Below are 121896 nucleotides of genomic sequence, written 5' to 3' on the forward strand. Positions count from 1 at the left end.
CATGCTACCTTTGACTTAAGAAAAGGAAAAATAAAATTAGGAATATATGCTCACATTTTCTAGCAATAGCATAAAGAAACTCTGGGAAGATACACAAAGAAGTCAATTTTAAAATGGTGTCCTTTGGAAAGAGTGCCAATGTGGGACCAAGAATGGGGTAGATGGGAAATATGACTTTCCTGTAAATCTCTGTATTGTCTCAATTTGTCGACCACATGTATATATTACTATAAAAATGAAGCATATTTTTTAAAAGCAAGAACATTAACTGCCCGTGAGAGTGATTTAAATAGCACCTTTTGTGTGACTCAGAGTAAAATATTGGTCTGACAGATGTACTTTAGTTCCCACTAAACAGTATCTGGTTGGGGTAGATTAAGTCATCTCGTGGTGGTGGAGTGAGGAGAACTAGGATTCAGGTTGGTGATCTCTCTTTTCTGCCTAGTCATGCTTTCCCTGAGGGCATCTGCAGCTGAAGTTAGTAACTGGTGTGCTTTTACTATCTGGTCTTTCTTAATGTGGTCAGGCAACGTAGGGCTACCAGGCTGACTTGGTCTTCCCTTAGTGCTTGCTGATGCTCAAGACCGCCTGTGTCTCTCCTGGATCCTCCTTCTGGTTCTGCTGAGTCTGATCCCCTGGCCTTCGCTATAAGATCATTGTGTCCAGGCCTGCTGACTTCCATGGAGCAATCTTATGAGTTGATCCCCCTCCCCTACTGTATTCCTCACCTTGGCTTTCAGGTACCCATTGGTCTGATCCATGGCATATAGGAATTACAAGAGCTCTGGAAAGCTAAACTTCAGTCCTACCTATATCTACCATGGAGAGAACTCCCAAGTTCACACTGATGTGGCCCCCCTCCAAACCCCCCTACCCTGTTGGTAAGTGAGAAACTTACAAGGCTATCTTTGCCAGAGACCCAGAGGTGAACCTGGTTAAAAACCCCTGCCCTTAACATTACCCCTTATACACACACACACACACACACACACACACACACACACACACAACTTTTCTTACACACTTGGTTTTGGCCCAGAGATGGTGATAAAGCCCCCTTCCCACTACCTCAGACATTCATTTTCCCCCCAACTAAACAGAAAATTGTCTCAGATCACAGTTTATTTGTATATTCAGACCCAGTCTAGAAACAGATAAGGGAAGGTAACTTACGTAGCTCTTCCATAACTATTTTTTCTCAGGTCTCAAAATTCAGTCTTAGATGTCCATCCTATTTGGTCAAGAGAATGCTGACCGTCTTTCTTTGTAATAGCAGATTTTCTTTAAGGTGAAAATGCACTCAGGGAAATACCTCCTTTCCTATCCCCCTTGTGCCATAAGCTCTCAGATCTCTTCTCTCCCTTCCCTTCAGTGATGGCATGATACCTAGGAAATAATACGGACATCTACAGCACTTATTATTACCTCTCTGAGGGGTGGCAAGAACTCTAGTTAACCCATTGCTTTAACTTAAACAAAGGGCTTACCTTGTTCAGGTAGTTTTAGAGACTGCTGTGATGATTAAAAGAGACATTTTGGTGGTTTTGTCCTTATTAACTGCAGAACCATTTGGTATAAAGTGGTCTTGTGCAAGACACTAAAAATGTCTCATATTTAGTTTTGTCAAAAAATTCTGTGGCAATTCTCCACCAAAGTAATTTGATTCCTGAAATTGTTTTCCCTTATGTGTCTTTAAAAATTCTGAGTTATATATTCCACATAGGAGAGAAATTCTTCAGGCAACATGTGACATTAACAGAGGTAAAAAAAAAAAAGAAAAGAAAATCATTTTTGGTGGTGGAACAAGACTCTGTGTTACCTTTCATTTGTGTAGAAAAAGCCTAGCCAACTCCATTTATCATTATCAAGGACAATAAGTAATTTAGCCTCCTAAACGCTTTCCCATTCTCTTTCCACGTTGTAATACATTTTTCAAAAAGAGCTGTGTCCAAAATTGTATTTAATATGTTTCCCTACACTGCATACCTTCTATAGTTTCAACTTATTTGTTTCTAGTCTAATATTACTGGAAGGCAGGGAAGAATATCCAAATGATTCTAGTTGCATAACACAACCGGCATGCCAGGAACTCTTAGAGTCACCAGTCCAAAGCAGCCCTCCAAATGTGCAGTCCTGTCTCCATTACCACACTATGTTCGAGTGGCTTAGCACATCCTAACCTGAGAAGCCTTGTGTATACTGAGTGATACTGATGGCAAAGAATTCTGCCAACAATAATCTGTAGCACAGGTATGAGACTTGCCTTAAGCATAGAAGTCAAGAAACTCAGTACTCATTTCTCTTATCTAATCCCAACATAATTTTTTTAAGAAAATGTGAAACCGCTTGCAATATTCTCCTCTTGTGACAGTGGACAGAAATGTATTATAAACTCTTAACAGTTTTCTTTGACTTCTGTAGTAATAAACCAGATCCTAAAGTGGTCGTTTTAAATCATGGGTGCAAGGTGGGTATTATACTTACTGAGGGGATCACTCATAAGTTATACAATTGTCTATTGTACACCTGAAGTGAATATACTGGTACTATTGAATGTCAACTGTAACTGGACAATATTTTAAATAACATAAATAAATAAAACATGGCTGCCAATTCTTTGACACGCCTTCCTTTGAGAAGCGGGTGCCAGCCCCTCCCCTTGAATCTTGACAAGCTTGTGACAATTTCCACTAGTAGAGTATGGCAGAAGGGATGCTCGGTGATTTCCAAGGCTGGGTTAGAGAAGACCACACAGCTTTTGCCTTCCTCTCTGGGACATACTTCTTAAAGCCCTGAGCCACTATATAAGCATCCGACTGCCTGAAGTCTGCTATGCTGGAAAGGCCTGGGATAGGCACCCCAGTTGACAGTCCCAGCTGGGTCCAGGCTTCCAGCCTCCGACTCCTGCCAAGGAGACAGATATGTGAATGAAACTGACTTGGATCCTCTTGATCAGCCCATTTCCCAGCTGAATGCTGTTAAGTAAACAGAACAATTCCCCAAGCAAACTCCGCATGATCCTGCCCCACAAAATCATGAGATGCTATTTTAACCACCAATTTTTTTGGGGGGTTACTATTAAAGCAATAGGTAATCAGAACAATTACCTCCTTAGTTATGTTGTCATTGATCAGCGCCCTACTGATCAATGACAACATAAGCAGCATAGTTCTATTTGATGGACAAGAAACAAAGTCACACAGTAATGCAGAGCTAGAGCTTGACTCCAGCTGTTATTAAGAACTGAGTGTTCTTTCTTCACTATGACATCTTTTCATGTTGGTTATAAAATTTTCAAACTAGAATATCAAAATAACTAAGTCCATTGGCTTATGAATTGTGTTCTCTCACACATCGGGTTTCATAAAAGGCGACTGAAGGCTCTTCCTGGGAGAGCAAGCAATGAGGGCAGGACTGCCAAGCAAAGCGGGCTGTGGCCTTGTCCTGCTTTCGGTAACTGTTTAAAGTGTGTTGATATTTCACTTAAAAATATCTTTTGAAAAAAGATGTTTCATTACTAAAACAAAACTAACAAAAAAGTTTTCAAAGTAGTGATCTTATCCAAAGTCTTCATTTTTAAAATTAAAAAGCCATGCCTTGAGGAACAAAGCATCCTGCCAGGCGTTATATCTTCTTATTGGCCAATCAAATGCCATGGTTTCTGTTACAGTGATTTTACCATGTTTATACAATTAGCCTGTGTCATGCACTACCAGCAAGACTCAAGATGGAGATGACTTAACTTATGCAGTCACTATTACTGAGCACCTGTCAGGTACCAGTTCCCATCCAAGTCCTGGCGACGTGGTGTTGAACATGATGGGCCTGGGCATTACTCTCGTCAGGGTTACCATTCAGCAAGAAATAATTACCAACCAGTAATCCATGGGTTTCTTTTCTACAAATGGCTGTGCTTCGGTCTCCATCTTATTCATAACAAGAACTATTAATGGAGAAAACATGAAAAGAACATGTCATTCAGTCTCTTGCTGAGGACAAATGCTAAATTGTAACCGGGGGAAAGTAAGGAAGCAGGGAACTATAATAATCCAGAAACAGGAATAATTAGGTCTCAATTAAGCAGAGCACGGCCATCTGCATAAGACTACAAGGCAATAAAGACTTTTAAAATTGTTTTAAAATTGCCCAAATGAATTTTCAAGAAGTTTCATCCACTTCTTCATGTTGTTTATTTAGTTCTGTTTCAGAACATCTTAATTATTCCTAGGATTTTTTTTTTAAGTACCACACATTTCAGGTAGCATTTACATAACATGCTTTATGAAGATCAAACTAAACACAGGTAGGAATGTGAGATAGTTTTGAAAAAGTAATAGGCTACTTGAGAAGGTATGTTGATGTGAGTGATTTCTGAGTGTCCGCAGGTATAGAGATAACAAATCAAAATATCTCATCATTTCAGCCAAAAAAAATTCCATCTGTTCAGGCAAAACCAATTGCAGAACTTGTGAACTAAATAACTCTGAATGACTGAGTTAATATCGTAGAATATTCCTTTTTAAAGGTGCAAAAATAGATATTAAACTTTGTTTTAATTGAAATTTGACTATGTAAAAGCTCTGCTTGAACATTTGAGAAAGGCTAGCTGTATCAATAATATCTCCAGCTCATGCCCTTCTTCAAAAGACTCCAGTTGGGGCAAAAACCATCTTAAACTCATCCACAAATCTTTTACTTTGCATGGTCCATAATTTAAACCCTAATGTGTTGTTCTTTATTAATGAGAGAAAGCTCATTTATTTGACATTGACATCATGCAGTAGTATGTTACATTCATACTTGTTCCATATATTGTATCTACCTCCCTAAATCAGAGGTGAACTCTTTGTGATTACAGCCGGTATCTTGAAGCTTTATATTACCAATCTCCTAGCATAGACGCCCAACTCAAAGACAGTACCCAGTAAATGTTTGTTGAGAGGACAGATAATAAATCGAGCTTTATAGCATTTCACTTACGTTGATTAATTTTTATTTGTTTTTCACAACAGCCTTATGACTCAGGAAGGTTGGCTACAAAATTAAGGCTTAGCATATTTGTCACTTTTACGGCCATAGTATTATTATGTGGTGGAGCCAGAACTGGACTTTTCTGACCAAATCCTGTCTCCTTTCCACTCCTGGACCCTGTATCCCATCATAGAAGGAGGAAATAAAAGCTTTCACTTTTTGTTGTTATTCCAGCAAAATAAATGTGTGTCTTAGCATGTTAGTTCATTCATTTATTTATTTTCTAGCACTGCCTTTTTCACTTGTTTCACAATACTTACAACAATTTGTAATTTCCTATATACATGTTTATTTGTTTCTTTGTTGGCTGTCTTACCTACAAGACTGCAAGTCCCACATGGGCAGGGAACAGGTCAGTTTAATTACCCAGAGCCCAGCTCTGTGCCTCATGCATAGCAGGCATTCAAAAATCATGTGTTAAATGCTTACTGAGTGTTTCAGAAAATGTTTCCTTCTGTCTCAAATCTTTGAGCTTCAGTAGTGGTAGAAAGCATGCTGACTCCGGGGCAGGTGACACTGAGTCAATGGCCCTGGAACCAGGATCCTACCCTTGTGTGTTGACCAGACTCTCAGAGTTAAGTAACTGACATTTATTCTCAAACATTAGCTTTTTGTCTCATTTAGGTGTTGTTTGCAATGGAATCTGACATTTTCATCTATGATTGACATATTACATAGGAAAGATAAAGTTTAGAATCCTTATTATGTGGTAGGTGCTTCCTTTAATTGTTTAAAACTTTATTTTTAATTTTGAAAGTCAAACATACATTTGGTACAAAATTCAAACAAACAAAATATAACTCTTCCCTAAACATGGTCCCATTTCCAAAGAAAACCTTGTTTCAGTTCCTTACAAATCTTTTCAGGAAAGTTTTATTCATTTACTCCTGTGTGTGGGTGCATGTGTGATGTAATTTATTATCCCAACCAAGACACTTTGAAGGTGAAAGAAGGTACTATTAAAAATTATGTAAGGCCCTGGCATGTGTGGTTCAGTACGTTGGGGCATCCTCTTGTGCACCAAAGAGTCGTGGTTCGATTCCTGGCCAGGGCACATGCCTGAGTTGCGGGTTCAATCCCAAGTTGAGGAGTGTGCAGGAGGCAACCAAGCAATGTTTCTCTCCCACATCAATGTTTCTCTCTCCCTCTCTCTCTAAAATCAATTTAAAAAAAGCCATATCCTGGGCTGAGGATAAATGATGATGATGATGATGATGATGATAATAATAATAATAATAATAATAATAATAATTTGTAGGGACAGCAAGCATAAACCAAGCATGTCTTCAGCAAACCATATACGGTCACCCAACCTTGAAGTCTTACCTGCAGTAGAGTGCATCAAGATCATGACCCCTGTTGAGCACCTAGTTTGGTGAACTCTCCAGCTGCTCCATCCTTAGGCTTTAGAACTTAGTCTGTGATGAAGCTTCTTCTGGTCCCCAGGGAAATAAGAAGTATTAATACTCAATTATATGATTTTTATAAAGCTACACTGATCTAATTCAAAAAATTGTATCATATTCTCAGGTTACGCCCTTCGCATTCTGTTTTGGTAATTAAATGTCATATCAAGTGTGTAATGGCCATTGTTGTTGTTTTTTTTTTTAATTTCTCAATGTCAGTTACCATTTCAAAATCAATTGCAAGGAACAATTACCACTTCAATGGGTCTAACCAAAAGTTTGGAAGTAGGTAGTCAAGGGCAGTTATAAATGTTCAGTGATATCGTTAAAAACTCAACCCCTTCTTTATTTTGACTCCACTGTTCTTAGCATGATTCCTCCTCAATATGTGGCAGCAAGACAGCTGCTGAAATTCCACGCATCACATTCAAGTTCCAGGCAGAAAGGGGGAAGGGAAAGACCTTCTATTTACAATGCTTAGTTTTTTAAAAACTGGGCCAAAGAAGTCCTTCCCAGTAGATGTCCTTTCATATTTCAATAGAATGAATGGGGAGCATAACAGCCCATAGAACAATCACTGACCTGATCAAGACAGTTACAGAACTGTTTAAAAAAAAAAAAATTCCAGATCATGTCATGCCTCTGCTTGCACCTCCAATGGTCTCCCCATGTCAGAGTAAAAACCAAAGTATATACCAAAGTCCCACCCTATCTGACCTCCCTGCTGCATTCCCCGTGATCCTCCCCTATTCTTCTCCTCACTCATTCCACACACCCAGCCTCTTTGCTGTGGTCTGAGCACCCCCAACATGACTCCTCCTCAAGGCCTCTGTGCTCCCAGTGTCCTCTGCCTCCAGATACCAGTATGACTCACCCTTCTCATTGAGGCCATCTCTAACCATCAATGTAAAGTGGGGTAACAACCAACCCCAACCTCAACCATCACTCCTTATCTCATCTTGCTTAATTTTTCTTCCTAGTCCACCATCTGCAATAATCTCTTTGCTTATGCATTTAGTTATTGCTTGTCTCCTCCCACTAGAATACAAGCTCCTTGAGGGCAGGAGCTTTGTCTGTTCTGTTCACTGCTATATCCTTAATGCTTAGAACTGTGCCTGGCTCATGGCAGGTGCTGGATTAACACTGAATGAATGAATGAATGAATGACCATACTGGTCTAGGGTCTCATGTTTCACCCTGAGGCCTGAAGTAGAAGCCTATCTTTCCTAAGATCAAGGGATCTGCCTTCTCTGACTGAACAAGTCTGACTCCTAGTGGAGTGGAAAATGCTGCTGAAAGGTAAAAGGCAGTGTTTGCCACAATGTTCTTACTTGGGAAACTGAAAAATTGAAAACGCTCTGTTGGTTCTACCCAATTAAAAAACAAACAAAAAAAAAAACAACAACAGCATAAAAACAAATTATAGTATTTAGAAACCTCTTTGGACACCAACATTTTTACCTTCCTACCTTTTCATCTTTGCCCTACCCCTTCAACAGGGCTAATGACCTTGGTCCTCTCCCCTTCTTAGTTGGACAGGCCTTCCAGATGCACCATCACTTCTAAGCTGTTGGCCTTCTCCATGTTGACCCCTGACATCTGCCACTTCCCAGTGCTACCCCGTAGGCAGCTACCTTCTCTGTATCCCAGTCCCTTCTAGTGTGCAAAATAGGGACCCAAACATATAAAACAATCCTAAATGTAAATTTCTAAGAGACAAGCTATCAATAAATCCTAATGACTCTACTAGTCAAAACAGAAACAAAATATATTAGAGGGCACATGCATAAAGTGTTTCGTCATGAAATAATTTCCAAAGTATTTACTAATAAGCAGAACTCATAAAAGATAAATTCTCGCTCTATGACTGATTTGAATCAAGATTTTAGTCCTTGGTCTGTCATCACCATTGGAAATGTAATTAGATTATAAATGACACGTTCTAAATTGGTCTTTTAACTCTCGAAAATTGTTTTCTGCCTCAAAACTTCATCCCTCAGATTCCACTTCTCCCTGGGTTGTTACAAATGTATGAGGAGCTCGCCTCTATTATTAGCCTAAAATTGTTGTTTAGCAAAATGATGATCAAATGTCAGGAAATTAGCAGCATTCTGTGTGATTCTGTGTTGCACAATTTGGGGAGTGGATGTGCCCACAGTTCAGAGAACAGCCAGTGGGATTGTGGGTGGGAGTTCGGGAAAGGAGGACAGATTCCCCTGTCCCTGGTGTGCCCGGAACATCTGTTCCTTTATATTAAGTGGAAAATCAGACTCACCACCACATGATAAATCAACTTCCGAGGCATAATTGAGTAGTTAATGTTCAAAAGAAATAGTATGCGCTATAAAAACAAACCATTTTCTCCTGGCAAGTGGGACTTCACTTTTGAAATTTTGTATAAGATTAAATTATCTCTTATCACCATTTCAAAATAGACCTAACAGTGTTTTGTACTTCTTTGGTCTCAAGATAATAAATAAAGGTAACGGTCCTCTCTTCTCTACTCCCTCCCCCTACTCTGTTCCCTGGGTACACATATGTACTTATGGACAAATGTGGTGGACATATATTCATTAAATTCAAAGGTTGGAGCTCCTATTATGACCCGGGCACTGTAGGTGGAGATGATAATGCTCAAGAGCAACAATGTGCCTGCTTTCAGGAAGCTTGCATTCTGGTGGGATGTGACAATAAATAACCGTCATACAACAAATAACCAAAAAAATAAAAATACTAGGAATGAATGCTATGTACAGTATTAGAGAATTAAAACGGGTTGATTTGAGAGCTACTTTAGACTGGGTGTCAGAAAGCCATCTCTAGAGAGGTGTCATTTAAGATGCGATCTAAATGACAAGAATAGCCAGCCAGGCAAGGTCAGGGGGACCTTCACTCCAGGAAGAGTATCAGCAGTGTTCCTCTTTTATTACTGAGTAGAAAGCATTCCATTGTGTGGATGTACCCAAATTAGTTCACGTATTCCCCCTGTGGAGGGCAATTGGATTGTTTCCAGTTTTTAGTAATTATGAAGAAAGCTACCATCAACGTGTGTGTATCCGTTTTGTGTGAACACAGGTTTTCATTTCAATTAGGTAAATACCTAGGGGTGGGATTAACTGATAATTAGTGTATGTTAAACTTTACGAGAAACTGCCAAACTGTTTTCCGGAGTGCTTGTACCATTTTGCATTTCCATCAGCAACGTTTGAGCGTTCCAGTGGCAGGGAGCACTTAAGGTCTTTTTTTTTTTTTTGAAGCCATTCTGATAGTTTGAAGTGGTATCTCTCTGTGGTTTTAGCTGGTATTTCCCTAGTGATTAATCATGTTGAACATATTTTTATGCATATAGTTTCCTTGTATCTATACTCGATGGCAAAGTGTCTACTCAAGTCTTTTGCTCCTTTTTTTGATTTGGGGAGTTTACTTTCTTATTCTTGAGTTTTAAAGCTTCTTTACATATACTGAATCCAAGTGGTGCCGCCAACGGTGACTTGTGCGACGGTCATGGCAAAGCCCCTGAGAGCCTCAGGGCATTGTGGTGCCAGGATGCCTGTGGGCATGGTTGTAGGGGGAGGGAAGTTGGGGTTTGTGATTTCAAGTGGTCACCCTAAAGGTCTTGCAGCCCAAGCACATGAGCAGCAAGTAGCACAGCTGAGACGGTGAGTGAAGACGGATTGGAGCAGTACTGTCTTGGGTTTACGGTGTGACAAATCTTAACAGAACTCCCTTAACAAGGTGGGATTCAGAGGAGGGGAGATCCTGTTTGTTCAGAGTAGTACATTAAGGTGAGCTCTTTTGTCCCCATATGGCAGTAATTCTCTTTTTCCTGTCCTGGGTGTTCTACTTCACTGACTGCAGCAAGGTGAACATCCGGTTAGCTTGGTACAACGTAAGAACAGTCTGTCTTCCAAAATAATTACCTGATTCATCTACAAAAAAACTTTCCAATAAAATCAAATACAAACACATGCATTAAATAAGCTGTGTGTGTCCTCTCCTGGTTTCCCGTGTCAGATTCCCAGAGAAAGCCCATTATTCCTCCAAATGAGTTTTCTGATCACTTAAACAAATAGAGCATTCTGTTCCTCTCATTACTTGTCATAATGAATATTTTCAAATTAATGTATCACGCAGTTAATATGTATGACATTGTTGTCTTCTTATAAGTTTGCTGTCAAACTTAGAAATAAACAGGCTCACGGTAGCAGAATAGATCTAGACAGTTTCAAATATTTTCAAAGCTCATTTCTATTCTATCACTCTAATTTCTGAAAGAGTAACAGAAGCATAATAAATGCCTCCTTTCTTGAATATAATTTCTTGAATCTAATAAGAAATATGGATAGTAAAAAGCTAAGCCTCAAAACTGAAATCTTTCACTATCTGTCCAACAAATAATAACTTCTCTCTCATGTTCAGATGTTGACTTTAATAGACATTATAATTTTCCATTGGTGTTGATTGTTAAAGTAGTGAAAATAGTGTGGGAAAGAAATGAGAAAATTCTGTATTTCTACAGAGGACGATGTTTTCTAAGATGAAGCTCAAGATGCCTGTAAATATTGGCCTATTCCAAGTTAATATGAATATTAGGACACGTTTTAGAATAACATAAATTTAAAAGGGGAATTATTTTGCAAAATTACTTTGATAGCATGGCCAAAGTAAAGAAAAGTAAATCTGTATTTATTAGACAAACAATATTAAGAGATAAAGTGATGTGTTTTGCTTGTTTTTTAAACAATATTTTTATTTATTTCAGAGAGGAAGGGAGAGGGAGAGAGAGAGATAGAAACACCAATGATGAGAGAAAACTATTGATCTGCTGCTTTCTGCATGCCCCCTACTACCGGGAATCAAGCCTGCAACCCAGGCATGTGCCCTGACTGGGAATCAAGCCATGACCTCCTGGTTCATAAATTGATGCTCAACACTAGCCACACAGGTTGGGCTGTTTTGTTTGTTTTTGTTTTAGAACAAATAGGTGCCAAGTTCAGGATGATCAATACTACGACTCAGGTGTTCTGACCCTCTCATCAGAGACCCCTCCCAGAAGAAATCTTCTTTCATCAACTTTAATCTCCCTAGATAATTTCTGTTCTCTTACTTTCTCCTCTTCACTTTCTGAACTTTTTGTGCAATTTTTGAACATTTCTGTATTATCCAGTGGGGGGTGCATAGGGGCTTAGTAATTCACATTTTCACAATAGTTAACAGTATACATGTTCTAGAATATGGGTAAATGAGTGTGAATGGATGTTTGAAGCCTCAAGTAAGACCAAGAAAATTTTAGCTTTAAAAAGCTGCATTATCAAAACAAAACAACACCAAATGAACTTTTAACTTTAACCACATAGCTTCTTGGTGAATTCACTGAGATAAAAATAGTAAAATGTATCTTTAGAAAATGGGTGGTTGATTATAAGGCTGATAATTTTAGGGGAACATTTCTCAAACATGATGACTTTGATTATCTGTTATTCAGTGTTAAACTAAAGTCTTTTTCCCCCCTGACAATAATTAGAAAACTGGGTAGGTTGTCAACTTCATACTCTCCAAAATTAAAAACTCCTTGTTTGTAGGCTCTGTCATAGCAATTAGAGATATTGTAATAAGAAGTTACACTAGAATAATCAGATTTTAAATCCCTAAAGAATCTTGGGAAGGTTCCTGCTCTATCCTTCCTTTCCCTACTTCCCAACCCATTGTTTGCTTACTGAAGAAAAAACAGAAACTAGAAATTTGTCCAAGCCCCCAGCGGAGTGGGCAGTAGCCTAGAATTAGCCAAATGCTCCAAGAGCTCACCTGCCTCTTGATTTTGCTCATGTACTCTCTCACCATCTCAACTTTCTAAAACTCATTGTCGTCTTACCCACTCTTGGCAAGTTTGGGGGAAAGTTTCACCTCACTCCTAGACTGAGTTAGATGCCCCTCCTCTGCCCTTCCTTTGCAAAACCACGACACAGTACACGTAGCATTTATCTGTTTTGTTGTGATTACTGATTCTCCTCTATCTCCCTCATTGGACTGGAAGAACAGGTACTGTAAGTCCAAATTTCTATATCCTCAGCATCTACATAATACCCAGAATCTATTAGGAGCTTAATGATCTGTATCTTTAAAATATTCAGTCATTAGAATCAAAGTCTCCCTATTTCCAAGGCTACATTTTTCACTATACATTCTATAGTTAGGCAACATAAAGATTTATTTATTTTTATTATTTCACTGAACATCTGGCTTTTTGTTGTTGTTGCTTATTTGTTTTGTTTGTCTGTGTAGCGTAACTTTCATTTTTCAGTTAACAACATTGGAAATTGCTCAAATCTCTGAGCAGTTTGGGTAAGATAAACCCCACCCTTAGCTTTGGGGTGCTCAGGAAACCTGCTTGCTAAATGTCATGTCCTTGGCTGGAGAGATTTTGCCAGGGAAGGGTTCAGAAATCAAATCAGAGGAATCTGACTAAATCCCAAGACTGTCTCCGTACTCTTTTGGAAGAAATTCTCCTTAAGCTAAAACTGATATCAGTAAATTTGATGTTAGTTGAACCTGCCTGAGGCCACTACCTGAGGCCTGAACATGAAGCCAATATTGAGGAAAACAGAGCTGTGAGAAAAACAGATGTAGATTTCATAACATCCCTTAAGTTTCTGAATGCAGCCAAGCCTGAAATCAGCAATATCAACTAGAGTGCCGTTGGCTACAAATAGCAAAACATTCCTTTAAAAGTGTGCATTTAATTTCCTCATAGAATGAAGAGTTTAGGGGTAGACTGACTGTTCTAGCACTGATTCAGTAAACCAAACCAGAGCTCTTGGCCCACACCTCTTGTTCAACCACTGCAGGAACACATCCCCACACAACCGTGACCAAAGAAAGAAAAAGTGGATTCTCCTCTCTCTTTTTTTCAGGAATGATAGTCTTTCCCAACGATCCAAGTTGACTTCTCCTTATGTCTCATTGACCAGATTGGTCACATGGCCATACCTCAGCTGTAAGGGAGACTGGACAAGTGTAGATCTGTCATTTTTTTACCTCTACAAGGAGAGCTAGGTTCTTACATCAATGAAAAAAAAAAGGTTGTATGAGGAGGTAAACCACTACCGGGGTCTACCACACTGATTTTCCATGGATTTTTCAAGTATGTGAGGAAAAATAGTTCATTTATTTAAGCTACTTTGAGTCAGTTACTGTCTTTTGCAAACAATCATGTATAATAAGATATCTCATTTAAAATTTTCTTTTTATTATATATTTTAAAATATTTAAGAGAAATCCCTTACAATTTAGTGTACTATTACCAAATAAATAAAAATTATAAAGGTTATTCATTTTAGAAAATGTGTTTTCTATCCATATTTTCATTATAGATGCACCCAAATGTTCATGTGTGTTCAGTATTCATGTACTTACTCAGGGCTTTGGTATAATATCAACATAAAACCAGATTTATTTTATAGGGTTCTTTATCTTTATTTTGTTTTCAATCTTTGAGATAAAAATATTTTTAGAATTTAAGATTAATGTGCTTTTATTCACTGCACATTCTACAAATGCATGTCATTCCATAGCTCGCTGTTTAAAAAAAATTTAACAGTAAAATAGCATAGAGCATAAAGACATAAAGGCTGCACTCAGTTGACTGGCAGAATTGGGACTCAGAAGATTTTTTCAGAAAAAAAGTAAAGCTTCTTCAGTAAAAAAATGTATTTTTTAGTACAGATTCAGTCACTTTTAAAGACTGAACCATTTGTAAACTAAATATTCTTTCCAATTGTTTCTAAATGATGTTGCTTTATTTTTTCAAAAGCCAGGACAGATGGTTTTTATATTTTCCAATTTAATTATAGCTGTACATATGAGAAGCAAGCTTGTTACTGCCTTTTGCATGAATTTCCTCCAAATTTGAAGACAATTTTATAAACACTAAATTTTCTCAGCTTTCATAATAGGTTCAGAAAATAGATATCAGCAGGGCAGCTGGACTAATTTGGAATGAGTAGTATAGAGAAATGAGCCTTGTATCCAAGCACAATTATTTGAGATATCAAACTTTCCTGATTATAATGATATTTTAATGAATAAAAATATAATCTGTTCAGGGAACCAAGCTGAATACTAATCTTAACTGCAGTTTTTAACTTTCTAAAATCATTTAAATATTTTTAAGCTATGGTATATTTCAAATCATATTTTATGTGAATCTAAAGTTTCTCCACACTTTGTAATGCCCCCAAAATGTGAATGTTTAAAGTACTTTATGACTGCAACTTGCAATCATAATATCCAAATATTAATTTTTTTGTTTATTGTTAGTGTTAATTAATATAATACTATGGAAATGTTTTTTTAAAGTACTTAAATAATTTTATGCTAATCAAATGCTGAATTATTTATTTTACACATTTGAAAAAAGGATTGTGCTACAGCAAAATGTTTGCGTATCAATGTCCATGTGGAAAGAAAATCAGGAGACCTGCTGAGGCCTGGGCATCAGCTTTGAACAAACATATGAGGTGCATCTGCAGCAGGAACACAATTTGAGAAATGTGGCCTTGCATGTTAGAAATTTCAATCTAGTTAGAAGTCCTATCAGGTCAAGAATCATGTCTCATTTATTCACAACTGTATGCCCAGACCATTACCAAGGAGTGGCTTATGGTAGCTTTAGTTCCCATCTGAATCATTTAGCTCCCACCAAGACAATCTAAACTCAAATTTTAAAAAATAATAATAATAATAAATAGCTGTATCAGCCAGGATTCCTGCAGGAAAGAGAATCCAACTCAGAAGATTCAGGGTCTCTTCCTTGAGCTGTGAGCAGAGTGAAGGGAAACAACAGGGCATGATGAGGCACCTAGAGTCTAGCAATAAGGGAACTGTTGGAGAGCCCTTATGCCTGAAGGGACTAAGAGGAAATGATATTACTGCTGTCCAATGACAGTTGGAGCCTTGGAGTAGAAGCTGAACCTAGGAGGGAGTACAATCACTGCTCAAAGCAGGAGGGAATGAGGAAGAAACACTGGCCCCTCTGGCCCCCATCCTCCAACTGCTGCCAGTAACTCCCACTGGTTGAACCAACCAGAAGTCAGCAGGAAAGGAGCCTGGGAGATGCAGGTCACAAGGCTCTGACTCCATAGCACAGAACAAAGACAGTGACTGGATGATGGGGGTGGGCAAACAGAATAATAAGAAACCTTCTCCTTCCCCCACAAAATTGGCAAAATAATATTTTAAATCCTCAGGCTGATAATATCACCAACCCTATATAATAAAAGAGTGGTATGCAAATTGTCCCCTCGATGGGGAGTTCCACTGGGAGTTCAACTGGGAGTTCAACCAGGGGGCGGGGCCAGCCGGGGGAAGGGAGGGAGGCCCCCGCTGGCAGCTGGCAGCCACTAGGGACCCTACCAGTGCATGAATTTCATGCACTGGGCCTCTAGTTGAATAATTAAAGAACAAAATCAAGTAAATCATTCAATCTAGGGTGGGAATACTTGGGTGACCAGTAGGGAGGAAAAACAATCCTCATTTTAGCTTCTACTTAAAGATTCCATGTATGTGAACGGCTCTACATATTTCTAGTACCTTTTAAGATTTCATTTTGTGGTGATCAGCCAATTCAGGTTTATTCAGGTTTATTTGGTAGAGATCATAGTTTTGACATTTCTTCTTAATTGCAATAAACATTTGGTTGTAAACCCTATCAAATACAGTGTAGCCTATTGTGTTGTGTTGTGCTGTGTTGATTCCATTCTAATCTATTCTATTTCATTTCATTGCAATCGGAAAGGTAGTATAATACGTAAGCTCTAGAATCAAACAGATCTGGTTTAAGTACCAGCCAGGTGCCCACTTCTTAGCTATGTGAATTAAGCAAGTTATTTAACTTGTGAGTCTTCTTCCTTTCCTCTTCTGTATTTACCTGCCTCCGGTTGTGAGGATTAAATAAGATAGAACATATAAAGCACTAAGCATCATGACTGCAAACAAGGACACCAAGTAAGTATTAGCTGCTGTTATTATATGCAAAGCCTCTAATTTATACTTTATAACATAGGGATACTGAAAAGATTACGATGTTATCTAAGCAAACAGGCTCCGATTCCATTTTCATATGGGGAAAATGTTTAGAAGGTGTAGAAAACACCTAGAAAAGTGGCCTGCTTTTCTAAGCATACCATTTATTTAGCATAGAAATAATTTGAGTAGGTACATAAGCTATAAAACCAAAGCCATTGGGAAAACCTATACAACTTTTCAGTAATGTAGGTGAGAAAGGAATTGACCCCAATTAAGTTAAATGATAAACTTGACATTAAGAATAATTGGCTGGTAGAATTTTTAAAAATGCGTTTTTGAAACAAGTATTCTGCTTATCTTTATTCTGCAGTTATTTTCACTTTTTTTTCTCCTTCATGCATAACTTAGAAAAATTGCTAAATTAAATGGTAAATTCTACAAATACATAAAGGGGATGACCTTTCTCAAATAGTATAGTAACCATGGAAGAGCTTAACCCTTTGTCAAAATCCCAGCATCTCTTCAAAATGCCCAAGATTCAAAGGTTTAATCCTCACTTGACATTTCAGATCTGTATTCTTTACTAAGGCTTACTAGATAATATGATTTGCTACAAAAATAAAGCTGAAGAGTTTGATTCTTAATCTCTTGGATTCTAACCTAAATTCATGAGACATTTGTGTACCAAACATTGAGTCACAAAAATTAAAATCAGAAAACAAGATAATTTAAAAATTAAAGACATTAATGTCTCTTTTATACTTTCAGCTAAGCATCTTAAAAATGTTCCCCCTAATCAATAGTGTAATGAGAGGAATGTTTGAGCTATAAAGTCAAATATGATTAATTTTAGAACAAATCAATTTTTACAAAATGTATTAGAAGTAGAACTAATAAAATTACTGTTGTATTATCATATTAGTGTACAATAATTAAAGAGAAAATGAGCATATCAGATTTAAAGGATGAAAACATCATTTATAATATCTCTAAGAATTAATAACTTACAAGAGAATCACTCATTTCTTTAAACAGTTTAGTTTATTAAAAAATGGAAGTGTAAATGACTAGGACTCATTTTATATTGATCTCATTTATATTTTAGAAGAAAGCAAGTTGATTATTAAAAAAGCAAATGAGAGTCAAGAGAAATAATCTATCCCAATTGATCATTAATTAATTTTGACTGGCTATTCTTGCTATATATTTGTATGAAATAATTAATATTGAAAGTACTTCAATAATTTAGCCAACTACTTGACATAAATTATTTTAATGATACATGAAAGATATCTTGTTCACATTTTGGTATAAATAACTTTATTCATACAGTCATAAATATGATGATCATAATAATTTGTGGTTTCATTTTTTAAGTTGATTACTATGGAATCAGATTGACATTTTACCTTGTGTTGCATAACCTTTTGATATTAATCTTGTTAATTTGAGGTTTGAATTGTAGTCACAGAAATAAATAATAATGATCCTGAGAAATTGATTAGACACATAATTTTGCAAAGTATATGGGAGTATTGAGTGTGGGGTTGAGGCATCAAGTCTTTTTGTTATACTTTTCTTTCCTTTTTTTTTGTTGTTGTTAATCCTCACCTGAGGATATTTTTCCATTAATTTTTAGAGAGAGTAGAAGGGAGGGGAGAGACAGAGAGAAGAGAAATATCAATGTGTGAGAGGCACATCAATTAGCTGCCTCCTGCACTTGCCCAGACCAGGGCTGGGGATTAAGCCTGCAACCGAGGTATGTACTCTTGACCCGAATCAAATCTATGACCCTTCAGTCTGTGGGCTGATGCTCTATCCACTGAGCCAAATCTGCTAGGGCTTGTTATACTTTTCATCTGAAAAATTAAAAACTTAAAAATTCAGCACATAAAATGCTATGTGTGGTTACACTTCTGATAACCTTTCTCTAATAAAACCCGAAAATAAATTCTCTTGGCTTTAGAGAGAGAGAAAGATGTGACTATTGTTCAAGAATTCTATCTTAAAAGTTAGATTTTGCTTTATTTTGGAAGGGAAAAATTGCTGCTACTATAAGGAAGAACAAATGCCTTTCTCAGTGGACGAATCAATATATTTGTCCTGTCGCGGATGCAGCTGTACCATAGTGCAGTCAAGGAAGCATTTTATTTAAAAGGTATTGCAGCTGTCACCATCACTGAGCTCCTGGCCGGTCAATGAATCTTACACAAACTATGACAATTGGATATGGCAGGCAGGAAAACAAGTAGCACAGAAGGATGTTCAGTAACGGGCATCTTTTCTTTCTCACTCTCTCTTTTCTTTCCATTTAACTATCCACAGGTCCAGCATTTATAGCTGGAGAGACAAATCATAGCAATAGCTTTTCATATATTGCTGTTATACTTGAGAAATAAACATAAGAAGATAGCTCTTGGAAAAAATCATGTATTGCTACCTGGGTGAAAACTTGACCAATACTATACACAGTCATTTTTTAAAATAATACAAAATTGAAAATAAGCACAATATATGGTTCTTTCTTTCTTCCTTCCTTTCTTTTTTTCTTTCTTTCTTCCTCACTGGAGGGTATGCTTTTGTTGATTCTGAGAGGAACATTGATGTGAGAAACATCAATCAGTTGCCTCCCGTATGTGCCCCAATAGGGGATCAAACAGCAATCAGAGTATGTGACCTGACCAGGAATGGAACCCATGACCCTTCAGTGCACAGGACAATGCTCCAACCCACAGAGCCACACTGGCCAGGGCAGCATTCATTTTTAAATGATGGAAAATATTGTGTAGCCCACCATGAACAACCAATTCACGTTTAGTAAATATTGTCATCCAAAAGGCCACATCAGAAAACCATTATGTACTCCAGAATGACATATAGTATATATATCAATGTTTATATGAATACATAATAAATGAAAATTAGCAATTTATCATATTACTAAAGTTCTTTAGGAACAGATTGCCAATGTGCCCCAATAGTGTATTAAAAAGTACTTAATAAGTAATAAATTATCTTGTTATTTTTATAATATTGTATAATGATTACATTATTTCTTACCTCTTCTATAAAATTATGGACTAGAATTAGATAGATACTCTTTAAGGCTTGTTCTAATTTTTACAATTCTATGATTGAATCTTCTTTCCTCTTAAAGTCCTGCAATACAGTTTGCCAATAGTCATAAAAATTCTGACCTTATTAAGCCATAAAGAATTGACATCAGCCTAGGTCTTTTATAGCTAACTTGTTACACAATAGATTTTATTCTGTATCTTAGAAAAACATAGTATAGCATCTACCTTGTACAATTGGTGACAATTACCAAACTATTTTCATATTCAAAGTACATGTGGTAAAATCTATTTATTTAACAAATTTAACAAGTTATTCTATTAAAATGAATTTGTCTGGTACAGCCTAAATTTTTCCAGGGAGAGATATTTTTTTGAATAACCCAAGGTAATTAACATACATAATCAATAATTAGTTATTTCCCCCTATTAATGACTTAAGATATAAAAAATCAATAAGATACACAAATGGTTTTTAAGAATTCTAAAAGTTTTTTCTACAGCCATTTTCAAAGCTCATAAAACTCATTTTTGTTAAAACTGCATTATGTTAAAAAGTAATTTATGATAATCTTAATTTCTTTAACCATACTTTTTATTTTATTAATTTATAAATTTTAAACATAGTTAATAGAAGCAAATTTAGTTTCAGTAAATAATGTCTAAAAGTAGAAACTGATTTCATCTTAAATAATAAAATACATATTATTTCGTATGTAATGTCTATAATTAGCTTGAACATAAAACCTATTAAACAAAGAAGCAAAGTAGAATTCAATTAAGTAAAAACTATGCAGAAAACTAAGATCTAGGCATTGGGCAGGAAATTCTTTCAGCAGGGAGATTACCTGGTCTTTTCTATTTAATATTAGTTCCTTTTTCTGAGCATAGCAATATTTTTAAAGATTATTTTGCTTAGACACTTTCCTAATATGAAGAAAGTATATGCTACATCATTCTCCAATATATTTAGAGCTACACATTAAGGAAGATATAGTAAACCTACAGGTAAAATATCAGATTTTATTTATACTGTGCTAGGGAGAAAGAGTGTCATTGTTGTACCAACATCCACGAAGCAAGGAAATAAAACTCCAAAAGATGAAGAAATTGTCAGGACATAAAAAATAAAGATGTATATCTGACGATTACATTCGTTAGCATACACAAATGCACTTTCAAGGAGTCAGAGTGATCTTATTTGAGTTACAAGTGATAAAAAGTTTCTTGTTGACACTATATACTATTAAACGATTTATTTACTTATTTCAACTAAAGAATTTAGTGCATGCTTTGTAAATGAATGATTTTCTTTCTGTAAGTAACAGAGTTTGAAGAAATGAAATTATATTCATGGCAGAGTTAATAGGTAGAAAGAAATTAGAACAATGATCAGCAAAAAGTAAGCTTTTGCTTAGCATTAGCTATTAGTTAACACCTAATCTGAGCACAACTAATCAGGAAAATTAACTCCAAAATTTTAGGTTTCCAAATGCAAAACCAGAAAAGACACAGATAAGTAATCCATTTCAGGTACTTTATATGTCAGAGAAGGAGCTAAGTGTTTCATGTATAATTATTCATCACACATCATCATCATTACTGTGATAGCACCAGTCAACATAGCACTTTATAGAGCCCTGCCCAACCTGCCTGGACATTCATAACACAGCAAATGGCAAGCCAAAAACAACAATTCCCTAAGACCAGAACTTCTAAACAGGATCACACACTCTGGAAAGGTCATAGGATGTTCTCCTGCCTTAGGGTTTTCAGAAAATAATAGTAATTGCATTTCTACAAGGCTTTATGATTTATTCTTTCTGATATGGTGATCTCAAAGGAAGACAAGGGTCAGCTGGGAACTCAGAATTTGGGGTGAAAAATAAGCAGATGGAGCTTGAAAATAAGGTAGTTTAAATAAGCCTGACTGGAATTTGTGGTAAGCAAATGTTCAACTTGACATCACATAAAATAAAAATAGAATATTTTATAAGGCAAAAATAAACATTTTTCTTCTAAAATTATCATTGATTTTGTTAATTACAGCTCTTTAACTTACAACAAAACTCCAAAGCACTAAAGACGCTTTAAAGGAGTTTATGGTCATAGAATGAGGTATGCATAGTTTCTTAGATATGTTAGATGAAACTAGCACTACTTGTGCTGAAATTATCAAGTCATTCATTCCACTGTTATCTGATTTGCATCTCGAGTTTTCATAACTTCCCTAATGTTTTCTTCCTGGGATTGGCATTATATAGATGGAAATAAACCAATTCAATCTTATTAATGATACTACTAGCATATTTTTGCGCATGCTTTACATTTTTCAAACATGTTTGCAAATACTGGGTACCAAAAACAAACCTGTGAGGCAGAGAGGGCAAGAATCATTAGTCCTACATTCCTAGGTAAAGAAAGTTAGGTTTAGAGATGTCAAGTCACTTGGAACATAGATATTAGGTGACAAGGCTATGATTACACTTTAAATCCTATCTCTCAGTTTGGTACTTGTATCAATCAGGATGGGCTAGGTAATGCTGTAGCGACAAACAATCCCCAGATCCAGTGGCTCAAAACAATAAGAATGCATTCCTGGCTTTGAATACATGTCCATCACAAGATGTCTGGGGGCTCTCTTTAGTTCTCTCTGTCTGAAACCCCAGATACTGCACCACCCACTATCTGAAAAGTTGCCTGTCACTGGCATAAAGGAAAAGAAAATTATAGCAAATCACACTGCTCTTAAAGCTGATCCACAGACACTTCTGCTCATGGTTCATCAGCCAAAGCATACTTCATGGTCATGGCTAACTGCAAATGGGCAAACCTCTGAGGCAGTGAACCAAACCAGAAATATTTGGTGAATGTCACTGATTACAATAGTCCCTCTAAGCACTAAATATTCAATCTACTCGCCTTCCTATAGGCAGTACGTACTCACTCCTCCCTGAAGGAGGAAAAACAAGTGACATGTAGTGAGGACATCAAGCTCAACAAGCAGGAGTTGTGAGTGTTATACTGTAGTCCCCACATCAGGGAGAAATGTGCTCATGTTTGGCTCCTCTTGAACCAAAAACCTATGAGTTAAGTAAGCAAATCATCTGATCCCCAAACATCAAATATACACGACACTGGTGGAGCATATTCGGGTAACCTCAATAACAATTCCCACTTAGAAAGGAAAATGGGAGGCATGGAAGGGCTGGTCTGTAGCAAGTGTGCCCTTCTGTTAGACATGGATGCATCCTGGTATTGTAGGGTGATGCTATTAGAGATTTAAGTCAGCAACTTTCAAACAAAATTTTTTGCAAAGTATCTATATGAATTTTAAATAATTTCTTATTCCTTATTTATATTTAAGGTAGCATCTGTTATGTTTAGCATATGTTCAAATAGTTTCACAGGGTATAATTGCTGGTGTATTGAAAATAATTACAATTTAAAATTTAAAGCATTATATTTATTAAGTATATCCAGTGGAATCCAAAGTGTGAAAGATTTGGTACCTAGACACCATCATTCATTTCAAAATATGTATGAACAACTTTATCTGTAAGTTGGAAACTTTACATTGTTGTTTTTACTATTTGAACTTGTAGTTTTATTCTAATTCCTCCACAGAATATTATGCTCATATAAATTATTTTTTGTGATCCTACCATGTTTCTCTGCAACAAACATATGTATGCAAATTGGAATTTTATACATTTTTTATATTTCATTTAGCTATAAAACTTAATTCTAGAGTTGTTGGGTTGTGTTTTTTTTTTTTTTTTGGACTGTGTTATTAAAATTCTTGGTAGAACACAACTGATAAGAACAAAATAAGTATATAACAAAGTATAATGGACCAATATTATACATCAAATGCAAATTTTTCCTGGAAATCAATCACATAATGAGATGAATGAATCCTTTTTCCCCTCCAATTATTTTATGTGTACATGGGTGAGTATAAAATAATGCTAAAATGACACAGGTTTCAACATCCAGTCCACATCTGGTTTTCATTTTAAATGTAAGCACTGAGCCCCTGGTTCATCACTTACAGCAACATCAACACCAATAAATTTTATTGTCCCTGAGGGCCCCAGATGGTTTTATACCCTGGGGCAACCAGTCTGAATGGGTAAATGATGCCTTTCTTAGTCCAGTAGGAAAAGGAGACTAATGTGAGGCCTAGACAGCAGGCAAGTTGTTAGGTAGATCAATTTTAAGATAGGGACCACAAGTTGAAGATCTTGACAATGATTCCTTTGAAACTGCCCAAGCCTATATAAACCTTGCAAAGTCTTTGCATGCCACAGTTTGAGGATCATTTATTCAAGTCTTGTAACTAATTCCTCTGGCTGATTTGCTTACTCAGTAAGGTGCTCTCTGATCTTAATGTCATTCGAACACCCATATGCCTGTGAGTAATATGCAGGTCACATTAACAGTCATAACTCAAATTGCACTTAATTTCATCCCCACCTGCTGACAAAACCTCCCATCCTTTGCAAATTCTACCCACCCCATCCCTAACCCAAGCTCCTAAGCAGTGGCTCTGAAGTGTTCACAGATAAATCCACATGGTCAAATGTCCTCTCTCCCTGGGATAGGTGTTGTTGCATTACAGCTGTGCTTTCCACACTTTCACATAGTAAAATTTATTGGAAACCAATCAAATGTAAGTCAAATTTTGTAAGCCAAAAAATATATTATTATGTTGCCAAGTGAGGATCTTTTAAAATACCATACATTATCACCTTTGTTCAACTTGTACAAGAATATTTTAAACACTTTAGAATTATTTCTTATTATGAAATGTTTGAGGCACACAAATGAATACATGTTATATCTATATGTATCTATAAAAGCCTAAGAGACCTTTCGACTGGTGGCTATGATGCGTACTGACCTCCAGGGGAGCAGATGCTTAATGCACAGGCATGGAAACATGGAACAGACTGATGAATCTCAGAGGGAAGGGAGGAGAGGGGAGTGCAGGAAGAGATTAACCAAAGATCTTATATGCATACTAGAGGCCCTCAGCCTGGCCTGTGGGGATCGGGCCGAAACTGGCAGTCTGACATCCCCCCTGAGGGGTCCCAGATTGTGAGAGGGTGCAGGCCAGGCCAAGGGACTCCACCAGTGCACGAATCCGAGCACCGGGCCTCTGGTATATGTGCACTGAGTGGCCAGATTATTATGATCTCTGAATGCACAATAATCTGGCCACTCAGTGTATATCCTATATAATAAGAGGCTAATGTGCAAATTGTCCCCTCGGCCAGGAGTTCGACCAGCAGGCAGACCGGCCAACCACCCATGTCCCCTCCCCATGGCCAGGCTGGCCAGACCCCACCCATGCATGAATTCATGCACTGCGCCTCTAATATATATATTATATATATAATATATATATTATACATTATATATATTATATATATGATATATATACATATATATATATATATATATAGATATATAGAGAGAGAGATATATATATATCTCCAGGTAAACATTAAAATGAGTACTCATGAATCCATTACCCAACTTAAGAACTAAAACATTACCAGTAGCTTTTTATCTTCATGATCTGTCTCTATCCCATTCCCTGCCTTTCAGAGATAATCACTATCCTGGGTTTTGTATTCAGGACTATCTTTCTTTTTTAATATACACTTTTATCATACGTAGGTATTCATAAACAACATGTTTAATTTCTTTGTTATTGTTCAGCTTTGTAAAAATCATATATTCTATGTATTCCTCTGCAACTTGATTTCTTCATTCAATATTTCTAAGATTTGCCCTGGCTGGTTTTGCTCAGTGATTAGAGCATCGGCCCTTGGACCAAAGGATCTTGGGGTTCAATTCCCTGTCAAGGGCATGTATCTCAGTTGCAGGTTCAATCCCTGGCCCAGTTGGGGCTTGAGTAGGAGGCAATCAATCCATGTGTCTCTCTCATGTCAATGTTTCTCTCTCTCTCTCCCCCCCTACCTCCCTTCCACTCTCTCTAAAGAAAATCAATGGAAAAAAATATCCTCAGATGAGGATTAAAATATATTTAAGATTTAAGATTCAGCCATGATGTTGTATATCTCTATGGTTTACTTGTTATTACTGATATAGAATATTCCATTGGGTCAATCACCATAATTTTTATCCATTCTCCTGAAATGCGCATTTCAATTGTTTTAATACTTTTACTATTATAAGCAATGTTGCTGGTACACACTTGCAAGAATTTCCCTAGGATATATATTCCTAAGAGTAAAATTACTGGGTATACACATTTTCAACTTTTCAAGGTAGTTCTGATTTTTTTAAAGCTTATTGAACAAATTGACATCCCATCTACCAATGTATAATATCCTTTTGAGTTGTATCTCACCAACCCTTATCAAACTTCCTAATACTTACCAATTTAGTGATTATAAAATATTATATCCTTGGGGTGTTAATCTGTATATTGAAAATTTCACATTTTATCTGCTATTTGGGGTCAGTTCTACAATATGCTTATCGTTACCTTTGACCACTTTCCAGTACGATTTTTATTAACTTGTGGGAGTTCTTTATACATAATCTAGGTATTAATTATTTTTCAGTGGTTGGTGATATATCTTGAATATATCCTTTTAAACATAAGCTTGTCTCATTCAGTTCTCAGTGATCTGTGGGTCCTGTGCAGCTGCCCATAGGTACTGATATTTTCTGCCTTCAGTAGTAATGCCTCGTGTTTGTGTGGGATAAACAATTTACAAAGCACTCGCACAAATGTTATCTCATTTGAGTCTCACATCAACTTTTAAAAAACAAGCTGGGTATTATTATACTTGTTTCATAGATAAGGACAATGAATGGCTTGCCCAAGGTCATAGGGTTAATAAGTCCTCACATGTACTCTATTCCATATCCTTCTTATGATTATATGATGCTTCAGCTCTTTCTGGATTATGGCCTATTCATTTAAGCAAATGCTGTATCTCTGCAAAGCATCTTTACTGCAGTTCCTTCTTTTATTTTTGGTATATAATTCAAAATACAGTTCTAGTCTGTGACGTTCATTTTAAATTCATTACCTACAATATAACAGATGAGTAAAGGAAGTACCAAGATAACTTTTAGTAAACTATATATATTTTTTATTTAAGAGACTCTAGGAGGATATTTGAAATCATAAGTTACCTGTTCTGAGGCAAATCACACTTTAAAAAAATAATGGGTCTATTATGTAAGAGAGCTGATTTCAAGTTCAGCATTTTCTTTTCTTTTGGCCATTTAGAAAGTTAAAAAGAAGAATATAGGAAATAAAGAAAAGAAAAAACATACTTTAACATTTATTAGTATTATCTAAATTGGCTGACCTACCTATGTCAAATATTGATTTTCTATTTAATTGATTATTAAGTATTATCTAGTTGTTATCTTAGATATAACTAATATTTATGTTATAAGTAGCATTAAATGTTGAACTTATAATGGGAAGTAATGTTGGTAGCACAGTAACTTAATCACTCAACCTCCACCTGAAGCTCCTACACCTGAGCAGTTGGATGGCCATCCACCTACTGTGGGAGCACAAGGAGGCTGGGATGTTGTCTCTCAAATGAGAGATGCCCAAATGTTATCTTTCAGAAATTTGAGCCGGTCAAAGATAGTACTGTACTGTACTTCTTACTTTCTGTGAGTTGTTTCATTCATTCATTCATTCATTCAATATCAAATTTATCAAACCTACTGCATGTGAAATCTGTAACGTGTTGGTAGTTTCTTTGGATCATTCTATTTTTATGTACATTTCTTACACCAGAAAAAAAACATGTTTGATTAAACTGGCAGTAGCAAGAAAGAACCTGGGGATAAATAAGGAAACAACATTCCTAATCTGAGGTATTTTTATCACCATATAATAGTTATATCTTAAGCACTTCCTGGGTACATCCCTTGATGGATAATAAGGAGATAGGGCCACATCATATCTTCTCCAGAGAGAAAGGTCTTTAATAATAACTCTCTATTCTACAGATAATTACTAAGTATGACCTTCCCTGGATCTCTTTCTTTGAGTATTATAAATAAATGATCTCCAGTAATGTATCTAGTATTTACTCATCAAATATTCCTACATCCACGTCCAATTTAAAATTGCTTGGTTTGCTCCTGTTTCCATGAAACGATGGTTTCATTAAGTATTTTGAACTGAACCTGAGAGCTGTGTGTCTTATCTGAGAAATAATGTATGTCTTCCTGTGTGTGCTTTTATGAGTCAGGTACTATACTAGTCTCATGCAGCTTACTTTGAGTAGGGGATAATTATACCACAAAGTGGAAAGCCTAAGAGGTGTGCACTGAGGGAAGAGCACCTAATGACTCTGGAATTCAGATCAGTGTTTGGAGAGGAGGAGATGAACCCTGTGTTGGTGATTTTGAGTTCTGAATATTTTATAGCTGAGCGTAAGGATATGGGCCATTTCTAATGACCCGTACACTTCTAATGTAAAGAGAGGGTCATTCCTAGTTGGGCAGCTTCTAATATCACCTAGTTAGTCCAAGGAGGCAAATTACCCACTCGAGAGGAAAGTCACTCATATTTTTAGAAGTACATCTTCAAACCAACTGCTTTTTAAAGGGCCTTGTGGATATTGTGACCATATAATATCCACTTCGGGACAAGTGGATATTAAATCGGTAGGACATTGAGATTGTTGGGACATTGAAACAACATATCCAAACAGGGACTATTTCAGGCTAATAAAAAATACAGCCGTGCTATTTATGGAAGGAAAAATGCCCAAGGCCTTCTATGAGTGTAGGGGGGCGGAGGGGAGGGGCGGGGGGCCAGGCAGGGGCTGATTTGGGAGATTCTTCACTCAGGAGAAAAAAGGACAAGCCAAAGAGGCTTCCTGTTGCCTTTTGGAGGAGAAGTCAGGATAGGCCTGAGACAATGAATTGTAAGGACCTCTCACGAGGGCCTTAAATCTTTGGCTCTACAATTTTGTGTGTGTGTTTTTAAAAGATTCCATACTTTCCCATTATGATTAATAATAGAACTCTTTAATGACAAAGAGTCTTTGTGTGGGCTTTTAGGGACAGCAGCGCTTTAATTGAAAAGAGTCTTTGTGTTGGTCTTTAGAAACAGCAAGAAATTGGGGCTCTGGGAAAATCCCCCATTTTGCTGTCATCTTGGATGTTGGTGGGGAAAGAGGGAGGCAAGAGGTCTTCTGCAAGAAAGAACAGACTCCTCTGGTGAGGGGGATCTGGAATTGTACAGAAACATTGGGGCAAAAGTACAGTCCCTGTGAAATGCCCGACATGGTTTTCTCACCAGCCTGATGCAGTGCCCCTGTGTGAGTGAGTGCAAGAGCTGGTACCTTAGTTCTTTGGGAGCAAGGCCATGGGTTCCTAGTGACACCATGTGTCCCTGAGCGGTGTGTGTAGGAGCTCGGCGACTGCAGGCTGGAGTCCGTGGCCCCCTTGCTGTGGAAGGCCATGGGTGGGATGCAGGCAGAAGGTCTCCCCGTGCAAAGCTAGTGCCTCAGAAACTTATCAGCCCATATACCTCGAGCTAGGGCAGGTGCGCTCAGGGCGGACCCTTTCCCTTCGGCCCCGCCCACCCCTTTCTCGGCCCCGCCCCCATCCCCAATCGGTGCCTTAACTGGGCCGGCCGCCTCCCTGCACTTAGAATTCGGGTCTCGGCAAACTTCCGGCGCGGAAGGTGAGGGGCGCGGGCGCGTCCACTGCGCGTGCGCGCCGGCTCCGAGGCCCCTGCGCCCCCTCCCCCTGCGGCGGGGACTTGGTACGGCCGGGCGGTTGGCGTCCCCCGCGGCTGCAGCCCGCGGCGGGCTTTTCAAATCTTCTCTTGGGCGGCGTGGCGGCGGCGCAGGCTGTGGCGCTGGAGAGATGGAGGGGCTGACCCAGAGGGGTCCCGAGCTCGGCCCGGCGGGGCTCTCCGCCCAGCAGGTGAGTGAGGAGGGGGCCCGGCTTCACGCCCTCGCGCCGTCGTTCCGTCTGGTCGTCGGGGAAGCCCGCACCCGCGTCTCCCATTCAGCCGCGGCCAGAAACAAAGGGGAGGGCTTGGGAGACTGTACGCTGGAGGGTCTGATGGAGCTGGGGAACGTGTACACACTCCCGCCCCCCGTTTTCTGGGAGGGGGGGCGGGGAGACACTGGCTCGGAGTGGGGACGCGGTGCCGGGGCCCCCGCCGCGCGTTTCCGGGCGCACCTGTCCGCTGCCCCGACGCCCCCAAGTTGTAGACACTCGTCTCTTCGCAGGTGTAGGTGACGCAGGGGCATGGGAGCCCCTGGATTCCCGGGAAGCCCACCCACGGCCAGGTTGCTTATTTCACCGGGTTTGATGGAAAGCACCGTGACTGGAGCCAGGTCTTTATACCCGACATCAACTTGGGGGCGGGGCGGAGGAGCCCCCGGCAGCCTCTGCATGTTCTTGGTTTGAGAGGCGATTCTTTTTGAATCGGATAGAAATCTGTTTGCTAGTGAGCCATGTAAACGTGTTAGAAACCTTTTTTACTTAATGTAGACCAACATTATTTCTTGGCAGAAATCAGTTATTAAAATGATAATCCTTTCAACACTCTTAACCTTAGCTTTAGGTAGGGTCTTTAATAAAGGAGGATCTTGACTTCCATTTTCATCTCCACCGCCTTTTACCTCTTTCTGAAGTAGGTTGAACCATATAAAATGGCCAGTTTTGCAGGTCAAAATTGGTAGGATAGTAGCAATTTTGTACGGTCCAACATGTTATCTTTGCTTAGAAACCTGGCAAAACCTTTGCTTAGAAACCTGTTATCTTTTCTAGAATCTTAAAAACCTCAGCAGATACAAAATGGGTAGGAAGGCTTCAATAGTACTGGGAAAAAGAAAGCAAAAGCATTAAGAATCCTTATGCAAAAAAAGTCCAGTGCCTTTGTCAATAATTTGTACCAGCATTTTCAAGTATTTCAAACATTTTGATGTAAAATATTTCAGTTCTATCCTAGTATGTAATTTATCCTAATTGTTAACAAAAATCTTGATTTCTAGTGAATTGGCCATTTATGGAGGTGTTGTGTAGCCGTTAAGGTGTATTTAGCTGCGTGCAGCAGTCATATTTAGGAATAATACAAAATAGACAAGAGGATAAGGTCATGAAAGAAGTTTAGCTACATGGATTATTTACATGTGGGAAGGTATAATAGATTTTGGAGAAAAATTGCAAAATAGTAATAGGATTCAACCTGGCAGGAATATAAGAAAAATGTATACTCGACTAACACTGAATTTTTATTTGGTGTACTTCCCTTGATATTAATGAACTTGCCACGTAATAGGAAGGATAGGACCAAAATTTTTGGTCCAATAGTGAAACACCTCTACTCAAACCTTGGAGTTATCCATGACTACTCACAGCATAGAACAGCGAGTTTTAACCTTTTTCATCTCAGGATACACGTAAACTAATTACTAAAATTCTGCAGCATACCCAAAAGTATAATTTTTGCCCATCTGACAAAAAAATAGTCATCATTTTGATTCATTCATACCAGATGACTATTGTGTTGGCTGTTGTCTTTTTTTATTTGACAATCCAAGGCACAAAAGTCAGTGCCTCTGACTTAAATAGTTAGGTATTGCATATTTTAAAAATTCTTTCCTGGCCCATGTGGCTTAGTGGTTGAGCGTCGACCTATGAACCAGGAGGTCAGGGCACATGCCCTGTTTGCAGGCTCAATCCCCAGTGTGGGGTGTACAGGAGGCAGCCGATCATTGATTTTCTCTCATCATTGATGTTTCTCTCTCTCTCTCTCTCTCTCTCTCTCTCTCTCTCTCTCTCTCTTTCTCTCTGAAATCAATAAAAATATATTAAGTTACCTGTCTTTTCTAAAGCTTAGTTTCCACAGTTGTGGAATGGGTAATGCCAGTCCCAGAAAGTTGTTGGAATTTGAGACCTCTTTAAAGTACTTAGCATAGTACCTGGCAGTCGGGATGTGTTTGAGAGGTGACTCTTTATTATTATCTTTTGTTCTACTTGGGCAATTGGGACAGTCACCTACCTTTCCTTACAAATGTTTAAGCTTTTTAAGGCTTAATAAAAATTTGAGAAGTAATACAATCATTGCAGAAAAGTGAATGTATGTAGAAACAGGAATTTAAGAATTCTTTCTCCAGTTCCATTCCCCAGAATGATCACTATTTACAATTTCCAGATTACATTTCATATATAAAAATTTCTTAAAATACAATTTCTTTTAGGAGGAATGTATACTGTATATATTCTTCTGCAATCTTTGTCATCTTGATTTCTTAGCTAATATGGTTTACCTATATCCATTAGGTTACTGATAGTTACTATCTGGATTAGTACAACAGCCCAACTTAATTTTTTTTTTTTTTAGTCTGTACTTAATTCCAACACTAGGACCATTTTCTTTGCACGTCCTTTGTGCCATTCTAGCTCTTAAATCTTAGTATGTTTCTGTTTTCTGTGCAATCTAGATTTTCACTTTTAAGTCATCTCCCTATTTCATTTTTAGCATTGCCTTTTTCATTTTTATCAGCCTGACTAAATATTAACAAGAGCAGGACACTTTCATAGGCTTCTGTTTGACTTGATTCCAAGCAAGCCCTTATTCAGAAAATTAAAGACTTCCCCTGTCCCCCACCCCATTCTCTTTTCTTCCTGGAGACTTGCGTTTAGACGCTTCAAAGAGGGATGGATATAGGGAAACATGCTTCTGTCATGGGTCCTAATCAGCCTTGATTCTGCCATTGTGGGCAAGGAAGCAGCGGTATTGTTTTTAGCTCCTTGTTCTTCCTCTTTGAGGTCATTAAGGTCACCATTGTATGCTCAATGGGTGCCCTCATTACTTGATCATTGTTTTCATTGTGGATAGCACTAGACATCAACTCTTACTCCAGGAATACTTTGCAACCCTTATTAGCTAAAGACAGGACCTTCAACTCCCTAAAGCCTCTCTTGGCTGGAGTAGTATAGTTTGAGCAGAGAGGTATAGATGTGTACTGAAAGAAGTTGCATGGAGAATGAAACTGGCTAATAGCCCTCCCAGGTTCATATTCAAGCATCCTAGAGAAGGGGAAGTAGAGTCACAGTTTACTAAGTATGTTAATTTGTCTCAGTTCAGGATCAACAAATTGTTTCTGTAAAAGGATGGCTAGAAAATATTTTCAGCTTTGTGGGCCAGACTGTCTGTTGAGATTACTCAACTCTGCCCTTACAGCTTGAAAGCCATAGACCCTACAAATGGGTGGGTGTGACCGAGCTCCAATACAGCTTTACAAAAACAGGCAGCAGCCTGGCCATATTTTGCTGACACCTAAAGGATAGAGTTCTCATATTAATATTTACTAAATATATTTCATTTCCTTAATGAATATTTAATCTTACAAATAAGAACTTTAAAAAACACACACCTGACTTTACTTTTTTTTTTCCTCCACTATTTCCAAAGCCTCTATAATTTTGTAGCCTTTATCAATAAGTGATGAAGATAAAACAGTCTTCATTTACAAGATGGAAACCCTGGAAGCCTGAACTGATTTTTTAATGTGGCTGTGGCCATCTACTGGTTCCTTAAGGTTGCTGCAATAGATGGCTGTGGAATTTCAAGTAGCCAGCAGTCATTCTCATTCTGGCTGTATATTGAGTCACCAGAGGAACTTGGCCGGAAAAGGGGGGTGAGGGGGAGGGGTGGTGGTGGTGGTGGAGCGGGCAATGCTCAGGCTTCCCCTTCAGAAACACTAATTGTTTTGGGGTAGGTCATAAGATTAGGTACTTTTTATAAGGCTTTCCTCTCTGACTGAGGTAATTCTAATGTGCAGCCAGTTTTATGAACTTCTTGTGCTAGTTCAACTCGCTGCCTCACTGTAGCATTTAAAAAGCAAAATTGAATTTAATGGTACCAGATGGTATTTGTTTATATTTGAGTTGTGGGCTGAAGCTATTCATCCCAGCTTCAAGTTGCTACCTGTGTGTACTTTCCAGTACTAACCAGCCTGCCAGAGTTTATTTCTATAGACATATTGGCCACATAGATAGTCCTTATAAATAATTACTGATTATAGTAAAAAAGAATTTACTTTGTGGCTGAGAAGTCATAAAAAGATGAAATGGAGTTGTTGAAGTTCAGTTATGTGTAAAGAAGGAGCACCAGTGAATGACTGCATTTATATGGTATACCAGTTTTGACTTATACTACAAAAGAAGATATTTATGTGGTCATTATATGTTGCGATTATAGGAGGTAATTAAATAGATCTGTTTTCTGCATGTGACTAATATATTTGACTGATCTGAGTAATTTACTTCAGTTTCTCTTTGGGTAATCTTCATAGACTATTGCTCTCCTAACTTCAGCTTTTCTTTTTGAAAAGACTGAACTTTATTGTTACTAGATTCTATTCACTTTTTAAAATTTAGATTTTGATCCAGTTAAAAGGTAAATTATAGTATTAATTTTTTACCACATAAGCCAGGATGGTCAATTTAATTTAAAACTAGACATATTGGAGCATTATTACATGTTTGTAGTATAATAAAGTATCTGATGATTTATAATTTTAAAAAAGCCACTGCAAATTAAATCAGAGCAGTACATCTTCGTTTACATAATTTTAATGTTACATATGAACTAGTACATAGAGTCAGGCCATTATAAGTTCATTGTATGGAATAAAAGGCTATTCAGATCTAAAATGATTAAGTAGTTTTATGGTGACTCTTAAAACTAAAATATATCCAAAACTATACTCTAAATCTCTGTTCCATTTTTTTTTTTTAAGCTACAAGGTAGCTAAAACTTCTGACATTTTCTAATAGATCTGTTTTCTGCATGTGACTAATATATTTGACTGATCTGAGTAATTTACTTCAGTTTCTCTTTGGGTAATCTTCATAGACTATTGCTCTCCTAACTTCAGCTTTTCTTTTTGAAAAGACTGAACTTTCGCTCTCTTACTTCTGAGATTTTACTTACTTTGCTTACTATAACAAGTAGCCTGTTATCTCCTTGATGCTAACCCTTAGTTTCTTTATTCAGCATCCGCTATTTTAGAAAACGTTTCTTTGGTTAATTCAGTGTCATCAACCACATCTTGCCATCCCATAATACAACTTATATACATGTGATATATTGTTCACATTAGTGGTTATATTATTGTGTTCGTTTCCTAAAGCTACCATAATAAATTACCAGAAATGTGTGGCTTAACACAACAGAAATTTATTATCTCATAGCTCTGGAGGCCAGAGTTCTGAAATCAGGTATCTGCAGGGCCATGCTTCCCCTGAAAGCCCTAGGAGAGAATCCTTCCTTGCCTTTTCCAGCTTCTGGTAGTCACTAGCAGTCTTTGGTGATCCTTGGTTTAGTCTCATTACTTCAATCTGTCTCCGTCTTCACATGGAATTCTCTTTGTATGTCTTTCTGTGTCTTCAGATGGCATTCCTCTAAGGGTGCCAGTCATTGAACTTAGGGCCCACACTAATTCATTATGACTTCATCTTAAGAAATTACATATGTAGAACTCTATATCCAAATAGGGTCACATTCTGAGGTTCCAGGAGGATAGGAATATTTGGGAGACACTATTCAACCTCATACAGTCATGGTAAGAATATGTAAAGCTTTTCACCTTTTTTTCTGTTCTCTTTATCCAGTAGATTATAAAGATTTCCTAATTCAGCAATAAATTAAGGTTTTGCAAGGAGCTATTTAAAATAGCTATATTTTTGCCCTGGCTGGGTAGTTCAGTTGGTTAGAGCATTGTTCTGATATTCCAAGGTTGCAGGTTCAATCCCCAGTCAGGGCATATACAGGAATCACCCAATGAATGCATAAATAAGTGGTATAACAAATCAACATTTCTCTCTCAAATCAATTAAATATCTATATTTTTATATTATTATACATTAAAATGTTGTTACTTTTCTAATATGATATAAAATTATAATAATATCTGGTACATTTTCCAGATATTAGGGGCAAAAGAAATGTTATAACTTGGATTTTTGCTGTCTTTTAAAAGGGCCTTTCTCTCTCTCTCTTTTTTTTTAAGGACTGCAGTATTCAAGAAAAAATAGATTTAGAAATTCGAATGCGACAAGGAATATGGAAACTCCTTTCTCTGAGCACTCAGAAAGACCAGATTTTACATGCAGTAAAAAATCTCATGGTGTGCAATGCTCGAATAATGGCTTACACATCGGAACTACAGAAATTAGAAGAGCAGATTGCAAGTCAAAGTGGAAGATGGTTAGTAGCACAGTTTATGGCTCCTAATGTACTCCTAATTTGAATTCAAATTCAAAACATGATATAATTTACTCTTAAGGCCAAGTATCAAATCATCAAAGCCTTTAAAAAATAAGTATACTGGCCCTGGCCAGGTGGCTCAGTTGGTTGGAGCACCATCCTGTACACCAAAAGGTTGTGGGTTCGATTCCTGGTCAAGACACATTACTTGCGTTGTGGGTTCAATCCCTGGTCGGGGTGTGTACAGGAGACAACTGATAGATGTTCTTAGATACCGTATTTTCCGGCGTATAAGACGACTGGGCGTATAGAAGATTTTCCTGGGTTAAAAAGTCGTCTTATATGCCGGAAAATACGGTATTTCTCTCTCACTCCTTCCTCACTTTTTAAAATCAATTTAAAAAACATATCCTCAAATGAGGATTAAAAAAGAATAAATACACTTAAGTAGCCTCTGAATTCATAAATATTTTGACAGTAGAGCTCAGAGTAAACTTACTGTTAAGGCATCAGTTTTATTGTGTTTAGTACTTTCAGATTGTAAAATGAAGTAAGCAAGAACTGACAGTATTTTAAGAAGAACCAAGACTGATAGTTGAGTATAAAGAAATGTAAATTAAAGGAAATACTAATTGTTTAAAAGTATGCTAATAAAAAGGTACCAGCTAAGAGTAATGGAAACTTAGGTGTATAAATTGAAATGAGTAGACAGCAGAAGTTAAAAGATATAAAACTTTATAAATGGAAGGGAACTTAAAGTCTGCTAGCACATCATCTTCATTAGGTGAACATAAGTCTTAGAGAGGTAAGTAACTTACTCAAGGACATGTAACTGGCTAGTGACAGAAGCTAATGAGAGGTTATTTAGGATTTGCTAAGTAACTTCTGTTTCTTGTTCTCTCTGTCACTCCCTGCTGCCCTTTTGGATCCGGTCTAGGATTTGTGTATGAAATTTACATCACATCCTATTTGCAATGCCACGTCTTATTTGGACCTAAGATTTGACTCAATTTGGTGGCTATATGTTGATTTTTTAATATAAACTAGAGGCCCAGTACACAAAATTCTTGTATGGGGGTGGGGTGTCCCTCAGCACAGCCTGCACCCTCTCGCAATCTGGGAACCCTCGGACATCCCTCTCGCAATCCAGGACCACTGGCTCCTAACCGCTTACCTGCCTGCCTGCCTGATCGCCCCTAACCACTCTGCCTGCCTGCCTGATCACCCCTAACCACCTCTGCCTCTGCCTCCGCCACGGTGGCTTCATCTGGAATGACGTCTGGAATGATGTCCGGAAGGTTGTTTGGCTGTCCGGTCTAATTAGCATATTACGCTTTTATTATTATAGATAGTCTTACATCACCCATTTTTAATCATTCTTAAAGCTCCAGCACTGGTAAGAAATTTCTTTTAGACATTAATTGCCTTTGGGCTATTCATAGTGCTATTAAATTCTTGAAAACTAAGGTAAAAACACAGGTCAGAGAAAGAGGTTTCGGTAAAAATAAATGTTGATGGGATTGATACAATATAGCCTTGTGTATAAATTAACTAATATTTGTTAGCTGTATTTCCTTGGGTTAGTTATTTAATCTCTTTGTGTCTCATTTTCTTCATTACAGTGGGCATAGTACTGTTTACATTTGAAAATTAAGATTATATATAAAAAGCCTATTATAATACGTTTTACATAATTAAGTACTCAACAAATGTCAAATAATTTTTATTATTATTTATTCCTGGCATCATAAAATGAAATTACCCCAGTATCATAATCTAGGAAAATTTTCAAATAAACATACATTGGTTTAAGTCAGTGCTTCTCAAACTAGGTCACAGGATTGTGTGTCAGGAGATAAGCAAAGCCATAAGAATAAATATGGCATATCTTCTTATAACATGAATTTTTAAGATAAAGCATGAGAAATTTAGAATTGTGGCATAGTTTGGGTTTATTCTATTCAGGGGAATATATGTTCCTTCTCCCAGCCTTTATAAGGGTATTTTATCAAGCGGGGCTAGTTCAGTGGAAAAGTTTAAGAAGCACCGGTTTAAGTACAGTGCAGGACTAAAAGTATATCATCTCTCAAAGTTATATGGAATATTCCTCTAGGAATCATACCTGTCCTCTATATTTATGTTCTTTAAATATTTACAGTAGGCCATGGGGGATATATTCCAAAATCCCCAGTGGATGCCTGAAACTGCGGATAGTACCAAACCCTATTCAACTTCTTCAACTCTGCTGGAAATGTGACAGCAGCTTCTTCATCAGTAGACATAGCCTCTTCAGTAATTTTTATAAATTTTCAGTCCAAAACTGTTCTTGAATCTATATAACCATCCCTATTTACAGTAAATGGCTTTGTGTCACTTGTTTCAGGGGATCCCTTCCTTAAATCCCCCTATAGGCTCAGTGCTCTCTGGCATAAAATGTTGCCATCAATTGGAACACATTTTCTGTTCATTTCTTCTACCCACAAATTTAATGCCTTGTCCATTTTAACTAAGCACTTGTATTGTGGCAGTAACTTTTGTGACAGCAAAAGTAGCACAAATTTCTTTTTCTTTCTTCCTAATTTCATGGCTAGATTTGTTCTTACTGCAGATCTTGGTAACCTCAGCATATGATTTTTTCTTGCTTATAAAATTGAGAACTTTTACTTTTTCACTAAAAGGAAGCATTTTGTGGCTTCTCTTCACATATCCAAATTGCCAGGTCACTACTCTTGTGCTTTGGGACCATTAAGTAAAGTAAAGATTACTTAAACACAAGCACAGTTAGTCTGATAACCCAGATGGCCCCTAAATGACTAACAGACAGGTAGAGTATACATTGTGGGTATGCTGGACAAGGGATGATTGGTATACCAGGTGGGACAGAGCGGGATGGTGCCAGATTTCATCACACTACTAAGAAATGCATGTAGTTTAAAACCTATGAATTTTTATTCTGGATTTTTTCATTTAATATTTTTGAACTGCAATTGACAGTGGGTAACTGAAACTGTGGAAAGGGAAACCTTGGATAAGGGGAAACTACTGTAAAATGAATTGTGAGTTTTCTTAATATGGCCGTATGACTTTTCTAATGTTGCTGATTAATAAAAATGTTAAATAAGTTGAATTCCTGTTGGATTTATATATCAAAGATAGAAAAAATATCTTGGACTCTCTACTGAAGGATGTATATGATTTTAAATTTTTTTACTGATTATCTTTGATAGATGAAAATAGCTTTGATGCTCTATACATTTATAATCATTCATAAAAAAGTCCCCCTTAATTGAATTATTTCTATTTAAAAAAAATCTGAGTATTCTGTATTAATTCTTTTGTGTATAACTTAATTTTATGTACAGATATAACCTGAGTTCACTGATCAAATATAATTGGAAAGTATAGTTCTTGCCTTCTTACTGCATAAAAATTATCTAAAGATTAATGAGAGTATAATAATAGGCTTTTTTGTTCCTTGAAGAAAATTATGTAAATTATGCCATGTGATTAGTCAGTCAAATATTTACCAAATAGCTACTACTTATAGAACACTTACTAAGTACTGTGCTAGTATATCCAAATTCAAAAAACAGGATTTGTCAAAATATGAGAATATATGAATATTCCACAGTCAGATATTTTTTCTTTAAAGACTTAGCAGTCTGTTCCTGAAGTTGGTTTTAATAGTCTTTAAGGTAGAAAAATGCTGTTTTTACATTGCTATCAGAGTTAAAATAGCATTTTCATGAGTCTTCTAATACTAGTCTACTTTTCTAAAATTGTATGATAAAATGTAAAAAAATTAATACAGAATACATCTAGATTTTTTTTCAAAGAAGAATCAAATCAGTATGAAATGGTATAATTGAAAAAGTTTAATGGAAGAATTGGATCTAAATCTTCTAGATCATATGGAGGTTGGATAGAGTTTGGTTAGGTGAGTAGGAGAAATCAGCATTCCAAGAAAGGAAAATAATAAAAAACTGAGGGTGGAAGATGAGCGTGAATTATTTAGAGTAGTGAAGAGATATGTTTGGTTGAGGCTAAAGATCAAGCCAAAGTTGAAAAGGAAAGGATGGGAAATAGCAAGATTTAAGAAAATTTGGAATGCTGGAAAGTTCATTGGTATTGACAGCCTTTCTAGGTGCCAGATATTATGCTGAGATGTTCACACATATCACTTTACAAACTGAGAACGTATAAACTCTTTATTAAATAGACCCTGGGACTTAGAAGTATTAGATAACTGGTTCACAGGGCACACCGTGACTCTATGGCCAGGATGTGAACCCAGATGAAGCCTGAGTACCTCTCAGCTGCCAAAAAGAAGCCCATGAGCTTTGTACAACCCTAAGCTGCCCTAGTGTGTTATTACAGGGCTTTACATTCATTTCATTGCTTATTCTTCTGTTTTCTGCAGAGATTTCATAAAATGGATGTTTGGGAAGATTATCTTGCAGTAGAGTATTGAAAAGGATGGTGAGACAAAAATAATTGAAATAACCAATTTTTAGGAAAAATATTTAAGAATAGGCACACATAGAAGTGATTAAATAGTATTTGATGACAGAATTCAGGAGATCAAAAGTAGTACATGAGGTTTGGATTTTTCTAATAGATCTTCATTCAGTTCTCTCAATTTATTAAAGTAAGCAAATATTTCACTTCATTTTAAAAATATATATATTTACTGATTTCAGAGAGGAAGGGAGAGGGAAAGATAGGAACATCAATGATGATAGAGAATCATTGATTGGCTGCCTCCTGCACGTCCCCTACTAGGGATTGAGCCCGCAACCAAGGCATGTGCCCTTGACCAGAATCAAACCCGGGACCCTTCATTCAGTTCCCGGGCTGACACTCTATCCACTGAGCCAAACCAGCCAGGGCTTAGAGCCTTCTTAAGTCAGGGTTCTAGGAAAGAATTAAGCCTTAATGCCCCCAGTCATGGCCTGTATACAGTAACTTAACTTCTGTGTACCTAGAATAGTTGCTAGTTTTGTACCATTCTTGGGAAAATTGAGAAAATTTTCTTTTGTTTAGGTGAAAAGTCAGTTATATAGTCATTTTGTTTGTTTGTTTTTTAGAACATATCTGAGAATATCAGTAGCTGGTCAAATATCCTATTACCATAATGTTCTATTTATACATTAAAGTTTTGTTCTCATAAGTTGTGTATAGTTATGAAACACTTTTTGGTATATGACCTATTTTTTATGCCTAAATATGCAGAGATACCCAGGTTTGTGTATAATTCACAGTACATTCAGGGTGAGTTGAAAAAGCTTTCTAGGTTGAGTAAACTGTAGATAATTAGGGTAAGGATGGATCACAGTTTACTGTCTCAGTCTAGGTGACAGGATTGCTTAGTTATGGTAGTCTGTCAATTTACTAGTCTTTTGACTGGTAAACTAGGCTGTCCCTACCTTTTCCATGCTTGTTATAGCCAGATATATCAACTTACAAGACTGCTTGTATCAGTCCTCCTCTTAAAAAAAAATAGCTAATGGTTTCCATTTACTAAAATTCCTTAGATAAGCATTGCATCCATTCCAGGATCTTTATGGTCTGATTTCAAACTACTTTCATAGTCTTATCTCTCAAATTTCTACGTTACAAATTTATTTCAGCCAAATGCTAGATCTATATCCCCAAAACAATCCTTGAATTTTCTTGTTTCCAGTGCCTTTGTGTATACTGAAGTGCCCTGTCTTTCATTTCCACTTAACAAGATCTCTTTTGTTTTGCATCATCAGTTTCCTTGGTGATTCTATTCAAAAGATGATCATTTGTTATTCCTTTGGTAGAGTGGATAATACATACTAACCTTGTACTTGTGTCTCCATCTTTGTTTTAGTCTTTATCTGCAATTAAATATGTATAATGTTTGCTTATCCATCCTTTTGTTGTACTTCCCAAAATCATCTCTTACTTGGAGGAAGCTCATGAGCTAGCTAGTAGATTTCTCAACATGAGTACAGTTTTCTTCACATTCTTGCATGTTTAAAGTGCTTTTCTTTAGCTTTGATACTTAAAGTGCAGCTTGGCTAGATATAAAATCCTTTGCGATCACTTTCATTCCTTGAAAACCTTGCTTCGTGGTTGTCTTGTTATCAACAAATGTAATGTGTAATTACTTTTCCTTTGTAAATGACTTAAGTTTTCTTTTTTGTACAGAGGCTAAAAATAGATTATGTTAAAGTCTGATAATTTTTCTGGGAAATGTCTAAGGCTGAGTATTTTTGTTCACTTAGGACCCTTTCAGTATAGACAGTTAAGTTCTGATTTTTTTTGTTTGTTTTGTTAATCTTCATCAGAGGACATTTTTTCCATTGATTTTTAGAGTGTGGAAGGGCGTGGAGAGAGAGAGAAACATAGATTGCCTCCAAAATTCGCCCTGACCCTAGTGGGGGATGGAACCTGCAACCCAGTTACATGCCCTTTACCTGGGAATTGAACTCCCAACCCTTCAGTGTTTGGGCCAACGCTCTAACCACTGAGGACACTGGCCAGGGCTAGGTAGTTCAATTCTTATTTTTAGAAAGTTTTCCTGGAGTTAAAGCCTCCAGAATAAAAGTATTAATTTTATCTCATTGTTTTGTTTTTCTTGTTTAAGGACTCCAATTGTACCAAAGTTGGATTTTCTTTGCCTGTCTTTTATGTCTATAACTTTCTCTTTAATGGTTTTAAACTTTTTATAATTTTTTTAAAAGTTTCATCTCTTCATCCTTTGTATTTTCATTTAAGAAATGACTTTTTTCCCCAACTTCTCCCCCCCCCCCTTCTTTTTTCATATTTACTTGTCTGTACTAATCTGTTTTAAATTTGTGATTCCTGATTGCTTTAATATTTACAATAGTTTATGTAATTTAATTTATTTTGGAGTATAGTGTCAAAGGTATTTTTTTGTTGTTGTTGTTTTTTTAATTTTCAGAGAGGAAGGGAAAGGGAAAGAGAGATAAAAACATCAATGATGAGAGAGAATCATTGATTGGCTGCCTCCTGCATTCCCCACCCTGGGGATCAAGACCCCAACCCAGGGATGTGCCCTGCCTGGGAATCGAACCTTGACCTCCTGGTTCAAAGGTTGACACTAACCCCTGAGCAATGCCAGCCAAGCTTGTGTTATAGTTTTTGTTACTTATTTTTTTGAAGAGTGGTTGGTGGAATATTTCTTTCAGCTGAAGCATTTTAATTCTTTCTGTGGATATTTGGGTCCGTGTGTGTGTGTGTGTGTGTGTGTGTGTGTGTCCCTAATGAAATATGTAGGATGCAGGATTTTCCATGACCAAGTGATTAGGAGGAGGAAGGGTAAAGAAGGTCTTACTTGGTTTCTTAGTTTAAGAGTATTTTCTATTTTTCGAACTGTGAAGAGCAATTTCTTTAATAAATGATGCCTTTGGGGAGGTTGGTTGTGTGGTTGGTTTTCTGATTTTATAGTATTTTGTATCTTGGGGTTTTTAACTTCAATTACCGTATTTTCTGGCATATAAGACGACTGGGCATATAGGAGATTTTCCTGGGTTAAAAAGTCGTCTTATACGCTGGAAAATACGGTACTTCCCTCTTTTTTTTTTTTTTTGTCATGACCACACCTTCAAAGGATACCTTCCCTATTGTGTGTTTCTCTTCATTAGACTAACAACTTCTGAACCAGAATCCTTTGGAACCCCTTCCTTTAACTCCCCAGGAACCAGTGTTGTTGTGTTCACCAGGTCTTCTGTCCATTTATTTTCTTCTAGGGCAGATACAAGTTGACCCTGTGTTTTGCAATGTGTACCTGACTCTTTACTTTGGTAAGGCCTCCAGGAACTGGCTTTGATGGTTGCAGGTGTTAATTTTCCCATCTAATCTAATAATAGACAAATATGCAAATTGACCATACCTCCGACACACCCACAAGCCACGCCCACAAGCCACGCCCACCACCCAATCAGAGTGAGTATGCAAATTAACCCAAACCAAGATGGCTACACCCACAGAGAGCAAGGTTTCCTAGGTAACAGAGGAAGCCAAGCTTTCTGCCAGCCATTGCAGGCCTAAGCCTCCACTCAAGCTACAAAGTTTCAATTATAGAAGGTAAACAAATTCAAACAAATGGCGGCAGAATGGAGCTTGAGAGGGCAGGCCAGGGTTGCTGCCGGCAACAGGGGAAGCAAAGCTTTCCACACACCCTGGCCGGGCCCACCCGCTTAAGGCAACAAAGTTTCAATTATAACCCCAACACAAATGGCTACGGGCCTCGGAGGGAGCCCCAGGCTTGGCCCTGCTCCAGGCTACAAAGTTTCAATTGTAGAAGGAAAATAAATTCCAGATACCAGGGCCTCTGCTTGCGTTGCCAGGGGGCATGGCCTGCCTGCAAACCACCACAGGCCCCTCGCTCAGGCCGCCCCATGCCCCAAGGGAACCCCACCCTGATCAGGGACACCCTTCAGGGCAAACTAGCTGGCCCCTACCCCTGTACCAGGCCTCTATCCTATCTAATAAAAGAGTAATATGCAGATTGATCATCACTGCAACACACAATATAGCTGCCCCCATGTGATCAAAAATCCTGCCCCCATGTGGACACAAGATGGCCAGCAGGAGAGGGCAGTTGGGAGGTACCCGGCCTGCAAGGAAGGGCAGTTGAGAAGGACCAGGCCTGCAAGGAAGGGCAGTTGGAGGTGATCAACCCTGCAGGAGAGGGCAGTTAGGGGTGACCAGGCCGGCAGAGGAGGGAAGTTGGGGGCAAACATGCTGACAGCAGAGTGGTTAGGGGGTGATCAGGCTGGCAGGCAGAAGCGGTTAGGGGCAATCAGGAAGGCAGGCAGGCAAGCAGTTGGGAGCCAGCAGTCCTGGATTGTGAGAGGGATGTCCAACTGCCCGTTTAGGCCCGATCTCAGTAGGATCAGGCCTAAACGGGCAGTCGGACATCCCTTGAGGGGTCCCAGATTGGAGAGGGTACAGGCTGGGCTGAGGGACAACCCCCCTCCGTGCACGAATTTCGTGCACTGGGCCTCTAGTTTATATATAAACTAGTAGCCCATTTGCAGGAAAATCCTGCAAGCGGCTGTTGCAGCCGCGTGCGCTGCTGCTGCCGTCGCCTTTGCGGCCACCGCGCCTGCACCCGCTCACCACTGCCACCAGCCCCGCTCCGCCCCGTTCCACCCCGCTCCTCCCCGCCCAGGCTTTCCCTCTGGCAGCCACCTTGCTTTCCGCTTTTCCTCCCTCTTCCTTCTAAGTTGTCTTCAGTCTTCACTCCTCCCTCTCTCAGCGTATGCAAATTAGCTGCCATCTTTGTTGGGTAATTTGCATACTCGCCCTGATTGGCTGGTGGGCGTGGCTTGGGCGTAGCGAAGGTGCGGTCAATTTGCATATTACCATTTTATTAGGTAGGACTAGGAGCCCAGCACATGAAATCACGTGGCCCCACCTACCCACCCGCCGCCCTGCCGTGACACCCGAACCTCTCCACACAGAGCTCCAGCGCGCCTGGCCCAGCCCCTGACCCCTCTGGCCTTCTCTGGCCACTTCAAGCCCCGCCCTCAGTTCCTCGAGTCGCCTGGGGCTGGTTCCACTTCTTTGGGCACCTCCCCGATTCCGCCCATCTCCATAGCAATGCGGGGGCTCTGCCCCATCATGGTGTTGGAGGAGAGCGTGGAAGCCTCCGCCTGCTGCGCTGTGCTCCTTCCCCTGGCCGGTGGGCGGCGGGGCACTCTGAGTGCGAGCGGTGGGTGGCGAAGGACTGGTGAGGGGGCACTACAGGCTCTCACCCCTGCCCTCCCCGGCACAGGATGGTCCTGCCTCCTCTGGGTGCCTCCCCGCTTCTGCCCTGTCTCTGGAGCAATGACCCGCTGCGCACGTGCAGGTAGCCTCCTGCGATCAGTTGTTACGTGTTATGGCATCCCGACCATTAGCATATTAGCTCTTTATTATGATGATGATTACAGATTGTAATGGTCTCAGTTTTCTAGTTTTGCTACACAAGTGGGCTACAGGTAATTTTATTGGCTTTTCTTACTGATCTGAAAGCTTTCGTAGGATGCCTGAAGAGATTCTGATTTAGGTGACTACCATTATCTTACAGGAACTGGAAGTCATACTCTGATCACTTTAACAGATGTTTTAGTTCCTCTTTCACATAAACTCCAATTTAAATACTAAGGCTAAAAATATAAATACTTACAAAGTAATCCTTGTATTTATGTAACATTTTAAAGAATGATATAGAATACAACCCTGGCTGGGTGACTCGGTTGGAGTGTTGTCCCATGCACAAAAAGGTTTTGGCTTCACTTTCCAGTCAGGGCACATATCTAGGTTTCAGGTTCGATCTCTGGTCAGGGCACATAAGGCAGGCACCAATCGATGTTCCTCTCCCTCCCCTCTTCCTCTCTCTCTAAATCAATAAACATATCCTCAGGTAAGGATTTTTTAAAAGAATAACATAGAATACATATAAAATATTATTTCATTTAGCAGCTACAAGGTAGGTAGATATTTCCCCCATTTTACAGATGAAGATGCTGAAGGTAGGAGGTTAATAGCAACTCATTAATGTAACTAGTTATTGGTGGGTAAGATTCAACCCTTAGACTTTATAGTCTAAATCTACTAAATCTACTACCTGCTCCATCAAAATGACCATATCCTATTTAACTTCATTCAATATTTACTAAACATTTATAGAGTGCCTTAGAATGTACTGTATATACTAGGCACTAGTGATTCAGCAGTGAACAAAATAGACAAAAAGCCCTATGCTTACAGAGCTTACATTTTAGCACAGCCCCAATCTGCAACCTATCTTTGTTTTAACTACTGAAATACTTTATTTGGCTTTGAAAAATAATACTTGTCAAAGTCACTTATAGGGTCTAATTATGTGTACCATTTAACATTATTGTGATTTTAATAATGCCACAATAACTAGTTTCTTATAGTTGCTTATATACTATAACTTAAAAATAAGAAAACGTATAGGTTGCAAGTGAAAATTGTATACTGCTGGTAGTTCTGCACATTCAGCGCAATGTAACGCGATTTTCGCCGTAAGTCGGAACTCACCTACATAAGCACCTACGTCACTCACATGGACACATACACAGCAGTAATGAAGTGAAACAGTAAAAAAAATTTAAAAGAAAGATAACAATTCCTGACCTTTAGTTGTGGTAAATAAATAATAAAAAACATAAAGCACATATATACATATGTCAAAATGACGGAACTTTTTTTTTATAAATAAATGGGAGATGGCAACGTAACCACGAAACAATATACGTAACCTGAGGACTGCCTGTATATTAAAGACAATACTGATTTTATTTTTTAAACTTGATATCATTTAGTGTCTGTTGAAAAGCATTTATGTCAAGGTTTGAAAGAGAAAACTCATCTTCTCAACTTAAGATACTTTGAAGGTATTGATTTATACCACATAGTTTTAGAATGGTTTAAAATTCCATGTTAAGCATTTCAGTTTTCACTGATTTGCATTGGAGGTGAAGGATATTATAACCTGCTTTCAAATAATAGAATCCCATTTAGAATTCTTTTAATACTTCATTAAGACAATATAAAATACTTTAATCATTGTGCTATTTCTCATCATAGCTTGTTAATTTTGGCAAAGAAATGCTATTTTATATTCTTACAATATAAGTTTAGTTAGTCAATTTTAATACAGATTTTTGAGCAACAAAGTAGCTGATTAGCACCCTCTGTTGGTCATTTTATTTACCTACAGGCAGTAATATAAAGTTTAAAAGTTTGTCTTTTATATTTTTATCTATCTTTTAAATTAGCACAAGTCTCAGCAAAATAATACTCTAAACTGGGTTTCTAAGAATAAGATTCTCTATTATTTAGCTGTACTTTTGTTTGAATAATTTTGTGGTTATTTGCTTTTTCCTCAGGCTGGCTCTCTAATTATAGCATTTAAGAATTGGCATTAACATTGCACATTTTCCAAACAAGTATTTATTTAACTGTAGCAAACTATTAGCTACAGTAGCAATTATTAAACAGATAATGTTTAACAATTTCATTGTCAATTTGGATTAATTAGAAAATATTACATTTTAGCACTCTAAATAACAGTTTGAGGAGTTATTTGAATTGAAAATAATTCAAGCTTTAGAAAAATGAGGCTAAATTACTTTACTTCCTTTCTAATTCTTTTATTATGACAGACTTAATTATTTTGTAAGATTACATAGTTAATTGGATTTATATTATAGTTTGATGATATTTGTACATAATAAGTTTGTTGACTAGTCCTGGTAATACCTATGTAAGTAATTTATAATTACAGGGAAGAAAGCTATACTTTGCCAGGTGGCTGAATAGTTGGGAAGGGAAATTTTTGGGGGGTAAATATTCAATAAGTTTGCTTTTGGTGGTTCTAGTATTTCAGAATATTACTTGCCTGCCAAAGCCTCAAGTTTAATCCAATTTAATAATAGCTAATGGATCTCAACCTGAGCATAATCTATGGCCTATTCCATAACACTCAAGTTACTTACCATATTAAAGCTTCCTTATATTTTTCATTGAAATAAATATTTTAAGAATTTATATTACTCATTGCTTATATAGAAGGTGTTTTCAGAAATATTACTTACAAATGCCAACCAACTATATGTATATTGTATTTCTTTTTCCAATTGAGGAAAGTGAGATTTGTTTTTGGGCCTGTCAGTATATTATTTTCATCAAAATATAGTAGACTATTCAATTGAATTTTTCACTCTATGATGAAGTAATAAACAAGTTAATGTTATTCAACATGACAAACTAAACTCAAGTGTAAAATGTAGAACTTGACTCTTTCTTAAATTTGTGATTTAATGAAACATTATTATGAAATAATCAGTGAGTACTTCTATTTTCCACTAAGTGAATTTCCTATCTATATAAATAAAAGCCCAGCGACCATTATGGCGCAACGACCAGAACGACCCGTCCCTATGACGTGCACTGACCACCAGAGGCAGACAATCAACACAGGAGCTTCCCCCTGGTGGTCAGTGCAGAAGCCAGGCTCATGGCTGGCGAGCACAGTGGCAGTGACGGGAGCCTCTCCTGCCTCTGCAGCAGTGCTAAGGAGCAGAGCAGTGAGCCAAGCGTTGGGAGCGAGCAGGCAAGTGGTGTGGAGCAAGCAGGTGGGCAGAAAGGAGTGAGCAGGCGGACAGATATGAGCGATCAGGCAGGTGGTTAGGAGCAAGGGGTCCCAGATTGTGAAAGGGCGCAGGCCGGGCTGAGGGATAGCCCCCCTCCCATGGACGAATTTTATGCATCGGGCCTCTAGTTTTTCCATAAATACTGGTGTGACCATAAAAGATAGGATTCTGAGAATGTATGTCTTTAAGTATACTACATTACTCTAGTTATACCTAATTTGTGAGTCTATAAACACCACATAAGTGTCCCATATAAGCTTATAAACTTAAGTACATTAGTAGATCATTTTAGCTTATTTGAAGTTTATCTTACCCTATAATAAAAAAAGTAGGCTGTTATATTTTATTTTCAAATTTGGGCACATGACAATGAATATATGCAATCTTTTGAAGCAAGCGTCCTGAATGAAATGCAATGACATGTTGTCATTCTCTTCTGAAAATTAGTTACACTTCAAGCTCCCACCCACTCTTTCTCTAAAAGCCCTCTTAGAAAATTAAACAGGCCCTGGCCAGGTAGCTCAGTAGGTTAGAGTGTCATCCTGCTACACCAATGTTGCAGGTTTGGCACATACAGAATAAACCAGTGAATACGTAAATAAGTGGGACAGCAAATTTTTGTTTCTATCTCCTCCCCCTCCCTCCCTACCTCTCTCCTTCCCTCTTATCACTCTAAAACCAATAAATTACAAAAACAAAAAAGAAAATTAAACAGTATTCAACTGAAAAGTTTCTATCTTATAAATATTTGAAGTACCTGATTAAGTTAGCCAGCAGTTAATTAGTTAACCAATTTAAATACAGACCAAGAAAAAGTGCAAAGAAGAACACGCTTGGAAATACTGCTCTAGAAATGGAATGCTAATCTCTAAATGCAGGATATTAGGAAATAGGAAGGGGGGGGGGGCAGGAGAAGGGAGGAGCGGAGTCAGGGCCGTAGGCGAAGGGAAACGCGGGCAGGCTGGAGGAGAAGGCGGGGCCGGCGGCAAGGGCGGAGCGGAGGCGGGGCCGGGGGCCGAAGGGAAACGCGGGCAGGCTGGAGGAGAAGGCGGGGCCGGTGACAAGGGCGGGGCGGAGGCGGGGCCGGGGGTGAAGGGAAACGCGGGCGGGCTGGAGGAGAAGGCGGGGCCGGCGGCAAGGGAGGGCCGGAGGCGGGGCCGGGGGCGAAGGGAAACGCGGGCGGGCTGGAGGAGAAGGCGAGGCGGGCGACAAGGGAGGAGTGGAGGCGGGGCCGGGGCCGAAGGGAAACGCGGGTGGGCCGGAGGAGAAGGCGAGGCGGGCGACAAGGGCGGAGTGGAGGCGGGGCGGGGGCCGAAGGGAAACGCGGGTGGGCCGGAGGAGAAGGCGAGGCGGGCGGCAAGGGAGGAACGGAGGCGGGGCGGGGGCGCAGGGAAACGCGGGCGGGCTGGAGGAGAAGGCAAGGCGGGCGGCAAGGGAGGAACGGAGGCAGGGTAGAGTTAGAGAAATATTTAAGGATGGAATTGATTTGGTCTAATAGGAGATAACTATTTTAAAAGATTGTTTTTTAATGGTAATAGTATATTGTAAAGTCAGACCTGGAAGTGTTTTGTTATCCCAAGAATTTCCTTTGAGACTTTTTTCTATTGTCATATTTTCTTTTCCACATTTTATTCTCTCTACAGAGCCATCCCTTCCTTTTTCCACCTTAGATAATTTATTATTTTAGTATATGCTTAGTTTTTTGGAATTTCAAAGAAATGAAATAGTATCTTACTGAATATAAATATAGAACAGAGTAATTTTAAAAATGGTTATATTTTATAAGGATAAGGTACTCCTCGGCAGCAAGTTCATGGTTGAGAGGTCATTAACTTTGTCAGGCAACTGTAATCTGGTAAACTAGAAATATAATTCATGTAATGGTGATCCAAGGTATTTCACTTTCTGGGACCTGGACAAATATTGTACATATTGTTTATAAATGTAAGTAATCACAAAAGGCTTTCATGGTAGCATAAGCCAGTATATAGTCATCAGGGAAGGAAAAGCTTTTGTGAAAAATCAAAGGAAATAGTTCTATATATTTACCTTAAAGCCAGCTTGCTGTTGACTAAACATCATAAATTTGAGTCAGGTAGTTCATATTAACTGGAAGTCATTATTATCCATGGATGCATATTTGCTTTTAATATTTAGACATTTGTGAAAGATTGTTCAAAGAATTGCTTATTAGAAAAGATCTTTCATTAGGTTTTTTCCTTTTGACAGTGATGTGAATTTTGAAAGTAAAGAACGAACAGCATGTAAAGGAAAGCTTGCCATATCAGGTAATCTTTAGATGATTTTTATATTGCTGAATAAGTTATATAAACTACAGTTTGTGGGATTTTTAATTTCCTGTGTCCATTCTCTTCATTTTATTTTGCACACCTCTATCAGAATATTTGTTCTAAAACATTTTTCACCATTATGCTTCACATTATAGAATTTTACAAACTGTTTCATATGTGTTACATATATTATATCGTTTTCTTCTCAGTGCAGCTTTGTGAAATACGTAGGTAGTTCTCTTTTTCTTTAGACTCAAAGGTTAAATGATTTCCTGTTAGTGGTTGACTTGGGCTGCAGACTCCAGTCTTTTGACTCTCCATTCCTTTTCTGCTCAGAAGTTTCAGTGTTTTTAGTGTTTGTCTAGGCTAGAAGTTCCATGAGGGTTGGCACTATGGTTGCTTTGTTCATCTCTGTATACCCAGAAGCTCACACAGTTTTTGCACATAGTAATTGCTCAGTGAATATTGATTGGATGGATGGCTGGTCTTCATTGCCCACAGAATAAAGACCAAACTTTTCCCCCTGAGTTTTTTATTCTGACTCAACTATTTCTCTAGCCATATTTTCTACTGTTCCTGTCCATAAGCTGTCTGCTTTAGCAAGACATATCTCTCCCCATGCTTCTGACACTTGGCTCTTAAAATAACGATATTGTCTTCAGGATCTGTTTGCTCATCTGTAAAGTCTTCTCTGTTATTCCAGCTAGAAATGATGTTTCCTCTTGTCTGAATTCCTAATGCAGTTAGGAGACCCTTTACCACTAGATGGCACTTATGCTGTGTTGTCTCAGTTTCTCCAAACTGTTAAGGAAGCTAAAGACAATGGCTTGGAGATGCCTCGGATTGAAGTGAATACATGGCTGACTAGTGTGTACACCAGTTAGATAATGCACCGTGTACAAATACTGGAAACAACAGACCCCCAGCAGTCCTTACGTAATAACTGGCCAAAAGCCTTCTTTTCTTCGCTCCAGGAACCTTGCTGCTGCATTTCAGGCCTTCTCACCCAAGGGATTTTTTTTTAGAAATGTTCTATGGATAAATAAAAATTCTCATATAGGAAGGATAGACCTGAATTTTACAGATGATGTAATTGTCCTAAACCAGAGGAATTGCCTTCAGCAAAAAATTTGTCAGAAAAAAAACACTGAACTATATAAAAATTAGTTGCTTGTTTTATAGTTATATATATTCGTGTTTTCATCTTTCCAATTATAAGACTAGAATAAAACATGTTTTATACCTCTTATATCCTTTTAATGCCAAACATAGTACTTTTACATAGTAGTTGTTCACTAAATTTAAAAGATTTTAATGTGATAGATAAAATATTATAGATCTCTAAAGGGGATTTTCTAAAAATACTTAAATATAATCCTTCATTTCTTGCTCCCGATACAGTGCTACTCAGTACACAAATGATATATATTAAATTGCTTTTGAATACTCAGGTGACATGACAGAGTTAATATCTGTTGTCATTTGATAATGGTTTATTGAACGCAGCAATTCATGAAATTAGCATTAACTGTGTATTTAGAAGAATGCCTAAGTAAAAGCATATAAAGTAAGAGAAAAACTAGTTTCCTGACCACAAATACTCAAGTGTAGAAATTAAACTTATTTCTTCATGTGTTCCTGTTTTCCAAAAGATAATTTTAAATTAAATTAAGGAACCGAAAGTATCAAAAAATGGGATGCATGTGTAATTACTTTTCTTCCTTGCTTAGACTTAATTATATCTCATCTGTATATTTGTAAAAACAAAGGAAATTAAAAACTAATTCACCTTTTCTTTTTTTTAATAATTTTTCTGAGATTGATTGCCAGTAGATACCTGGGTTTTTCATTTCCAGATTCACCACTCACTGGGTAGATCTTTATAAAAGTTAAAAAGAATAATTGAGGTTTATTCTGATTATTTCTGCTAAACATTAAATAATTGCATTGTAGTAAAGTTGTCTGAGCTCACTCACTGGCTACTAATTCAGTGACTAAAGCCAAATCAGTTCACAAAGTGCCTCAGTTTTTACTTTTGAAAAGTATGGGTAGACTTCTAGGGCCTGGTAACATTAAGTTAGCCATCCTATTATGACTCTTTCATTTTACCATTAAAATGTCAATGAAGACATGAAAAAAAAAAAGACATAGGTTAAGAGCAATGTAAATTAAGATTGAGTCAACCATTTGCAAGAATAAAAAAGGAATTTCTAATATTTGAATCTGAATTAAGAAACCTAGGTGGTGGCTTATATATTTTTTGTCATCTGATTATACTTGACCACCTGGGAAATAGATAAGAAGTGTCCATCTTCTCCTCTTGAGGATCTAACATAGCGATGCATGGGAAAAGGCAAGACTGACCCACAGGCTGTGGGTATATAGCAAAGGAAGTCAGGGTCCATGTTCCTCCCAGGATAGTGTAAATAGTTAGAATAAGAACAGCTGTGAACAAGAACAGTTGTGAAATGAAATGAGTCAGCAATTGTGGTAAAAAAGAAGCAGACTCTTTGACAGGACATTAGCCAAGTCAAAATTATAAAGCAATAAAGGCAATCCCATTAAAATCAAGAACAAAAGAACAATGTCTATTGTATCAGTATAATTTGACAGTTTTAGAAATTCTAGCTAAAATGGTAAGAATGAAATATGAAACCACTGAAAAGAGATAGACATATTCAATACTATATGAAGTTAATAGATTGCAGACCTAGAAAATATAAGAAATTTACTGAAATATTATTTGAATTAATAAAGAATTCAGTAAAAATGGCTGATTCAAGATAAATATACAAAAAGTGGTATAGCTGCTCTCAAAACCAGCAATACCTTGTTAGGATATATGATGGCAAAAAAAAAAAAAAAATCTCCTTTACAATAAAAACAAAAAAAAATCGACTACCCTCAAAAATAATCTTAATAAAAATATGAGGGTAACTGTATAGTGCTACTCTGTAAAGACAGAATATTATAACGTTACCAGTTCCCAAATTAATTTGGACAATAGAATTGTAGTAAAACATTTTGGAAGGGGAAATTTGACAAAATATTCTCTAAAATTCATACAAAGGAATTAGCAAGTAAGAGTAAGATGTTGCTGGAAGATGTATTTGTAACAGCAAAGTAGATTATAAAGGTTCAGTGATTATAATAGTATGGTACTGATAGTAGATTTGTCATTAATAAATTATTCAAGTAGATCCATAAAGTATATAGCCAAGGAACAGACACTTAGAATGACATATATGACAAAGATAGCAGCATTAAATCAGTAAAGAAAAGAATACTATTAGGTATAAATGGAAGTGCAACAATTATTTTTATAAGAAGGATAATTATTTTTATATTTTTACCTCACATACTTAAATTCTCACATAGATTTAATAATTAACTTTTAAAAGTACATACTATAAATAATGTTAAAAAAGAGAGAGAGAAATGGGCCACAGTTACAAACAGATTTACTGAGCTGGCCAATAAAATTTATTAACATTTTTCTTGTTAATCAAGAAAATACAAATCTAAGCAATTAAATCCTGTCACTTGACTATTAAATTGGTAAATATTTTAAAAATTACTGTTCAATGAGCTGCATGTAAAGTGGTTAGCTTGACACCTAAAGAGACCTCAATTAGTAATATTTTTATAAAAACTGCTGGGGCAGCAATGGGAAGGGCACTCATACATACCTGCCTGGTTAGGTAGGTTAAGGATGAAGGAGTTATATAAAACTTTTATAGAAAGAAAATTAGAAATAGGCATTAAGAACCTTAAAAACTAAATTCTAAGCAAATAAAAATCTAAGCAAAAGATAATGGAATCTAAAAGTGAAGCACAAGCCAAACAGCTTATTTCATAAAGATTTTTAATTATTTGAAAGTGGCATAATTAATAGGTATTAAAAATATGCACATAAACTTCTTAAATGTACTAGGGAAGTGTCTTAAACAAGTTTTCCACAAAGACTTGAGGTATTTATATAGTTTTTGTACTCTGAGTAATTAAAACTAGCTATACTTTACCATTGAGATCTCAACTATGCTACGGAACACTGTAGTTCACACATCTTAATCTATTTGGTAGAACCTTAATCCTAAGATTTTGAAAATATGTAAGAGCATAGGAATGTCAGGAAAAAAATGATACTACTATTAATCTAGTATTGAAAGTAAAGGAAAGAATGGAGGGAAGTAAGAAGGAAAAAATTTGACTACATTACAGTTCTAGATTAACTTCTGGAATAAAGACCAGTAACACAATTACTTTAGAGTTTGAAGAATGTGTGAATGAGAGAATGTATCACGTTTAGAACATAAGACTTTTTTCTTGGACTGAAAGAAGTAATGCATTCCTCTCTTTAGTTTTATTTCTTGAGAGAAATGCTGCAGTTTGTAACATGAATATACAAAGATCTGCAAATTCTTTTGTTAGACAAGTTAAATCTTAATGGAGAGTTTGCATTTGTTTGTCAAGAGCTGGGTCTCCCCTCAAAAACCAATGACCTTAGACAAGTCACTTAATTTTCCTTTAAAGTTTGCATAGTGGGTAGAAGTTCTGAAGTCTTTCTGCCTCTACTATGCTATACATTTTGAGGTGTATCTCACTACTTTTGCTGCTACCCCCAGTAGAAATTCAACACTAGGCTGAATTTACAATTAGTAAACTATAATTCGCTTACTTCAAAAAAAAATATAAATCTCAAAATGAAGATGTTACAGCATAAGCTTATTAAAGACCTCAGTTAATAAATTAATATCTTTGAGTTACAGTTTTTAGTAAATTATGTAAATAAATATAACATTTTATATATCTAATCTAAGCTGTTTCTTAAAGAAAATATTACCTGTGTTAGAATATTTAAATTACAAATTTTAATGGCTTCAATGGTCAGAATCCATTATGGAATTCACAGGTTCATTTTACTCTAAGAAATTACCAAAATCATTATCTGTCATTTATTTTCCCCCTCTTTATAGATATTCGAATACCACTAATGTGGAAAGACTCTGATCACTTCAGCAATAAAGAACGTATGTATAACTTAAATTTGTAATTAAAATTATTTTTAATGTATAGAAAAATTTATGTTATTGGGAGAAAAGGCTGCTTCCACACTGAAATAAATTGATGACATTTGACAGAATAAGCAAAATGTTGCTGAACTGTGTTTTTCAGATTTTTTAGTATAAATATGCTGTAATTACTTGATACTAATTAAAATAATGCATAGCTAATGTGCTTTTAGTTGTTGATAGGAGCCTGTGCAAGGACAGTATGTAATGAGTTGTAAGGGAAGAGAAGTGTGGAACAAAAGAAAATGTTTAAGGAGTGACGGTAAAGGCAACATTTCTTGTATTTCACCAGAAACTAGGACATATTTTCTGCCTTGTTTTGTTTCTTCAGATTATTTAACAGGATGTAAGAGAGAAAGATTTTTAGCTTGATCTGATTTTCTTTTTTTCCCCTTCAGCATTTTACAGCTTTATATAGTCTTCACAAATTCATGTGATGCTGAGGTCATGGAAATTAACCTCAAATGATTTCTAGCTGTTAGAGGCAAAGCAAAAAAGATATGATAATCCTTTATCTTTCTTGTCTATTGTGATAGCTTTCTTTGTTTCTCATATTTTAAAAACTGAATCATATTGAGCATAATTAGTTTTATATGAAGAATCCAAAATCAGGTTAGTATATTTGTTATTCAATTAGGAGATGTAATTTACTTTCCAAAAGAATACATGTGGGGATTAAGTACATCTTTCTGATTACTACAGAAAATAAGTTTTTCTGAAGAGCTATATTTTCTCAATAATGAGGACTTAGCCCTTTAATCTCCTAATACTTTTTAAACACATCACCAAATTAAAAGGCCCAGCAGCAATGTTTTTTGTGTCCACATGTCTACTTTTTATTGTTTTTGTGGTTTCCTCCCTTGCTGTTTGGTGGAAAATGTTTTGCTGTTATTAACGTGCCTGCTCTTAACCTTCTATAATAGAAAACATTTTTTCTTAAATAGACTTGGAAACCAAAATGACAAAGGTAATAATAACATATATGTAATAATAAAGTTGCTATTAATTAAAGCTTAAACAGTTTTCTAGGGATAAAATTTATGAGTTTGGTGATTGTTTTAGGCTGTCAAGAGGCTTATATTTTTAACTTTATTTTTTATATTCCGTAGTTTAATTGTTTTAATTGAATAAAATATTAATATATATTGACAGATCAGTCACTATAAAAAAGTTAAGGATTACAATGTACAGAAATAAGAATCTATTAACAAATACTTAAGCTAATATTTTTTGTTTTCAAGTAGGTTTTAGCATAATATAGGCATAATTTGTCACATGGATCATGGCTTTAAATGGTTTTGTTTTTTCTGTCTAGAATCACAGCGCTATGCCATTTTTTGTTTATTCAAAATGGGAGCTGAAGTTTTTGATACTGACATGGTAATTGTGGATAAAACAATCACAGATATATGTTTTGAAAATGTAACCATATTGTAAGTACTTTTTTATCTTTAGAAAATAAAAGTAATCTAAAATTCTCCCTTTTTTAAAGGAGGGTATAATTATTGAGTCTTTGGGTTATTTTTGTAGCATTAGATCTTTAAGTGTTTAAATTTATTTTAAAAATTACTTTATTCAAAAGAAACCCATTTGGAATTTTCCAATTTAAAATAAAATGGAAATCATGTAATATTAGTAGAAATATTTTGACATTGATATTATTAATTTTTACAAATGCTTATAGTTTAATTATTAACTAAGCTATGAATACAAGGGAATCTCATAACAATTCTTTATATAAAGTGAATTTGGGCATAAAACAGGTTCTTATGTCTCATATAGGAGATTTAGTTACAAAAATACTAAAATAGTATTACAACTTTCTTTATGAGATGGTCCTGAAATATGTGCCAGAGGAAAAGCACTTTAGTAAAATTTGAGATGTTCTTTTTCTTATGGTGGACTTCTTTCATGTACTCCAAAACAGTAAAAAATGGGTGATCCTCAGGGTTGTTTTTATTGCTTCTGCTCTTTTACAGGCTCATTTTATTGTGGTCATAATACAGCACTGGGAAGAACTCCTTAGGTAGCCATAGATACCATTTTTAACTAACATAAGTCTTTCCTGGCCCCTTTCTAAGGTTGTGTGGGCCTAAATCAGCATGTGATTTGTAATTCTTTCAGGGTTTCAAAGACACTATCTTAATATGTAAATATTAGTAGCTACTTAACTCTTAAAATCAGTATGCATAGGTTTTGCCACATTCAGCTATGGAGGTATACAGTTGAGATTTGAGAGTACAAGTTTTGCCACTCACATATCATAAAAAAAACCATTGCAAACCATGTTTTGTGGCTTCTGTCCAGTGTCCCATAATTGTGTAGCACAGAAGAATAAAATGCATTGTTTGGAGTTATTAGCAGCAGCACAGGCTTTTTTACAAGCTTTATTGAACCAAACAATTTATTTAGGATCTCCAAAATATCACCAAATGCTTATATAATTGAGACTAAAAAAATAATTTTTCTTAGTTACCTAAATACATTTATTTCCATTATCAACTGTTGCATTTTTTTTTGTCAAGTTCATCCTGTTATGGGCTCTTTTCTTCACATCACTTTACTATTGTTTGTTTTATCACAAAGACAAAAATCATAATTTTTTCCTGGGAAAGAACAATCTAAGTTACTTGGGAAGACAACATATGATTTATACTTTTTTAAAAATTCTGTAAATATTTTAAATTGTTCTAAAAATAATAGCAGTCAAATGTTCTAAATGTTGTTTAAAATGTGCTTTTTGTTATGGTTGTTTTTAATAAGTGTTCAATATTTATGAATCTCTGGTTTTCCTCTAAATATTGACATTTGTTAGTCATTACCAGGAATACTGTATGTTTAACAGTTGCCAAATAATAAACTTTGAAAATATCTGGAAATTATTCCTTGGATTTATGCAAACTTTGAATTGGCCATTTAAATCTTTAAAAGGTTGCATTTTTAAAATCTCTGAGACTGATGGATCATCTACAGGCAACATGTATTTGATGGACCTCTTTTGCAGTTTTAAGCATATTTTATTGTTAGTACCACCTCAGTCTTTTATGAGAAAGATAGTTGATTGTGTCTGACAAAGGGCAAAGCCAATCTTAGTGTTTGCTAAAATTGCAGAATTTCTGCATATTGGTATAATAAATATTTGAGTACCTTTTATGCTAGGTTAAAAATACAGAAATTAAGACCGCACTTGCCCTCAAGAAATTAATGCCTTGAGTATATCTCTTTACATCATTTTTTGTTTGTTTTCCCCTATATAATCAAATATTGAAATGTTATTTTAGAGTTATTAGGCACAAAGGCAGAACGGGTTTCAGTGGGGAGGTAGCAGCATGTGGTGAGTGGACTGAACTATGAAAAAAGAAGTGAAAACTAAAGGTTTTAGCAGAAGAAACCTTTGTTTCTCCTTTTTTGTTTTCAAACATTTTTTCTTCTGGGAGAATAGTCATTTCAGGAAATCACATGTATAATGTAAATACCTTAAAAATAGCTGTATTAAAGGAATGATAAGATATAGCATTAGCAACAAAATGACCAGAACATTTTATTCCTTTTCTTTAAGTAATATGCCTGGACATACTGGTTAAATTGAATTAAGGTTGACCTACTTTAGAAGCTGGTAGCTCTAGAAGTTTCAGTGACTCTTTCAGGTCATTTAGATACTAAATATACACTGGGAGATTCTGAATCATTAACATATATGAACATAAACCTATATGCTGATTTTAAATGTATGAAAATATCAAAGGGTGTTATAATTTTATTTTCTGAGTTAAATTCCTAACATAAATACTATTGTTTTTAGTAATGAAGCAAGGCCAGACTTTCAGATAAAGGTGGAAGTATATAGTTGCTGTACAGAAGAATCTTCCATAGCTAACACACCCAAAAAATTGGCTAAGAAACTGAAGACATCTATAAGTAAAGCTACAGGGAAGAAAATACATTCAGTGCTTCAAGAAGATCATGAAACATGTTTGTCCTTCGGTTCTGCTATTTCGTAAGTTTCTAATACAATATTTATAGTGACAAAGTATACTTATATATTAGTGACATTTTAAAGTATTATATGTGGAGTGTATGTTTATATTTTAAATTACTTAAAGAAAAACATCCTGAAGCAGAACAAAATTTAGCTGTCAGACATATACCCAGCTGAGATAGCCTTAATATCTTACTTTGAAAGTAGGAATTTGGGTGTCAGTGTATTTTTAGTGATTTGGAATTCCAGTATCTACCAGAAAGATAAAATGTTTTTCTTTTTTAAAAAAATATATTTTTATTGCCCTAGCCAGTTTTGCTCAGTGGATAGAGCATCAGCCCACAGACTGAAGGGCCCCAGGTTCGGTTCTGGACAAGGACACATGTACCTCAGTTGCAGGCTCCATCCCAGGTCCTGGTCAGGCATGTGGGAGACAACCAATCGGTGTGTCTCTCTCACATCAATATTTCTCTCTCTGTGTCTCTCCCCTTCCCTTCCACTCTCTCTAAAAATCAATGGAAAAATATCCTTGGGTGAGGATTAACAACAAACATTTTATATATATATACTAGGGGCCCAGTGCACGAATTCATGCACCTTAAAAGGAACTGTGGGCCGCAAGGCTGTGGTGGGCACAGAGGAGGGTTTTGGCCCATCCTCTGCACCCCCATCTGGCCCCTCCTGCTGCGGTGCCTCCCCCCATCCTTGATCCCCTATCTGCTTGCAGCCCCGCTCCCCCTACCACCACTCCCATGTGCTGACAGCGCCAACCCCACTTGTACCCGCTGACGGTGTGGAGTGATTGGGGCCAGTGCCAGCAGCAGGTACAAGCGGGGCCGGTACTGTTAGTGGGTGTGAGCGGTGGCTGCTGCCCTGATTGCCCCTCAGGAGCAGGAGAAGGTAGAGAAGCCCTCAGGAGTGATCAGGGCCGGCAGCCTCCACTCGCACCCGCTGATGGCGCTGAGTGATTGGGACCCATGCCAGGCGCCAGCAGTGGGTGCGAGCAGTGGCTGCTGGCCCTAATCGCTCCTCAGGAGCAGGGGGAAGTGGAGAAGCCCTGAGGGGTGATTGGGTCCAGCAGCCGCTGCCTGCACCAGCTGATGGCGCCAAGCGATCAGGGCTGGCGCTGGGTGCCGGCAGCAGGTGCGAACAGGGCTGGCGCCAGCAGTAAGTACAAGCGCCTGGCAGGACCACGGCATGCAGTAGCAAAGAATTTTTAGTAACTACCAGAGGCTCACCCCAATGACTGAAACTGCCTTGGTCTGTGCCCCCGCTTACTTGCTCCACCATCTTGCTGTGGTTGGTACCCACTATGTTCCATGCTCTGCTGCCTGCTGCTAATGCCTGCCATGTTTGCGCGTGCCCCCTGGTGATCAGCACACGTCATAGCAACCAGTTGTTTGTTTATTCTGCCGTTCAGTCTATTTGCATAGTAGAGTTTTATATATTATACTAGAGGCCCGGTGCACGAAATTCGTGCACGGTGTGTGTGTGTATGTGTGTGTGTGTGTGTGTGTCCCTCAGCCCAGCCTGTACCCTCTCTAATCTGGGACCCCTCGAGGGATGTCCGACTGCCCATTTAGGCCCAATCAGGGATCTGGGCTAAACGGGCAGTCGGACATCCTGCTCACAATCCAGGACTTCTGGCTCCCAACTGCTCACCTGCCAGCCTGATCACCCCTTAACCACTCACCTGCCAGCCTGATCGATGCCTAACTACTCCCCTGCCAGCCTGATTGCCCCTAACTGCCCTCCCCTGCCAGCCTGATTGCCCCTAACTGCCCTCCCCTGCCAGCCTGGTTGCCCCTAACTGCCCTCCCTTGCCAGCCTGGCCGCCACTAACTGCCCTCCCCTGCCGGCCTGGTCGCCCCTAACTGCCCTCCCCTGCAGGCCTGGTCGTCCCTAACTGTCCTCTCCTGCAGGCCTGGTCGTCCCCAATTGCCCTCCCCTGCAGGCCTGGTCCCCCCGCAACTGCCCTCCCCTGCAGGCCTGGGTCCCTCCAAACTGTCCTCCCCTGCAGGCCTAGTCGCCCCAACTGCCCTCCTCTGCTAGCCCGGTCACCCCTAACTGCCTTCCCCTGCAGGCCTGATTGCCCCCAACTGCCCTCCTTTGCTGGCCTGGTCCCTCCCAACTGCCCTCTCCTGCCGGCCATCTTGTGGCGGCCATCTTGTGTCCACATGGGGGCACCCATCTTTGACCACATGGGGGTGGCCATCTTGTGAGTTGGAGTGATGGTCAATTTGCATATTACTCTTTTATTAGATAGGAGATATATATATATATAATTGATTTTTAGAAGAAAGCAAAGGAAGGTGAAAGAGAGAAAAACATCATGGGCTGCCCCCTGCATGGCCCCTATCAGGTATGGAGCCAGCAACCTTTTGGTGCCCCAACCAACTGAGCCACACCAGCAGCCAGGGCTGAAATGTTTCTCTTGAAAAGGGACTATATATCAAAGCATTTGTTACATATCAGTCTGCTAATTTGTTTTTATGTCATGCTTTATTCTTAGAGATTTTAAAAAACATGATCTTTATCACAAAGCCTCATTACCATTATCACACTTAACAAAATAAAAAATAAGTCCTTAATGTCATCTGATATCTAGTCTGTATTCAAATTGCCGTAATTTTGTAAAAGTCCTTTTATGATTTGTTTGTGCAAATCAGAATCCTAACAAAGTCTATAATGCTGCATTACAGTGAGTCTTAATCTTTAACAATTTCCCATCTATTTTTTCTTGCTGTTATTTATTGAAGAAACCAGATCTTATAGAATTTCCCATATTTTAAATTTAGTTAATTACACATTTGTGGATTTTTTAAAAAAACATCTTTTTCTATCCCCTGCATTTCCTACAAGTAGTAGGTAGTAGATACAGAGAACTGATTAGGTTCAGATTCTCTTTTAGGGCAATAATACTTCATATTGATTATATGTACTTCCTACTATCTCCCATTAGGAAGCCTTGTCCCACTTTTAGTCATGTTAAAATTGATCAGTGGGTTCAGATGTTGCCAGCCTGATTTATCTGTTATAAAGTTCCTTATCAATCTTTTATCTAATGGTTTTAGCAGCCATTACTGATCACTCATTATTTCACTAGGGGATTATAATTTGGTGACTTTCTACATTTGTCCTACTTTTTTTTTAACCTTGAATTCTTTCAAAGAAGAACTTCCCTTCATGAACTTCTGGATATAAATGCAAAAAACGGATGAAGGAAAGGCAGGAAAAATACTTGTTTCTTTTATTTACCTAATTTTAGAATAATAAGTTGATATGGAGGTGATCAGTGTTTTATTTGATCTCTTGAATTTTCATATATTTGTGTGTCAGTCTATTATAGGTATTAATTGTCCCATATGTGATCTATGGGAAGCTTTTAAAGCTGATTCCTGTGTCATTTTGACACAACCTGATCTCTAACAGCTTCTTTGCTTTATGACACAAGATGTTCCATGTTCATCTTGTGTTTTCTGCCCAGACCTGGAATTACCATTTCTTCAAGGAGCCCTGGTTTCTTTCAGATACTTTCTTTAAACATTGTGTTTGTTGCTTCACAAATCACTTTATGTTTATGTTTCTTGGGAAAACCGTTGATCGGGCTACATTCCTAGAATTTCTTTGCATGTTTTAGTAGAGTTGGCTCTTCAGCATGCCAATAATTTTACTATAATTACAAAACAACCCAAATATTTTAAGTATAGATCCTGTAAATATCAGTCATTAGAATGTAATTAAATAACTTTTCATGTCAGCTATATTTCATGTGAAAAATGCCTTGGGACTCTATCTAGCATTGTGGCTTTCAGTCAATTTTGTTTGAGACCCATGGTAAGAAATACATTTTACATTATGACAGTACACAGCTACATAAGCAGATTTCATGAAGCAATACTTAGTCCTTGCTATTTATATTATAATGATCAGACTTTTTAATTCTAGTTATTTTCAGTTTTTTAAAAAAATGCTGTTTATGAATTATTAAATTGATTTCGTGATCCATAACTAGGTCCCATCTACACAAAAATAGTCGTCGAAGATGTAAGTCTTTCCTACTAAAAATATCATTAAAAAGGAAGAAAGGGGCCCTTAAATTTTCTTCCTTTAGAATTAAGGCCATTTGAAACGTTTTCTAGCTTAAGATTGTGTCAAGTATTTGCTGAAAGGTGCTTTAATTTAACCATCTGTAATCCCTCAGTAAATGGGAATAAAGATAATAATGTAATTACATCTAACTCCATAGGATCATTATGAGATTCCAAAAGATAATTCATGAACTTGGTACTTAGTAAGCATTTAATAAATGTAGCTCTTACCATTATTGTTACTATTTTTTACTGTTCTGAGAGCAGTGCTTTTTCTGAACTATTTTTTTAAACTCATGCTGAAGCATTTCAGTTAGAAACTTGACATAGAAATAAAAAATATAGACATTTTGAAATTTAAAATCGTTTATAATTTCATAGAAGATAATTTCAGTAATGTTAGAACTTGTATTTAAGCTATATTCCTCTTCTAAGCCTAGAGGTATTTTTGAGAATAAAATTATTTGGTATTAAGTGCTTTTTAATCAGGGTTGTCATATTTGTTTAGAAGTGTTATATCTACTTAGATTTGTCATTCTACTTGGTTTATACCTGAATCCAAACAATAATTGTCTTTATGAAACATTTCCCATGAAACTTGCATGCCATTTGTTTATTTACACAATTAAAGTTGGTCAAAAGATAGAATAAAACCGTTTACCACATTTCACCAAATCATATTCTCCTAATTCCAGCATCCTACTGCACTTCTGGTGTGAATCCAGAGTACAGGAGGTTAAACTCATGGCCAGGACTACACCCACCTGATACTTCCTCAACTGACCACGTCAGCACCATGAGAGGTTGAGAATCTCATTAGTAATTAGAATGCATAGGAGATCAATTTCATTTTATTTTTATTTTTTTGTTAATCCTCACCAGAGGATATTTTTTCCATTGCTTTTCAGAGAGAGTCAAAGGGATGGAGGGAGGGGGAAAGAGAGACATATCGACCAGGGGGCGGGGAGCGCACCTGCAACCCAGGTACGTGCCCTTGATCAGGAATCAAACCCAAGACCCTTTGGTGCATGGGCTGACACTGTAATCAATGAGCCATACCAACAGTGGTCTAGTTCAAGATCACTGCAAACATTCCTAATATAGCTTTTAATTTTCAGCCAAAATGAGCACAAAAGATCAAATTTGGGCAATATGTATCTTCTCTGGAAATATGGCATGCGATCAAATGTAGCTGTTCTTCCTGAAAAAAAGTGCTTTTTTTTTTTTTTCAGACTACCGTTAAAAGTAGTGATTTATTTTTTTATAACATTTTTGGATACCCCCTCAATCTTATAACAATTGGCCTATTTGATTTAAAAATATAGCTGATTAAACTTTTGGGAACTCATATTAGGATTGGCTAAAATGAATGAGTGTAATGTTTTAGTAAGAAAATGTTATCCTGACAAGAATGTTTTAAAAGTGAGATCATTGTTGGTTTTGGAAGCATTACCATTGTAATTAGTCATGGTTTAAAAATGAAGTAACTTGAAATATCATCAGAAAGTATTATTTGATCTAAAAGAAGACAGTGAACATTTTTGGTAATTTTTAGCTTGCTCCCTCATGTGATTTCATTTATTCATTTTATTTGTGGAATTTAGCTCATTGAAATTCCTTGAACTAGATTTTCCCAGTGCCTCTAATAGCTGAATTAACTTACTTTATGCTCCTTAAGACGTATTTAGTACATTCTTTTTCAATGTGCAAATAAATATACATCATTTTAAACAATCATTTTGTGAAAACTGGTAAAATTGAGAATAATTATTTACTTAAAAAAATGATGGACTAACTTAAAAAAAACAACCCTTGGACTTAAATATTTAACTTACTTTCATTAAATTTTATCTGTATACTGGTAATTTCCCAATTTAATGCTCCAATATGTTTCTCTTTCCTAACTTCAGAGTCATATATACAGCTGCCTACCCTTTATACCATCTATGTATCTAAAAAAAAAATCTCAAACTTAACTTGTACTTCCCATGTCTATTCTTCTCTTAGTCAGCCTCATTTCCACTTTTCTAGTTGCTCAGGCCCAAAGCCTTGGAGTTGTCCTTGACTATTTACTTTCTTTTGCATTTACCAGATGTCCACATTGCATGAACTTTAAGAATATATCAAGAATCTTACCATTTCTCACCACCCTGCTGCTACCACCCTACTCCAGGCCTGCAATCAGCTCTTGACTGGTCAATTGCAGTAGCTTTCTAGTTGGCATCTCTATTTTCACTCTCTTGGCCTCTGTGGTCTGTTCTCCATACAGCAGCCAGAGGGATCAAATATACAAGTCAGATCTTAGCACATAGCTCAAAACCTACCATTTGCTTCCCATTTCACTCAGAATAAAATCCAGTGCTCTCATCATGCCCTACAAGGCACTGTCGTGTACAGTGTCTGCCTCCCACTTACCTTTGGACATCTCCTTCTCCCTCTCCCTCACTGTACTCCACACACTAGCCTCTTGTCACACACACCTGGCATCACTCTCTTGCAGCAGTTATCCACTTATTGTCAATAACCTCTTTCCTGAAAATAGCATATTCTGTACTAAAATGCTAATGGGGAGTCTATTTCCCATTGTTTTAAGTGGGGAAAATGATAATGTAGTTTCATAATATTTATATGTCAATGGCATTATCATGCTGAAATAATGCTTAAAATATTACATACACCCTGATCACCAAACAGCTAATATGATTGTTAATAGGCAGTTTGTGTGTAGTAATATTTGCTTTTTCATTGTAATTGCCATTCTCATTGCTTTGATTGTTTTATCTACAGTTTTCTTTAATATTTCCTTAACCTTTTTTTTAGAATGGGGCTAGGGGGTCCGGGGGACTCATTGTCTAACACTAGGGAAAAATAAGAGCTAATTATGAAAGGCACTGTAGATATTTGTTCAGGGTAAAATCAGGAGAGAATGGCCACACTGAGTATAAGGCTGGTGCCTCTTAGCTCTAGCAACAGTGGAGATTTGTTGATACTTAATGAACTTTTCCAAAATTGTGCATATGAGTCTGACATTATATCAGTTATATTCAGAATGTAACTTGAACTTTACTCATGCATTGTTTTGTTAAAAAAAGTTTTGGAAACAGGAAACAGATATCTCTGGTCTATGATGGTTGCATATTAAGATCAAGATAAACTAACTTATCATGCTGTATGCTTTATACAGCGATGTATGTCAGTTATTTCTCAATATAACTGGAAAAACAAAAACCGAGGTGTTCTCAAAGTGAGTAACATTCTGTGGGGTATAGCATTATTTACTAACAAAGTGCATGCATTGCATACTTACTACATGTATACAAATTTTTCTTTGTAATAGAGATTTTATTAAAGATTTAGTAAAAGACAAAGAAGGTTTATGAAACATATAACCTGGCACAGTTACTAAAAATTTCCTTCAGACTTCTCTCTTTTTCTCCAAAGTTCATCTATATTTCTGTCTGTCCATCTACCTATCCTCTTTTTCTTTTTTACAACATGCTCCTTAATGTTTTGAATGTTTTATTTTGGAAAATTAAAAAGTCATGAAAAGTCTTAAATTTAAATTGCTAGCACAGAAAATACAATTATTTGAAACAAAAACTCATTTTTTTTTATCATCACAGAGTGTCAGGATATGACATTTATCATCAAAAATTTTATTTTATTATTTTTATTTATTTATTTATTTATTTATTTATTTTACTTTAATAAATCTTTATTGTTCAGATTATTACAATTGTTTCTCCTTTCCCCCCTGCCATATCTCCCCTCTTCCCAGTTCCCACCCTTCCCTCTGCCCTTACCTCCCCCCTCGCTATCCTTATCCATCGGTGTATGATATTGTCCAGTCTCGTCCCGTACCCCCCACACAGACACCCCCTTCCCCTGAGAATCAAAAATTTTAGATGCTTTGGCAATAGCACTACTTTAACAAAAGTAGCACAATGAAAAAATGGGATTAGTAATGAAATCCCCCATTTCCTGATACTATAGATTAAAATTCCAAATCTTTAAAGTTGATAAACCAGAAGAAGATTTATTCCTTCCCCAGGAAATAAATATGAATCAGATTCCGTCACTACCCTTCTTATTAACCTTCTCCCATGACTTCCTATTAACAGCTTTAGGTGAGCTAATCCCTGCCTGTAGTTCCAACCCTGTGTTGTACCATGTTTGCCACCTGCTCATTATGCTTCAGCCACACTCGTGTTTTTTCAGCCTCTCTTTGCACACGCTGTTCTCTCTGCTTCGAATGCTTTTCTGCATTCTTTGCTTGTCTCCATCCTTTTATTCATAACTGTTAGCTCTTCAGAGAATCCTTTCCCAATTCCCCTATCTAGCATAGGTCCTCAGTATTCTCATACCTTTTGTTTCTTTCAATAAACAAAAAAGAGTTGCATTATAGCTTTCAAATGCCAATATTTGATTTATCCCTCTACTTCCCCCCCCTCTTCTGCATCAGAATATAATATTGAGTCTCATTTATCATTAATGCCCATCACCTTACATAAGACTTGGCAAACATTCAGTGTTCAGTTAATATTTTTGAATGAATGGAGATCCTTCTAAAGAAACATTTGTAAACTAAACTAAATAATTTTCAGGTTTTCTTATGATAAAATAGATAAAGAGATAAAGAGGATTAATCATTTATGTTAACTTTAAACTGTCATTCATAACATCTAAATGTTTGTTTGTTTTTATTTTGGTAAAAATACACAACATAAAATTTACCATTTTAACAATTTTTAAGTAGATAAATCAATAGCATTAAGTATATACACAATGTTGTGCAACCATCACCACCATTCATCTCCAGAACTTCTTTATTTTCCTAAACTAAAACTCTGTACCATTAAACAATAGCACCCTGCTTCCCCTTCCACTCAGCCTCTGGAAATCTACTCTCTGCCTCTGAATTTGACTTTTCTAGCCACCTCATATAAGTGGAATCATACAGTATTTGTCCTTTGTGACTGATTTATTTCACTTAACATAATGTCTTTGCAATTCATCCATGTTGTAGTCTGTGTTAGAATTGTCTTCCTTTTTAAGGCTGAATAATTTTCTATTGCATGTATATAAATTTGTTTATCCTTTCACCCCTGAAAGGACACTTGGGCTTCTTTCACAATTTGGCTGCTTTTTCATGGGTTTACATATATCTATTTGAGTCCCTACTTTCAGTTCTTTGGGGTATATACCACAAGTAGAATTGTTGGATTATTTGGTAATTCTATGTCTAATCTGTTGAGGAACCATGATACTGTCTTCCATAGTGGCTACACCATTTTATATTACCATCACCACTGTACAAGGGTCCAATTTGTCTACATTCTTGGCCAACATTTGTTATTTTCTATTTTTCTTTGTTGTTATATTTTTTAACAATAGCTATCCTAATGGCTTTAAAGTGTTATCTCATTGCAGTTTTGGTTTGCATTTTCCTAATCACCAGTGATCTTGAGCATCTTTTCATGTCCTTATTGGCCATTTGTCTATCTCTTTTTTAGAGAAATGTCTATTCAAGTCTTTTGCCCATATTTTAGTCAAGTTTATTTTTTGTTGTTGTTTAAACATTTAAATATTTTATGCAATAGAAATTATACTAGAGTACTTAAAACATGTTTCCTTCCTCACTTTTAGTGGTGCAAAGTATAATTTGCTAGCTCATACTACACTGACCTTGGAAAGTGCTGACAATAATTTCAAGACCCATAATCTGTCTATTAATGGAAATGGTAAGTACAGTCTATATTTTACTTATTACATATGTTATGTTGATATATATGTGGTGACAGTAATAACTTCTAATTTTAAGATGTTCTCCTGGAGTGGGTATTGGCTTAAATAATGTAGGCATGAGAGATTCTGTGGGTTTTCCAAATATGTCCATCCCTTTTCCCCAAAAGTGAACAGTTTATTTTCCTCTCTCCATGCTATTTGCCAGAGATTAGTTTGTGAGGCTAACTTAGTCAGAACAGAATGATTTTGTATATTCTGAATCCTTGTCTTCGACTTGAAATTGATGACTTCACCACCTTCTAGTTGGCAATAAGAGACCTATCTTATTTTTAAATTTGAAATTGAGGAAGCCAACCCTCCTGTTGATAGCAGAGGATATAAGGAAAGATAGGCCTAAATTAATCTTAACCCTTTTCTCTCTGGATGATATTGGTAGTTGTAGTTTTTTCAAAAGAAATATGTAGCAATATATAGAAATAATTATTATAGTTTACATATTATATACTACTAGTAGCCCTATGCACGAATCCGTGTGCCAGTAGCTCTCTGCAGGGCCTGGCCGCTCCACACCCGCTACCCAGAGGCTCTTCGCGGTCCAGAGGCCCATCCGCAGCCAGGTGCAGAACGCTTGCCTCGTGAAGCAAGCATTCCACCAGGCCGCTCACGCTGCCTTCTCTCAGCGACCGCCCCCCAGGACTGGGGGACTCCAGCAGGGCTGAGAGGACAGCGCGCCGCCATCTTGTAGCTATGGGCACTGCCATCTTTGTGACGGAGTGATGGTTAATTTGCATATTACCCTCTTATTAGATAGTATTGTGAGAGGTATAATAAAATCTACTATGATTGTGGATTTTTCTAGTTCTCTTAGTTATGTCTATTTTTGCTTTATATAATTTGAGCCTTTGGTATTTGATTCACACATTTTTAATTGTGTATTTTCTTCCACTCTTACCTCAAACTGTACCTATTTTTATGTTTTAGAATGCTTCTTCTAGCAGGATTATACATTAGATTTTAATTTTTATTCAATTTGACAATATTTATAGGTATTTTTTTTTACTGGAGCATTTATTCATTTTGCTTTTAATACTAAATAGTCTATACCGTATTTTCTGGCGTGTAAGACGACTGGGCGTATAGATTTTCCTGGGTTAAAAAGTCGTCTTATACGCCGGAAAATATGGCAATCCACATTATCTATACTAGTAAAAGGGTAGTATGCTAATTAGACCGGGATACCTTCTGGGAGACCTTCCGGACAAAGCCATGGTGGCGGGGCCGAGGTAGAGGCGGTTAGGGGTGATCAGGCTAGCAGGGGAGGGCAGTTGGGGGTGATCAGGCTGGTGTGGGGGGCAATTGAGGGCGAACAGGCTGGCAGGGGGGACCAGTTGGGGGCAAGCAGGTGGGCAAGGGGGGAAGTTGGGGGCATTCAGGCCGGTGGGGGGAGCAGTTGGGATGAGCAGGCCAGCAGGCAGAGTGGTTAGGGGCAATCAGGCAGGCAGGCAGGTGAGCGGTTAGGAGCCAGCGGTCCTAGATTGCAAGAGGGATCCCAGATTGGAGAGGGTGCAGGCCGGGCTGAGGAACACCCCTCCCCCCCATGCATGAATTTTGTGCACCGGGCCACTAGTCCTATATATAAAAGGCTAATTGCTAATAGACCGAACAGTGGAACGGTCGCTATGACATGCACTGACCACAAGGGGGCAGGCACTTAATGCAGGAGCTGCCCCCTGGTGTTCAGTGGGCTCCCACAGGGGGAGTGCCACTCAGCCAGAAGCCAGGCTCACAGCTGGCGAGCACAGCGGTGGTGGCGGGAGCCTCTCCTGCCTCTGCTGCAGGTGGGTGGTAAGGAGCGAGGGGTCCTGGACTGCGAGAGCCCCAGACTGCAAGTGGGATATCTGACTGCTGGCTTAGGCCCGCTCCCTGTTCCCCCGAGAGGTCCCTGACTGCAAGAGGGCGTAGGCTGGACTGAGGGACCCGCCCCCCCTCAGAGCACGAATCTCGTGCATCAGGCCTCTAGTATTAAATATTTGGGTTTAAATCTGCCATCATAGCCTCTGTTTTTTCTGTTCTGTCTTGCCTTCTAAAGGACCAATAGTTTCATCATTTCAGTTTTTCCTTGTCTAATTAAAGCTATAATTCTTTTTCTCATCTTTTAGAAATTATTTCTAGAAATACTATTAATAATACTTATGAAGTGTAAAATTAAAAGATAGTTTTACTTTTTTCTTGGACAATGCAAGGACTTTACAACAGTTAAACTCTATTTCTCTGACTGGTGTGCTATTATATATTTTAATTCTGTTTGATTTTTAAATTTCACGAGATGTTTTATGTATTTAATGTTTATTTAGATTTACCTACTACATGTTTCTGTGGACTACTTATAAACCTTACATCTGGGATAATTTTCCTTCTGCTTGAAAGATAATTTGAATTTCTTTTAGTATGTCTGCTTGTGTCATATTTCTTGGTTCTTTGTTTTTACGTGAAGGGTTTTTTTGTTTGTTTGTTTTTTGCTGTTACAGACATAATTCTATCTTATGGCTTCTTTTATTAGCTGTTGAAAATCATTTGTCAGTGTCACTTCTGTGAAGGTGTAACTTTCTATTTTCTCTTAGTCTTTGGTTTTTCTAAGTTTCACTGTGACATAGTATAGAATCTTATATAGGCTGCTTTTGGAAAGACCATGTCTGAGTTTCTCTATGCCCTTCCATCCCCACCTCTAAGCAATGGGGATTCTGGGCAGTAAGGTTGGTTTGCTTCTGGCTCACTAGTATTCTGTTGGTGATTCCTTTGGGATATTAACTTAGTATGAGAAAAATCTCACATTAAACTGCTTCAGTTGTTCAGAAATCAGGAAGCAGATTTCTGTTTTGCTTCCCTTATCATGCAGAATCATTAAATCATAAATTCAGATTTGCTGGGATTGGCAAATGCTATTAGGACAAACAACTTCTGTGCTCACTTACCTCACTGGTTCTTATTTATTCGATTTGTACTGGTAATTTCTTATAGTCTTATGGGAAAACATTTTTAAACTATAGTTAATTCAGCATTTTCAATAGTTTCCAGTAGGAGGATTGGTCTGAACCGTCTAGCCCAGTGGTCGGCAGACTGCGGCTCACGAGCCACATGCAGCTCTTTGGCCCCTTGAGTTTTTAGCAAAGACCAGCTTAGGAGTACCCTAATTAAGTTAATAATAATTTACCTACCTATATAGTTTAAGTTTAAAAAATTTGGCTCTCAAAAGAAATTTCAATCATTGTACTGTTGATATTTGGCTCTGTTGACTAATGAGTTTGCCAACCACTGGTCTAGCCTTTCTTCACTCAAAACCTGAAGTCTGCAATAGTATTAGAATCAGTTTAATTAGAAAATTTGACAAATGAAATTTGTTGTATCAGACACTGCTCTATGGTATACTATTCAGCCTTCAAAAAGAAGGGGATTCTACAGTATGTGACAACATGAGTGAACCTTGAGGACATCTATCTATATAAAAGCCTAATATGCAAAGCGTCTCCTCCGGAGTTCTACCGGGAGACTGGGAGTTCGATTGCTTGCTGTGATGTGCGCTGACCACTAGGGGGCAGCGCGGAACAGGAAGGCCCTGGCTGGCGGCCAGGGAAGGGTGGCCCCAGCCCGCAGCTGGAAGGTCCTGATCAGCCCTGATCGCCGGCCAGGCTTAGGGACCCTACACATGCATGAATGTTGTGCACTGGGCCTCTAGTACTAACTGAAGTAGAAGGACAAATACTATGTGACTGCACTGAATGTCACATACCTCAAACAGTCAAACTCATAGAAGCAGAGGTGGTAGCATGGCAGTTACTAGAGGCTGGGGGAGGAGGGATGGGACGTTGCTAGTCAAGGGGTATGAAGTTTCAGTTACACAAGATGAATATGTTCTAGAGACCTGCTGTACAAGAGCCTACTGTGAACAGGACTGCATTGTACACTTAAAAATCTAAGAGGGTAGATCTTCTGTTACATGTTCTTACCACAATAAATAGAAATAAATAAATAAGCAAACAAGCACTTTTGAAACAATTTTTATTCTTAGTCACTGTGAGCTGTTGTTATAAGGAAACATTGCAATAAAGTGGTTAATAGTGTGGCTGTCAGCCTTGAATTCATATTCTATTTCTACCACTGGCTAGTTCTGTGACCTTCACAAGTTCCTCATTTTGTTATCGTTTACAGTTTACAGATTAGTAAAGTACAGTTTAGAGACCATAACATACTAGATCATACAGCTAGCAAGTGGTTGAGCTAGACTTTAAATAATCCCGGACAAGCTGTGCTCTTTCTGCTATGCTTTCTGATCTGGCATGATTCCTGCTAAAGCAACTAAAGACTCAAAACAGTATTGATATGTGAATAATGGACTTGATGTTGAAAACCTCATTCTTTCAACCAAATCACCTGAAAAGTTGTGGAAAGGAATAAAATTCATAAATGAGGCACCACTTTTAGCAATAATTCTCCAGTTGTCTTCAGTGTTCTATAAGATACTACTAGATTCTCCTATAATAAAATGCTCATGTGCAAATAAGCATGGGAACTGTGTGGTTATAGCTCTTAGAGAAACACAATAAGATTAGCATATTAAAGACTGTGAGAAGACCTATGCTTAAAACACTAACATCCCAAACTACTGACTTTGGAACTTGTGAGTTCCACTGGAAAATAATTTAAGAAACAATAGCCTCTATGCCTAGCTCTTTATGTAATAGGTATATTCCTAGACCTGTGTTTAAATTAAGACCTTGAAATTAAATCTTATAATTAAATGAAAAAAAAAGCCACCTTTTTTTTATGAATATAAATATGTGAATGTAGTGGGGTTTTCCTAAAGTTATGTTAACATCTACCAAAACTATAAAATCAAAAGGAAATACAAGATTTTTGAAATTTATAACTCAACTTTATTCTTGCTAGTTGAAGGGAAAAGCCAAAATGATATCTTGAGGTTTATATTTGTCATCAAGAAATTTTTATACTTTTTGTGAAACAGTGAAACCACATTGTGATTGACTCACATAGAACTGAGATGTTATCTGGATTCTTTCTCTTGCCTGTGTATTGTTTTTGTTGTTGCTGTCGGTTTTAAACTCCATTTTGTTCCCCATTTGAAAGTACAGATGAATTAGATAAAATCTTTTAGTAATGAAAAGTCAAACTGCTCTCACTTCCTGTTTCATTATATTGTGTCCTAATACCTCCCTTGGCTAGAAAACAAGAATTAAGTATTTTGATTAAATGGTTGCTTAAGGACTGAGAGACAGCACTGAGAAATGGAAAGGATATGGTTTGGGGAGTGAGACTACCCTGGATATGAAATTATGAGAAGTATCTATTATGTGCGAATCACAGTGATAGATGTCATTTACACATTATCTTATTTGATTTTCACCACCTTCCTACTTAAGATTGGTAGTATTTCTTTAATGAGAAATTGATACTGAGATAGATTAAATGACTAGCGAGATGCCATATTTCTTGTCTGATGTAGAAAGAAGCTGTGACTACATTTTATTCCACAGTGCTCCTGAGCCGAAAAGAAAACTGATTGCAGGGTATGTTGCAACGATTCCACATCTATTTAAGGACTGCAGTCAGGAAGAAATTATTTTTCTTGGTGGCCCATGAAATCTGAACTTATTCTATCAGAAAAACACATTGTTACATGTGGTATTTAGGGTCCAGTACATTACTGATTGAACAAACTTTATGAACTGGTCTGAAAACTTAATCGTCATTTATGATTCTACTTTTTTAGGAAGTGGATCCTAATTTAAAAACAAGTAGCTTACAGATATTTAGAACTTTAATTATTAATGAATCTTGGATTATTTATATAAAGAAATTTCCTTTTAAACTTTAAATTCATAAATCACGAAGTTAATTTCAGATGTGTTACTCAGATACATACTTTTATAGAATTTTTATTTCATTTCCTGCTTATTTTAGGAAAGAAGATTCTCATTTATTTAGTTAGTTATGTCTGTATTTGGGGACCATTTCCTGTATTGTATTTATGCATTTATTCCTCCCAGGTCAAACCCTTTATTTCTGAAAAAGATAGCATCTTTAATGAGGTATTAATAAAAAAAGATTTGAATAGTCTTAGATAATTTGTTGTGTGCTATTCTATAATAGAATGGTGAGTAGGTAAGTTAATTTAAAAAACTTTTGTTTTACTTTGTACTCATCATTTTAGGCTTGTCTTTTTCATTTAACTGATGTATGAAACTTTGGCTACATTGCATCTATATATTAATTGTATTTTTATAAAAAATTTTTTTCCCAGAGTTAGTAAGACATTTGGGGCCATAATAGTAAAAGCCAATGGCTAGCTATTTTATAGGTACTACCAACAGGGGTCAGTGAAAACTTTAAAAATCATTTTTGTGTGGTGAAAGCACCATATGCTGGATTTTTATTTATACCCTGATAAACAGAATAAATCATGCAATGCTCTCCTTCCATATAGATTTGAAGGCTTTATACTTACGTGTACACACACTAAAGGAATATCTTAATGTTTTTTTAAAAAACTTTTTAAAAGCATTTTGCAAAACTTATAGGAAATTTACAAATTCAATGTCAAGATCTTTTTATGCGCCCCCTCCCCCGCCCCCAAGTATATGAGAGCAGGATGCTTACATGATGCTCCATTACCCCAAATATGTATTTCCCACTAAGAGGACATCCAGCTATATCACTGCACCACCCAAATCAGGAAATTAATAATACATTACTACCATTTAATTCTCAGACTCCAGGTGTTGCTTATTGTCCCAGTAATGTTCCTTATGACAAAAGGAATCCAGTGCAGAATCACAAACTGCCTTTAATTATCATGCTTCCTTTGTTTCTTTCAGTCTGGACCAGTTCTTTAGTCGTTCCTTGGCTTTTATAACCTGAACACTTTTACACATCATAGTGATTTTGTAGAAGGTCCTTCAGTTTGTATTTGTCAGATGTTTTCTTGGGATAAGATTCTGGATATACATTTTTGGCAGAAATATCACAGAACTGATGTTGTGTTCAATGCATCCATTAGGTGGCATATGATTTTGATTCATCCAATTACTGATGTTCACTTTAATTGCTTAATTAAGGTGGTGTCTACCAAGCTTTTCTATTGTGAAGTTACTTTTTTGTTTCCCCTTTTGTAATAAATACATATTTTGTGTGTGAGAAGGGGGGTACATTGAAACACTGTATTTTATTATTGGACTTTCAATTTATTCGTTGATGTGTTTATAGCAATATGGACTCAGGTTTCTCTGTTTTGTTCAATGCATCATAATCTTTTAATATCATTGTTTATTTTCAGGTTCATATTGTCTCCAGTTTGGCCAACGGGAGCACATTAAAGATGGCTTCTGTGTTTTTTGACAGGTCTTCATCAAAAAACTCCCTTGCTTTGTGGCATAAAATATTTCAGACTCATCATGTACTTTCCCTGCCCCAGACCTGGATCAGCCATTTCTCCAAGGAATGCTGATTCTTTTTAATGGATATAATATTTAGAAGACATGATCTGGGCTCTAGGTATATTCACCACGATTAGGGTGTTGCTTTTCCTAGCTCCCCTCACTGGACAGAGCTACATGCATGCACATATTTTGTCATGTATTTCTTAATCTCTATGTGTTGAAAACCATTTCACACCAGTACATCCAATTCTAATCCAACATCACAGAGAGTTTATTCCACATATTTTAAGTCCTTTCTCTCACAGTGAGAAACCTGTTTTCTATTATCTTTAAAGTTTTTTTCTTCTTTCATCAGTCTCCCTGAAAGCAACCATTTTCTCATCTTCTTTACTTCTTCTTCTTCTTGTGGGCAGCCCCTTGCCCATGTGGACACTCTTTCCTGTTCAGGCTTTAACTCCCCATGCCTGGTTGCTCTCGCCCTCATCCCATGTGGACACCCTTTTCAGCACCTGTACTCTGACACCCAGGGCCAGCTGTCCCTCTGCTCGGATGCCCTTCTTACTGGGTTCTGACATGCTGTTCTGGTCATTGAATGTGTGGATTGCTTCTTCAGACTCTGACTCCCATGGCTGGGCCATCCCCCAAATGTACACACTTGTCTTACTCTACTTAGATTCTGATACCCTTCTCACTCTACTCAGGTCTGACTCCCTACACCAGGGCATCCCCTGAGCAGAGATCTCCTTTGACCTCTAGGCTCTGCTCCATGTGATCTGTCCTCAGCCCATTCAGGCTTGTGCCAGGCAGCTCTCTTACTCAGCCTCCCTGTCCTCTGTCACCCAGCTGTGGCACACCACAGCTTCACCTCCCACCCCAGCACAGATGCCCAACTTGGTGAACTCCACCTAATGGCTCCAAGCTGAACTATAAGAGGGAGGAGAGAAAAGGCAAAATGGTTTATTAAATTACTAGAGGCCTGCTGCATGACATCCGTGCACCAGGAGGGGGGTACGGGGGAGGTGTCCCTCAACCCAGCCTGTGCCCTTTAGCAGTCCAGAAGTTCCTCGAAGGGAGTGGGCTTAAGCTGTCAGTGGACATCCTTAGCACTGCCGGGGAGGCGGGAGAGGCTCCTGCCCCTGCAGCTGCGCTCACCAACCGTCAGCCCGGCTGGTGGCTGAGCAGCGCTCCCCTGTGGGAGCGCACTGACCACCAGGGGGCAGCTCCTGTGTTGAGCATCTGCCCCCTGGTGGTCAGTGTGCGTCATAGCGACCTGTTGTTCCACAATTGGGTCAATTTGCATATTACCCTATTATTATATAGGATTGTATTAAAGTTGTGCTCTGAAATGTTTTATTCAGAGGCTCGCTTTGGTAATTACTATAATGAAAGTCAGAAAAAATAGAATTTGACATACAAAAATTACTTTATTAAAATTTTTTATATTAAATGAGTTTACTTATATGCCCTGAACTACCTCTGCTGATTAATTACTTTAAGATCAAACAAGAGATCAAGAGACTAAAAGTTCCAAGTCTATTCCAGATGATAGCATGCTATAAACTATTAGCTTAATATCATCACTTATTTGATTTTGTCATTAAAGATGGTTCTTGTATTTGAGTAGGATGAACCTTTACGTATGTTCTTATGTAAAGCCAAAAAAAAAAAAATTGTGGAAAGAAAATTGTAACTTGACTTTTTCTCCTTTTTTAAATAGAGGAATCTTCATTTTGGCTGCCCTTATTTGGCAACATGTGCTGCCGATTAGTTGCCCAGCCAGCTTGTATGGCTGAGGATGCATTTGCAGGATTTCTTAATCAGCAGGTTAGCGGATTTAACTATTCTGCAGTAATTATAGCTCCAATTTAGATCTTAATCCTAATATTGAGAAGTATTTTTTAGAGTCTTCTTTTAAAAACAGTTTTCTCATTAGACATAGTCTAGGGAATTGGGAGGGGAGACCTGGGGATGAGAAGGGAGGGTCTAATGCAATTTGGATAGCTAAGGAGCTACCTCTCCAGGTTCCTCTGCTTCGTGAATTGCAGTAACAGGATAATCAGCAACAGAGGACTCCTTGTGGAAGCTGATGAGGACTGCTCAGCACCTTTCTCATAAGGCCTTTCTGGCAGACAGCTTTTGGCACAGTGTAGGCCTCTGAGCTTCCAAAGCGGCCTCTGTGCCATCTACTCCTGATTTATTTATAACCATAGTTATTTATATTCAGTAAATAATTAATTATGGGCTCCAATGAATCAATAGCGTTTTCTAAAAGATTCCATTAAGAGAAAAGAAAATTTGCATTCTTACAGGGTCGTCAACATTTTCCAGTGCTCTAAGAACAGTAAGGGAAAATTATATTTTGAATACCGAGTTATTTTTATAACTTTTCTGAGTCGATGAATTGCTGTGGAATTCTTAGTACTCATTTTTAATAGACAAGCTTTTTAAAAACTTCATTGATTTATCATTTTATGTGTGTAAATGTTATGTGGTAATTATTACCTCCATTTTGCTTATTTAATGCTTTTGAGAATTCCAGACCTTTATTCTCTTATGTTAAGTTACTCTTTAGTTCTCATTAACTCATTATATAGTAAATTAATGGGTAACTATCACATTAAAAAATTTTTAAAACTAATTTAACTTTGATAATTTAAGTATTTTGTTGAATTTAGAGTTAAGATGATAAATTATGTTTTAATGTTGATTCTTTCTTGATTTTTTCCCCAGCAAACATTAGAAGGACTGATTAGTTGGAGAAGGTTGTATTGTGTTTTGAGAGGAGGTAAACTCCATTGTTTTTACACTCCAGAAGAAATTGAAGCTAAAGTGGAACCAGCTTTGGTAGTGCCCATTAACAAGGTAAATAAAATGCTATTTTGAAAATAGAAATATAACATTTAATGAAGTTTGTCCATTTCTATACAGTTTATATTGTTGCCATCTTATAAAGAAAAGGGAAGTACTGCTAAAAATAGGTTAGTTTATAAAGGGAATTAATCTTAGTTTTCTTTTCATTATAGAGCTAATTCGGTGAAGGAATTGCTGTATATTTCCTAAGAAAACATAGTTATTGGAAATATATACCAATAAATAGGTTTTAAAGCAGAGAATATAATTCCACATTAACAGGATTTTAAAATTTTCCATGAATTTATTTAATTAAGAGATTATATAAACATAAATTGTTAGCTCGTGTTACAGTGATATTCTCTCTAGTTAATATTTAAATGAATCCGTAAAAAGACATTTTGGAGTGCGATTGACAGGCAATTGTCCAGCCTTCTGTCAGAACAGGAAAGCCTGACAGTTCATTTAGAATACGTGAGTGCTTACACTGCATTTAAGAAGTAGTACTACACCACCTAGAGAAGCTATCAAATACACACACACACACACACAGGTTTGATACAAAGATAATTAAAATTTACTAACAAACTTTTTATCCATAAATCTATAGGAAAACTTTCCACAATAAGCCAAACTTTCTTTCTTTATCCCAGGATCTTAAATTTATCTTCCTCCATCATCTTAGTTTAGTGTTTATTGGAGGTCCCTCCCCGCCCCCCTTTTTAGCATTCCTACTAGAGAATAGTATAATGGCATTTCTAGAGCAGAATGTCAGCTTTTCTTTCTAAAGACTACTTAATTCTTCCTAGTTGTTTTAATTTGCTCGCCTTTGGAGTGGTTAAATTGAAATATATGATAAAATATGAGCCTTCCCAGCTGTTAACTCTGCATATTTCACTTGTTTTTAAATTTTCTTTTGGAGGAAAATGTAAAGTAGTATGTCCTGAAAAACATGTAAATACTGGTTTGCTAATTTATAAGGACTTGAGTTAATTTCTATGATCTTTTCCAATAATAACATATGGTCTTTTTCTATCCTACTTTTAGAACTTACACTGCTTTTTACTTAAAGGAAATCCTTCAGTGAGATCTTTTATTATATAATTAAGTCCACTTAACATATCTGTTTTGTGTATTGGAAAGATTGGTGATGCTATTAAATAATATACCTCAATATAACAACATAGTGAGTTTATTTTGGTTTAGAAAATTAGGTTTATGAAAGTACAATTTTATTATTAGAAAATTTATATAATTTTTATTACTTGCCAACCTTTTATTTTGTTTTGTTTAAGCAGCATTCACTTTTCTTCACCTTATTAGTCTTCTGAAAATTCCAAATATACAGAAAAGTTGAAAGAATAGAATAATGAACACCTGTGTACCCTTCACTTAGATTCTTTATCTATTGTTAACATTTTGCCACATTTGCTTTCTCTCTAAATAGTTTAAATTTTTTCTGAACCATTTCAATGTAAGTAGCAAAAAGCATAACATTTTTTCCCTAGGATATTCTAGTGTATTCCTCCTAAAAACAAGGACATTTCCTTAATAACAATAATATTATTAGCACACTCAAGACAATTATTGTTGATAAAATACTATTATCTAATATATAGAGCAAATTGCCCCAATCATCTTCAAAATGTTCTTTCTAATTTTTATTTATTGTTTTATCCAAGACCCCATCAAGGATCACAAGTTGCATCTGGTCACCATGTCTTTGGTTTGTTTCCTTTTCATCTAAATTGTGCCCTTGCTGCCTTTTTCTTTTTTCTTTTTGTCTTCCATTACATTGACATTTTTGAAAAATCCAGGCCAGTCCCCAAATTTGCATTTGACTAATTATTTGACTAATTATTTCACTAGATTTAGGTTACATTATTTAAAATATGTTTTTATTGACTCTAGAGAGAGAAGAAGTGAGAGGAAGAGAGCGAATGAAACATTGATGATAGAAACATTCATTGACTGCCTTCTACATGCCCACTACTAGGGATCGAGACCACAATTTGAGTGTGTGCCCTGACTGGGAATTCTGAGTTCATGGGACAATGCTCAACCTACTGATCCACACTGGCCAAGGCTAGCTTATATATTTTAGATGATTTTTGTCTAACCTGTTTAGTCAGCTAGGTAGTAAAAATTGAAATCTATGAATTTTTTTCTTATCTGTTATATAGTAGAATATGGATAATAATAAACCAAATTAAAATGTAATTTAAACATATACATTTAAAGTCATCTGTTTCATTTGAAAATAGTCTCCAATGTATTTATTTTACTTTATCACGGCTCTTTAAGATAGAGAAGGCTGAAGTCAGCCCTGTTGTATAGGTATATTGTTTCTATTTTCAAGTGAAGAAATATACTCAGAGGAGATAGAACTTGTCTAGCTAATAAGGAAGATTATATAGCTCACTCTCTTTGTAATGGGTGGAAAAAAAAGTCAGGCTCAATCCCCAGCCCCAGTAGGGGCATGTGTGGGAAGCAATCAGGAGACAACCTATTGGTCTGTCTCTCTCACATTGATGTTTCTCTCGCTCTGTCTCTTCCCCCTCCCATCCACTCGCTTTGAAAATCAGTGGAGGAAATGTTCTCAGGTGAGGATTAACAACAACAACAAACACAAAATACTTGTGGGCTGTGTTTCCTTTTCCTCATAGATTGCTGGACTAGATCTGGAAGCCAAAACTTGAGTTATTCCTATCTCCATACCCACTCTGAGTCAGTTTTGAAAGTAAAAATTAGCTCTGCAATGAGGTTCTGATCCTGAAACTTCAATCTACCTCAAGATGAACTGAGTTAGGACAGTTATAAGGGAATTCCTCTATTGTTGTAGGCAGTATATCTTTATTTTCTTGTCTGATGGCAAGGGTCTAATTCCTGAAAAGTGCTTAACAGTGTTTACATGGCCTGACTTGAATTTACCTTTTTCAATTGTGGTAATAAAGGCTGATAACCTAGCAACTAATAGGATTCTCTAGTCAATCAACTCCATTATTAAGATGACTGAAATCAGCATACTTAGAAATCCCAGTGGTGGCTCTGCAATTGACCATTACAAATTCACAGGAAAATGATGAATCTAGTAATTTGTATAAACTCGCCTTAGACTTGGGAACAGCATAGATTATCTTTGACCCTGAGAACTGATGACAGATATCTCTTACATTGTTTGTGACTTTTGTCTAAAGTACAAAAGAGAATGGAATATTAAACTCTGACGTAAGATTAAGTTTGGGAAGGTTAATATCATTTACTGGTACTTGCTAATCTCAAAGATTATACAGATGGGGAAAGTCTTCCATTCTCTAGTTTTGCAATATTGTCATCTTAATTTTTTTCCAGCGCGAATTCCTGCCCTTTCTCTATAGAAACTTTTCTTTCTTCAGTTCCTACCTCTATCTCAGGTTTTCTTTGAACTCTTCTATTCACCTGAAAACTTCACTCTTAACAGTAAATCCCACTGGTCTCCTTGTTTACGTGTGTCAGATATTAACTGTGTCAAGACATTTATTTGTTAACTTATGAAAACACAACTGTTATATAATTATACCTCCTATTTAAAATAGTTTAGATTTTTTCTCAACTTATAGAATTACTCAAATTTACCAAAAAGTTGAAAATGCCTTTGTGGTCATTTGTATATCACCTAGATTCAACAGTTAACATTTCGTCATATTTGCTTTATCCTTTTTTTTTTTAAGGGGGCTAACTGCTTTACATTTATCTAATTTTTTAATCAACTTTATGGTGGTAGAATACACATAAAATAAAATTCACCAATTTTAAAAAGTACTACTATTTATAATACCTTAAACAATAAATTTTAAAAAAGAATATTGAAAAAAATGTGAAAAATACAGAAATAAACCATATGTATCTTGCTTAACTAAAAAAAAATGCATTTTGATAATTTTGGCAAATATACAGTTGTAGTGTAATCATTGCTACAATCATTGCATTACAGTTTTTTGTTTTTAATATTTTTTGGTGTGAAGTTCTATTCAGCAAATTTTGATTATACAGTAGTATTATCAGCAATACAATAGTGTCAACAATAGTCACCATGTTTTATAGATCCTTAGACCTTATTCATCTTATAGCTGAAAGTTTATAAAGCCTCTTTACTTAACTTTTTTTTCTGACCCATTTGAAATATATATACAATACCATTATCACAGCTAGGCAAATTAACAATAATTTTCTTTTATCACCTAATATCCAGTTCATGCTCAAATTTTCCCATTGTCCCCAAAGTATTTGTTTAGCTTTTACTTTCAATCTAGGATTATTTAAATACTAGAGGCCCAGTGCATGAAATTTGTGCACAGGGGTGTGTCCCCTCAGCCCAGCCTGCACCCTCTCCAATCCAGGACCCCTCGGGGGATGTCCTACTGCCGGTTTAGGCCCAATTCCCAGGACATCCCTCTCACAATCCTGGACCGCTGGCTCCTAATTGCTCACCTGCCTGCCTGCCTGGTCACCCCTAACTGCCCCCCCACCCCCCACGCCGCCAGCCTGATTGTCCCTCGCTGCCTCTGTGTGCCGGCCTGATCGCCCCTAACTGCCCCACCTGCCGGCCTGGTCGCCCCTAACTGCCCCCTGATGCTGGCCAGGTCGCCCCCAACTGCCCCCTCCCCGCCAGCCTGGTCGCCCCATGCAGCCTGCTTGCTTAGTCGTTTGGTCGTCCCTCAATCGTAAATTAGGTCCAGAGGCTTGATTAGATTCTTTTAAAATATTTTTTACAAGAATATTTCATGGATATGACAGATACTTTATAGAGCATCCTTTTCAGAGACACATGATATCAAGTGGTCTGCTTATTGACAATGCTGGGTTAAGGTGGTGACCACTAGCCCCCCAGTATATAGGTAAACTTTCCTCTTTACAGTTAGCAAGTAGTGTAAAAGGTGATACTTTGTGATTGCCCTTGCCTGAATGAGTCATGACCTTACAGATTGCATATGCTTTTCTCATACTGTCCTTCCTTGTACATTAATAGCTGGCATTCTTTGTATTCTTTTTGAGGACTTTTTCTCATCAAGTAGGAATGAATTACAATCCCTCCTGAAAAGACAGGATAAATGTTTAATGTTTAAATTGCCAGTTTTCAGAGTAAATAATGGGTATTGCATATTGGTATTATATTTGCAATATGTGTTGGAATGATGGTACCCCTCCAGAAATAGCAAAGGAATGTCCCCAAGATTACAATAAACTTACAGCTTTTTATCTACTCGGTGTTTTAAATTACTTGGTTTTCAAATATAAGGTCCATGTTTTGTTTTTGTTTACTTTGGAAATGTTTAAGGGATACATGCTATTAAAACAGAAACTTTGATAAATGTCAGCATGACATTTTCTGATATGTAGGTCAGGTAAACACCAAATAAAACTTTTAAGGATAATGTTTTTTTCAGTTTTTAGTATATTTCCAATGCTGAGTCTCGAAGATCTTTTTATGCTTAATAATGTTAAATATTAAATGCAAATCAGAGTTCCTTTCTTTTGATTGTCTTTCTTCTCTCATGATTTAGAAAATAATAATTTTGCCTAATGCTACTTTAAAAATTATGTGAAAACATACATTTTGCAGTAGCTAAGGTATATTAATAATAGTTCTGTTATTTTGATCACAGGATTTGTTCTTTAACTATAATTCTTGTCCTTCTAAATGGCATTTCCTGTAAGGCTAAGTCAGTTCATTAATTTTCATAGGGAGCCATCTGTGGAAATAGTCACATTAAGGAAAGAAAAGCCTAAAAGCTATTCCCCTCTTCTTTTCAACCCAAATTTGAAAGGATGATTTACTTCAAAGTGATTGCTTCAACTTCAAAAAGCTTCCTTTGAATGTTGTTAAGTAAGACATTCTCAATAAGGGGTACTTAACTGGAGCCACTGAATCTCCTATACATTGTAGAAAGCATTTTATTAACCAGAGTTTTACCCATTGCCAATAGGGTGGGGAGTGGAATGGAAAAGTAGTATGGGCCTTTGAGATCAATAGTCTTTTCTTGATTTGAAATATTATGCATCACTTCATTTTAATGAATAATAAAATCTCTACTAAACAAGTCAATAACACTACTTGGGGTGATAGACCTTTGTTAAACTGTCTTGAATTTGCTTTTAACCATTATTTTTATCATAGATCCTAGCAAGCAAAATTATTATAAAGCACATGGGATTTTTTTTGAAGTATTTTAGTCCTCTTAATGTCTGAACCCTATCAACTATTCATACTGACCTTTATAAATATAGCAAAAAATCATTTTTTTCAACCACCTTATCTTTTAGTAGGAGTTTATATCTGATTTCATTGACATAAACTGAAAGTAATTATATCATACTAGAGGCCCGGTGCATGAAATTCGTGCACAGAGGGGGGTTGTCCCTCAGCCCAGCCTGTACCCTCGCCAATATGGGACCCCTCAAGGGATGTCCGACTCCCCGTTTAGGCCCGATCAGGCCTAAACGGGCAGTCGGACATCCCTCTCACAATCCAGGACTGCTGGCTCCCAACTGCTTGCCTGCCTGCCTTCCTGATTGCCCCTAACCGCTTCTGCCTGCCAGCCTGATCACCCCCTAACCACTCTGCTGCCAGCCTGTTTGCCCCCAACTTCCCTCCTCTGCCGGCCTGGTCACCCCTAACTGCCCTCTCCTGCAGGGTTGATCACCTCCAACTGCCCTCCCTTGCAGGCCTGGTCCTTCTCAACTGCCCTCCCTTGCAGGCCGGGTGCCTCCCAACTGCCCTTTCCTGCTGGCCATCTTGTGGTGGCCATCTTGTGTCCAAATGGGGTCAGGATCTTTGACCACATGGGGGCAGCTATATTGTGTGTTGCAGTGATGATCAATCTGCACATTACTCTTTTATTAGATAGGATAGAGGCCTGGTACAGGGGTGGGGGCCAGCTGGTTTGCCCTGAAGGGTGTCCCTGATCAGGGTGGGGTTCCCTTGGGGCATGGGGTGGCCTGAGCGAGGAGCCTGTGGTGGTTTGCAGGCGGGCCATGCCCCCTGGCAACGCAAGCAGAGGCCCTAGTATCTGGAATTTATTTTCCTTCTACAATTGAAACTTTGTAGCCTGGAGCAGAGCCAAGCCTGGGGCTCCCTCCGAGGCCGGCCGGCAGCCATTTGTGTTGGGGTTATAATTGAAACTTTGTTGCCTTAAGCGGGTGGGCCCAGCCAGGGTGTGCGGAAAGCTTTGCTTCCCCTGTTGCCGGCGGCAACCCTGGCCTGCTCTCTCAAGCTCCATTCTGCCGCCACCCATTTGTTTGAATTTGTTTACCTTCTATAATTGAAACTTCGTAGCTTGAGTGGAGGCTTAGGCCTGCAACGGCTGGCAGAAAGCTTGGCTTCCTCTGTTACCTAGGAAACCTTGCTCTCTGTGGCAGTAGCCATCTTGGTTTGGGTTATTTTGCATACTCGCTCTGATTGGATGGTGGGTGTGGCTTGTGGGTGTGTTGGAGGTATGGTCAATTTGCATATTTGTCTATTATTAGATAGGATCACACTAGTACTAATTATACCTAATACTTGATTTAATTTATGGTTATACTTTTCATATTTCAAACACCCCTTGTCATATGTTGTGAACATATGCTCTGTTATTAGAGTATATATAAGGACTAAATCTTTATTTTAGCAACATTGTTATTCTTATTACTATACAGAGTGTCCCATCTTTGGCTACTGGGAACCTCATCAAGTTGGTCCATTTGATAAAACCCTAGTAATCTTTGATTTCTGGTAGGACAAGATATTCCAGGATCATCCTGTACATTTCCTGACCCAGTCTGGGAATCGGCCATTTCTCTAAAGAGCTCTGATTCTTTTTAGTGGGAAAAGGTATTTATAGACCACAATCTGGGTACATAGTAGATTTTTTTTTTTAAAGTCATGTAGTCAAAATTCATAAATCTGTCCTGATCTAATACTTTTCCATCACCATAGATCTGAAGCATGCAGCATATTTATAATTCAAAATAATGAACAACCTAGAAGAAAATTTCCTTTGACTTCAGAGTTAATTATATTTTGTTACAAAATTGGTTTCTCAAATTATATTTTTATTGACTTCGGTTGGCTGTGGAAGGTTGTAGTTCAATATGTGCTGGTTGACAAAAGACGAGCCAGCGAGGATTAAAATTTCACAGTGAATAATCTCAAGTCTATCCTCAAATCAATACAAATAAAGCCTCCTAAATCAACTAGAAGGTTTGGGATTATCAAAAGCAAGACAAGAAATTCTGACCTTGGGCAGAACATAAGTTTCCTCATCTATAAATTAAGGAATTGAATTAGACACTATCTCTGGGATCTGAGTCTATCGATGTAAAACTTTTTATTATTATCTGAGTTGTTCTTTTTCTTTATCATTCTCTTATTCATTAAATATCTTTCAGTCATTTAGCAGAAATAGTGGAGACAAAAATACCTAACTTCTTTCCTTTTATACCTGCTAACAGGAGATACTTCCATTACCTCTACATTGTGTGAGCACATAATGTTAACAGTTCTAAAAGTCACCTTCTGTTTTCTAATCTATTCTTTGTTTGAGAAGTGAAGTCCTGAACAATATTATACTTTGCCCACAATGAAAAATAGCTTGCATTAACTTTCTGACATCAGACACTTTTTAAAATCACTTTTTCTTTGCCATGCAGCTTTTTTATTTAAAAATCTCCCATTAGTTAAATTAATTTGGGTGATAAAATATAGAACTTAATTCAAATGATCTAATTTGAGTTCATTAGCACCTTTTAAAATCATCTTGTGTTTAAAAAAAATAGTATTTATTGTTACCAGGGTTAATGAAGTGTGTATAGTATTTACATATTATTGTGTTATATTCTCTTAGAAGGATATACATGATTTAATCAGGTTTGCTACTTAACTATTTTCATTTGAAAAGATACCATGGTATTATTTAAAAATGTACATATCTATATATATGAAAGGCTAAGTGACCATCGCATCTAAAACAACCGAACGGACGACTGAACAGGCTGTGTGCGGCGACCAGGCCGGCAGGGGGATTAGTGAGGGGCGACTAACAGCCGAGCCAGCAGGCTGCAACCAGGCCCGTGGGGGGGGGGGGGAAGCAGTTGGGGGCAACCAGATCAGCCGGGGGGGGAGGCAGTGAGGGGTGACCAGGCCAGCAGACGGGGGGCATAGAGGGGTGACCAGGTTGGCAGGGGGGGGGCATTTGGGGGCAACTATGCCTGCAGGGGGGACAGTTGGGGGTGACCAGGCCAGAGGGGAAGGCAGTTAGGTGCGATCAGGCAGGTGAGCAGTTAGGAGCCAGTGGTCCCAGATTGTGAGAAGGATGTCTGCAGGATCAGGCCTAAACTGGCAGTTGGACATCCCCCAAGGGGCTCCCGGATTGGAGAGGGTACAGGCTGGGCTGAGGGGACCCCCCCGCTGCACGAATTTTGTGCACCAGGCCTCTAGTTCATCTATAAGAAATCAATACTTTTACTTAAAACTTGAATCTGTTTTATTCTACATACAAGAGGTAGTCAGAAATTTGTATTAAAATGGATTTAGATGGAGGAAAGCACAATTTCAGCAACAAGAATATTTTATATTTTATTGTTGGGGGTTTTAAAAAATACTAACACCAATAAAGGGTTCTCCATTACCCTTTGCTGAGTCAGCATTCATTTAATCTGATAAAAAAGCATATCAAAGATTCTTCCTAGAGCTAAGTCATTCTCTTCTAATGATAATAAGCTTTATACTTAAGAGACTGAGTACATGCATTTTCAGGCTCCAAGGATGCCATTTGGGGCAGCATTTTTTTTTTAATATTTATAAATAACTACTTAAAAGATTTAAATCTCAACATTTATTACCAATGCATAGGAGTATAAAAATACCTGGTTATGATAAAATTAAAATGCTGGCCATAAGTCCATTATAATTCTCTGAACTCACATTCGTACATGTTTAAAATGATATTTGTGATGTTCCAAATTTTCAGTTATGTTGCTACTTTATATAGCATACATTTTTCCTCATGTGATTTTTTAATAAGAATTACTTCAGGAAAGAACTTATGTAGTATGTGGTGTTAAACTGCATGTATAAACCCATATTTCAGGGATGGATAGATTTGTTTTTTTCCTAAGTCTGCTCCTTCAGTAATTTCCACATAGACATTATTATATGAGTATGTTGGTTTTGATGTGACTGTACAGTCTCTCTTCACTCTATACTCATCAAAGTGAAGAATTTCTTCCCATTCTTAACCAGCTTTTGTAACTGCCAGCCAGATATTCTTCTGCACACATTCCAGCAGGCTTAACCACATTCCTGTAGAACTGCTATACCCGGTAGAGTAACCACTAACCATCAGTGGCTGTTCGGCTCTTAAAATGCGGCTGTCCAAATTGAGATGTTCTGTAAGATAGACTAGAGTTTGGAGACTTAGCATGAAAAATGAATCTAAAATATTTCAAATAAGGTTTTATCTATTATCTACACTAATAAAAGAAATATGCAAATTGGCCGTACCTCCACGATGCCCACCAGCCGATCAGGAGTGAGTATGCAAATTAACCCAACAAAGATGGCAGGTTAATTTGCATATGCAGGCATGGAGCGAAGACTGAAGGCTCCGGCCCGAGTGAAGACTGAAGACTGAAGAGGTTTGGCTTCTCTGCTGCGGCTGGAAAGGAGAAGCCAAGCCTCGCTGTGGCCGGAGCGAAGGCCTGGGTCCTGGGTGCCATAGGAAAGCCAGTACCGGCAGCCAGGGGAAGGAAGGCCTATTGCACAAATCTTTGTGCAACAGGCCTCTAGTATGTTAATATTCTGGATATGTTGGGTTACATAAAATACTGTACTTTCCGACATATAAGACGACTGGGCGTATAAGGTTTTCCTGGGTTAAAAAGTCGTTTTATATGCTGGAAAATACGATATATTGGACTATATTGATGGGATTAGATATAATGGATTAGATATATTGGACTACCGTATTTTCTGGCGTATAAAACGACTTTTTAACCCAGGAAAATCTTACATGCCCAGTATACTTATACGCCGGAAAATACGGTACACTACTTTAAAATAATGTAATAATCTATATAATAAAAGCCTAAGTGACCATTACAGCAAAATGATCAGAACTACTGGTTGCTATGATGCGCACTGACCACCAGGGGGCAGACGCTCAATGCAGGAGCTGCCCCCTGGTGGTTAGTGCGCTCCCACAGGGGGAGTGCCGCTAAGCCAGAAGCTGGGCTCAGCTGGTGAGCGCAGCGGCAGTTGCAGGAGCCTCTTTGGCCTCCGTGGCAACGCTAAGGAGCAGTGAGCTTAGCGATAAGGAGTAGCGAGCAGGCAAGGCAGTAGTAAGTGAGGGCTCCCGGACTGCGAGAGGGATGTCCGACTGCCAGCCTAGGCCTGATCCTCGGGGAGTGGGCCTAAGCCAGCAGTTGGACATCCCCCAAGGGCTCCTGGACATGTGCACCAGTCTCTAGTTATTACATAATTATTTTCACCAGATTTGTTTTCTCTTATTAAATATGATTAGAAGAAAATCTTATATATGTGGCTCACATATATTTCTAATGGATATGCTCAGGCAGCCAAATCCCTATCTTAGCATAATAGATAGTTCTATTCCAGATGTTTCCCGCTAAGATTCCTTGGAAACTGAATGTAGTTGCAAGCTTGTCACGTGGCATAGCAATGCCAGTGTATGACTTGGGGAATAAACTTCTCTTCTGTATGTAAATACAATAAACACCACAATGTGATGCATAGTAACACTCAGAAAAACAGTTTAGACTATCAAAATGAATGAAACTATTGCCTTTGTACTAGAGTCTTGCATTTAACACTTGAAAAATAATTTTTACCATTATGAGAATGATATTACTTTATGGATCTTTGGCTATGAGGTTTGTAAATGAATGTTACATATGAAATAAATGTTAATGTGGGAAGCCTAACTGTTTGGCTACAGTAAACACTAAGTTATGGTTTTATTGCTTTGACTGATAACACTATATATTACGCATGAATATTCGAATAGGAAACATACTTTACTGATTCTATTTTATTGCTGTTGAAAATATAGTTAATATAATTCACCCTACCATTATGACATACTGTACTTATTTCATTTCAGATTTTAAGATGTATATAAAAGATAGCAAACTCCTACTTAAACTGAAAGGGCAAAATAGGTTTTGTTTTAATCTCATGTAATTTAACATAAGTACTATATGTAGTATACTTTGAAACATTGCTCAGTATTTTTCATATAAAGCATTTTTATAAATCCTCTATATTTGAATTTTAGTATTGAAAATTCTCAAATTTACATATTTTAAATGATTGGCAATAACATTATAATTGTATTTGGTGTGAATACAGTAGTTAAGCAATAAAACATTTATTTGATCATCACAAAAATAGTCTCTTGTAAAACATCAATTTTTTTCTTAATTTTTAGGAGACCAGAATTCGGGCAATGGAGAATACCAAGAAAAGAATTTATAATTTCTCTGTCATCAACCCTGTTGCTGGACAGGCTGTAGCTCATATTTTTGCAGCTGACAATAAAGAAGATCTTCAGAAGTGGATGGAAGCCTTCTGGCAGCATTTCTTTGATCTCAGTAAGTAGATGTTTGGATTTTCTGGTAGTATATTCATGTAACCTAAAAGGATACAGACAGCAATATAAATATTAAAATTATACATATTATAACCTTATAGTTTGCATCAAGAAATTTTTTATGTTCTTGAATAATATGATAGTATATCTCCAGTACAATGATGCTTTTTTTCTCTTAACCTTTCCCCAGTGCCTGACTGACTATAGTATAGTAACAGTGTACCTTTGAATCTAGTATCACTACCTTTTACTTTTTTTTTAAGAAGTCTATATTTTAATTATTAAATTATTCAAAACTCAACTTGATGAATACAAATGATGATTTTAAATAGTTTCTTACAAGAATGAAGTCACACTATGCATTGAAGACATTTTGACTTTTTTTTTCACGTTAAGACAATTTCGTATTTTAGAAAGTGGGAACTAGATGATTTTCATTGAAGATATACTTCTATACAAATACGTTTTGTTTTTATTGATGAATACAATTATATAGGTTTCAAGTGTACAGTTCTGATACATCATCTGTATATTGCTTTGTGTGCCCACCACCCAAAGTTAAATCTTCTTCCATCACCATATGTTTGACTCCATTTACCCTTTACTACCCACCCACTCACTCCTCTTTCCACTGGTAACCAACATACTGATATCTGTGTCTGTGTTGTCTTTCTTGTTTGTTCATTTTTTAAAAATATTTTAAATAGGCTTTTTCCCCCCTTTATTCTGGGCGGGGGGGAGAGAGATCTATGTGAGAGAGAAACATCGATGGGTTGCCTCCTATACGCACCCTGATCAGAGACTGAACCCACAACCTGGATATGTGAGTGCCCTGACCGGAATTGAACCCTCTACAATTTGATGTATGAGACAACCTCAACCAACTGAGCCTCCCTCTCTCCCCATCCAGGGTACATTTTTTGCTTTCAATTTTAATCCCACATATGAGTGAAATCAATATTGTTCTTAACTTTTTCTGACTTACTTCACTTAGCATGATATTCTCAAGATCCATTCCTGTTGATAAGAAGCCATCTGAGGAATAAAAAACTTCTCTAAGATAGTGATGATCCTAAAATATTGAAATGTTTAGGAGACTCATTTTCCTGTAACCTCCTGTTAACTCCAGATTTCTTATAATATCATCTTGGACATCATCCAAAAGAGATTTTTTAAAATCGTAGATATTGTTTTTCAGTTTCAATAATACAGTTCAATGGCATGGATTATAAAACAATGTGATAGTAATGTAATATAGTTCCACTATATAAAATATGTGAGGCTCTAATTGTCTCAATTTCAAGAGGAATTTTATCAGCAGGAAAATACTGAAATTGGATATTGAAAATGTAGACTATTGATAAAGGCTATTTCTAATCAAATTAAGCCTACAGTTAGATTCAAACAGTATTTTACATCTTTAGAATGCTTTTCTATAGAATTACAAAGTAGAGCCATTTGCAAATAATAGTAGTTACTTCCTAGAAATCATACTTAGAGACATTTTAGGACTTCTTACAGGCTCTTTGGGGGAACTCCATAAAAGAGTTAATATCTGCAGTCCTTAGATTAAGTTTCATAAGCCTAGTCTGATCCATGGCCTGGTCAAGTACTATAGCAATGGTGAGGAAGGAGGCAAAAGGGGAACTAAATTTGATTACCTTCCACATACCATATGGCTTCATTTATTTCTCATAACATCTCAGTGATGTAGAAATTATTTCCCTCTGCTCTAAAGATGAGAAAATTGAGTCTGAAGAGGTTTCTAGTTTGCCACAGGAAATCAGAGGAAGGACTTCTCCATGGCCTTCTTGGATTCTTCAGGACTTTTTTTTCCTTAAGTACTATCCCTCAGCATTCAGTAGATGTTTAAATATTTGTTCCATGCTTATCAGCGTGCACTACATTTCTTTCTTTTAAAATTTCAGCTATCATAGGTGTGTTGCCTAAAGAATAACAACTTCCTTTTGTTTGCTAATCACAGCTAAAATTTTAACTGCTTCCCTAAATGCTATAATTTAGAGAATCTGTCTTACAAAACACTATATTATTTTTAGAAAATGATTCTGGTATTTTATAATTTTTATATACATAAAAACAGGGAGAAAATGTAAAAGAAAATGAAAATTCCAGAATATTATATAGTTTGGATATCAACTTCTACTAGATGATCTCATGTTTTCATTCTCCAGATAGTGTAAAATAATTTATCATGCTAAAAATTATAGGGATAAGAATCTCCTGGCGTTTTTGTACTCTCAAAGTAACAAGAAAGTGATGACAGCAAGGTTCTCAGGTCTGGCTATTTAGTACATAATGTTTGGGGGGTAAAATCTGCCAATCTGATTTTTAAAGTATAAACTATATTACATTTGTACTTTGGAATTCATTGTGTATAGAGATAGGAAGCAAAGATGGAAGTGTTTATACTATCCTAAAGATTGACTTGAACTTTAAAATTTTTACCTCCCAAGTGATAAGTATAGCCTCTTGTGATTATAGGAGAAATAATGTGTGTAGAACAAAGTAGAGAATAGATATCCAGGGCAAAATAAAGAGTAATTTAACATTTAGAGCCATTTTCAATAATTTGACTCCATTTAAGAGTAGAAAATTAGAAGAGTAATATATTAGAAATCATAAGAAAGCGTTAATGGAACTAGTTGTGCTTAGCCTGTAGAACACTCTTGAGTGGAGGTTGGGAGGCAAAGGGGATGGAATAGTTAATTTTAAATTCTTTTCCCATATAATTATTTTAATCATTTTTAAAATTATAGTTTACATTCAGTATTATTTTGTATTAGTTTCAGGTATACAGAACAGTAGTCAGACAATCATATACTTTACAAAGATATTTCCAGTACCCACCTGGTACTATTCATAGCTATTATGTGTAATAGTTAATTTTTAATATTTGAAAGCTAACAAACATGTAAAAGAGGAATGCTACTTGTCTTGGATGATCAAAAAGGGTAGAGCTAGGAATAGTAGGTCAAAAATAATTTTTTTAATATTTAATAATATGAATATTGAGTTACATAAGCAGCTTAACATAACAGATTACATTGAGTGGGACTATTATAACAATAAATAGTGTGGGAAACATCTTCAATATACAGATTTTATGTGAATAAAACATTCATTTAATATTTTATACTGGGTCTTTATTTTTGTGTTAGCATATTGGCAGCATGTGTAACTGTGCATACTAATTTATTCACTGGTAAAATGTTTCAGTTGTAAAGTCTTGACCAATGAACATACCATCTTTTTGTACCTCACATTTCAGTAACACATGGGATAATGTGGCTTTATATTCCAATTTTCAGCATGATTAGTATTCTGCTACCAGTTTAACCATCAAAAGCTTTCATCTATCAATATAGAGAAAATACTGCACTTTATAATTTGTGTAAGATTTGACAGAGAAATGTTTGCTAGTTTAAAGTGTTTCATTATTTTTCCATTAGATATGGCCTTTTTTCCTGCCCTCAAGAAGGAAAAGCTGGCTTTTATATATTTATCTAAAAAAGGAAGTGGAGGGGAGGAATAAGTTATCAGATCTCAGATCCTACTAGATTTAAATTCTGCAGGGCAACCTTTGAAGCCTCAAACTCAAGATTTTATTCCCTTTATGAGTTGCTATGTGAGTTATTTTGAAATTTTTATGATATTCTGTATTTAGCATTATAATAAAACATACTGAAAGGTTTTCATGTTGCTTAACTATTTAAGGTGATGGATTTAAAATTTATGCATATATTACCATATTGCTATGACAGACTTAAAACAACAGAAATGAATAGCTAATTTGACTAAACATGAAATGTCTTTAATTTTTAAGCCATGGAAAATAACTCAGATGGGTATTGAATATGGAGATTGAGAATATATTAAAATGAAAAGAAATACAGATCATAAATCAGTCTAAAAAGGCACATGTGTATTACATTTACTTTTCTACTGATGTAAGAATTTAAGAATGGTGAACCTCAATAACTTAAACTTGTATAATACGAATATATAGACACATACTTTCTTACACAGTTGTTATCCAACTTGCAGGTGCACAATAAATATATAAAGCTTAAGGTTTTTTATATCCACTCAGAAGAAATAAATCTGAGAATTTTAAGATGAAAATAGTAAAACACAATAAAAGAAAAATTAATGTTGTCCACACTTTTAAAGTTTAACTTAATTTGAAATAACTTATTCAAGAGGTGTGTGGTTTTTTTTTATTATTATTATTCTGAATGCCTAATGGCTTTATTTAAAGTGTCCTTCCTAAAATAAATTAGATTCTGTTAGAATTTTGAGTGTTCTGTTTTTATAGTAATAGCTTTTGTATACCTTTTATTTAAATGAAAATTCATTGTTTTTCTAGAGTTGCATGATTTTTTAAAAGCACAATAATCGCCTTGAAGAGGTAATTGTTAAATAACCAATTTTTATTTAATTAGAATTCTCAAAGTTGAAATCATTTTTGTGAACCACTATTCCTTTTTTCCTACTTCCTCTTAGAACTGTATTTCATTTGATTTTTTATCTTTCAACTGTCTTAATTTACTGGACATTTTTATTTAATATTTAAAAGAAAAGAGTTTGTATAAACTTTTGCCATAAATAGAAATTTTAGTTATTGACCATTTCGTGAAGTAGTGCAGTACTTAATAGCCTAGAGATCTTAGCTTAACATCTGGGCATAGAACTTTATTTGTAAAATAGGTAACTTTTATGCCTAGACTTGGACTTTAAAATTATGGGTAATAATATATTTTTGTGGCTTTCTTAAGATAATGCTTTATTTTCAAAGCAAAAATGTGTTGCTATCTATTAAAAATGAAATATACTACTTCACATTTATACTTTAAATTAGCCTGCCTTTTCTGTCTTTCTTAGGCCAATGGAAGCATTGTTGTGAAGAACTTATGAAAATTGAGATTATGTCACCACGGAAACCACCTTTGTTCTTGACAAAAGAGGCGACCTCAGTCTACCATGATCTGAGTAAGTGGGGATTGTCTTTTCTAAGCTGCAGGCTAACAAAAACAACATTGTCCATATTCAAGCAGCTTATTCTATTGACATTAAAATGCTAAATTTTCAGGGCACAATGAAAATGAATGAAAAAGACTATGATTATAGACTAAAGAACTCATGTTTAATAGATGAATTAATACAAAATTAATGAATACACATTTTTTTGTAGTTTGAATGCTTAACAAACAAAAATGTTAAGGTTTCAAAATGGGATGAAGGTGCACTAAAATAAATGTTAGCTGAGTAGCTGATAAAAATTCTGAAAATGTGAAGTTGCAGATTGTAAAATATAATGTTCAGTAATTTTTTGTATTAAATTTGTTTTAAAATAGTGTTGATAAATGAATGTTAATAAATGGAAGCTTTTGTATCGGGCAAATAAAATTGGTGAAATTTAATACTTTGGAAAATTTAAAATTTTTAGACTCAATAATATTTCATTTTCTCATACTTTGAAGGGTATTATCTTCGTAGGATTGCCTTGGTGAACAGTGTTGTGAATAAGTACAAGTCAAGATTAAATTCTAGTCTTTTTTGTCCCCAATGTCCCTGTACGCACATGTACTTGAAAATGTTAGATTAAAAATGATATTTAAGTTTACACATTTATCTCTGTTCTTTTTTTTTTTAACCAGGGAAAATTTCACCCACCATTCTTATCACCAAAATGGTTTCAGGGCTTCACTCTGTTTCTCTGGGTTTTTGAGTTTGGATTTTTACTCTATTAAAGAGACCTGCTGGTCTAAAGGAAAGACTCCATTGTATTTGTCCCAGTTTACATATCAGTCTTTTATAAAAATGGAATCCACTATTACCTAGAAGTCAGAATAGATTTTAAATCCAGGAAAGTAATTGAAAAAAAAATTCTGATGTAACTCTATTCCTTTGTAAGCTGGACATTACTCATTTACTTAGGAATACATGTATTTATATATGCATATACATATACATGTGTATACATGTGTGCACATGTGTGTGCCGTGCATAGTGCATGATCTCCCATTTGGTTCTGTTGATAATGGTTATTTTTACAAGTAAATGATTTTTTAAAAACCACTTGCTATCCTAATCTGTTTTTGATGGCTATTATAGATAGCATATTGGTTTGGAAAATAACTTACTCAGTTAAAGTATCTGTTTTGAATTTTTCCCATGTATTTTTTTCTTAAAATTGTTACAGGTATTGATTCACCTATAAAACTTGAAAGTGTAACTGACATAATACAAAAAAAAATTGAAGAGACAAATGGAGAGTTCCTTATTGGTCAGCATGAAGAACCCTCACCACCTCCTTGGGCCACACTCTTTGATGGTAACCATCACGTGGTCATCCAGAAAAAGATACTATCTCCTGAAAGCAAGCAGTTACCTGACGGAAAAGGGAAAAAGAGACGGGCTCCCCTTCCTCCTTCTGATAAAGCTCCTTTCAGCTTCAAAACACAGAGCAACACAGAGCAATTGGTTAAGGAAAACGGGGGGAAAACCAGTGTATCTCAGACCTCTTCTTTGGATACCAAATTATCAACCCTAATGCATCCCTTGCAGAAACCAATGGCTGCTCCTCGAAAACTTCTTCCTGCCTGGAAAAACAGTTTCACTGATGGGGAAAGCACAGACTCTAAAACCAGTTTTGAAGCAAAGCCAGTGCCACCTCCAAGGCAGAAATCTATCAAAGACATTTTGGACCCTAGATCCTGGTTGCAGGCTCAAGTATAGAAAATCCTTAATGTATAAAACATTAACAAAATGTGTAACTGTGAGGTTTGATTCAGAAGCGCTGTAGATGGAGTAATATGAAATTATGTAGGTAATTAAGATGGTGGTTTAAATCAATAATGAATAAGCTATTAGGTATAAAATGTTTTATAATGAAGAAATGCACTTCTCTTTTATTCTGATATTGAGAATATAAGTGATTTTCCCCAGCAGAATGCAAGAGGCACTCTCTAGACAATATCCTAATTGTTGGAAGGGTTAATTTATTCCTAAATTAATACCAGGCAGTGAACAAGAACTAGGCAGAAGAAAGCATTAAATTTTCTTTGGGGAGAGACTGTCTAGTAATTTAAAATGGTTAAATATGAACCATATTCTCATTGTGAGAATTTTAATACTAATGGAATTTTTCAAAAGTTTTATTCAAACCACAAATTATAGAATCCACCCAAGGAAATTTCTTCTTAGCATTCTGGAATTCTCATCTAATGGTTCATTGGCTCTCCTCTATTGTTTAACTCACTAGTTAACTCACTGACCTTTTAAATTCCTGGGATAAATTTTGGGATATTAAATTCTTCATCTTTAAAGGGAATTTGTAATGTGCTCCTTGATGAGCCCTGAAATCCTGGAGACATTAACTCTCATAGTGAAGCATATTTATTAGTTTAGAGAAAAGGTAGATGAAATGTTTTTTACTTCCATTTTTCTATGCATGGTGCTAATTTTCATTGTGACATGGGAATTTAGGGAAGTGAGTAGCTGATTAACATCTTAAAATAAATTTAATACTTTTAAAAAGCAGGTGGTCAATTAAAAAATATCAGAAAAGTGGGCCATGATAATAACTTTCAGAATTAATCCCCCTTTTAAAAATTTTAATTAGATTTCCCTCTTCTAGTAAGGGTTGATATCTGCTATTGATATTATTCATTAAAAGTCGTATTCTTATAATAATGACATCGGAATCATTTCCATAGGAGGTAATCTCCATAGCAACCAATCATAGTGACCCAAACAGAATTATGAAATCAAGTGCGGAATAAATAGCAAGAGACTGATTACCTTATAGGAACAAAAAAAAATCCATTTTTTATATTAATACTTCTTATAAACAAGAGCTGAACAGAATCTAATGAGAATTTCCAAATAAAACAGTTTCCATAAGGTGTCAGCAACAGCACTAAAAATCTCAAATCACAGTGAACCCTAAATGTCATTGTAAGAAATAAGAATTAAATTACTGCCCTACGTATAATCCCTAGAGATCGTTTTAAAGCCCATAAGAACTCTATTTGGATCAGCACTACATTATTACAAAGTAAAATGAACACTTGACAAAAATAACATTAATTTAAATGGAGCCTTTCATTATTTTTAGATAGCAAAGTATTTTTCATTTATATAGAATGATATAACTGCCAGGTTACTTTTGTGTTTGCTCAGGATTCTAGTAAGAATTGGGACTCGAGAAAGCAATGATACAAAAGGTCTCTTGTGACTGGCGACATCAGCATAGACCTAGTATTTGATGAGAAGGAAACCCTATATGCTTGTCTGGAATTTAGAGACAATCACATGTATAAACACTTAAGAAGATAGGATTAATTTATTTTTTCTCAGAAGGCTCTTATAAATTTCTGTTGTGATTGCCAATTTAGTAAATAGCATATTAAAAATCTAAAGGATTTTATTATTTAAATTTTTATTTTTTAAACCTCACTGCTGTTTTTAACAGCATTTGTGACTTATTGCCACTAAATTATTGAGCTAGAAGGTACTGTAAGGCAAAATTGTTCCTGAAACTGCTATCTAAAAAGCCTTCTTTATAACAAACCAGTGTTAAAACTTCCAAATTATATTCTTGTCATTTCTCCTCATGCATATTATATCAGGAAGGGTTTAAGTTGTACAGGAAACAGAATTGTTCCCTCAGTGGGTCACTTTGAAGCAAGGCTGAAGCCCTTCTTCCTAGAACCATTTAAGTGAAACCTGACCAAGGCCTACCTCCCCCGCCAAAATCATTCAGGCTGTTTCTAGGGGCCCATTTCACTGTATGTTACAAAGCTGTTCAAATTGGGCTGAAGTCTTCAGCTGCACTTCCTTTGACATTGTTCTCATTAAATGTTAGTTCAGTTCTCCCCAAAGGTGTAATACAAAGTTGGGTCTCTTCTCTCCCTCCTTCCCTCCTCCCTCCCTTCCTCTCACAGCAAAAAAAAAAAAAAAAAAACAGCTCTAAAAATACTGAGTTAAACACTTTGCTAAGGAGTTCATCAAAAGAAGTATTTGTGCCCTCACTGATTTGGCTCAGTGGATAGAGCTTCGCCTTGCTGACCAAAGGATCCTGGGTTTGATTCTGGTCAAGGGCACATACCTTCCTTGCAGGCTCCTCCCGGCCTGGGCCCTGGTCAGGGTGCAACCAATTGATGTGTTTCTCTCAATATTTCTCTCTGTCTCTCTCTCTCTTCTACTCTTTAAAAATCAATGGAAAAATATCCTCGGGTAAGGATTTAAAAAAAGAAGTATTTGTTTCCCCATTTTCTAAACTGAAGGTTTATGACAGAGAAAAATATGCCATATAATAAAAGACATTTCCACCTTTTATGAGATGGCTTTTCACTTATTTGTCTTTTTAATTTGTTTCTTGGTATATGAAGGCTACAAACTTGAAACAAAGGTTAGCTGTCACACTTGATAAAATAATTGGAGCAACAAAATAGATACTTTATGATATGATAATTCTGATCTAAAGATAATATCTTAGAAAATTACATTTACATCTCAAGCTCTGGGATATAAATTACAACAGCATTAAGATAGTATTATTTTTAATTGCTGCAAAGTGAGAACTTTTATGCAAAGGACAAAAAAGACATTTTATTACAAACACAACCTCCTTAGGTAAACAGTTTTTCAAAATGTCAGGCATGCCAACTCTTAGTGGGTTTTATTAAATCTTCCTCAACTGTCTCCAGTGCCCCCTGACTTCTTTTAAATGGATGTACATATACATCAAAAACTAAATCCATTTATTATAAACTAGGAGTCCAGTGCGGGATTCGAAATCGCGCGGTGCTGCCCACCCTCGAGTCGCCGGTCCGGCCCTGCCTCGCTCCCCGGGCCCCACAGCAGCCGCGGCCGCTGCCGGTCCAACCCTGCCTCCCTCTCTGGCCCTTGAAGCAGCCACGGCCGCTGCTGATCAGGCCCTCCCCCAGCACAGGTGCAGAGGCCCCTGCCACCCCACCCCGATGCACGTGCTACCTCCTGTCTGATCGACCTATTATGGTGTCCCAGTTAATTAGCATATTTCTCTCTTTTATATATATATAGAGAGATAGATAGATAGATAGATAGATAGATGCTTTATCTTTACCCTTTAGGGTCCTACAAAATGTATTTTACCTGGTACTATTTTTTTTTTTATTTTAGAGAGAGTAGAAGGAAGGGGGAGAGACAGAGAAACATCATTGTGAAAGAGAGCCATTGATTGGTTACCTCCCGCAGGCGCCCTGACCAGCCTGCAACCTAGGTAATGTGACCTTGACCTGAATTGAAAGTGGACCCTTCAGTCCAAGGGCCAACACTCTGTCCACTGAGCCAAACTGGCTAGGGCTTACCTGGTACTATTTATTAAGAATGGAAGGCCCCTTATTTATAGACATTTCATGTATGATAGGATAAATACTGAGATATTTCTTTAAGCTTATTTCAGCACCTCAGCCACCTATCAAGAAGTTAGTTAATTCAATACAAAGTGAAATTATAGGGCAGTTTGGAACAATTTATGTCAAATGCCATTTGACTATAACCACCTATGTTGCCATGAATGAGGAACAACCTTACCATGTAGAGTGCTATACCATGAACAAAAGGAGAAGGGCGTTGTCAGGAAAAATGTCTGTTCCTGAGGGTCAGAATTTATCAAAACTCATTGCTTTTTAAAGAGTGAATTATTGAACAGTCATTAAACTGATCACCATTTATATCCTAGTAGTTTTCTTCAGTGTTCTATTCATCTTAAACTATAATGCAGATGGAGCTGACTTACATTTCAAAGACAGTTCAGTTTTTAAATGTTTACATGTTTATGTGTAACTGCTTCATTGTTAATAATAGTTGTATGAAAATTGTTTATACTGGATTGTACATAGTCTTAGTTATTAGAAAAGATGTTTGAGTTTTTAAAGGACAAGATTTTTTTTTAATATGGTAAGGTGTGTTATTTTCTGTGACATACTTGTATAATTGACATTGTTTGTATTTCTTATTTTTTAATTAAATGTGGGTCAAGCTTCTGAATAAGAAAGTATTATATCGCGGGATATATATATATTTGGAATACCGAAGACTGGTAAGGAAGCAATGAAGATATTTTCTAACTTTTTTTCATAGGTACCCGCTCTAGGCTAGACTGATAGAAGTAAATAGTGTTGTCAAGTCAGTTTAATTAAACAAAGACATACCCAGTAGCTTGTGCTAATTATTATGAGATTAATATTCACTAGCCTTGGTTGATATAACTAACATTTAATAAAATGTTTGCATGTAATCCCTCTTACAGTGTACTCTTAAAAATCCATTGATGTAACCTTACTAGGTTTACCAGTTAACAATGCGATTTGTCATCGAAGAAAACACGATAATTTCAAGAGAAAAATCAAAAGTGCTTTATTCAAAGTAATGTCCATCACTAGCTACACATTTCCCCCATCTTTCAGGTAATTTGTGGATACCGTCCCAATAGAACTTTGCTTGTTTTGAGGCAAACCATTGAGAGACCCAGTTTTCCACTTCTTCGTATGTTTGAAGTGCTGCTCAGAAAGTTCATGTGCCATCGATCCGAACAAGTGGTAATCTGAAGGAGCAAGGTCTGGTGAATACAGTGGGTGGGTTAATACTTCCCAGGCAAGATCTTTTAATGTGTCTAACTGGTTTTGAAGTGTGTGGTGGTACGTTATCATGAAGCAAAATTACTTTGCCGTGTCTTCTGGCCCATTCTGGTGGTTTCATGATCAAAGTGTGATTCAAATTGATTATTTGTTGTTGGTAGCAATCAGTATTAACGGTTTCACCTGGTTTTAGAAGCTCACCTATTGAAAAAAATCTGCATTATTAACTGGTACACCTAGCAGTTGTAGTGATGGAGAATTTCCCCAGGGCATAAGTCACTGATAAAAAATTAGGGACATGGGATTCTCAGGCACTCTTAGCCACAAGGAGACTCTTTATTTTAATGCACCTCTTTGAGCACTTAATTTACTCCCATGGAGCACCTCAGGGGAGGGGGAGAGAAGTGAACAATCCTGGCTCAATTATGTTACTTAAACATTTTATCACAAACTGTAGTGGAACCAGAAATATTTAAAATTTATTTTTAGAAAAAAACTTCTCTTTCTCTAAGAAGAGAGGCCTGCTAATCAGTGTGCTCAAATAAACAAAGTACCTTAAGATTTAATTAACAAGTTGAACTATTACAGAAATATTAACAAACATTTCTATTTATCTGAATATAGGAAAAATACCAATCAGGCATACTTGATAATTAAAAAATGAGGCAAAATCATTCCAAATCTTGCTGATAATTGTTTAAAATTGCATCTGTTTGCTTTGAGAGCTATGATAATCTCTTTTTTTTATATTTTAACTAGAGGCCCGGTACACGAAATTCATGCATGGGGGGGGCGGTGTCCCTCAGCCCAACCTGCACCCTCTCGTAATCCAGGACCCTGTGGGATCGGGCCTAAACTGGCAGTCGGACATCCCCTTCACAATCCGGAACCCCTGGATCCTAACCGCTCGCCAGCCTGTCTGCCTCATTGCCCCTAACTGCCTCTGCTTGCTAGCCTGATCACCCCCTAACTGGTCCCCTACTGGTCTGGCCGCCCCCTAACTGTCCCCTTGCTAGCCTGGCCACCCCCTAACCACCTCTGCCTTGGTCCCCGCCACCATGGCTTTGTCTGGAAGGATATCCAGAAGATGTCTGGTCTAATTAGCATATTACCCTTTTATTAGTATAGATTGGATTTATTAGGGTGACATTGGTTAACAAAAATATGTAGGTTCCAAGTGTACAATTCTATAATACATCATCTGTATATTGTATTGCCACCCCAAGTCAAGTCTTCTGTCACCATTTATTCCCCCTTTACCCTCTTCTACCTGCCTCCCACCATTTCTCTCTGGTAATCACCATACTGTTGTCTGTATCTGAGTTTATTTTTTCTAAATTCCTTCATCTTTTTCACCTAGCTCCCCAAACCCCTCCCCTCTAACAGCTGTCAATCTGTTTTCTGTCTCTGTGAGTTTGTTATTGTTTTTTTCGTTTATTTTGTTTATTAGACTCCACGTATAAGTGAAATCATTTGGTCCTTGTCATTTTCTAACTGGTTTATTTCACTAAGCATAATACTCTCTAGGTCCATCCATGCTGTTGCAAAGGATAAGACTCCCTTCTTTTTTACAGCCAAATAGTATTCCATGGTGTAAATGTTTGTGCATACACATGCAAATATATATTTACTAGAGGCCCAATGCCCAAAATTCATGCTAGAATAGGCCGTCCTTCCCCCAGCTGCCTGCACTAGCTTCCCTCTGGCACCCGGGACCCAGGCTTCCCTCACAGCCCTGGCTTCATCCGGAAGGTCATCCGGGAGGATGTCCGGGAGGACGTCTGGTCTAATTAGCATATTATGCTTTTATTATTATAGATTTAAAAGAACTCATAGTCCCTGCCCCATTTCATTTTTTTTTTTTTTTTTTGCTTGATGTGAGCATATTGGACTTAGAATGCATAAGAATTTAAGAGATAACTAAAAAAGTGTCCAAATACTTATTATCCCTATATTAGGCACTACTTGAGTTTATAAAATTGAAAATAATACTTATTCTTGAGAAATTCACATTCTAATTGGTGAGATCAACCATATTCCAAAATATTGAGATGAATTACTGCTTGACCTTGCCTCCCATATATCTGTAAAACATTATCATCTACCATCAGTGAACATAAGAAATTAGTTGAAAAACTTAATATATAAGACAACAGTGGGCAATAAAAGTAATAGAACACAATTAAGGTTCTATGAGAGATTAGTGTAGGATATGAGAACTTTTATAAAGCAATTTTTCAACAAGTGCCAGTGGCCTTATATTTTTACTAAATTAATGAGTTAAGCAGTGAAAAAATTATATACTATGAATCTCATGGAATGATGTGAGAACAAGTTATAAAAAGTAAATTTTTCAAATCTAGGTGAAATAAGTGCAATAGAAGTCAATCCAGTAGGTTTCTGGAGGAGTTTAATTTTACAACATTCACCTTAATCAATAAAGAAATTAAAGATTGGAAAAAAACACACATCAATGATGAGTCATTGATCGGCTGCTCCTGCACGCCCCCTAATAGGGATCGAGCCCGCAACCTGCCCTTGACCGGAATCTAACCTGGGACACTTCAGTCCGCTGGCCGATGCTCTATCCACTGAGCCAAACCGGCTAGGGCAAACCAAAAAAAAAAAATTTGAGGAAGATTAGTTGTCATGGAAGTTGTGGAAAGAAATAAATTGGGAAGGGCAGTGAGCCTAATGTTAAGGTAAGAATCAACAAAACATGTTGGTAAAATAAGCAGGTTGACATGGCTGAAGTAAAAGTGGCGATGGCAGAAAGGTAGGATAGGCCAGGACCTTGAATGCCAAAAAAGAAAAGACAAATTAAGTAGGAGTAGTTGACATCAGGACTAGAATTGGGAGTTAGTAGAGTACTCAACTTAGGTGTTGAGGGAAATGGATTCTAGTCCTGGTTATCATTAACTAGCCATGTTGCCTTGGGTAAGATACTTACCTGTTCAACTTCCTGATCAGTAAAACCAATAGAATGGCTGGTGGTGTTTATCTCCAAGGTCCTGAGTTAATGCGCTTAGAGGTGGCAACCAGTGGGGGTGATGTCAATTGAGTGACCCTCTGGCTCTCTCCTAATTCAGCTAGAACAGCTCCAAATTCATCTGTTTTCTGTTTTAACCCCATCAGATAGTATTATAACAATTACCATTCCACCCAGCTAAGGGTCTTCTAAATTCTTAACCCACAGAAACTGATAATAAAATGTTTATTGATTTAACCAGTAAGTTTGGGGCAATTTGTTTCCGTTGCAATAGATAACTTTTAAAAGCATGGAAATATAGGGTATGCCAAGGGCTTGAAATAGTATAGCTGCATTTGGTTGAGAAACGAGGTTGAATAGGCAGGTGGTGTAAGATCATGGGAGGCCTTAAATGTCAGGCTAAAATGTTTGCCTTTTATTTGCTAGCTGAGAAATCTGCAGTATGGGCTTAGTCCATCCAGATCACATTTGACTTAGTCTCTGTTAGTGCAGTAAGGACAGAGTAGTTATAATTAGTATTGGGGAGCATGTTCATCATTAAATTGTCTCTAGAACAAGGAAGAAAGTAGCCTATAAATGCCACAGCTACACAAGAAGTTCATGGAGGGCAGGGGCCAATTGTTTAGTCATGTTTTGTCAACATAAAGGTGCCAAGCTTCCCCTGGCTTTATTTATTTATTTTTTATTTTTTATTTTTTAAATTTAAGTAGAGAAAAAACTTCTCACATGTATCCAGGCCACTAATGTGACACCACTGACTTGATTTTTCTTACCTGCCAGCCTTTTTGCAAGGAGAGGTGGCACATTAAATTGCTTCCACCTGGGACATCTTGGCATGACTGAGTTTATCAAATTCTCTTTCCAGTCAGCAAGAGGGAAGGAAAGGCCTAAAGGGTGTGAAGAGTGAGTGACACAGAGGGGTGAACAGATTGCAGGGAGGAAGCATTCAGGGGCCCAGAGCAAACCTCATTTACATGCATCCACTCCGAAGGCTTTGAATGGAGTTAGTTCATGATTCCTGCTCCACTCTGGGAAATTCAACTGTACTTTTTTATTTTCCAGATTTTTTTTTTTTTGCTTTTGTAATTTGTGATACCCCAAGTGTTTCTTAAACAGTCCATTATGAGAGCAAAACTGCCATAATCCCCAAATCAGTCACTCAAAGTTTCTCTGGGAAATTAGAATAGCATGCCTGGAATACTTCAACACTTTTGCTATATCACGCAGCAACGCATTCCAAGAAATTAAATTCAAGAAAAATTTGTAGATATGATTCCACTGTAGATTGATTTCAATCCAAATCAATTACTAAAATAAAATGCTTGGAGTAGAGAACCGGGTGTTGAACTAAATGTACCAGAAGTCTTATCAACACCAGTGAAAATAATCTGTTGTTTAATTTTCTGCCGTGAGCTTCCTGGGAAGCAGTCGATAACTTGTACTGTTTGTAGGGGAAAACATGCATTTAGCCAACACATTACTTATTCCCCATAGTAGGTAGGACTCTGCCAACTGCCTGGGCACGTGAAGATAGGATGAAGGCTAACCTCTGTTCTCACGAAGATTAGAGATTTGTTGGATTGATTCATGGGGTTTATTTCCAGCGTCAGTTTCTGATCAGTAATCTGCATTGAAATGATAATTGTACAATACTAAGTTTTCATTTTGTTTCAGCAGCAGAACCCCATTTCCAAACAAAATCTTACGTAGGCCTTTGAATACATAACACAGATCCAAGTGGAAGTGCTCTGGAGTGGGGCAGGAGTGAGGAGCACCGGGCCTCCCCTTCCTGCTTCCTCAGTCATCCCACTCCCTAGTGGTCCCAGAACCTTCTCTCCCAGGATGTTAGGGGTTTCCCAGAACAGTTTGCAAGGCACTGGTCTAATACATTGTTTCAGTCCTAGTGAAGTACTGTTAGACATTCAGTTTGGGATGTCTTTTTTTTTTTTTTTATAATCTTGATCTTTTATTTAATTCATTTTATTATTATTTTTTTTTTTAGATGGAGAGAGTAAGGGAGAGGGAGAGAAAGAAACATTGATGTGGGAGAGATAAATGATTGGTTGCCTCCCATTAGCACCTCGACCTGGGATCAAACCCACAACCTGGGTATGTGTCCTGACTGGGAATTGAACCCTCAACCTTTCAGTGTATGGGATGATGCTCCAACCAACTTAGCCACACTGGCCAGGGCTAGCTAACTCTTTTTTACTTTTTTGCAATTAATTGGTATTCTACAACCTTACCTTTTGACTGCTTAGTACTGGATTACTTGGTTGATAAAACTAAACAAAGCTTAGTCCAACAACAAACATACACACACACATGCACTAGAAAGAGAGAGAGACCATATTTTTCAATGAGAAAAAAGAAAACACATTAATTCCAGTACGTGTAGGATTTACATTTTACAGGTTGGTATTATTTTTTAATTAAATAAGACACCCAAATCTTCAATCTGGAGTCTCCCAAAGGCTTAATTCCCCACTAATTAGCCCTCGACTGATCCCTGGGACTATGACTCAAGCAAAGAACATGTTTCCTTACACCACACATCTCCTCTCACAGGCTAATCGCCACATCTCCAATTGTGCCAACACCCATTCCAGTTAAACAGAAAGCATGAAAAGACATTGTGCTCTGTCTGCCCCATCATTGCAAATTCTCCATGTTTGTCCCCTTCAAATTGAGAGGTGTCTCTCTCATCACCCTGTTTCAAGTAAATTGCTCACTTACTGGTCCTTCTTTAGCAAAACTTGACAGAGATATAGAGGAACTTTATTGGAACTTCACACTATCTGAATGCATTAAGTAGAAACTTTAGCTGAATTATAAAACATTTTTTTAATGTAAAAGTAGAAAATAAATGCTTATCCTACCTAATAATAGACAAATATGCAAATTGACTGTACCTTCGCTATGCCCGCGATTGGCCAGGAGGCGCGGGGGGTGGGACTTGGGTGGCCAGGGTGGCCGATTGGGCCGGCGGGACGCTGAGCTCCCATCGCCAGCGGCAGCTTGAGCTCAGCGTCTGTGCCATGGCTGTGCTGCGGCACAGAAGGAGCCTCTGGGGCAGCGAGCTCACGTCCCACCATGGACCATCAAAAGCGGGGGAGCTGGGTGCCTGTCCGCTCAGGCACCAGGCCTTTCAGAAGCCTCCGCCACGCCAGAGGCTTCTGAAAGGCCTGGTGCACTAGCAGACAGGCACCCAGCTCCCCCGTGATCGAAAGCGAAAGTATCTAGGGGACCCTACACGTGCATGATTCAATCATGCACTGGGCCTCTAGTATGTTAAGAATAGGTGAAAGCGATCCCCTAAGGCTGGGGAGTGCTTGGAGTAGAGAAAGGCAAACCCGTGATGGCCCAGCCCCCTCCCTAGTCACATCTTTCTGTCTTCATCCATCCCTGCAACCACACCTCTGTGAGTTCCAGTCCCAGGGGTGTCACCCTCACTAACTCTGCTGAGTCCCAGACCCTGTAAAATGGTAATAATAGGACCTTCTTAAGAGGGTCATTGCAAGGATTTAATAAGAGACTAGATATAAAGCTATCAGTAAAGTTCCAAGAAAACAGTGTGTCCATAGTGTTAGCTACTAAGGAAGGCCATTATTGTCACCAACCCCCGAGATTGTTTTAAGCACAAGAAACATTGTTAGGAGACAACCCAACTTAGGTGGTAGCAAGTTGAGCTCGTGGTCACGTGTAACTGTACCATGAATTCTGCTCATAGATTTACTTGGACTCTTCTTAAGGGACCAAATTAAGAACTCCTCCTTTGATGTCTCACCAGAAACACAGACAATGTCTTTGTGAGAGGCATTTTTTCATTCACCTCTGGAGGAACTGATGCAATTACATACTCATTACCTTGGGATTCAGTGCCTATGTGCCAGTCAGCTCAGAGGCTGCCAATCAAAGAGGTCTTATTTATGATAAATTATAGATGAGAGGAGTGGCAAGTTATCATAAGATGAAACAAGAGTTGTCTGAAGTTGGCTCTGAAATCAGAAATGTGGGTGGCAAATTAATTAGAGCAGGAAGGCAAACGCAATGGGAAGATTTTAACAAGATTTCCAGGGATTTGGGAATGGTGATGGGTGGGGGGTGTGGGGGGTGCAGGCTGGACTGATCATTGACCAATTAGTAGTTTACCTATTAAATTTGACAGACATATGACCAGTGAAATTTTCTAATGAGTTTCAGTCAAGACAAATATCTGATAAAAGCTGTATTTTTATTCTCTCTTCAGTAGTGAACAAGGCCTGTTTGTTTTCTCTACTCATCTCTGGCTTGAGATCATTGTTAAATAATTTTAAAATATAAATAGAATATTAGCATCGTGGGTGTATTTGGTTGCTGAGAAATCTTTCTTTAAAGAAAATCTAACTTTGCAATTGCTGTATTTACTTTATGGTCCTTTGGCGAGGAAGGAACCTCAAAGGCATTCTATTCCCACCTCCTTCCAGAGGCCAAAGCCACTTCCCCAATTCATGAGAGCCATGAATGTCCAGCCTCTGTTTGATATAATTTTTGCTTGGGTGTTTTTTTCTATTTTTAGGTTGTTTGTTTTTAGAACATTCAGTCTGATTTCTTGTAACTTCAAGTTCTCAGAAAGGTCTTCTTACATACTGAGGCAGCTCATCTTTCCTGAAACTTGCAACTTTTTCCACTGACTGCCCTTTGTGATTCTGATTGGTGGTGACTTTGTAGTTTTCTCCCCAACCTTTGGGGAACTAAAGGTGAATTTTTTCAAAATAATAGCAATCAACTACACAATCTCCCAGAGTGGATACTGTCAGTAACCTCCAAATTCCTCTTCATAAGAACAGTTGTGCAGAATTTAAAATACAATGTGGCATTTGTCTGGCAGAATATAAGCTCCATGAGGGAAAAGACATGTGTTTTCTCTTCGAATTCTTAGCACCTAATCCTGTACCCAACACATAATCATGGCCTTACAAGAGTACTTACGAGGCATTGAATGAATGTTTCGGAGTGCTGTCGTGTATTATTTCTAGTCAGATTTACCAAGAACTTTCTTTTAAAGATGTCTGCTACTTAGACAGTCACTTCATTGTTCGTTAGTACATGACTTTGGTAAGCATATCTCCTGTGAAGAGAAATATTATAACAAACTGTTATGGCATTTAACACTGTTATTTCAGTTACTTAACTAATCCACCCACTGATAGAGTGAACTTTGAATTAAATGCTTTGAAGAATAAAGTCAAGTAAATCTTGATAAAAATCAAAGGCTAGGGAAACCTTGTTTGACAGAAGGCATGAAAAAAATGCTCAAATGAATATTGCTGGGGGAGAAACTCTCATTCTACAACAGACCAGTGAAGAGTAATAGTTCAAGAGTATCAAAATTCCTATGTGATCAAAAGGCAGAGACAGCTTTTTACTATCTTTTGATATTCCAGGACTCATAATATCCTGCCTACATAAGCACCTGTCTTTGTGGTAGCTCAAAGTATTTGAACACCTTATCTCATCCAACCTCAAGTTTCCTGTGAGGTAGGTAAGCGTTGAGAGCTCTTGGTACTGTTTTCAAGATGAGGCAAGTGAATTAGAGAGGCTGTTTACACACTCCAAATTTCACAGAAGCCTCAGGAGGAAGTGAGGGTAAGAATGAGCGTTAATTCCCAGTTGTAGAAATCAGTGTCAGAGCTTGAAAGAATATTGTCAATACCCTGGTCCAATGTGCGGTTTCCTCATAAGACTTATTTGTGGTGATTTTATTCATTTCCCCAACCACACACATTTTATGTAATATTTTTAGTAATGAAAGTAATACAGGACTATTACCATGTCCTTTATATCCTAGCTCTGTCCACTGAGAAGGCCTGATATAATGACATGCCAGTAGCAACAAGTGTACCCAGTGCTCAGATCTTGATTCTCAATACTATTCTCCACTAAAAGGAACCAAAACTCTTTGTAGAAATGGCTGATTCTATTTCTGAGATAGAGACAGCACAAGATGAATCTGGAACATGTTGTTGCAACAGAAAAGTAAAGAAGTACTTTCAAATAGCCAACGCTGGAACAACTTGAGCAACAAAATGAAGTAGTGTTGGACTATAACACAAAGTCTAAAATAACTATTCATGAAGCCATAAAAATAATTGAATAAATAAAGAACAAGGAAGAAGAATTCCCATATATCTTTTTATATCTATCCTATCTAATAATAGACAAATATGCAAATTGACCATACCTCTGACACACCCACAAGCCACGCCCACCATCCAATCAGAGCGAGTATGCAAATTAACCCAAACCAAGATGGCTACAGCCACAGAGAGCAAGGTTTCCTAGGTAACAGAGGAAGCCAAGCTTTCCACCTGCCCTTGCCAGGCCTAAGCCTCCACTCAAGCTACAAAGTTTCAAATATAGTAAACAAATTCAAACAAATGGCAGCAGAATGGAGCTTGAGAGAGCAGGCCAGGGTTGCCGCCAGCAACAGGGGAAGCAAAGCTTTCCGCACACCCTGGCTGGGCCCACCCGCTTAAGGCAACAAAGTTTCAATTATAACCCCGACACAAAAGGCTGCCGGCCTCGGAGGGAGCCCCTGGCTTGGCTCCGCTCCAGGCTACAAAGTTTCAATTGTAGAAGGAAAATAAATTCCAGATACCAGGGCCTCTGCTTGGGTTGCCAGGGGGCGTGGCCGGCCTGCAAACCACCACAGGCCCCTCGCTCAGGCCGCCCCATGCCCCAAGGGAACCCCCACCTGATCTGGGACGCCCTTCAGGGCAAACCAGCTGGCCCCCACCCCTGTACCAGGCCTCCATCCTATCTAATAATAGAGTAATATGCAGATTGATCATCACTGCAACACACAATATGTCTGCCCCTATGTGGTAAAGTTCCTGCCCCCATGTGGACATAAGATGGCCACCACAAGATGGCCAGCAGGAGAGGGTAGTTGGGAGGCACCTGGCCTGCAAGGGAGGGCAGTTGGAGGTGATTTGTTACACAGCAATAAATAACCGGAACAGCCACTTGCAAAAACAGGCTCTTTTCAGCTCTCCTGATGCCTCTCTTTCTTCCTCCAACTCCAACTCAAGGTCTCCTTCAACCTGTTTGACCCATCCTGACCCACACGCAGAGATGGATACACACCTGAGCTGAGTGGAGATGAAAATAAAGCACAAGCCCAGCTCCAGTCATAAAGAAGGTAAAGGTAACAAAAGAGAAAAAATGAGTATTTCAAATTAAATGATAGTGCACATGTGAAAGTCTTCTCCACTTCTGAAAGGATGTATGCTCCTAATAACATGTTGGCTGATTTCTATTCACTGATGAGAATCTTCTTCAAAAAATTTTGAAGGCAGTTATGGGTGACCAGGCCGGCAGAGGAGGGAAGTTGGGAGCAAACAGGCTGGCAGGCAGAAGCGGTTAGGGGCAATCAGGAAGGCAGGCGGGCAAGCAGTTGGGAGCCAGCAGTCCTGGATTGTGAGAGGGATGTCCAACTGCCGTTTAGGCCCAATCCCGGTGTCCGACTGCCCGTTTAGGCCCGATCCCACGGGATCGGGCCTAAACGGGCAGTCAGACATCCCTCAAGGGGTCCCATATTGGAGAGGGTATAGGCTGGGCTGAGGGACAACCCCCCTCCGTGCACGAATTTCATGCACCGGGCCTCTAGTACTAATAATAAAAGAATATGCAAATTGTCCGGGATGCCGTCACATAATGACCAATCAGGGTGGGGGTGGGGCTGTGGCAGAGAGCTCTCAGCACGCCTGCGCCAGGGGTGCGAAGGGTGCGGAGAGGAAGGGAGAGCAGATAGGCAGTTAAGGGGATCAGGCCAGGAGGGGAGAGCAGATAGGCAGTTAGGGGGATTAGGCAGGCAGGCAGGTGAGTGGTTAGGAACCAGTGGTTCCGGATTGCGAGAGGGATCCCAGATTGGAGAAGGTACAGGCCATGCTGAGGAACCCCCACCCCTGTACATGAATTTCATGCACCGGGCCTCTAGTATGATATATAAAAAGATACCTATATCTGTATATCTATACCTATATCTATATCTATATCTATATCTATATCTATATCTATATCATCTATATCTATATCTATCTATATATCAACTCCCCTTTCCTTAAACCAGGGCTACACATAGTGACTGCCTTCCAAAGGGTACAGTATGAAAAGGAGGGAAAAAAGAATAACATGACCATGTGAGAACTGTCAAGCCCAACCTCAGCTGGTTAGTTATTAGTTGGTCCCTGTGTGCCTTGACACACCTCAACCACTGAGTTTTTGTTTGAGCAGTTTCTTACTTTCTGGTACAACAAAATTCTCCAGGCTCATCTATGTATTTTCTGCCCGAATCCTAGAATCAGCCAGTTTTCCACAAAGCTCTGGTTCCCTTTACTGGAGAATGGTGTTAGAAACCAAGATCACTATGCGCACAGTTACTGAGGCATCCTTGCTCCCAGCTCTCTCTGCTGACAGACCCAGAAAAGAGATGTGTATATACTAACACATATATATTTCCATATCCATCAATATTTCTGTTTGTAAGCATGTATTTATATTAAGCTAAACATGAGTTTAAACTAATTTCCCAACTCTAAAGCATTACTACATACATACATCAGTCTAGCCACCTCCCCTTGATTATCTTGAATAGTGAAAAACTCGGCTTCCACCACCACCATCCACTGACTTAATTGTTCATTTCCATTGAACATGTACAGTGATGACACTCTTTTTAATTTTAGTCACTTAAGTGGATTAGTAATAGTCTCTCTTATTGAGATTTCAATTTCCACTTTCTTGATAATTAAAGCTATTGAATATCTTATTATGTGCTTACTTGCCATCAGTATACCTTCTTTGGTCATGTGTCTGTTCAAATCCTTTGCTCCGTCAAAAATTGGATTGTTTGTTTTCCTATTATGTTTTGAAAGTTCTTTTTATATTTTGGGTACAAGTTCTTCATCAGATATATAGTTTGAAAGTATTTTCTCTCAGGCTGTGGCTTGTCTATTCATCCTCTGAACGGCGATTTTATTGTTGATGCAGTTGAATTTATCAATTTTTTTAACTTCATGGGTCATATTTTTGCTGCCATATCTAAGTCTTTGCCTAACTCAGAGTCACTGAATTTTCTTCTATGTTTTATTCTAAAAGTTTTGGATTTTACATTTGGTCTGTGATCCATTTTATAGTTTATGTTTGTATATGGTGTGATACATCAATCAAAATTTATTTTTTCTATGTGAATATCCAATTATTTCAGCAGCATTCATTGAAATACTACTCTCTCTTCACTGAATTGCCTTTGTACTTTGTAGATAATCAGTAAGTCAGTTTTTAACTTAGACAGTCTATATTTTGTCCCATTGATCTATTTTTCTGTCTTTACACCAATGTCACACTGTCATGATTATTCCAGCTTTATAATAAGTCTTGAACACAGGTTGTTAGTCCTACAACTTTATTCCTTTTCAAAGTTGTTTTGACTATTTGAGAGACTTTGCATTTCTATACAAATTTTAGAATCGACTTGTCAATTTCTATAAAATTCCCATTGGTATTTTGAGTGGGATTACATTTTATCTATAGATTAATTTGGGGCTTCAAAGAATGACTTGGAAGTATTTCATCCTCTTCAGCTTTCTGGAAGAACTTGCATAAAATTTGTATTATATCTTCCTTAATTGTTTTGTAAATTGACCAATAAAGTCATCTGGGCCTGGATTTTTCTTTTTTAACAGTTTCTCTGAAATATTTGTTTGTTTATTGTGTTTTTTAAAATCTTTATTCCCCCCTTTTCCCCCCTTTAATCCCCTCCACCCCAGGCCTACTGCACTATTATCTGTCTCCATGGTTATGCATATATGCATATAAGTTCTTTGGTGAATCTCTTCCCAATCCCTTTCCCCCTTCCCTGTATGATACTTCAGTCTATTGATCCAGAGACATGGAAGCATGGAAACATTTATTTCCTTTAATAGATATAGGTCTATTCAGGTGCTCTATTTCCTCTTGAGAGAGCTTTCCTGGTTTGTAGCTTTCAAAGAATTTATTAATTTCACCTAGGTTTTAAATTTTTGACATAATATTGTTTGTAATATTCCTTTATTATCTTTTTTAATGTCTGTAGACTCTGTGGTGGTGTCACCTTTCTCGTTCCTGATATTGATCATTTGTTTCTTCCTTAGTTTTTCCTGATCAGTCTGGCTCGATACTTATTAATTTTATTGATCTCAAAAAAATTAGCTTTTATTTTAGTGATTTTTTTTATTGCTTCTTTGTTTTCAAGATCATTGATTTCCACTAAATTCACTATTATTTTCCTTCTGCTTACTTTGGGTTTATTTGCTCTACATTCTAGTTTCTTAAGGTGGAAACTTACATCATTATTTTGAGACTGTGCATGCTTAGTGCATGCTTCCCCTCTAAGTGTGGTGTCAGCAGCAGCTGTTTTCATTTCATTCAGCTCAAATGACTTTTAAATTTCCCTTTTTCTTCCTCCTTGGATCATAGTTATTAAGAAGAGTGTTACTTAATCTCTAAATATTTGGAGGTTTTCCTACAGATCTTTCTGGTATTGATTTCTAATTCAATATCACTGTGTCAGAGCACATACTTTATATGGCTTGAATTCTTTTAAATGTGTTGAGGTTTGTTTTATGGCTCAGAACATCTCTCTTGGTAAGTGTTCCATGTGTGTTCACTTGGAAAGAATGTCTATTCTGCTGTCATTGAGTGGATTGTTCTATAAATGTCAATAAGGCCAGGTGGTTAGTTGTGCTGTTCAAGTCTTCCGTATATGTACCAATTTTTAACCTACATGTTTAATCAGTTTTTGAGAGGGAGATATTGAAATCCCTAATGTGATTGTGGATTTATTTATTTCTCCTTGCAGTTTTATCAGTGTTTACTCATGTGTTTTGAAAATCTGTTATTAGTTTCATAAAAGTAGAATTTTCATGTCTTTCTGATGAACCGACCCCTTTATCTTTGTGAAATGACCTTCTTACTGCCTGTCACTATCTTTGCTCTGAAATCAGCTTCATCTGATATTAATATAGTCACTGTAGCTTTTTATTAATGTTAACTTGGTACATCTCTTTTCAGCCTTTTACATCATTTTACATTAACCCTATTTGGTCTTTATATTTGAAGCAAGTTTCTTGTAGGTATTATATAATTAAAGTCTTGCTTTTTAATCTAACCTGACAATCTCTGCTTTTTAATTGGGCTGTTTATTCAGATTATATACATTTAATGTGATTATCAATATGATAAAGTTTAAGACTATTATCTTGCTATTTGTTTTCTATTTATTCCATCATCAGTTTATTGTCCCCTCTTCCTTTCTTGCCTTCTTTTAGGTTAACTGAGAATTATTATTATTACATTTTATTACCTTTGTTGGCTTATTAGCAATAACTCTTGTTGTTTTAATGGTTCTTTTAGAGTGTATAAGAAATACTACCTTGTTAGATAAGCAATGGGGTTTCTCTGCTATCTCACTGCTGCCTACCTCTTAAAAATTTTATACAAATAACATTTTTTAATATTTGCCATATGCCAGGTACTGTTTAGCACTTTAAATACATTAGCTCATGTACTACAACAAAAACACTAGGGTATGGGCTATTGCTTCCATTTTACACATGTGAAAACAGGCCCAAGAGGTCCAGCGACACCTGCTTAAGGTTACACAGCCAGAAAGTTGTCGAGCCTGGGTTAAATCACTTTTCCTTTAGCCCTGAATCTCTGAGTCTTGGTATATTCACAGTGGTGATCTCAAATCAATACTGCACGTGGTAACTGCCTCCTTTGAAATTTAGTTTTGTGTTATAGTTTTTATTGTTATTATTTTAACTCACCAACCTTTTGTGGTAGCTTAAGCATTAAGACTTTCCTTGCATTTTTAATGTTATGTGATTTGGAAAATTGCATACCACATGGCTCCGCGCGTGGCCTTCTCAGTTCCTGCAAAGTAACCCATCAAACAGAAACCACAGCACTCACTGTTTTGAAATTCTCCCCAGGACTGATTACTGAAAAGTTACAATTTAATAATTTTTAAAATGTGATATTTTTCTATGGAATATGGATATATTTTTTACTCCTTCTTCTTAAATTTTATATTATTATTTAAAGTATTACAAATAGTAGTACATATGTCTCCTTTTTTTCCCCATTGACCTTCCCCCGGCCTCCCTGGATATACATTTTTTGTTGTTGTTACCAAGAGGTAATTATACCAAAAGAATAAAATTTGCTTGCTCAGTGATTTCAGCTATTATGAATGCATGCTTAGCAAGTGGGTGTATAACAGTGGTTATTTAAGTGTGGTCCATAGATCCTTGGCAGTGATGGTGGAGGGGGTGTATGATATCTCTGGGCCTTTTCAGCAATATGATACAGTAAAACTGTTTTCACAATAACACTAAAAAGATAATTTGCCTTCACTATGTTGACATTTTCACTAATCCTATATAATAAAAGGCTAATATGCAAATTGTCCCCTCAACCAGGAGTTCGACCAGCAGGCAGGCCGGCCAACTGCCCATGTCCCCTCCCCCTCGCCAGGCTGGCTGAACCCCACCCGTGCACAAATTCATGCACTGGGCCTCTAATACACACACACACACACACACACACACACACACACACACACACACACATATCTACACTAATAAAAGAGAAAGATGCAAATTGACCATACCTCCACAACGTCCACCAGCCTATCAGGAGGGAATATGCAAATTAAAAGGACAAAGATGGCAGCCCCCCAGCCGTTCCAGGTGCAGAGCAGCCGGGTGGGGCAGGACGCCTGCTATGAGAGTGAGGGCGGGGGGGGGGGAGGGGGGGGGGCGAAGGGATCTACAGGAGTAGCACTCTAGCCGCGGCAATGACAAAGACAGCAGACTCCAGCCTGAGTCTGCAGCGAAGATGACAGACTCTGGCCAGAGTCTGCAGTGAAGACAAAGATGGCAGACTCTCGCCAGAGTCTGCAGCAAAGACGAAGATGGCAGACTCCAGCCAGAGTCTGCAGCGAAGATGGCAGACTCTGGCCAGAGTCTGCAGCAAAGACAAAGATGGCAGACTCCAGCCAGAGTCTGCAGCAAAGGTGGCAGACTCTGGCTGGAGCGAAGGCTGAAGGTGGCGGCCAGAGTGAAGGCCTGGGTCCTGGGTGCCAGAGGAAAACCGGTGCTGGTAGCCAGGGGAAGGAAGGCCTATTGCACAAATCTTTGTGCAACAGGCCTCTAGTGGTATATAAGGAATAATGAATATAACTGCTGTCATCTTAGCAGGAACATGAGGTTATACTAGTAGTCACTATAGTATTCTTAACTGTCACATAGAAGGAAAACAAGTTTTGTGTAATGTCCTGATGGATCAGTTAAGAATTATTAATTTTACTAAATATTGACCCTTGATTACATGTATTTCTAATATTCTGTCTGATGAAATAAGAAGTATGTATAAAGCACTTTGAGTGGTGGGCACACGGTGCAATATACAGATCTTGTAACATAGAAACCCACACCTGAAACCTATATTATCATGTTGACTAATGTCACCCCAATAAATAATAAATAAATAAATAAATACAATACAATAGTAAAAAAAATAAATAAAAAGCACCGCATATGAAAGCATGATGGTTGTCTCCAGAAAAAGCACTTGCGGTTGCTTGAGTTGTGAGCTCAACTAGCCTCTGGGTTTGTTTTTTTGTGGTTGTTTTTTGTTTAAACGTTTTTACTTAAAAGAACAACTCGTTACTTAGACAAATGATGGTTATTTAGACTTGGTTATTTGTCAGACATTTTCTCAAGAATGAATGAAATCAGCCTGTCATTACAAGTCATGTAGTTGACAGTATTTGTTGCCAAAGCTAAAATTTAAGCTTTCAAGTAAAAATTAGATTTTGGAAAACACCATAAATGTGACAGCTTCCCAATACTTAAAAACTTTCCTGATGAGGTTGGTATTGATATGAGAAAATGTGATTTTATGTATATTGTATATTGTATAATGAAATGCATCAACATTTAGAAAATGTGCATAATTCAGTCAACCAACATTTTCCAAATGACCACGATCACCTGGGTAAAAGTGCACGATAAACCAATGAATACTTTTGTAACAGAGAACAAAATGTTCATTGCTCTGATTTCAGATACTAGATTGCAACTATCTCTTATCAGGTTTTGG

The 121896-nt window shown here is 37.3% G+C and overlaps 1 protein-coding gene across 1 annotated transcript; it reads left to right on the top strand.

Annotated features, from left to right (window-relative positions):
- Window positions 1-35117: 35117 nt before the first annotated feature.
- On the top strand, window positions 35118-99975 carry RTKN2 (rhotekin 2). The gene is made up of 12 exons (XM_054729010.1): window positions 35118-35151; window positions 35599-35795; window positions 51191-51249; window positions 56229-56282; window positions 57640-57757; window positions 60127-60321; window positions 70041-70135; window positions 79308-79414; window positions 80321-80452; window positions 92908-93070; window positions 97972-98079; window positions 99293-99975. The coding sequence occupies exons 1-12, from the start codon at window positions 35149-35151 to the stop codon at window positions 99826-99828; spliced, it is 1767 nt and encodes a 588-aa protein (XP_054584985.1). The 5' UTR covers window positions 35118-35148; the 3' UTR covers window positions 99829-99975.
- The last annotated feature ends 21921 nt before the right edge of the window (window positions 99976-121896 follow it).

The sequence above is a fragment of the Eptesicus fuscus genome, chromosome 17, assembly GCF_027574615.1.
Source record: "Eptesicus fuscus isolate TK198812 chromosome 17, DD_ASM_mEF_20220401, whole genome shotgun sequence".
Lineage (NCBI taxonomy): Eukaryota > Metazoa > Chordata > Mammalia > Chiroptera > Vespertilionidae > Eptesicus > Eptesicus fuscus.

Excerpts from the sequence above, each read along its gene's own strand:
- RTKN2 (XM_054729010.1), top strand. Across the intron at positions 57,758-60,126 it reads TTTGAAAATGTAACCATATT|TAATGAAGCAAGGCCAGACT; the intron begins GTAAGTACTTTT and ends TATTGTTTTTAG. Across the intron at positions 93,071-97,971 it reads GCAGCATTTCTTTGATCTCA|GCCAATGGAAGCATTGTTGT; the intron begins GTAAGTAGATGT and ends TGTCTTTCTTAG.